Source organism: Pezoporus occidentalis, unplaced genomic scaffold, assembly GCF_034315485.1.
Source record: "Pezoporus occidentalis ecotype Australia unplaced genomic scaffold, CSIRO_AGI_Poc_V1 ctg93, whole genome shotgun sequence".
In the NCBI taxonomy this organism is placed as follows: domain Eukaryota; kingdom Metazoa; phylum Chordata; class Aves; order Psittaciformes; family Psittacidae; genus Pezoporus; species Pezoporus occidentalis.
The window spans coordinates 2,717,407-2,839,302 of NW_026916294.1; the positions used below are offsets into that span (position 1 = coordinate 2,717,407).

General features: G+C 43.8%; 1 protein-coding gene, 1 long non-coding RNA gene and 1 other non-coding gene across 6 annotated transcripts; 1 reads left to right on the forward strand and 2 right to left on the reverse strand.

Annotated features, from left to right (window-relative positions):
* Window positions 1-38,530: 38,530 nt before the first annotated feature.
* Window positions 38,531-101,002, reverse strand: LOC134157175 (uncharacterized). Of its 2 annotated transcripts, none has more exons than XR_009962221.1 (4): window positions 100,938-101,002; window positions 96,312-96,466; window positions 66,855-66,943; window positions 38,531-38,711 (listed from the first exon to the last, which is right to left on the reverse strand). It is a non-coding gene; the product is annotated as an uncharacterized LOC134157175 (long non-coding RNA). The 2 variants fall into 2 exon arrangements; XR_009962222.1 differs by lacking the exon at window positions 38,531-38,711 and adding an exon at window positions 60,739-60,860.
* A 5,145-nt stretch (window positions 101,003-106,147) lies between these two features.
* On the forward strand, window positions 106,148-106,220 carry TRNAT-UGU (transfer RNA threonine (anticodon UGU)). Its single transcript has one exon. It is a non-coding gene; the product is annotated as a tRNA-Thr (tRNA).
* A 725-nt stretch (window positions 106,221-106,945) lies between these two features.
* HHIPL2 (HHIP like 2) lies at window positions 106,946-121,592 on the reverse strand. 3 transcript variants are annotated; one of them, XM_062606088.1, is made up of 9 exons: window positions 120,449-121,592; window positions 116,909-117,561; window positions 116,117-116,260; window positions 115,107-115,438; window positions 113,762-113,888; window positions 112,978-113,123; window positions 111,382-111,463; window positions 108,384-108,466; window positions 106,946-107,629 (listed from the first exon to the last, which is right to left on the reverse strand). In XM_062606088.1, the coding sequence occupies exons 1-9, from the start codon at window positions 120,830-120,832 to the stop codon at window positions 107,259-107,261; spliced, it is 2,322 nt and encodes a 773-aa protein (XP_062462072.1). In that variant the 5' UTR covers window positions 120,833-121,592; the 3' UTR covers window positions 106,946-107,258. The 3 variants fall into 3 exon arrangements, with proteins under 3 accessions (XP_062462072.1, XP_062462075.1, XP_062462073.1); XM_062606089.1 differs by lacking the exon at window positions 108,384-108,466 and having other exon boundaries at window positions 107,385-107,629; XM_062606091.1 differs by lacking the exons at window positions 113,762-113,888; window positions 115,107-115,438.
* Window positions 121,593-121,896: the final 304 nt, after the last annotated feature.

A 121,896-nucleotide genomic window follows, 5' to 3' on the forward strand; every position in this document is an offset into this window, starting at 1 on the left:
AAAGCGTTAACCAGCTGGTCACAGGCAAAGAAATCCATGAGCAATGCACTCCATTAAGCTTCCCACCTCTGGAGGAACAGGATACTCATGTCCACGTTAGGGAGCAATGGTCAGTGCTGCAGATATGAAACACCCACCTTTTTCCTCACAGAGCTGTAAAAGACAACCCTGTCCATTTACACTGTCAGGCAGAAAAAAGCCCAAGTATCTTCTCTAGATCCAATGCTGTTCACATCAGATACTAACATGCACACCACACTTTTGACTCATGTTTCCAGAGCTTCCCCATACTGCTTACTCAGCATTTTGCATCCAATGCTGGGGGAAGAACAAATGAATTGTGCTTATTCTAATTTTGCTGCTTTCTTTCACGTTTCCTGGAGCGATCAATACCCCTTAGGTTGCTGTGGTGCAGTTTTCTTGTCATGAAATAGTATTATGCAAGCACAGCAAAGCCTGGGTTTAAGCATGAAGCAATAAAATTCCAAGTGAAAATCCAGATTTTAGGCAGATGCATTAGCCCCAGAGATTCCTTTCATTGTTATTTAATCATTATATTGCAGTAGAAGACAGAATCCCCATGAACCAAACCCCAGCTGTACTAGGCACTATACACTGAGTTAAAAACAGAACTTGCCTCCCTCAAGAATTTGCAATTTAATATAAAAAGCAGGTGTGCCATATAAGAAGCAAAGAGGAAAAGGATAATTGTGGCACAGAATCTCTAGCTGCATTCAAATTGATTTTAGAAACACAGAACATCTCAAGTCCCTCTTACATGCGTTAGCTGATGGGACACTAAGAGGCTGCGCTAGGGAGGTGGCTGCTAACGTGGGCAATCCAATTCCAGAGCAGCCTGGCTCACTGCTCAGCTCAGGGCTATCCAAAACCCTGCTGGGAAGGATGGAGGGAGGAAGGGACATGCATACAGGGAGCTTGACCAGAGGAACTGCAAGCCAGCAGTGAATCACCTGGGAGGGTGTCAGAGAAAACAGACTAAAATGTAGGATGGGGTGAAAGGAGGGAGACCCTGGAGGGAAGGATCTGCTGCTGACCCATGAAGAAGGTAGAGAGGCCCTGGGAGAGCTGAATATGATGCAGGGTTAGGGATATGAAGAGGAAACATCACACAGTCCTAGTTTGATGGAGAAATCAGGCATGGCAAGTATCACCCTCCTTTTGCAGACTGCTTATTAAGACTCTCTCTACCTTGGCCCATACAATAACATAAATTTGTAGGAATTCATATAAAAGGAAATGAAAAAAAAAACAAACTATGGCTTATTATTTCTACCTTTTATCCTTACAGACCTCAGTGAGGTCTCTGCTCTTTCTCTTCCAACACATACATGAAATTTGCCTGGAAACTGCTAGGTAAAAACATCTCAGTAACACAGTGATCATGTGTGTCTCAAGTTGGAAGTGAAAATCATACACAGCAGTATGAAAAGCACTATGAACAAGTAAGTATTCCTGCCTAACTCATTTAAGATCAATGCTGTAAAGGCCATATACTACCCAGGAATGATCTGAATTGTTCACAGTGACAAGACTACTTGATTCAGCACTGCGGTGAACAGTAGAACTGTGCTTTGCCCTTGTGACCACTTATTGTGGTCACACACAGGTGATTTACTGTGTCCTGTGGCACTTCATACCAGCCAGTGATCTAACACAGCAGTGAACAAATCTTATTTCTGCTCACTTGTTTTCATCTCACTTTATTTAAGCTTTGAAACCTTATGACTGCATTGAACACAAATGGCAGCAATAGGAAATACAGATAATAACACCAGGAAATGGAAATGTGCACAAATGCAGCACTTTGAACAAAGATTTCTACAGTTTCTGGTCCAAACCAAACACTTCAACGTTCCTAATAGTTTAGGTTTGCCATTAACTGTACCTGAGCCATTTAAGAGCCTCCTGTGAGAGGCTGGTGTTGTGGATGCCTCAAAGAGCATCACCACCATACGACGTACAACAGCAGCAAAGGTGAACACAGACAAATGACAGCCAGGCTCAAATCAAAGGTTCATTTCACAGCCTGCTGGTGGAGAATCAAAACATCTGCTGCTCCTCAGATGGCTGGGATTCTGCAGAAGGTACCACTTCCACAACAGCCTGCTGAGAGCTTTCTGCCTTCACTTGCTTTCACTGCAATGTTTAGTGTTCACATAGACTTTCTGCATGAGTGTACCAACCAGCTGTGATGGCAGTGGCCTCTGACCCGAACTGGAGTCTTCAGACTCACCAAAGTACAGCTCAAAATCTAGAACATTCACTTCAATTGCAGAAATAAGGTATTCAAGTGCTTGTTTTTGTCTAACTTCATTCAGTGACTTCGAGGTGAGCCCTCAGTTCCATAATCTGTAGCATCCTTTGATAAGCATGCTAGAAGATAACAAAGAGCTGGGCATTTAAAATCCCCTCATGAAGACATGCTCCTGCCCCATCTGTCTGGCAAGCCTTTCCAAAGGGACTTCAAATGAGACAGAAAGCAGATAAGCACAGAATGGGCAGAATATTCAGGAAATTACCCCCTCCAGATAGGATACTTCCCCACATCATCATTGCTTCTTGTCTTTAGGTAAATCTGCAGCTTAGACTATCTGTTCTGTTTGCTGACAGGGAAATAATGTTCAGGAGAATACCTGTGCACTGCTCATTTTCACGCTGACCATAAATGCCTTACCTGGTAAACCAAATAACTTATTTAGTATGAAACAATATAGCTGATAAAGAGGATTCAAGGGTGATGCTAAAAAAAGAAATGGAGAAACTGCACAGCTATTGTAGCAGGAATAATGTACGAGATTTAGATTAAAGTGTAATTTATTGTCTGAGTCATATGGGGAAAGGGATGCTAAACTGGTTCATGGGATGAGAAAGCAGCTGCCACCAGGGTTGTGCTCTCTACATGCAAAAAACTCAGCCCATGCTGTATTGCCTCCTTCTGCTCAGGCAGCATTTGGTGATTGGGTTTTGGGGGCATAGGTTTTGTCATCCAGTTAGAAATGCTTCCATAGATGGTAATGTCAGTCAGAAGCCACCTTGGACATTGAGTTCCACCATCCTTCATAGCACATGCCTTATCAAAGTGAAAAAGTGAGGACCAGCCTTTGGGTCTGGCGAGAGCTAACTTAACTGTCTTTGCTAGCAGCTTCCTTAAAGCATCTCTATTAAACCCCTATCCTCCCTAGGGTGTTACCTCTGAGCAGGAAGACAGGGGACAGGATTGATCAGGCAATGTTTTACACCAACTTTGTGCTGGTGAAAATCAATACACAGCACTGGAGGTGCCTGCTTCACCAGCACTCAGGCTCTTCCAGAAACATAACAGCATTTGTAACTGAGTACAGCTGCTTGTGCTTCACTGCAGCAGCTTTGTGCTGCCAAAACAGCAAAAGGCAGCCAGAGGATATTCAAGAATGAGGTTGTAGTGATCTAAGCCATAATGACTTTACACTTCTTTTTTAGTTCAGTTCTTATTTAGGTAAAACTTGCACTGGTGTCATATTTAGGTCTGGGCTGCTGGCTGCTCTTTGCCAGGTTCCTTCAGGCTTACTACAGATGGGCCATAGAACTGGTCAGAGGAAACTTTATGCTTCCCCACTGTGTTGGTCCTCACACTGTACTCACCACTGCTGGCTCTGGCCACCTAAAGCATGGGCAAATACATGTCCCACCTCAGGACAAGTGGATATAGCTGAGGACTTGTCCTAGTTCAGCTACATTGGGCTGTCCTGCAGCATCTGATTTCCACACAGACATAGCAAATATGGCACAGGATCTATGAGAGGTCTTCTTACCTCTGGAGAGACAGCTAGAGATCTGGTGGTACCCTACAGCTTCTCAAGGGACACTAAACACATGGTGCTAAGTAACCCTGGCTCTCTGGCTAGAAGCGACAGCTTTTCTTCCTGAAAGCCCTGAGGATTATTTTGGAAGAACACATTGTTCTGGGGCTTTCTTAGAGATTGCAAAGGCCAAAGGAATTCATCCTGCCCCAACAGCAGAAGATGCACAATGGTTCACAGGGACTTTGCCCAGAATCACAGCCCACCTCCTGAAAACACTTTAGAAGGAAGCATTCCTGGTTGAGAACACATCTGAGGTGTGACACAAGGGAGCAGCTCTGAGAACCACCCTCCTCCCAGCCATCCGGTACTTTGCTTAGGCCCCCACCAGCTACAGGGTTACAACACGATCTTGTTCAATACCTGATGGAAAGCCAGGTCAGCAAGTGAAATGCAGTTGCAGGGGCTTCTGGCTCACTGAGAAGGTCTGCACCATCTTCCATCAGACTGCAATTCTTTGACCTTGCTGGTATTGTTCCCACTACCCCACACCATCCATACAGCCCCAATGTGATGAGGCCATGACATGAAGTCAGGTCATCATTTATCAGAAGGATGAAAATCCTCACCTCATCTGTGGATGGCAAAAAGTCTTATCACAAATGCTGTTACGGAGAACCAGGAAAGAGTCAGCACTCTGAGGAGCAAGCTGAGAGTCTTAAAAATGTTTCCTCTGCCCATCAAATTCCTCCCTGCCATGAAGGAATCTACACAGCAGGAAAGCACACTGGTAAATGACAACCTGAGAATCTCCCAGTGTAAGCTTTCCTTTAATTTTGGAGTATTAAAGCACAACTACACACTATCTGTTTGGTTTTTTTTTTTGTCCCCTTTGCAGCAGAAAACATAATACAGAAAGTAAGCAATTTCTTTTCCTTAAAACCACAGAGCTTAGGAAGAGCTCATTGCAGATTGATGATGTTATCTGGTTAAGTTTGTATTTCTTTGTTCCTTCTGTGCTGTTTTATTACCTTCTTCTTTCAGCTCTATCCAATGGCTTCTTAAATTCTGCCTCCGGCCACAAGGAATGTAAGCAAGTAGAGCTGATGTAAAATGACATCCATGCCTTCATTCACTGAGCAGTGATTGTCTGCTGAGTACTTGCAGGGAAATTCTTTCTTCTTTTCCTTTCCCCAGCACAAATCCCAAGGCAGCTGAGGTTACACAACCAGCTTCATTCTTAGTTTAAAATATGTCTCAATTTATAAGCCATCTGCAGCACTCATCATTAAATGAAGGCCACAAACAGGAAAGCTCACAACAACGATAAATAATCAGGACTCAAACGAGCACTCTAGTTTGAGGCAAGAATCTGGGTTGATCAAAATGCTCTCTAAATGGTGCCAGCTCAGTGAATGGGACAATCACATCACAGACCACTTGTCTGGGGCAAATGGCCCACTTTCCAAAGTCAATGATATATTTTCTGGCTCAGGAAATCCCTGACCTGCAAATCATTAGTGAGTAGGAGAAGTATCATTAGACGCTTGCCCCTTTTCTTTATTCTTCCTTAGGTGTCTGCTTTGGCACCAATGCCAGGGAAGGGACATGGAGGTAGGTGGGCTTCTGGCCCAACCCCACACAACCATTCCTGTGGTCTGAGGCACTGGGTCTGAGAGCAGGGTACGCATGTGCTACAGAAAGCAAAAGGCAGAGGGCAGTTCAATGGATGCCCTCACCTTCCCTCACAGAATCCTGGGTATCAGAATGACCATGAATTACTTCATTTACTTATATCCCTATTCATACAGGAAGAAATCTGTTGGTATGTTGGCAAGACTTGTTACCGAAAAAAGAGCAAGTCAAAGAAATTAGATTCTGGTTTTAGATCTGAAGGTGACCAAGTCAGAGGCTGCCCTGGTATTGTTCACAAAATAAAGCCCTCCCCACAATGGCTAAATGCAGTACACGATACAGCCATGAGTGATACCACCAAAAAGAAATGCTGGACTCACAGAAACTGGAGCCTTCACCTTTGAGAACTTATAAAACCAAGCACATTTATATCCCATGATGGAAATTGCAGGACAAGTGGCATTTATTTGTATAGTGAAGACCAGGCAACTCAAGTCCCTCAAGATTTCCACCAAAATATGCTGAATACCTTTGGGATTTAGACTTGTGGAGGTTTTAATGATTGCATTTCAAGGCAGATTATGTGCTCTGGAGAGGCACTATGACTTCTTTATTTTTGTGAAGCTGCAGAAGGGTTCCTTGATTTCTGAATCTAGAGATGGAAAGATTTCTCTTTCCCTCTGATGAATACCCCACCAGGACAGGACTGCCTTCTAAAGCACACTGCCAAGGACTCCTGTTTGGAGTATAGCAATAGGACAAGGGGTGATGGGTTTAAACTGAAACAGGGGAAGTTCAGGTTAGATCTAAGGAGGAAGTTCTTTACTGTGAGGGTGCTGAGGCACTGGCACAGGTTGCCCAAGGAAGTTGTGAATGCTCCATCCCTGGTAGTGTTCAAGGCCAGGTTGGACAGAGCCTTGGGTGACATGGTCCAAGGTGAGGTGTCCTTGCCCATGGCAGGGGGTTGGAACTGGATGATCTTAAGGTCCTTTCCAACCCAAACCATTCTATGATTCTATGACAAAGCTTGTACTTGGAGGCAGCTCCAACATTTTAAAGGTTTTTATAGATCTATCTCACTTTTATAGACCAATCATCAACACGACTGGTCCTATCATCAGGAAATGTCTATTATTAATTCTACCTTTTCTAAAATTCTCATCCCTCCCCATTATTCTGGGAAAATTGCAGAATTTCAGAAATATCTGTTCTATATATATTTATATATGATAAATCTGGACAGACTTGTGCTCAGTGGTACCTTATTTTATTAATAAATTCCTACTGAGGTCATTAGGCTACTCCGTGCAATAAAATCAGCCGGCTTTGGTCCTCAGGGCTCTCATGCAAGAGGAACAAATCAGAAAGCACTGGGGCAGAATCTGTTCTTGTACTTTGATCTCAGTTTTTTCCTTGTTGTTATTATTTTCTTGCAAATGTCTCATGCTTGATTAAAGAAATTTCTCCTTGGTTTTCTGTTCTGTTTTTATTATGCTTGTAGATAAAAAGCCTTTGCACGGCAGGAAGAAGAGCAACAATTTGCCAACTCAAGCTGCATTTACCATCTGGTATCCAAGAACTTAGCAGACTGCCTGTTCCATCAGTGCAATAATATGATCTTGCTTTAATGACCCCGTGCTCCAATTTGAAGATAAGCAAGTTGGACTCAGATGACAGATAGGGACATTCACCTCCTGTAATAACCAGCATTTCCTCAGCTGTTGTCACCAATTACCACAGCATTGATCACAGGCTGATAACAAAAGGTATTACAAGTTGAGAAAAGCAGCTTTCTCTGCTTGTTCCTTCGTGTACTGCTGTCATTGGGTTTCGATGGCTGCACTGCCAGATGGATACAAGCTACACGGAGGAAGATGATGGATTCCCATTTACCTAGAGAAGGCAGAAGGGATCAGTGTCCTGCTTGCAACACTACAGTCAACATTTCCAAAGGAAACAGCAGTTCTGAAGGCTCAGGGTTACACACTTTCAATGAGACTTGTTTCCAATGAAGATGTTCATCATATTGCAATAAACAACAGTGTGACTTTCAAAACCTGGCTGGGCAGTTATTGCCTCTGACATTAGACCTCCAGTGCAGCTGTGCAGCTAGTGAAATGAACACACAGATTTCCTAGGAAGAGCTCTACAGTCTGAAAACCTTAGTATGAAATGAGAACAGCTTCTCACCCCCATTATGTCCAACTGGGGGATTTAATCAGCAGTGGCAAAGAGGAAAACTCAGCAATAACCCATTTAGTTCATGTCTCTGGCCTTCGTCACTACCCGTATACCTCTGCTTCTGCCTCCAGTGGCTCTTATTTACTGGAAGCCAGCTCCTTCTCCTCTTCCAACCCCACAGTTACTCATCAGCTTTTGCTGCAGTGAACAGGGAGCATATATTGCACATTGCAGTGTATTCAAAAATCTGTTCTGTTTTCAAGGGCAAGGATGACAAATTGAATGTGGAACAACTGTTTGTTATATGGACAAACTACGTGTCCAAAGTAGAGGGAGAACAGACTCAGTGCAGGCTACTACTATATCCCCTGCCATGAAGTGATAACAACAGCCACCAGCAACTGGCTATTGGTCCTCCCCATAGTAAGTAGGAGCCTAAATAATGAGAAAAGTATTGGGGGGCTCATGCAGAAAGACATTAACACAATGTTCCCTGCAAAGTAAGACTTGGATTTGCTGGAAGCCTCATCCTTTAATAGATAAACATGGGAATAATCAGAGGATCATATTTTTTTTTGAGACTAAAAAAAGACTGTTAAGCTTTATCCCCTGCCAGGGCATATTACAAGTAAAATTCTCTACCTGAACTTGCCAAATGAGAGAACAGGCAGAAAAGTCAGGCTGTTTTCCAGGCTGTTTTTACAGCTGCCATCACACATGTGATGGAGAAGGAAGGAATAGAGCAGGGGAATGAATAAGAAGGAATGAACCCCAGTTGTCTCCAGTTAGGACATGCCCTTGGAGACCACTGTTGCTGGGCACACTGTTCAACCCACAGATGTCTAAAGCCAGAAGGAAAATCACAGACATTTACATAGAATATGGGCAAGTCCTTTACACAGCTTGAATCATAAATTAACCAGTTACATTCTGCCACATGATAGGGAAAAGAAATGATAATGGCTATGTGTCAAGGGCACTTTTATCCAGAGCTGTCATGATAATTCTTTCCACTACAATACATTTACTAAAAGAGTAATAAATACAAGCTAGAAGGAAGCAGGAGTGATAAATTTTGAGCCAGAAATTGAATCTTGGCTCCCATCCACAGGATAACCAACTTCACAAGCATCTATGTGAGTTTAACTAGTCATGAAGCAAGGGAGCCCACAATATAAGTGGGGTGTTCATGATACACACCTTGATGGCAACAAAGATAAACTCCACAGTGAGCTATCTGCACAGCTTTGCTATGAAAATAGCCACAAGAAGTAGGATGTGGCCCAGGGAAGGGCTCTCCAGCAGCAATGGCAGCAAACCAGGTGAAATATCACAGCTTTTAAATATTACATAACAAATTCTTATGTAATTCCTACTAGAGTTTCCAAAATATTATCTGTTAGTGTGTCATGCATCTTTTATAACATCAATGTTTCAATTAAAACATGATCTCTTTTATGACTTGCTGTAGCCTGCAGTTTTATTAGAACCCGTCAGGATCCAGCCACTGTGCTATCAGTCAGAAGAGGCAGTGCAGACCCATGGATGAAGCTGTACTCCCTGAGCTAGGGCTGATCTAACTGACCAAACCAAGGGCTGCAACTGCCTTGGTCCTCTTGAATAGAAAGGGGATATAATGCCCTGTTATTAACGTATCTCACTAGAGAATAGATGAAGGGAGTAACTCCAACACCGACCTTCACTTAAAGGCCTGGAAGAAGGCTCTTTAAAGTTAACTGAAAGAATTGCATAGACTTCAGGCTGCTTTGTACCAGTTCCTAACAGACAAATTGACTGTACCATAGTGAAATGCAAGGCACAAACACATATTAAAATATGTCATTTAACTACTGTCGCTCCTGCCTAAAATGCCAGGAGTATCTGGGAACCTTATAGTCTAAATCCTTCCACCTTGAACAAGTGACTGAATACTATGACACCCTAAAGCCATTAAGATTCTTTCGTTCATAGCCTTGTTACTATGAAATGGTTATTAGAGAAATGTCACTGGGGAGAAAGAGACGTTGCTTAGTTTTCTGGAACAGGAACTTATTCAGAAGATAAATTCAAATTATTATCTCTTCCATTTGTCTCTGGTGTGTTTACTGATGTTCTGCCCACAGGAAAAGCTGGTCTTTCTTGATGAAAGAATAGGCTGTTTGAAAAGAAAAAAGCAGATCAAAGAGGAGACGAGCTCAGTGATGGAAGATGTCAGCTCAGGGTGGGGGGGAGATGAAAGCTTATGTGCTGCTGATTGAGGAAGCCATTTCTGTTCAACTGCATGTGCACAAGATAAAAGCAGGGCTTGCTTTCTGCCTACCTGTTCATTTCACAAATCGTCCAAGGTAGTGTATTCCAGCCAGCCTATCAAGGCAGTATCTTCTGCTATAACACATACATTAGCCTGTGCAACAGAAAAGGCATCTCACAAGCAAACAGGAATGGGTTGCCTAGAAAGAGGGATGGTTAGAACCACCCCTCAGCATCACAGACACTGAGTTTGAGGCTACAGCTCAAGGTAACACAGCGATCTTTACTCTTAAAAGTTCTCACATCTGTATTTGTTGGCCTCTTTATATGAGACTTTATACGAGATAGATGTAGCCGTGCTTTGTTCCTCACCTCTGAGCTCAACTACAGTGCAGGGACACTTTCCAGCTTCACTCTGCCACACTTCCTCAGGGAACTAGTATTTAAAAGCACGTACATATTCCTTCCCACCCTTTCCTAGGTGTCCTGCAAGCTCCTCAGAAGGACATTTTGTTTATAGTACACCAGGAATCTGGCAAGACATTATGAACACATCAATAAAAACTGAAGAACAGTGACGTGATGTTCTTGCTTGGAGTCTCTGTCCCACTTGGCCTAGCCATTTAGCATGCTTACATTATATACTGATGGGTCCACTAAATGTAAGTACCAGCCATTGGCTTTCAGAGCTCCAAATATGGACTTTTGATATAGATCTGGGTCAACGCACTTGTCAGTTGGCTGAACATCATCACTTGAACCATCAAAGCAGCAAAGGAGCAGAAACTAAAACGTGGATGCAGACATGAATTCTGACACACGCACACCCCAGATTCTTTTAAATCATCCTGGAAACAGAGAAATTGGAACATCATAGAGCTGTTGTCTTGCCTTTTTTGGTGTTCATAGTCATGACACCAAACAAAGCCCATGGGAAACCTGGCAAAGAAAATTTTCTACAGATTATGCTGCTAAACTGGAGGCTACCAAAGCTTGATCAGAATTATCAGACGCAACTGAAACTAATGCTTCTGCCTTGAATTCCTAGGACCCTGTAACAGAAATCCTCCTTATTGTAACAACAGTGCTTGGACTGACTTCCTACCATAAAGGTTAGCAAAGATGGCCAAGGGATTTGTAAGGATTTGTATGGATTTCTAAACTTCTAAATTCAATGCAGGATAACAAGCTGCATGGAAATTAATGGATTATCTGGGTTCACATACTAAGTCAGTGTCAGAGTTCAGCTAAATCCATGTGGCCTCACTTGAAGTAAGCTGTTCTAGTCATTGGCTTATCATTCTGAGGTAATTACTACTGTATATGTATATATATATTATAGCTGTATATGCAGACACCTATAATAACCAGCCATGCCACAGTGAAATGGGCTGCATGAGTAACCAACACAAACCCCACACTTCCTGCATTAGCTGGGAGTAAAACCACCCTGTCTTCCTAGTAACATCCACTGAGATTTGACACAGGACAGTGGCTGGTTATGCAACCCTTCTACTCAGGGCTGCTACTGAAATATCATTTCACATCATTCACTCCTGCTATGTGGCCTGGAAATAACTGTCTGGAAAAGGCTGGCTTCGTTTTTATTTTCCTAGGGAGAGAGCACTGCTTTTACAAGAGCGGTAGCCCTAGATTTAGCCTGTGTCTAAAAGAGGGTTATATAAAACCCAGTATTGGTGCACGTGTTTGCAAGGGATGGTTTTCAGACTTCGTTGGGATTCAAGTGGCTCCTCATGGACCTGCTGTGAATCCACACAGAGCAGTGCTGCACTATCGTAATCCATGATGCTGAACAAACAGTGGCACTAAAACAACTTCTCCTGCAACAGCCAAATCAAGACAGATGAGGGGCAAAGAAGGGCATTTTAATACCTGCTCAGCCTTCTAAAACATGGCATCCTCCTCAAAGGTATTCTGATTCATGCCAGCTCTTAAAGCTACTGGATTCCTAGCTGGGAATAAGCAGAATATAGCAGATCTCAGCTACCCCAGCCTGGGATTTGTGGGAGATTGCTGGATGGGGCAGAGTAAAACTTCATCTTTGGCTCATGCAATTATAAAGCAACAGATTGATTAGTAGTGGAAGAATGGATAACCCAGAAAGATCTTTATAGTCCAGTAATCTTCAGTTCCTGACTTTCCACCCTTCTCATATCTCAAAAGAATTAGCCTCATATTTATCTGTTTCATACTCATCACCTTCTGAGGCTGGAGGTTTGGACTACAGACACAGGGGGAAATCTGCCCCAAAGCCTGTTTTCACCAGAATACTCACGTGAAGCTTTTATTGTAGTGAACTGCTGCATGAGTGCCCAAGTACTCTGCAGTTTGCTAGTCTGTACCTACCTGTTGGGCTTACCCTCTGTCCCAAGGTGCCCAGTAACATGCAGCGTGGAAGGGGCCACCACTGAGTTCCACACACAAAGTGGAGAGAGCAAAGTAAGCCCACAAGGCCTTGGAGTCCATCAGACAGACTTGTGAGTAAGATCAGGTGAAAGGACTCTCCACATAGCTCAGGAAGATGTGTCCCCACTGTAGTTTGAGATGAGGTGTACCCACCCCTAGATCTCCAAGGACAAGCCACTGTTTCTCCTCACCAGAAATATATAATGTCCTATGACTATACTCCAAGAAAAGTGAAGTATTTGTGATGCAGAAGACAAGGGCTGTGTAAAAACATGTATTAGTGGGAGTGGGAGTAAAGGAGAGGGCTATGCTGCATCTTCCAGAGCCTGCTGCAGAGGGATCTGGAAGCCTCATGGAAGAGGGTTCCTCACCCAGCAGCCATCCTTTCGATACCACAAGCACATGGAAAAAGTATTCCCCACAGGACTGTACTCTCTATCCTGCAAATTCTCTGCATGGAAGACATACACAGGTATCCCCCTCTTCTCCTTAGACCTTTTTGTTTCACTTACTCCCAAGGCTTTGGACAGCCCCCTTGAAGTCTGAGGGATGGCAAAGCTGGAGATAATGGTGTCAGGAGGACAGGGGAGGTAAACCCCAGGTTTACATTTCATTCCCAGCCAGCCAAGAAGCTGTTCTGCTCCAGAAGGGCTGCCCACAGCATCTGCAGTCTCACCCTGCCCTAAGCAGAACACACACCCAGATAAGCAGTGAAGTGAGAGGGTGACTCCCCACTGTGACCTGAACCCACTTTCATTTCCAGACCAGAGCATGGCATCACCCCTTTAGAATTCCCATTGCTGTTATCCACCCCATTAAACAAGGCTTGATCAGATTAGCTAAGAGCAGCCCTGCTTGTCAGTGAATGCCAGCATTAACTGTAACACAATGGGAGCACAGGCCTAAGCCCGGTTGTTCTGCAGATAGCAAACCCCTTTCAGTGGAGCAGGAGTGTTGATGTCATGTTCTGACTCAGTGGCAGTGCCTGTTCCTGAGGTCACCCTGCATTCCCGCACCATCAGCATCCTCTCTCCAAATCTCACCTATTATTTGCTCGTTGTGGCTCGGTTTTGCCTGGAGGAAGGAAGGAGTACCAAGCTGACATCACCTTATGAACAGATAGGGGGAGAAGGATGATCTCCAGCAAAGGCTTGGGTGAGGGTGTTCTCTCAAGGAGGACAGCGTGTTAAGTGTGCAATACACACTGGGAACCTTTGAAGGGAAGCAGTTGCCTGCCCAGTCGCTGCTTCTGAACCCCTGAACTGCAATCCTCTGGTCCTTCAAGGGCATGGTTAACCCCTCATGCTGGGGACAGCCAGTGGGAAATGGGTTCCTGTGCAAAACAAAGTCATTTGTCTTTGTAAAGGAAAATACCAAGGTTCTTTGGGGAAAAGATGTGACTCTGTGGCACTGCGGAGCAGCAGCTCCTGCCAATGGTCCTGCAGCCCTCAGGGACACCACGTAAGGGATCAGTAAGGAGCTCCCCATGCAGCCCTCACTGCCAACTGATAGCCTCCAGCCTGGGACCTGCAGCTGGATGCAAGCTGCTGAGACATCTCATTTAACCAGTAAATCCCCTCCTCTCTGCTTGCATGCTTCCTGATAACAAACAGTGGGAAATGTTATCTATCTGAGGCATACGCTATCGAAAATTGCTTCTGTTACAATAAGCTTGGTAAAGAATTACTTACTGCAGCTCAGTGCTAGGAATGATGACTCCAAGTCATCTGGGGTGGGTTGTTTTAATGTTTAGATAGTTGTGAGTGACTCTTGGTATTGTGCTTCCACAGCAGAATCACAGGATTGCAAGCTTAAAATTCATCTCTTATGGATCAACGGCCACATTAAGTTCAAATGTATCCTTCCAGCAGGCTTTCCTACCAAGAGGGTGTCACTGAAAGGTAAACTCAGAACAGGAATAAATGGAGTCTAAGCAAATTCATTACAAGATGGACATACACGTTCTTACTTTTCCTTTGTTTCTCCCAGCTGATGGCATAGTTGAATTAGTCAACACAAGAGACATCAATACCTACTCATATTTTAAGCCTTCTCTTACGTATCTCCCATATATTATTCCCATTTATCCGCTTCCAAGACATGAGGACTCCAGCACAGAGTCTCCTCTCCGTGACAACACTGTGAAATGAGGGATTTGCTTGTTTCTCTTAGAAAAGGCAGAATATTGCAGTATATTCCTTCCCATGAGAACAGATCGATATACCCACTCCTGGCTGCACCTCCTGTCCCTCATAAATTACCAGTACAAACATTAAGCAGAAGAGCAAGGCAGCCTGAACATCACAACTCATGGTAAAATAAAGGTCTTCCCAGTCGGACAGTGACATGCTGGCAGCCCTGACACAGAGCAGAGCACTGCAGCTCCTTTAGGGTGACCACACACCCTAAATCACAACACTAAAATCGAGGCACTCAGCAGCACCAAACTGGCGTACTTTCGATTCCTTCCTGACAGCATCATAAACTGAGTGATTTAGTGAGGAGGAGCGCTGTTAATCAGAAAATGGCTTTCTTTTTTGTGCTCCTTCTTCTGGTAACTGCTGAGGAAGCATTGCAGCACATCAACTGCAGCACATCCGCCTTGCCTGCCTTCCCACTACTCACGGCAAACGCAAGACCCAAGCAGCAGGCTGCTGCAGTGTCTTGTTCACTGATGTGAGTGTCCTGCTCCAGGATTTCCTTGGGCATTCATGCTGGCAAGGCTGCCACTGCCTCTGATTGTGGGTCTGGCTCATGATTCAGAGTGCTTAAGTCTTCCAGAACATCGTTTTCTTTTTGCTAACTGATTAATTTGCTTGCTTTCATCTGTTTTCAAATAAATCCTTGCTTAAAATCCTCCCTGGGATTTCTATCAGCCAGTACAGGAGGGAGGATGGCTCTTTCCAGTACAACATGCTCTGACCTTCACAGCACTGCCAAGCCAAGAGAGCTAGGCCACTTCCACCCTTTAAAAACACAGAACTGCAAAGTGATAGAGCTACACAGCACCTCTGCCAGGGCTCCTGCAGGTGCCACTCACACCTTGCACAGTGCAAGAGGACAAGAGCCACACTGGATCATGCTGTACAGAGAGGGAATGAAAACCCTCTCTCTGTCCTGCAAAGAGGGACTTTTTACACCCAAAGAATGAGACCTGTCTCTCCTTTCCTTGCTCCACATGCCTTCAAACTTATTTTCTTGGTCATAAAACCGGAGTTCCAGCTACCTCTGAGCTACAAGGAAAAGTGAAATCAGATGCTGGCAAACATGACTAAGTTTACATGGTGGCACCTGTACATCAAGGATGCCAAACGTGCTCATTCTCCTCTGTCATCCCTCCCCTGCTGCAATCAGTATACAAGCTTGGAAACACTGAGGTCAGCATTCCACGTCGCAAGGTGAAACAGGATGGAGGTGACCAGGTTTTCCTCACCTTCTTGACTGTTTACAGACCAGTGAAGATAGACGGGAACCCAAGAAGGAGAACATCAGAAATGGCCATTGTTACTGTTTGCACATCCTGTTTCTGGCAGGGATACCAGTGTTCACAATGAACAGTAATGAAAATAGCAGCATGAGTTCATTTCACCTTTTTCATACCACTGGTGCAGTTTACCCCACATTGGTAGCACTCAAGGGTAACAGAAGATTCACATTTGTAGACTCTGGGCACTTTGCATGTGAAATTTACATTCAGGTTTACATCCAGAAAATGAATCTGATTTAGATTCCAGTGATAAATCTCTGCCCTTTGCTTCCTTGTAAATATTTAGAGGGTGAGAAGCCTCCATAAAATGTAGCTGCTTCCCACCGCTTTATTTTTAAAGGTTGGAAAGTTTTATTCCAATTCAAAAGCAGCACAGTGAGTGACAAGCTGTCTGTTGCTTTCTCTTCCACTAAAGAATGACTCGATTGGAATTCAGCAGTACAGACAGTAACCACTGTTTGCATGGACAATCCCTGTAACTCATTGAAATTCAGAGTCAGGTTCTTGGGCTGAGGTTTGCAGCTAGCTCTCGTCTCTGACAATGGCATGTACCAAAGCCCAGGGTTTGGATGCCCGTGTCTGTGGAGGCCTTAGGTCAAGAATTATGCTGAGTTTACTATCTAGACCCACCTTTTGCCAATAGTTATTGTACTACTGGGTGGTGATGTTGCTGCACTGTAGGGTAAGGTTTTGGGATGTGGAAGATGTGGAAGAACTAGGTCTCCTTAATTGGAGACAAGACTGGGGAGACACAATGGAAGATAAAGATACTGCTTCTCAAGCATGAGTCCTTCAGTGTTCCAGGCTGGCCAGCTGTTTTTCCAAGCCCACATCTATTTAACCATGGACTCAACTGCACATCAACGCTGTCAGCATTCCACTGGGGTGAAGTGTAAAAATGACAGCACAAGACCCACATGAAGACTCTCTTCTGCTGTTACTGAATAGGGAGAGGCTATAAAATACATATCAATTTTGAATGTTAAGGAATTTCTCCTGCCCAACCCTCAAGTTACATGTTTTAGCTAATAAATGTGTTACTGCTTTACAAGTGAGATATCTTCACAGGATGTGCCATCAAATAAGTACTAAGTTGTGCCATTCCTATTTATTGTGCCCAGGAACTGTTTACACAGAAGTTCATACAAATACATGTATTCAGAGAAGCTTTGAAACTGGCCAGAGGCCACAGATGGCTTTGGTAAGGCAGGAGAGCTCAGTGCCTGGCTGGACATGTTGCTGCCCACAAACACAGAGTGATTGGGGTTCCAGCTTTGCAAATGAGAGTGCAAGATGTCAAACGCCAGCAGAAAAAGATGCACTGAGAAGCATGGGCAACTACATGCTCAGAGCCATCCCTGCCTCTCAGCAACCCACTCATCCCCATAGCTTGCTTATTAGTAGTGTGTTTTGTCTTTAAGGAAATGGAAAATTGTCAAACCCAGATTTCCATTTACTTGGCACGTTGCCCCTGAAAAACAAAGATCTAAGGTGCATGTTCAACTGAACTTCAACTGAGCATTAAATTGGATGCAGAGCTCAGTCTGGTCCTGCAAAGCAACGCTCCATTCGCCCGCAGGGTCTTCTATTTCCATGCTGCTCAGGAGAACAACACATGGGACCCCTAATTCAAATGACAACCTTGAGGCGAGAGGCAGCAAAACTGGACCAGACTGAAGAAAGCAGGGCTGATGCAGATGTGGGGGGAAATGGGTATTTTCAGCTAAAAAAAAAAACCAAAAGATGGAGTCCAGATGGCAGAGAGAGTACTCTGGGTTGTTAAACCATCTCCAGATCCCAAGCCATTGGTTTCACCAAGGAGGCCAAATTAACTATAAAGGCAATAGTGGGGTCTTACCTAGAAGACCAGGAGCTGGGTATGGAAATTTGCTACCAACTCAGAAAAATAAACTTCTCTTCCATGCTACCAGAAGAGCTGGTTGGGAATTCTCTGCCAATGCCTTCTGAAGGAAAATGCAGTCACTTTTGTTTTATTTTAGTCAGAAAATCAAAATGAAAGATTTGGATCCAGGATTTGTTGACCCAGTTGAAACACTTCAGCTGACCCATTTGAAAACACTTCTTTTTAGGTCAATTATTCATTAATCTCTGTCTGCCTCAGCCACCACAGTCTTAGAAAAATGGTCTTTCACATTCTTCCTTTCTTTTCCCCCTACACCTTCTTTTCTCTGCAATCTCTGCTTGGATTTAATCCGAGGAGATGTTGTGATATATCCTCCCTAGCTGAACTGGTGCTGTGTACCATGGAGATGAATCCAGACGGGGAGCCTAAGGCACTGTGAATGACCCAGTGGATGTGGTCAAATCAAGCTGAAACAAAATGCTTTGACTTTCAGAATGAACAGTTTGGAACATCTGATAAATGAATGATACATTTCAGTACGTTTGTTTAACCATTAGACCAAAACCAACTACTGGAGCATTCATTTTTCACAGGGCTTGCATTCCAGTTCATGGAAAGCTGTGCATGACCATCCCAGTGACCACACCATCCAATACCTCTTTGTTTCTCCTCCACCACTTGCCCTGTCTGGCTGCAATGCACGCTTCTGCCTGCTGCTTTAGCTGTTCTGCCCAAGGTTGGTTTTGCTTTGGAGCCATGGCAAGAGGAGCACTCTGCCCAAGCTGGGAGCCTCACTCAACACTGCTTGTTGTTCCCCTTGCACCAAGACAGCCTGGAGCAAACTGTTTGTTCCCACTCCAGCACAGCTGAGTGGGGCAATTCCAGTAAAGAGCCAGTGATTCAGTGCTAGACTGGAAACCCTCCCAACTCATCTCACTCAAGTGGAGGAGAACAACACACAATAGGGTGGTGAAGCCAGAGAAGACATGGAAGTGCATAGAAGAGGTCAGCAATGGAGCAATAGGCAACTTTGTGCCTCATGGCTACTGCGGTCCCCCAGGATGATGTGGTCTTCTGCAGTTATTTTAACGTGGGCAGGCCAAAAGAACCCAGACAGACTCCTGAAACTCGTGATGCTGTAAGATCAGCATCTCTGCCACAGGCTTCCAATGCAGCCTTGTGAGCAACACTTAGAAAAGCACTTTTCTAATGCTATAACTATATCCACCTTCCAAAGCACTCAGATTTCTCCTCTTCCTCTCTGTGCCATGATTCCCCTTCTGTGCCTTGATTCCCCTTCCTGTGTGCTTCTGCCTGCTCTGGACACTACTTAGGGAAGGCAAGGAGTGTCTCTGAGTAACATGAAGAAAGAGACTATCACAGTTTGTGCTTGTTTGTAAGCACTATCATGACTTTCCTTAAAACTCTGGGATTTACATATTTTTACTGCCTGAGTATTTGCTTGTACAGCATCTGTTCAGCTGAAAATTAGCAGAGAAGGAAGAAGACCCAAGATTTCTATCAAGTGATCTGTAATTTCATGATTGATTTAGATCTGTTCCTTTGCTGCTCATGTTTTTCACATTCACTCCATTAAGCTCAGTAATCTCCTGCCAACAAAAGATGGGGGGGGGGGTTAGTTCAAGGTGCATACAAGCTATAGCTAAAAACACTTCGATGCTTTGCAATCAAAGTGACAGTCAAAATATCACTGAAATATTCTGATGTCCCCTAATCGCAGTTAAGATGCCCATTGAACGGCTCCCTGTTGCACAGCACATGCTGGTGGCCATCAGCACAGCAAGTTTGCAGTGCCCTCTGGAGGTGAGCCCTGGGCTTTTGTGGGGGGGGGGGGGAAGAAAACGCGAGCATTGCTCTTGTAAGCGTTTTAGGGGCTTTTAGGGCATGGGCTGCAATGTACGAGGAGCTTCTGATGTTCACACTGGCATTTGCAGCCAACAGGGTGCATGGGGAGCACTGCATTTCTTGTAAGCATAGTTAATAAGATGAAGAAATCCATAGAAAAATTCTGTTTGGCCATAAGTCCCCCTTCATTTCTTACACACGTGCAGTTTTGTGGTTGGAAGCACAGGATTTGGACCTTCTGTGTAGCCAGGAGGCAGAGACCCAGGAGAAGACATCTGAAAACCAGGAGCCCTTTAGAATCAGCACCACCATGGCCCAGTTTCATTCACACCATAATGAAATTCCCACATGAGGCCATTTTCTTCATTCCAACTTTTCTTTTTTAAGGAAAATTTGGATTTCTGGCTGCTGTATGGCACTGGGAGAAGTGCTGAAATGTTAGGGAAAATATAAACCTCTTCATATAGGATCCACGTTTTCAGCTTAAAGGGCTTTGGCCCAGAAAAAGTCTGAGCAAAGGCACCAGAACTTTTTCATCTCAAACTTGGACTACTTCAAAATATTTCCATCCTTGATAGCATCCCTCGCTCTCATAAATAAAAGGAATAAGTAAGAGACTCCAGCATACTTTAGATACCACTGAAATTTCCTAAGGATATCTGCCAGCATTCCAGATTAAAAGCCTTCCAAGCCTAGAAAGAAATGTTACTAAAACTAAGGAGACTATGAACAAAAGCAATTCAAAAGCGGGTGTTATTTTGACTCTTTTGTTTGGCTAAGAGAGCACGGCAAGCAGAATGCCTTATCCCTCCCCTCCTTGGAATTTCAGATGAGGAGTCCTGCAGTTTGTAACCTCAGATCAGCTTCATTACTAGAGATGAACACTTAACTGTGAGCAGAAATCTTTTGCCAGGAGCTTCACATTTCTGGAGTTTGGAGCTACAGCTATAAATTGCATTATAGCCTTTGAAAAGTCATATAACAAAATCTCATGTAATGTGTATAATATATATATATGTATAACCTTTGTTTCCTCTGACACCTCCATGTCTTCTGATGTGCAATTTTTAGCTTACTATATATACATTTCCTTACTTGCTATCAGACTAATACATAAATGACTGATGATTGCAGCAATCCTTACATTAACGAGGATACCCCATTATAAGATGTCCACATTATTCAAGTCTGTCCACGACACCAAGATGTGTGGTTGCTCTGTGGAACAGGGGTTGGAACTACCAGGTCCCTTCCAACCCAAGCTATTCTATGATCCATAAAGTTGTAATAACGCTGCCTTTTTGCTGGGGCAATCATCTCTATGGGTGTCCTGTTCAGCTCCTCGGCCTCTCAATGTGTACATGGCACAAGAAATGCCTCTACATAGTCTTGTCAACAAAGGTAACAGAGAGTGTTGCAGGAAACTGTCTGTATGCATTAGTGGAGAATGGAAAAGGGAGAAAGTGGCAGGGGAGAGAATGAATGAGAAACACTTTCCATTTATTAGCCACTACTGTTCAGTTCTCCCTCCCTCAGGGGTCGTGGCATCAATAATCCCAGGCAAGTAACGGATGCAGAGACATTTTCAGTTAAATAATTCATCTCTTCTCTTATTCTGATGCAAGAGATAGGAGACAGACAGTGATGCCAGAGAGGCATCAACTTAAAATGTACACATGAACCTTCCCCCTGCCAGAGTACACAGATAAGACATGGAGTTTAGTGTGTGCCTTAAACCAAGGCCCAAGCAATAACACAAGCACCATGCAGTTCACTAGCAAAGATAAAATGAGAGATTATCACAGGCTCTGTAAATCAAAACATGAGGCAATGGCCTCTGCCAGCAGAGAAGTGTTTCTTCTCCCAGTCCAGACACACTCTAAAAGGCAGAAAGAGGATTTCCAGGGCTCTCATGTCCATGGCTTCCAACACACCTACAGGCTAGTATATTTAGGGTGCACTCAGATTTACAAAGCAAAGATCACTACCTTCAGCTGGCCTTCTGCAAAGGGCTTGATCCAGCCTCCATCGCTTTACTTCTATGTAATACAATAGATTTTGGCCCAAAGGCAATAACATGCCCAAGTAGACCAGGCTTATAGCCTGGAATGCTTCAAGAACCTGAAAGGGGAAGGAAATGGTGCTTCAAAAAGAAAAGGGTTTTCTGCTGTTTCCTGTATGAGATAAGTGCTACATTGTGGAGAAGAAGGAAAGTTGCCAGGAAAGAAGCACAAGTGTCTTTTCCAAGGCCTCATTGAACAGACCACCTTTACCTCACTGAGACTAAAACTCAGCAAATGCTCATACCCATAAAAGATTGTATTAGGCAGTAAGTAACATTTAAGGCCAGGAGCCAACATCTCTCCATTGTTTTACAGGGATTTTAAATCTTGACAAGCATGACAAAATTCCTTTAACCCCACGGTGCCACAGCCAGCACTTACTTGGGATGAGCAAGCTGCAGTTAGGAACTGGGTTATCTGAAACAGCAAAGAACAGGAGTCACACCAGCACGGTCTTCACCAGCATCTCAACCATCGCATCAGGTGAGAGGACATCAGAGCATACCACTCCTGACGCAGCAGCATGCAGAGAGCCACACACCATGCAGCAAGGGTCAAGCCCTGCCTTTGGGTCCTGCAGCTCTGCACCATGGAGGATGCCTATGCCCCAAGCACAGCCTGAGCCCACGGAGCACGATGTACAATGCAGCTGCGCTTTTCATCTCTCCAAATCTGAAGTTTGCATTTAATGATGATTATGGGCTACACAGACATAGTACAAATAGTGCTCATATGAGGGAGGTGCATATTGATGGGTTTTAAAGGCTACTAAACCCATCCAAAGCAATGAAGCAAACTGGGGGGTTTGCTAAGCACCAGGCTGGTTTGTCAGCTTGTTTTACAGACAACTGGGAAACAGCAGATATTCCACAAGCACACAACAAGCCATGAAATTAGCCCTAGCATACCACAAGGCAATGAAGCAATTGTGGAAGGCAGAGCATCAAGAGAAAACAAAGCTTCAGCAACACTTTCTGGAAGCACATGTACTTATCTCTGTAGGAGTAATAGGAGGAAAGAAGCAGAAGTCCTGTTGCACATAACATACTCAGCTTGGAGAGGTTTCTAGCCCCAGACTGGACATAAAATTAAATGCATGCTGCATAACTGGAACCACATAAATCAGTATCAGTGTTTTTCAATATAAGGAATTATGCCAGCTTTATAACCCATGAAGAACAATTATGGATCTAGAGAAGACATTATGATTAGAAAAATAATGAAAGGTGGCACAGAGTTTTTGTTCCAGGTGATTGACGAGTTGTCAAGGATAAAGCAGTCCTGAAAGAAAACATGTCCCGTGTTTAGAACAACCGCATGGCCACAGCGGTGATACTCAGATGGAAGAGAGGCATGAATGACTGGAGGCACCATGGCTTCTCTTGTTTCTGGAAGCGATGAATTTGAATTACTCTGCTTGTTAATTGGAAAGAACAAGTCACCTGCAAATAGCCAGCCTGTCACGTGGTGGGATCAGAGGGGAACAGCATCCCATTATTTAATCGACTCACATTAAATGCTTCACCGGGAGCTGGCTGCTAATGAACACATTAATAAAGCTGCAGCAAGTGTTTGTGAATAGCTTTGTGCTGCCACACAAGAAGCTGGGCTGGGAGCATGTATAGAGCTACTCTTGCTCTGGTTTTGCCACTGACATGCTCTGTGCCCTCATGTGTGCAAAGCACTGGCTGTTAGACACACTGGTATTACTTGCATAACTGGCAATTGGATGTACTGGTAAAGGGCGATCTAGCTAAACTGAAATAACAGTAATAATCACATCAGTGTTTCCCCTTCCTTACCAGAATCACCAAGATACATTCTCTGCTTCTAAGGACACATAGCAGAAATGCCACTATCACCAACATGTAGTTGGTGCAAGTAGTTCATGTTGGCTGCAGTAAGCATGTTGAAGAGGAGATGCAGTAATGACAGTATCATCCAGCTCAATTTGTGGCTGCTGGAATGCTCAAGGCAGAAGGTACAGGAACATACTGGCATGAATCTGAATTGCCTGTGACTTTCCCTTGAGATACTCCATTACCTTCCATGCAGTACAATAGGCATTAAGGACAACCTAGGCTGACGACTGAAACAAAACTCCCTAGGCAAACATCACAGTCAAGAGCTTTCTTGTGCATTCCCAAGGCGTTTTAACGAAACATTTGACTACAGCTTGGAGTTCTGAAGAAACCATTACACAAAAAAAGTTTGGCCAAATGTATTTTGGCTTCTGAAGCCTTACTTCTGTTCACAGCTGAGCCCCAGGCTGAAGTGATGAATATGGCCATCCTTACAGCGGATGCTGTGGTTTTCAACAGGCTTTCCTGCTTCATGCCAAAGGGGAAAACAATATCATTTGTGAAGACTAATGGCTGGGTTAAAAATGAGTAAGGTTAAGTATAGGAGATGACAGTTTCTTCCTTAGCACTATACAACATCAGGAAACGAGGCCTGGCAATGCCATCCATTATGCATGCCATGCAAAGCAGTGAAAGGGGCTGCTGTCAGAGATGGGACAGTGACATCCTGGTAGTGGCTGCTGATAGCCTGTGCAGAGAAAGCCCTGCCACTGGTCTCCTTTACTGAAAACCAACATCTGATTATCCTTTGAAGCTCAGCAAAATTATTCCATAAATATAAGGCAAAGCTGCTATTTGCTGTTCAATAAATGACTGATTCCTTTCTTGTTCCTAGCAGAAGTGCAGAGAGTCATCGGGGCACCTGAGGATAAATGAGAACAGGATGGAGCCTAGGCACACATAGGCAAGTAGGGGTGCAAGAAGGATTAATCTGGGATTCCCTGATCTCTATCCCATGTTCAGTCCTGAATCCACACTGCCTTGCCAGCTTTAGATACATAGGGGGAAGGTACTGATCTCATGAGAACAGCTCTATGGTAGTTTAGGAATGGAAAGTAGCTGCTAAAGACTCGGCACTTAACTTCAACTTGCAGTCGCTGATGGCAACTTCTTCAGTCAGAACAACTTTCCCTTTTCCATCAGAAAAAAGGTCTCTTTCACAGCCATCTTCTACCTGTCCACACTTTTGTACTGTCCTGATATTTTCTCCTCCTGTATAATCACTACACTAACTGCATCTCCTCCAGGAATCATACTCCCCTGCTAACTCATCTATGTCCCTTGGCCAGAAGAGTCAATATGAAAGACCAGAGTCACCACCTTAACCTCCTAGATGCTTCAATTTATAGACAGCCAAAGCAAGCAAGACCTCATGCTGATGCTGGGCTCAGTCACCTGCAGGGAAAACAGGTATATCTGCCAGAGGTTTCCAAAACAGACATCCCTCCTGCTGCCAACACATACAAAGATATTAGGATGCCCAAGAGAAAAGGATGAATAAAACACAGTTGCCCTTTCTAAGCAGCAGGATCCTGGTTTTTTTCAAGACAACCAACCAAGTGTGCTCCACTTCAGAGGTACAGACATCCCACAGGTTTCAATGCCAGCTCTGCTCCAACTGATTTCCTGATGGGCAAATCAGGGCTGGCATTGATCACTAAGTCTCTATTCACTCCTGGTATCCTTTACATACATAACATGCTATATGAAGCACATAAGGTATACACAAGGTGTGTACTTTCAGGGAGTAAAGTAAGGAAAACAAAATGACTGAGTGTTTCAAGAAGCTGGATTATGGACTGGTTTTACCTTCATCAAGACAAAGAAAGGAAACTTCCTTTGCTGCAGAGGGTAAATCAAGTAACTGGATTTTCCTCTTTTATTAATTTGCATGTCTTACTTTTGCATTTCCTGCTGCTGTAAAGTAACAGCTATTTGAGACATTACTTGAAAATGTTGATTTTTGTGATGTGACTTCATACATTTCACAATGGCAAGAAACATATTTGGCTTATGATAAATCATATACCAAGACCCAAACCAGCTCAAACGAAATAGATTCATTTCTTCTGGCCGACAAACTGGAGGTATTTCTTACTTCCAGAGCAGTCTTCAGTGACTAGAAATGGTGCACTGGCCATAAACAGATTCATGTGCATGAAGGCGTGAGAATTAAGCTGTGCTACACTAGTTAGACAGAAACTCCTTCCATCCTGCTTGATGATCACAAAACCTCTGAAACAGAAGCTTAAGAAAGACATCAGTAGGAGCTGCTAAAAATACTGAGCCTGAAATTCTATTGCTTTAATAGTTAAAAGACTGGCTGCAGTCACTGAGTGCAAAAGACCGAGAGTATTGTATTTGACATATAACTTTTAGCCTCCTCTGCACTAGAGAACTTCAGGGAGCAGGTCCATCAACAGCACACAGTACATTCATCTCCTTTTAATGGGGCAGGCTGCCCATTTTTATCCCTCTGCACAGGGCTTTCAGTCACAAATGTTATATAAGGATGAACATTAATTACTAAGTGGAAAAAGTCCTACAAAAGAACTCCAAAGAAAAGTGTTCCCAAGCATTCCAGGGAGCCGGTATATTTAAGTGTAGCCTCTAATGAGGAAAGGGGCTCCTTCAAGTCATTTATTCCCAGTTTTGAAGGAATTTGATGTTCAGAATTTACACCTTTCAAAAGAGGGAGATAAAACCAATTTCTTTCTGGCTTATGTGGGTGTGAGATCCATTATTCTGTGCCCTCTAGCCATTCCACAGGATCACAGCAGAGATGGATGAGAGAAAAGCCTTGAACTCAGAAAGCACAAGTTGAGCAGGAATTTATTTCTTAAATAATACATTTTTAAGTATGAAAAACGAAAAATACAGATTTGGGGCCTTACGGTCAAACAGAGAGAGCAAACTCTGCAATATGCCACATACTGGCACAGCCACAAGCTCAAAGCAGCTTAAGATAAGCCCAGTTTACGAATACTTTTTAAAAAGCAGATAAAAGCTAATTCCCTGCCAGGAAATTCATCACCAAATTCGTATTGTGAAAGCACTTCTGTGTTGCCTTTTACTTAACTGAGTTTTATGTATCTTCCAGTACAGTTCGAGGTTTCTACTGTTTGCCCTCACTTCTTACGTGCGCATTAGTAGCTGAGTTTCAACTAGAAATCCATTACTCCATAGCTCAAGAATGCAAGCAGGAAAACACTTAATTTCCTCCCATCTTTAATATCTTTAATGCTATTTCATGCCATCTATTTTATGTTATGTCTAGAGGTCTGGGTAATATAAATGACTCATGTATCCCATGCTTAGCAAAGGAGCATGCTTTCTCTGGGTGGATAACCTGAACCGTAGCAAAGCTATCTGACCCTTACACCAAACTCTAAAGAGGAATTTCTCTGCACACTCTGCTAGTGTTGGGTGGTCTTTGTACAGGGGGAAGTTTTATAGGCTCAGCTTTGAATCTGAAAATGCACTAGATCAAGCAGTGCTTTGGGAGGAGCCTGGTAGTCTCAGAAAGCTTTTACAGACTTCCCAAGTGACTGAGCAGTAGTTAAGATACAGCCTCGCTCCCATTAAAGCTGTCTCTTTTTTCCTAGTAATGCACCTACTCCACAACAGTCAAATCCTGTGGGGTCCTTCCTTGGCAAGCACAGCTCTGGGCACGGTGAAAGCTGAGTTGGTCCAATCCATCGTGTGGCCAAGCCTGCAGGAAGAAGTATAGTTGTAGAAAGTTTTCTAGAGATGCTTTTTAATAGCATTCCCCTTAAATATGTCCACAGGGGACAATAAAGGGGAGTGGGTTTTGCCTCCCTGTTCAGGTCCTAAAAACTAGGAGAGGTAATGGGATATACAGAAGGCTGAAGCCAGCTAGGCCAGTAGTTTAGGGCTTTTGTCAGCTTCATTCAAGTAGGGACAAATTTCATACTGGAGTTCGCAAGAAATGGGCCACACAACTGCAAATGTCACCTCTTTCTCAGCCAAACACAAACCCCAAACTGCTTCTCAAGGATGAACATGTACATGCTGTATCTCCATAACAAACACTAAGTGCTCCTCTGCATATGCATAAGGAAGAGGATGGAGCCAGCTCACTCATCGCCTGATGTGTTACTCTTATACAATTTAATGTACAGCTGACAGGCGCTCAGACACCAAAATGATAAGTACAACCGAAAGACCAATGTGAAACAGAAGAGACCTATTTCTTTATGCAACAGTGACTTTGTTACTCATTGGAGCAACCTTTTTATACTAATACTAACCATCCAAGTGTTTGTTCTGGATTGGAGGAGCTAACATGAACATAAACCCTAAAGATTTTACAGTGCTACTGCAGCAAACAGGCAGGGGACAATAAATCCAGCTCTGCAGACTTCCAGAAGGAGCTGGGTCATTCTTCTACAATGGTATTTACAAATGGCACAAAGAGGATGTCTGAAAGCAGGGAAGTTGGGACAATCCCAGGCGCAGCTACAGGTCGGGCAGAGAAGAGATTCAGAGCAGCCCTGCAGAGAAGCTTCTTTACACATTGTGTAAATAACTGTAATTGCCTCACAACTCAGTGTGCCACCATGAAAATGGAGCACTTTAGCAAATCCTGTTTCTACACAGTAAGTCTCAGTGCTAGGGCATTTTCGGCCATGGCTGTTTTTAACAGCATAACAAAAATGGACCAAGTCCAGTTAATGCAGAAGTAACGCAGAAGTAATGCAAGCCCAGGAAGCCATCTCATCCCCTTCTGCCTCCACCCCTGACATGTTGAATCAAGGCAGTTTTATGGCAGGAAGGTGCAATAACAGGATTAGTGATTATGGCAAAATCACGAGCCTCAAACCAGTTTCATCTCAGTCTCATCTGTTTCTTTACCTTCGTTTTTCCATTTGCTGCTCTGTATTTCCATTTCTTTAGGTTAATCTTCTTCACTCCTTGCTTTGAAAAGTAGCTCCCATTCCTTCCCTCTTTTCCTCATGCCCTCAATTCCCCAAATTATACTGCCTTTACCTCCCAGCTTTGATTCAGCGGCACTTCATCAGCACTGCCCACCACACTTTGACACACAGGAAGAAGTTATCATGTTGAACACTCACACAAATCATATTCTACATGCTTGTAAATGGCACAGATACCCCTTCTCATGCCTGCCAGGAAGTATATATAGATATTTAAGTTTTATATATATATACAAATATATATATATATGTTTATGTATAAATTGGTATATATACCAATCTCCATCTTACCGATTCCCATTGGCATAACCCAATTGACTCCAGTGCTGCTACCCCACCACCAGCGAGTGGAGGTCATTACTCAAAGCCCACAGGAAGGCAGGTTGGCATCCACACGGCCACCCACCAAGGTGGGATTTGACTGACAGCATTTGATTCCTCGATTCCCATGCACACTTCTCTTAATAACCATGCTGGCTTTGTTTTATGTCAGCTGTGAAGCCAGCTCCACGGTTTGCTTTTGTGCTGGATGGCAGCCATAAGAACCCACTTGACTTTAATTATGTGGTATTTCCCATGTCCAGCACACTGAGGCCATATGTACTTGGGAGTGTTTAGAGTGTTCTCTCTTTCCTTTCACTAGAAGTGTTACTTCTGCACAAGGTAACTTGGGTCTCTGATTCAGTGCTGCACTGCAGGACCTCCCTCCTTTCACTGGCCCTCCAGCGCACTGTTGTTTTGCTTCCATTGCCTATGGGATGTTAATGCTAGCTGCCAGCTTGCTGGCACAGGCTGGAGTGGTTCAAGTTTAGCTCAACAGCTGTTGACTCATACGTGAAGTATCAATCCCAGGTCTGGAAAAGCAAAATGCTCTCGTGGAAGGGCTTTTCATTGAGAACAGAGAACACCGCTTCAAGGAGCTGTGCCAGGCCCCTAACAGCAGCACTATGGCCCTGTTGGGTTGCACATCATCAGATCTAAGGACACGGATTGTTGCTCCAAGCTTAGAAACTGCATGATAACAGGTACTTAGGTCAGGCAGCTGTAGTCTCTGAGACAGGACACCTTGTCTTGTTATCAGCCACCAACTCACCCCAGCTCACCCATAAATCAGAACTGGCATCTTATGCCAAGGGAGAAGATGCAGAGTGCCTGTATCAGCTCCTTGCTGGCCACAACACACTGGGCAGTCTGCATTAGTGTGGGGCTGATTTCAAGGGGATTATCATAATGTGACAGCTCATAAATGTGTCCCCTTCTGCATATGCACTACTGAAATTACTGCTCGTATTTGGATTTTGCCTTTGTCTTTTAGAGTTTCACATACTGTCAAAAAGCACTACTTTGGCTGAAACTACATATCTGGCTACTCCAAGAGGGCAAATGCACCAGCAATTGTTACCCACCCATTTCCCATACCGCTATAGTCCAGCCTAACACATAAAAGAAGATTCTGTTCCCATTGGCTCTCAACAAAGGTGCCATTTGGACAGTGAGGTTTCAGTGAGGTCTCTGGCAGCCCAGCAGCTAACCTGATGTAAGGCAACTTGGTCAATGCAGCAGAGGACTGCAACCTCTCACTTATATCTTAGAGCAAAGCATCTGGTCTTCTCCACTAGCTCATGCTGGACTGAAAATGGCCTTAGCTCGCCTTACAACTTCCTGATGTACCCATAACCTGAGCCCCTCTCACCTCCCCCTAAAGCTGTAAGCAGTAAATCAGACAGTCCTCTGGCCCACCTTTGGCAGGATTTTAACCAGCAACCTATAACTATTTCATTACCAAACCCAGACTTTCAGGCCCTAAAAGACACTGCACTTTACAGGGAGATGCTATGCTGAGAAAATCATCCCTGGTTTTCCGCTCAAGTCATTAAGGGAGCAATAGAACAGCTGTATTCATTTACTTAAACTGTTAAACAAGTGAGACAGAAGGAAGCAACTTATACCCATATTTAGAACCATGCAGTCTGCTCCACAGATCAATTAGGGAGATGAATTTACAGCAGACAATATCATCCTAACAGTGGTTATTTAGCTCCTATTAACAACTAAGAAGTGCTATCGCATCGAAACATGAGACGGAGCTTTCTTTCTAACTTCTCCACTGATTGACACACTAATTCATCAAACAAGCTCGACTCTTCATGAACTCATCCAGCTGTCTGACACCAGTGTGACCCCCCCCTCCTTAGGGGTGACTCTGCCAAACCAGAATCAGGCTTTTGGAGCTGCCATTCCCTCTTGTGGGGAAAGGAGGAAGTCTTCCAATGAAACAGGGTAACTGTACCTTAAACCTGTGGCAAACAGCTTCCATGAAACACCAGATTTCAAGAGGTGTTATAATAAACAGGTCTGCTCCACCCAATTTCAAAGGTCAGAAGTCTTGCCATGCTGCTTTATTGACTGCTTAGAACCAGGCTGATATATTTAACTGAAAATCGATGGGGAAAATAGAGGACTGCCTGTTTGACTCAGAGTTTCATTCATGGAATAAGTGAGCCTAATGAAGCAATTCAGTATTCAAAGAGAGCTATTAGCGATGAAGGAATGAAGTGGTTTTGTAACAAAGTGATGAGCTCTGAGTGCAGATGGAGGAAATGGTGTTTTGTAAATTCAGAATCCGGGATTTTTTTTCCCCTAATCTTTAAATACTTCATTTATATGCTCTCTGCAATATTTAGCATGATTTAGGGTCTCATTCATGGCCATTTTTTTCCCCCAGATGGGGCACCTGCAAAAATATGCTTGAAGCCAGTGGAAGTACTTGCACACAATTACAGCTCACTTATTCAGATGGGCATGCCTAGTACATCCTCTTGTAAGAGTCAACATTTTTGAGACTTTAGTGCTTCCCCCAACAAAATAAAACAAGTGAAAGAGGCCACGGGCTGGCACAGCTATTATTTGTAGCTCCATCTGGATAGTGATTTCAAGTAATGCTGCATGATGGTCATGTTTTTAGCCTGAGGGTGAGGATCCAGAGAGGGCCTGAGCAAGGCACAAGTCTGTCCTTTCAGCAGGCTTAGATGATGATGTGAGGATGGGCATTTGAAATGGCTCTAATCAGTAAACTCAAGCCAGCACCAGGCAAAGATCCTTCAGACATCTTCCTTCTGGTTCTTAGAAATACCTGTTGGTGTTCAGACAGCATCAAATTAATTTCAAGTATTTCCTGAACATCCACATCATTGTCACATCTTCATTATCCTTTTTGTTCTTGAATGCATCAGCTTGCTCTTCTAGAAAACTGATCTGATCCGTTAGCACTGACTCATTACCTGTTTGCTGACTAGGTATTCAGATAATAAACAACAGATCCTCTAAGCAGAGATGCCTACAAATACAACACAGCTCAGCAAACACTGGGGATATGCACTGACTGAAAAACACAAAGCTTGTCATCAAAAAATTATTGGTTGGCCTTTTGGGGGTCATAAATCTGAGCAGATTTGTCTGTAAATGTGCTAAATAGCAAAGTGTTCCTTGCATCAAGAACCTGGTACAACCACGCTACTGTAGTAATAAAGTCCTTTTGTGCCTATCACACAAGCTGTCCACTTTGATGTCTATAATGAAGGTTGTCCAATGCTTTCTATTAGAGGATCCTGCTCCCATTTGGTTGCAGATTCATAGGGCTTCATCTGAATGGAGAGTGCTTGGGGTCCACAGCCAGTATGTGAGGAAAGCGCTAGGCAGCCTGTCATTCCCAGCTCTGCCACACATCTTGCTAACCTGGCCAAAACCAGGGCACACATCCACTATCTGCTCTACCCACCCTGACTCCAGAAGAGGAGACCTGCAAGAACATGGCACAGCTCTGTTAGACGTAAGCCAGCTTGAGTAGGGAAGCAGTTTAACAGGGAGGAAAGACTTTCAGGAGCAGAGAATATTCTTATTCTATCATCATAAAGCTTTGAAAACACACCTTTTCAGGCTCAAATCTCCCCTTGTCCTTGGGCAGCTAACAAACTCCAAGCAATGTATGGCGTAGCCACAATTACTTTCAAGGTCTGGGTATAGGCATCATGCTTTTTCTTCAGAAACATTAGCATAAAAAGCCCCTCCTGTCACTGCTCAGCCCTCATCTCCAGGCTGCAGCCACCACTGTGCTTCACTTCACCATGCTGCTTTGACGCCGGTCTCTGTAGGGAGCACTAAACTGCACTACTGAAGTGCCTGGATTAAGGAGACCCCCTTGTGCCTATGAAATTGGTTCAGAAGACAGGATTTATCTAGGGGATGGGCCTCTGGAAGAAACAGAAGGCAATGTTGAAATACCCCCTGAGCTGTAAAAGAGGAGGCAACACAATTTTGCTTTTCAAGTTTTAGGATCAGACTTCAGCATTTCCCTTTAGGATGATCCTGAGAGAGCAGAAGCAGAGAGATGGTTTTGTGAAATCAAACAAACCAAACCACAAAACCAACCCCACATGCTTTTCTCCTTTGCAACGGGGTATTTGTGCCCCTTTACAGATGCCTGGCACTTCATTCTGTGGCCCAGTGGATGCCCCATCTGGAGCACTGGATGACATATCACATTCTAAGATAAGCATATACAGGCTGTGTGAATTGAAATGATTCTGTTGGGAGGACATTGATTACAACTGCTAAGCAAGTGCATTTATTGTTTGGGCACAGCTTGGCTCTGCTCGGAGTTTTTTGATCAGCAGCAATTTTGCTTCTGGTGATGATTTGCTTTGATTTTTCTCTTTTTAATCATATCTGTGCAAATGCTGCACAGCTTTGGAGCAAAAGTCCTTTAAAAGAAAAAGAACTGGTTAAAAGACAAAGCAAAGGGTAAGCTTTTCACAGTGGAGAGGGATCATCAGCTGATTTCCTCAGGGTATTGTGCTAATATTCAATCTGCTCATAAATAAAAGGTAAAAGGTGAGAAAGTTTGCTGCTGCTGTTATTCAAGAGAGTAAGAATGAAGGCAGACTGGGAAGAATTGCTAAGAGGCCATACAGCCATACAAGATTTGGTGGCTGGGCAGTAGAATGGCAGATGAATGACAGTGTAGGTGACAAATGCACATAGAGAAAAAAAAATAACAACTTTGCACAGGAATTGAATGAATCAAACCTGACAATTATCAGCCAGGAACAGTGTTTTGGCATGAGGATTGTTAGATCCATAAAACATCAGTAGGAGTCAAAATAGCACAAATAGAAGACAAGAAAATAAAATATGTATTATCAAGAACACCACAGAAAACCTGATTATGTGACTGTATGAAACTGTCTGTGGCTTTTCCACACCTTCAATATAGCGTGTGGTTCTTGTTCCCTCATGGGAAAAAGGCTGTATTAAAACCAAAACCATTCAGAAACAGGCAACTACAATGACCACAGCTACGGAACAGCTTCCACCCAAGGAACAATTTCCTTCTGTTCCCTTTGGTTCAGAAAGAGGTCATCTTAGTGTGTGAACGATATTAGTCAGTAAATCAAGAATGGGCAAGACAGGCAGGCATCAGTTATGCACTGTCACTTCTAATACAAACATTAAGGCCATAAAATGAAGCTAGAAGAAGCAAGCCTCAAAGTGAGGTAAAGGAGAAGGTTCTTCACGAGCATGAAAAGTCCTGCCAAAGGATGTTGTTGTTGCAAATAGCTTAGAGGGGTACATGAGAAGATGAGACACTTACCTGGGAGAGAGACCTACTGAGAAGAAAAAGGATGCAAAAGTATAAAGTCAGTGGAAAGTCTTGCATATCTATCCTACACATATCTGCCAATGGCAGAGAATACTGTGGCAGGTGACCTTCATTTTGGACAACTGCTGCTGTGCGCTCTGTTGGGTGACACAATATACTCTGGCTGTTTGCTTTTGGATGAATCAAATGTCTCGTTTTTATACACCCTAACGAATAAAACCTGAAATTATTTCAAGAGCTCCTCTTCCCCACTGTGAGGATGGCAGCAAAGACCCAGGAGGGACTTGACCTCATGCTTGGAACGTCTGGCAAACTACTTTGTATGGAGTTGATGATAATGAACCCAGCAGCTCCTTTTCCTGAGAAACAGGAGCTCACCATTCCTTTGTCCAGTAGGAAATTCATGGATAAAATGTTCAGCCTTGCAAGAGAAAGCGAGAGAAACAAACTTCAAAATGAAAGGATCCCTATTTAGATATAAAAGCCATCTGAGTCAGTAAGCATGAAGCCTTTTAACTCTTCCACTTTGTGAACCTATGAAGAGGCTTTACCTAACCCTCAATAACTTGGTACTAGAATCACCATGCTGCTTCCTCATGAACCTCATTAAAATCCTTACCCTGCTGAGGAAGCTGAACATACACAGATACGCCACACAGATATTCCAGGGTAAATAACACGGAAAATGACAGATAGAGCAGAGTTAATGTCAGTTTTCCAACTGAGGAAAACCTCTGAGGGCGAAAGGGCTGCTATTGGAAACAAATTCATGACTGAATGTCAGTGAGACAACTTTCACAAGGGTTCTGCAATGCAAAATTAAAGTGAAGATATTGGCAGAGCTGCACTCGCATAGCACCATATCAGGATACATCAAATGAAATATGTCTTACCTTTTTCAAGCTCTGGCTTTGCCTGGCCTGACAGGGAATTAGTGAGACATTTCTATCTGCTGACTTATTTATTACTGAGACACTCTTGTTATAATCTTTGAAATGTTGTTCACAGTTTTAGCCATTTTCTGACTTAAATTCAGTGACAGTCCTGCAAAAACATTCAGAACCAAATGGCCATAATATGTTCTGCAGACATACAAAATACCCTGAGGAGGGAGTTAATGGGAATGAACATAATAAGACTTTTTGAGGAAAGTAAGATGTGGTATATATTTTATCATAGCTGATTCTAACTCCCTGAAGGTTCTTTATGTGGGAAAAGTTTTTCTGTTTAAGTGGAAGTCGAGCTGAATTTGAAAGGCCATTCTGACTTTGTTATCTCCCTCCAAGAAGAGCATTGATAGAATTGTTCTATGCCATTTTGGTTTGGGGATTTTCTACCTTGACAGGGGTCCTCTAGATGCTGGATAATGTTCATTAGCAGATACTAACGCAGAAAAGAGGAATAGGAGCATTCAGATTTTGAGCCTTTCCTTTCAGGTCTCAGTTTCTGCTTCCGTAACACAACTTTTGTCACTTGTAGGTCAGCATGACTAAGGATTCAATTCAAATCCCAGTGAAATGAGTGGAACAGATCTTCAAATAGAGAATCTCAGGAAAGGCAGAACAGCTGAAAGGGAGTATCCCGTCTACCCACAACTGGAGTCCAACACAGTCTTCCCTTCCAACCCAAGGGAGATGCTAGGAACCCGTAATGCTGTTTCACAAAGACCAAGACCACCCTTTTCAGGGGCACTGTGGTTGCAGACTGGCTTACACAGGGCTAAAACACCACTTTCAATCCAAGCTTAGCACATCTTTAACTCTACCCCTAAAGCCTCTGGGACACTGAAAAGGCAGCCTTGCAACACTCATCTTTTCTTCCTTTTTATAGGGGACAATAACATGCGCAGGTGACAGAACACCACAGGGATCCAAAGCACTTCATGGAGGACAAGTCAGTGTGGCCATGCAGTCACACAGCCATACTGTGCAAAGCCACTGGGTATTTTTGCTCAAGACAGCTTGGATGTCTCTTTTTAAGCTCATTTGTAACATGCATTACTGACAGCTTCGCTACCTAGCTCATATCTATCACTCTTTTCACAGATGTGCCAATAGCCTGATCCTACAAATTCAGTCAAGAAAAATGCAGGACTCTCAGGGGTGTTTCCTGTGCGTTCTGTCTACCCTTCTACTTGCAGTGCATCAAATGAGCTCTACTATTCATAGCTTCATGTTCTACATCAGTCAAATGGAGAGCTAAGGTAGCTACGCTGGTTTAGCTTGCATGGTTTTGGGCACAGCATACACCTTTTAGGTCAGTCAAAGGTTTTGACATCCTGACCCGTGGTGCTTTATATAGTGAAAATACTGAGGTCCAAAAAAGAAGTATGTGGCTTAGAAACACGGTGAGCAGGCAGCAAGGTAAGTGCTCAGTGCTGCCTACAGACCCAACAGCCTGCATCAGCATCTCCTGCATGCACTATAAAATAAAGCCTGCTTCACCTTGGGCTTACAATGGTCTCTTTCCTACAAGCTTCATCTCTCTAGTTAGGGACCTGAAGAATGTAACCTCTGCATGGTAACATGCTAATCTCAAATGCCACAGGTTGGTATCACTCACCTCTGAGGTGAGGCCATGATTGAAAAGCATGAAGATAGTCCCCACGCTCTCAAATATAATGGGTGCCAGTAGAACCAGTAAGTATCATCATTGTGAGGATGGCAAGAAAAGCTTTCCTCTAAGAACCACAGGGTTTCCCAAATCTCCATGGGGTGTGCATCAAACACCCAGCTGCCTCTTTCTTGGGGGGCATCTAAGCACCTTCCTCTACAAATGCCTTTTTCCATCATAGAATGGCTTGGGTTGGAAAGGACCTTAAGATCATCAAGTTCCAAACCCCTGCAATGGGCATGGACACCTCACACTAGACCATGTCGCCCCAGGCTCCATCCAGCCTGGCCTTGAACACCATCACCCAGCATCCTGACAATCCCAACTCACCTCTGCAAAGCAGTCTCATTCATAACACCTCCAAAGCCCTAGGGCATCCAAACCTAGACACAAGCACATGGGTAGAGAAAGTGACAAGTACTCTGGGCAACCCATTCCAGTGCCTCACCACTCTCACAGTAAAGAACTTCTTCCTTATATCTAACCTGAATTTCCCCTGTTTAAGTTTGAACCCATTCCCCTCGTCCTATCACTACAGTCTTGTTTCCACAGAGTCACAGCAGGAAAGATGCAAAGTTCACAGGACAAGAAAGGAGACTGCAATGGGGAAATATATTCTCTGCACTGGCCTGAACACGCTGGGGTCTGACTGAACCCAAGCAAATCCCTCCTTTGACCAGTGGATCACTTTGACATTATGACAGAGGTGACATTATATTCCAAGTGTTATATTCCATAGGGTTCTGAGAAGGGCAGCCTCCTTTCACTCTCTGCGTATGCTGCACAACATAAGGCAATACCTGCTGTTAGATTAACCTCTACATGCAAAGCTTACCAACTGTGCTGAGCTCTTTTCTCAGCATGTTCTTGTCCCTGCCAAGCCAGCTGGCACACACAGACTTACGGATACTGAAAGGGTGGGAGGAAGGGGAAAAACTTTGACAGAATTCTTCCCAGTTCTATATTGCAGAGAATACACACAAGCTTTCGCTTTGTGTAATAACTGGATCTCAGCAGAAGCAGCACCCTCAGCCCTGCAGGAAGCGTGTTTCATCCAGCTCCAATTAAACTGCTGGGTGTCCATCGCGCACTGAACTCACAGAGCTTCAGGCAAAACTTCTCATGAGGCTGCAAAACAAATCCAACACCTGTCTGATACATTGCAAAACACCCTTATATGGATCTTCTCACTGTCATGACTACCCATCCCTTGTCTCTGTGAGAAGCTGCTGCAATTCTTCTGTGATCAGCTGCCAGTCAGGTGGATGCAACACAAAAACTATCACCATTTTAATACATGTTATTTCTCAAATAACAGACAGCTATGAAGAAACTGAACCTACTCACACATCTATTCTAGAGCACCTGAAAAAATGGATGATGGGCTGGCTTCTCCTCCCATTGTGGTGGGTGACTGCAGCAGTATAACAAGATTGCTTTGCTCTGCAATGGCAAACCCACACTGCAGCACTCATCCTGTTTCTTTGGCCCACACCACCAGGCAAAGGGTCAAACCAAAGCTGCAGGACACCTAAAACCATGGGACCTCTTTGGAACTTCATGCTGATGTCCCATTGCTATAACTGCAAATACATATGTGTAATCATAAGCCTGCTCTTGGAGATGTACACTTCCAAAAAGTCATGCTGCAATGCAAACGTCTTTTTCTTACTCTCAGTTGCAACCTTCAGTACAACGTACGCTGCCGATCTTGGAGATTTAACACAATGTTTTCAAGAGGTCTCTCACTAGATCTCACTAGAGATCTCTGACTAGATCCTCTACCCAGTTATGGTATGAATTTGCAAGGTTCCAAGGGGAAAAGCTAATCCCTTAAAGACCAAGCACTATGCTTCCTGCTTTCATGTTCCAAGCCTCTCAAATGGTTTCACTGCTCTGAAGAAGGAGTGAAGGGTGAAAGCCAAGCGAGCTGGAGTGTGTCTATCTTCAGACCTGGGCAATCTCTAATGCGCAGCAGACCCAGGGTGCAATGCAAGATGCAGAAGGACACTTCCCATCCCCTCCAAGAGGTTCAGGCCTGGCAGCCTAGAACATACTATATGATAGAACGGTTTGGGTTGGAAGGAACCTTTAAAGTTCATCGAGCTCCAAGCCCCTGCCACGGGCAGGGACACCTTCCACTAGCCCAGGTTGTTCCAAGCCCTGTCCAGCCTGGCCTTGAACACTGCCAGGGATGGGGCAGCCACAGCTTCTCTGGGCACCCTGTGCCAGCGCCTCAGCACCCTCACAGGGAAGAGCTTCTTCCCAATATCTAATCCAAATCTTCCCTCTTTCATTAACATCTGCCCCAGGCATAAATAAAGATACCCAATGCAGTGGAAATGGCTGGTTTCTTTCTGGTTTAGTGAAGCATTCCAGGAAACTTGTCTATACAGTTTTATCTGTCTTGTAGTAAATTTCTTTTCACTAATGACTTAACCTATAGATGACAGTAAAAGCTTCATAAGCTCACATAATGCAGGCAGCCAGAGCCTTTCTCCACCCACCAAATGCTAGAGACTAATACAGTCATGGTCCCCTGTCTTCAAGACAGAGATCTTAATAATGGCAATTGCTAACAAACCTCCTGCAAAAAAACGTAAAGCACACAACCTCCAGCTGCACAGCTTCAGCTCTCATACACAGACAGCTTACCTCTTCAGGCTTGTACTAGAAACCTGGAGATCAGGTGCCTTGTGTTCATGCTCCATTACACTAGTGTAAATCAGAGTAAATCAAATCAAGCCCCAGCTGCACAAGTAGCAACACTGCTGCCGCCCTACCCTGCTCCACCTAACAAAGTTGGTTACCACCTGTGAAGCATTAAACATGCACATGGTTACCGGGTTGTTCCGGTATGGAACAGGAGGAGACAGAAGAATTGGTTTCCTGTGATTTATCTGGATGTCTTTCAAGTCTCCCCTCCTCGTTCTTAGGTTTTTGCAGTGCTAATTCCTGATGGCAAAGCCTGTTTTCCAGCTTAAGGTGCCAGATGACAGGGTGTTAATTTTGCCTTGCTTACCCTTTGAAAATCGTATTACATTCTGCTTCCCATACTGCATTGACTGCTTATAACCTGGCATTTGGCACAGGAGCTGATACCTGCAACAGGATGCTTTCCTGACTGAAGCAAGGACTTTACCCATAATGCAGACAGCATTAGAAACGGGCCTTGTAAGGAACAGCAGGAACTCTTTGCTAGTCCATAATAATGCTTGTAAGAAGATACTCAGCACTGAATAAAGAAATGATAATAAAAGATAATTTATGTGGGTGGTTTTTTAAAACCAGCGTATCCATGTGAGCTATAAAATGTGTTAAAGGACTGCAAATAGAATCCAAAGACATAGATGTGAATGCATACACAGTACGGGATGTGTAGGAAGTCTTCTGCACTTCTAGATGGGAAATGTAGGTATTAAACTGCAGAGGCCAGTCAAGACTCTCCAAGTCTTCAGCTTCCCTCCAGGTGAAGAATTTGGCCAGAGGCTGCTCTCACATGAAGGCAGCAAGCATGCTCTATGTGCTTGGCCTCTGAATTCCAAGTGATAAGACAGTTAAATGGGTTCCTTCGGCTCTGTGAAACGGCTCAAATTAATTAATGTTTCAGTTTGCTTCTAATGCACAATAAGGTGCATGCAGTGAGGAGTGAATTAAAGGAAAAAGTGCAAAGAACTAATGATGTTCACAAGGCTGTGCTGAAGAGCAGCAAGAGAAGAGATTATATAAGCGCCAGAATCATCTGAAAGACCTCTATTTTATAAGAGATTTTTTTTTTCCTCTTAACAGAAAACCCAAACACTGTGATTTGTCAAATGGTACCAATGAGCTACAAAATTCTTCTCAGGTAGCCTCTTGGCCATTAAAAACAGATAGTTGAAACCTAACAGAATTCAAGTTTGTTGGGAAAGAACTTACCACTAGTGCAGTATATCCCAAATACTGAGGTTTAACCTGGTCCAGAAAGCTGAAGTGATACTGCTACCACTAGAAGCAAGACTGGACACCACACATTCTCCCAGTGAATCATCTATCACAGCTTGTAAAATTGAGGTCACAGCACAGAATCGTATCCTACACTGGTTTGGGTTGGAAGGGACCTTAAATCTCATCCAGTTCCAACCCCTGCCACGGGCAGGGACACCTTCCACTAGACCAAGTTGCTCCAAGCCCTGCCCAACCTGGCCTTGAACACTGCCAGGGATGGGGCAGCCACAGCTTCTCTGGGCACCCTGTGCCAGGGCCTCAGCACCCTCACAGGGATGAATTTCTGCCTAAGAGCTCATCTCAGTTCCCCCTCTGTCAGGTTAAAGCCATTCCCCATTGCCCTGTCCCTACAGCCTTCTCCAGGCTCCAGACTGAACAACCTCAGTCCTGCATCTCCAAGTCCTATGCTTCTTTACAAGCAAGTTCAATTGCTTTCCATACATTACTGAATGAAGAGGAAAAAAAAGCATATAAAAAAAGGGGGAAGGACACAAACACTCCCTCCCCCAGGCAGTTGTCTGCGGTTAGACAGTCATGGGGTCTATACTTGCAGTTTCCTGGAGTTTCTCTTCTGGGAATGCACCCCGAGCAGCTCCCAGCACTTGCACTGTGCTAAAGCAGTTCATGGAAGTCACTCATCCCTGTCTCAAAGTTCAGGACCAGCAGCTCACTTCCATCCTCCTCAAGCTGCGCACCTCCCAGCACACAGCCAGCCTGAAATCTTATTTTCTCTTGCTTTCCATGACTGTTTTCCCTGGCTGCCCCTGTTATACCTTTAAACAGCTCCCTGGGTGCCTCTGATACAGCCATCAGCTCCATCACACTCCTTCCGTTTTCCCCAGGATCAGGCCCTTCTGTGCTCAAAGCACGGAAACATGTGTGACACACAATCAGACTGCTGCACTCTTCAGATTTCACTGCATTTTTTGGCAAGTGGTCTTCTGCTTGTATCTCAACTCTATGGCTATCATGACATCAGCTCTCTTCAACACATTAGCAAGCTTGTCAATAGTGTTGTCACAGCCAATGTGCAATGAAATAGAAATTAAACTTTATCAGCCTTTCCACTAGCAGCACCTCACTAAGACATAAAACTTCACAATCCCTGTTGTAAGAGCAGCACTAAAAGCATCCCTTCCATGACCTTGAGGTTTTATCACAAGGCAACAAAACAAACCTTTGGGAAACCTTTGGGGGAAAGGTTAGGAATAAATAACATGTATTTCTAGGGAGGGGGTCTACATGGATCACACACAGACACTCCCCCTGTGCTAATGCCAGCTTAATCTTTAATGTATGCTTTAGTTGCAGCAGAACCCCTTTTTATTATTAATAAAGGCTTATTTTTATTGCTGCATATTCTGCAGCCTCCAGACCACATCCAGGACACTATAAAAACACATCAGAGTACCCTTGACAAACATGTTCTGTGAGATGGTTCCTCTCTGCCCTGAGGCATGACTAAGCTAAATAGTGTGGAAGGAAAGCGTTATTCCCACATTCATTCTGAGTGATGAGGGTCTGAATTCTCCTCCTTATTTCTATGGAAATTGCATATGGAATTATTCATTTTTGGTCACCTAGAAAGCCACTAGCAGAAGCAGAACCCAGAATTAATTCTAATCCCCCTTCCTTTCATGCTCATCTTTTAAGATTCAGATTATATCTATCACAAATATGTGACAAGAACATGCCAAAATAACACACACTTTTCCCTTCATTAAAGAGAAGGGAAACCAGACACTGAATAGATTCAGCGACTTGCAATACTTCACAAATGCAAGATCCCCTTAGAACTTCCCAAGGGATTTGCCCCCAGGAGCCCTGTGGATGTTCCCCAGAGAGGTCTCTGCGGGGGGGCTCTGTGGAGCACTGCTAGCTCTCTCCAGTTTGCCATCCTATGTGGTGGCCACTGTACTTGGTGACACCTCACCAGCCCACAGTGACTGTGTACCAGTGGTGCTGGAGTTTTGTGGCAGTGGAAGATACCCTGGTGCTCTGTGCTACCTGCCATGGGGAGCTCTCCTGGCATTTGAAACGAAACAGCATTGTCTGGGTAAGCAAAACCCACACTCTGTGGGGTCTTGCCTACCCTTTGTGCTGGTTTTATTGTTGAATGCCAAGATCAGGATCCCACCATCCCCACTTGCCTCCTAGATTAGTTTCACTTGTACTTGAGCATTTTGTATTGCGTATGTGGTTGGTTTAGCCTTTCTTGGGGTACTCTGACCACCTTGCTCTTTAAAGGCACTTCCTTAGGGTTGGCTTTTTCTCTGCTTAAAACCTCTCTAGTATACCAAAACTGCAAGACCACCAGTGGCAAGCTTGGGGAAGTTAGCTATCCCCTTTATCTGGTAAGTCAAAACCACACAAACCCACTTAAATGCACACAGTCTTGTTTTGTTCAGGATCACAAAAATAATAAGTTTTCAGTGCCCTCTTCACTCTCCAGGCATTGACTCCACTCTCATGCATTTTTCTGAAGCAGAGAATAAACAGACTTCATGTTTAGTCCTTCATCTTGGCTTGGATGGCCAGCTCAGTACACAGACCAGTGATTGCTTCCCCTGTTGCCTGGCTTAGGCAAAAGTCTTGGTCAGGAGCTACATCTCTACCAGCACCATGGAGATGCTTCCATCCTCTTTCTAGTGCATGATGCTCCTTTCTCTGGGTTCTTGTAGGTTACAATATGAAACAGCACCATGTAAGCAAATGCACCTTCAAACCACAAGAACCATGTTTCAGTCTTAAATATGGCATTCATCTAAGCAATAAAGCATTTAATATATGCTCGCAATTCTGAATGGAAACACGGGCCTCACTCCACCAAGGCATCTTCATCCTTTATATGCTTTAGAGTGTACAAATATTCCCTCTTTACATCATTTTATGGGACTAATCCCAAACTGGTCATCAGAAGAAAAATCATCAAGTAGCTGATGATAAAACACACAATTCACCAAAATCAAACCGAGGAGAGTTCAAGCCATCAGGTCCTGCTGAACATGTGCATGAGGAAAGCAATTTGAAACCTGCACTGACGAGCTAAACCTCTGGCACTGAAGATAAAAATAAGTTTTTCCAGCTCTAAGTGCATTGGGTTACATCTGGAAAAACTGAGACTGGAATGTCCTTGAAGTGAAATGCCGAGACCCATCATTCCAATTCCAAACCCAGTTCCTATTGCAGAGTTAAAGCACAGAGTTGTCTCCTAAATATAGATAATTATTCTCAGGAATAACTGAAAAGTGCACTGTATTGACTGCAAGCAAATAGGAGAAATGCTATTCCAGATTTAAGGGAGACAGGCTCGTAAGAACCATTAAGAGTTCAGATAGTGTTAGCTTCAGGATTCTGCTTCAACTGTTTTTGTTGTTGTTTGAGACAATGAACTCAAGCAACCATTACAGTCTATATAGTAACAACATTATAAAATGCAACAGCATTTCAGACGCATTCTTCACCATTTTGCCTGGCTCAGACTTGTAGGTACCCAGAACAGAAGAAAGGGATGGTCCTGATATTAGGACTTCTTGGGATGTTGACCCAGCATACAAGAGACATTCCTTTCAGTTTCCTGTCTGCTTGGAGCAGATTTTAAACCTCTTCCCCCACACATGCGGTTGACCTCAGTTGCCTTGGTTCAAGCTTCCCCTTGGCCCTAAAGCTGAGACAGTTTTTGCCCCTTACCCTTCCAAAGAGTGATATACTGCACTTCACTAGTACAGTGCTTAAGAAAATGCACCGTAATGCCCATGATGAACATTTTCTATCTGTTATTTTTTATCTTGAAATACAGGAAACCTTTGGATTTGGAAGAGATAGCAAGTGAATTCAGCTACTGCCCAAGAAAAACACCATACGTTACCTATCATCTTTTACTTTCAGTAGCCTCAGAACGCTCCCTGACCACAATTCTCAAGGGATACTGCTCTAGATACATTTCCAGAATGCACACTGGAGACAAGAAAAGCACACTGTGAAAACACATGTGTTCTTTTTATTATCAGAATTGACAAAATCTCACTGTTAGTTTTATAATAGCCTGCTAAAGCCATAAAACCGAGAATGATGGGGGACAGCTGTGTGTCAGTGCTTTGGCGTCAAGTTCACAGTATGGACTATACAAGCAACTGCTCTTGTCTCAAAGCGCACTGCAGAATAATATCCTACAGTTATCTGTCAAACTGCACATACTTTATAGATACCCTGAAGAAGAGCTTTTCCTCATTCTAGTATATTGAACTTGTGTATGGGCCTGCTCAGAAGAAGACTGGCTAATAGCTTCTTCTAGCATCTTCATTTAAGCAAATGCTATTGAGTTTAGGCAACAGACTGATTCTTTATCAGGCACAACATTGTCTTTGTAAAAGCACATAGATCTGATGCTATTTTCAATGTGCTTCATAGATTAAGGACAGAAAATGCCATCTGCTAATCTGCTTTGCTGCACACAAAGAGCCACTGCGTGCACTGTGTCTGATGGTTTGAGGTTACAGCCTTTCTCTGCTGTTCAGGAGAAGTATGCCACACATACCATAAAGTCAGTTACAGTGGGTTCTTTGTAGTTTATCCCACAGTGCCACTGTCTGCCAGGGGGTTTCCTGCTCACCAACAGCCAGTGAAATGGTTCTCCAGTTACATCTGGTGTGGTAACCTAACCAGCTGTAATGGTTTCACCAGATACTGGTATTTAGCAACACCTTCCAACTGCACAGCTACCTGCTGTGCTGCCAGAAGTAAGTGCTTATGCAATTTACCTCCCTTCTTCTGGGCTCCAGCTTGTCCTTTTGGTCTGGCATGTAAATGGATGAGGAGGTACAAATATTACTCCAGGACATATTCTGATCTTATAGGCCTTTTATTTCTTTATGAGAAATAAATCAAACCACCCGTTTTGAGCTTCTGGTCATCATCAAAAGATGAGAGAGGAAGAAAAAGTAGAATGCAGATATGAATATTTCCATAATGTAACTAGAGCAGGTACATCTGGAAATGGGATGAGCAGAGAGGGAGGATTGTTCTATTAGTTGCCTATCTCCAGTGATCAGCTGAAAATCAGGCCTCTGAACTGTCTCATGCCAAATATTGCAAATCACTACTTTGAAAATCTTGACCTAAAAAGCAAATGTGTCTTTTTAAATAATTAATAGCATTCTCTAAATGGAATTTTCCAGCCCCAAATGAGATGTACAGCTGAGATCCCCTGAGAAGAGGCATTTAGAACGGAAACATTGACACAACTGAAATGATAATGCACTGAGTAGCAATAAAGCTTAGCACATGCTTAGTCATTTCATTCTCCTTATCAAATTGGACCTGGTTCCACAAAACCATCATGGCGCTTGGCTTGTTTGCTTGACCTCAGTTTGAACACCTCTACAGCTTATAAAACAGCACTGCCAGTCCATGTGCTTTTAAAGCCTAACATTAATAAATACCTTAATACATTAATACATAAATACATTAATAAATACTTCATATATATATATGAAGAATAAGGCTTGCACCCAGCAAAAAGGGCAGTGTTCTGGTTGCCTTTGTCCTAACTTTGGCACAACTATCTGGGAATCTTCCTCTAGAGCCATCATGTGTATATACACATATTTATGGAATCAAAAGCACAAAGCACCTTTTGGAAGACTGCAAGAGGTCAGACCCAAACCTGAACAGCACCATCACATTTTCTCCAGCCCTATAAACATCTCTGTAGGATCTGTCCTCCCCATAGGTTGGAAGATGGGTAACCTGGACCTTTACTAACTGAGCTTGCTTTTGAAACTGGATCTCCTACCCAAATCCTACTATCTGGGTCAAAGCTGGACTAGGAAGCCCCTGAAAAGACAAAGGACAGGCTATAAAATGTTGTCGTGGTTTAAACCCAGTCAGGTAACTCTTTCACTCACTACCCCCCCTTCTTTCCCTCCCCCTACTCCCGGAGGGACGGAGAGGAGAATCGAAAAGAATGCAACTCCCACGGGTTGAGATAAGAACAGTTTAGTAACTAAGGTATAACACAAATCACTACTGCTACCACCAATGATAATAATGATAAAGGAAATAACAAGGGAAGAGAGTACAATACCTCAGCACCAGCCGACCGATAACTTGCCCCCCCCAGCCCGACCAAGCTCTGCCCGATACCTCCTCCAACCCTGCAGTCTCCCAGCCCTTCCGGCTAACTCCCAGTTACATCCTGGGCATGACGTGCTGCGGTATGGAATACCTCTTTGGTCAGTTTGGGTCAGGTGTCCTGTCTCTGCTTCCTCCCGGCTTTCCCTCCTCCCTGGCAGAGCATGAGGCTCACAAAGTCCTTGGCCAAACCAAAACATGGCTATCAGTTCTGTTCCCAGGCCGAAAGTCAAAACACAGCACTGCACCAGCTACCAAGAAGGAGAAAAATGACTGCTACTGCTGAACCCAGGACAAATGTATAAACCTACTTTTAGGACTGATCAAATTGGAGAGTATAACAAAGAACTGGGAAAAGATCCAGAGACAAGCAAACTACAGGCAACAGCTGACCAAAGCATGTGAAGTCTTAGGATAATATATAGATAAGCATAAATGAAATATCTGTATCCTTGCAGGCAGCAAGATGTTTTCATTCATTTCCATGGTCAGGAGATCATTCCCTGCATTTTGAAATGACTTGGACACATGTGAAGAGAAGTGAAGCTGGAGATAAAATTTGGAGAGTAGCAAAAATTCCACCAAAAAAGGACAATTTTCCAGCCAAAGATCCAAACACTCTACCCCAAGCCTTTAACAGCATATATACTTCCTGCATTCAGGAACCAGAGAAGATCCCACCTCACATTAGCCATACTTCCTCATTAAAACATATCTCAACTATCTACCAGACTTACCATCCTGCTTTCAGCTACGGGCTCTTGGGTCAGACACCTTTCCCATGATAAGACATGGCTTCCTTTTGGTGATGAGAACAAGCACATCCTGAGAAACCCACTAATTCATTCATCACATCCAAGATGAAATGTTTTCAACAGACATAGTTCCCCTCAGAAACTTCATGGTCTTCCATGAATACAAAACTAGGTGGCTGCAAAAGTCTGTCTAGTCATCAATCATCCATTCTCTTCCCATTAGACTATATTCTATATTAGACTATATTATTCTATTAGACTATATTATCTTCCCATTAGACTATATGCAAGAATCTTGTATTAGGTCAAACAGGAAAAGGAGGAAGGCACTTCTGTATCTTAAGTATGCTTTTATTTCTTTCAGGAAAATAGTCTCCTTCTGAAGGATGATGTTCAGAACTCCAAAGCCTAAAAGCACAGACTCACCCACTCTGATAGAGACCATGAGTTAAGTTATTGACCAACAAAATATCCTTGTTTACAATAACACATTTATTCCATCTAATGCATTGGAACAATAATTCTCAAAGGTGCATCACAGTGGCTGCAGGCAAGAAATTCCTTGAGTGTCAGAGAAACAGGGAAAGATGAGTCAGAAACTTCTACATCAGTGTCATCTTCGATAACAAAATACATGCCCTAATATTTCCCAGTGGCACTCTGAAGACAGTCAATAAGGGGAGGAAAGAAACCAATGCATTTTTACCTTCATAACATCAGTTATTAATATACCATTTAAATTATATTAGTGACACACGCTGTGGATAAATAAATAAAGAGAAGATTAGAAAAAAGCAAAGCCCAGCAGGTTTTCTGGTGACGTGAGGCCGGGATGTTTTATTCATCTGATGCGGAGAGAGGAGCTTGCAGCTACCCAGGGAGAGCTGTTACAGACACAGGATAGGGGAAGGACAGGATGCGGCTCAGGGAAGCTGTTAAGCAGCAGGGATGCAGGGGGAGGAGTGGATGGGAAAATAGATATTTTTTTTCCCCTAACTGTTCAGGTGGATATTTATTAATTAAGGCAAGATCTATTTATTCCAGCCAGGAGGAGAGATGGCAAAATACGGGACACTCAAGATGGTGCAGGCTGCTGTTTCTGCCCGGTGGCAGGCATGTGCTGTCCCTAAGCTATGCTGTTACTTAGAGCAAATGGACAGCACTGGGGCCAGCTGCCTTTCAGTTTTGTTGGACTTTCTGCTGTCTGAGATGCTTCTCTGGTGGAGGTGGGATCCAAGCACAGCATCACTCCCTGTGATGGATCCTGACAGTAATATTACCTTTGCTACAACTGTCCCAAAGGCTCTGGACTTACCCTATAAGCTATGCAGCACTCCACAGAAAGCAGCCACTACAAAGGAGACATGCATCCTTTCCCATGTCATTTATTTTTACACATCTGTCCTGATCTTCTCTAGAATAGAGAGGTACCTCAAATTGAGGGAAACTCAAGACACATTTCTCAGGCTTGTAACATGTGCCTGAATAGATGCGAGACCAGAACACTGAACTGATGCATGGTGTTTGCTACAGCATGAGATGCAGGTTTGTGGATAACTGCTACATATATTCCCTGTGGGAAAGATGCTGTTTCATAAACAGAGCACGCTGCAGTGGCAGAAGGCATCACAGCTTCTGTAAAATAACATTTCAGAAACAGTGGGCAACAGAACTTCCCACTGAACTCAAGAGCAGCTGCTAAATCTCAGCCCTTCAGAGAGGCAGGTCACACTGCAAAAGCAGTCATGAACCTTTGGAGATTCAAACACCCCAAGGCACAACCTGAAGAATACAGATGGTAATAATGAAAAGAGAAATAAGCAAGGAAATCTTTGCTGGGAAGGACTGGTAATAGAATGCAATGAGGAGTTCACTGCTGATTACAGCATCAACTAATCTCCCTTGTGAACCAGAGGCAATAATATCTGTAAGATGCAGAAAAAATACCTGTGTCTCTGCTGACCTTATGTTCCACCTCACTGATGTTCCATTTTATTCACACTAGCCACACACAGGTGTAGCTGCTTGAGGGGACTAATCAGCACCATTTAAAACAAAAAGGAGAAAGAACTGGCAGGGGAAGAAAGGAAATGGTCATGCTGCCAGCAGCCAGGCATACAATTCATATTCATAACCTCCCTGTCTGAGCAGCCAAGGAACAAATTGTAACAGTAGGAGGCCATGCACTTCTACAGGAATTCTGCAAAAACATGAACTGTACTCCAACTCCTACAGCACCTAAGCTGGACTACAGCACCTTAGATGCAGACAAGAAAGAAATCAGTCAAGTCACCTACTTGATCCAGAGCTGGCAGATTCTGGCTTCGTGTATTGCCAGCAGAGAACAGGCAGCTTACCCAGGGCCCCCAGAGGTACAGACGTTGGGTACCCACCTCTCCTCTCTTCCAGGCTGAAAAGACACAGTCTTCTGAGTCACTCCTGTCACAGAAATTATTCCACATCTTTGGTAACACTTTCACACTTGCTGCCCTTCTCTGAACGTTTTCCAGCTTTAATATACCCTTTAGAAATGAGGGGAACAGCACACTGTAATCAAAGTGTGGGTGAATCACAGACCTATACAGTGGCATAGAGACATTTTCAATTTTGTTCTCTATTCCTTTCCCACTCATTGCAAACATTTGATTTGCCTCTTCAGCTGCTGCTCAGATACAGGTATCCCCAAATGAGTGGTATGAAAAGTTCTCTTCTATGCTACTCTTAGAGCTCACCATGGGCAACGCTGCAGAAGAATGTTACTACTTCACAAAAAGACACGTTTCCAGGTATTTTTCTCCTTCTCTTTGGCTTTGAGTATAAAGAGACAACAGACTTATTAATTAGAGCATTCCAAATGCAACAAGGAAAAATACCAGATGAGCCTCAGCTCTCTAGCCCTGGCTTTAAGTTAGAACTTCTGAGGACAGAGGGCTGGTGTGACTAGGCAGCTTGAACTTGCATCACTCATGGAAGTCAAAGCACAAAACTGAGGTGTGGTAGGCCTTCATTCTGTGCACTCCACTGGTTTGCCCCATCCTCTGCCCTTCTCCATGCTGATACCCCCAGTGCCTTACTCTGGACAGCAGAGCTGTGACACAGGTCAGTCACAGCACAGGCAGGGCAGACCAGAAATGTGGCACATAGGTAGGGACTGATGGGACAAAGGGCAATGAATTTAAGCTGAAACAAGGGAAGTTCAGGTTAGATATAAGGAAGGAATTCTTCCCTGTGAGGGTGCTGAGGCCCTGGCACAGGGTGCCCAGCGAAGCTGTGGCAGCCCCATCCCTGGCAGTGTTCAAGGCCAGGTTGAACGGGACTTGAAGCACCCTGATCTAGTGGAATGTGTCCCTGCCTGTGGCAGGGTGCTGGAGCTTTAAGGTCCCATCCAACTCAAACCATGCTATGATTCTATGAAGAAAATAACAGAAATGGTCACAGTAATGTTCCCAAGCCTCCTGACTGTGTGAAACACTGCAGAGCTATGATCTATCAGCAGCACCACAGAGAAGACTCCATACTGTGCATGGTTAACTATAAATGGGTTTACACCACTTATGCTGCTGTCATTCCCCAAGAGTCACAGCCACCAAGGCATGTGACAATTTCCAGACAAGTCAATGCTATGCCAGTACATTTCATTTACAACCTTCCGTCTCAGCATAGTGTGAATTTAGTTTCCTGCAGCTGAGGGATATGATTGAGCAATGATCAATGAGTGCTAAAATCCGGCAATGCAGAAAACAACCTAATAAAAGAGATAAAGAAGCAACTGACAGAATAAACCAGTTACACGCTGAAGCATCTCCCCTTAGTGCATATAGGAGCCAAAAGCAAGAGACAAAGACACACAGAGAAGAAACACTTCTTCATCACCCTTGGGAAGTCCAGGCAATGATGAGAGCAGCTCCAATAGGACAATGTGAGAAACATCTTGTTTATTCGGATTTCAGCAAAGTAATGAATCCTTTGCAGAAATGGACCTGTTTTGCCACAGCTGACAGGCAATCTTCCTTTAAAAGCCTGATGTTCCAGCATTACCCTGACAGCCTCTGCACTCCCTGCTGCCTGGGCGGTGAGGCTTTGGGAGCCCATTTCCCACCACCCACACAGACATCAGAGGCTGCAGTGCCAGGCACCCAGCAAGGGGCAGGCAAAGGGATTGTCCTGTGGCCTTCCCAAGCTCTATGCTCAGGTGGTCCCATCGTGCACTCTGATGGGATTTACCTCCTTCTGAAGGGAATTCTGAACAGGAAAAAACATCTGCTTTCTGTCCCCCAAAAAAACCTGCTTTCTGCCCCCGCACCTTAGTCCTGAGTGGCGTTAAATCTTCCCACTTGGTTCTGGTGACAGCACCCAAGTTGTGCTCTGCACTGCAGGTAAATCGCCTGTTCCCTCTGTGTGCTGGTTCCCCATCTGCAAGGCAGGCAAGAAGTATCACACAGAGGTTATTAACTTACTGACTGGCATTCATAGTAATGGAAAGACCAAGGAGTTACTATTACTGTTCTTTAGAGAACCATTGTCCACCTAGCAGCTGAACATGACCAGATTCCAAATGACCTCATCTTCATTATGCTGGGCTCCTTTACACAACACAAGAGTACAGATGCACAATAAGGTAGGAACAGATTTTATTACTTGCAGTTCAGAGTCCCTTTAAACTACTCTGAGTAACATAAAGGGACTTTTCTGTGAAGCAGAATCCAGTCCATCAGTCTTTTTAATGACCATAAGGAGGTGATAAGAAGCTGCAGTGCACTTTACAGATGGCTGGCAGCATGTAATACAAAATAACACACTGCAAACAGACTCACTACTTTGTGAAGCGATCACATGCTGTAAATTGTCAGTGGAATAATGCTTTTAGCAGTGAACTTTAACATGGGGTTTAGGTTATGCACCAGCTCTCAGCTTTCACATAGGAAACTGTTCCTAACAAATGCAAGATGGTCACTTGGCCTTAACTGAGTAGTCAGATCAGGTGTATAAGGAAAACGTGTTATTTATGATATTTTAAAAGACTATATAGTAACCATTTTGCTATAGGCCTTCAGCTTTTAACCTGTTCTGGGCATGAATGTGATTAGCAGAGATACCACAAAAGCCCTGGTACTTCAACAGACAGCTCTCTCATTCAACCCATCTCAACTTGAAAGGGCAAAGCACTGTGGTTTCAGATTGTCCATGTATTTCACCAAGAACGGGAAACACAGTATATCCACTTGCTTTAGAAATACTTCAACTGCTTCAGATTAACTGGTTATTTCAGGCTTATCTTGAGCAACAGCTCAAGTTCAACAGAAAAAAAACCCAAGTGAAATACACCAGTTAGATAAGATAGGAAAGAAGGGCCCATCTTGTATACTCTCTAAAAGGATTGCTGGTACCTTCATCAAATGCCAGTGCAGCTTCTCCTTGCCTCTGTGTGTTCTCTGCATTGGTTCAGTTATGATCCTCCCTTTCACAAGGAATGCTTCCCTGTTGCCATAACAGAAAGTGACCTTCAAAAATCAACCATGACAAGTTTTTACAGTAACAGGACCTCTGTTTTATCAGCTTAATCAGTAACTATCTTATCTCCTGTGTAGGCCTGTTCATGCTCCAAAGCTGTTATTGGCTGCAGTGAGCCTTCTTAAGGCTCCAGGATTTGGGTTCATGAAAAGCTCATGAAAAGGGCATCCTTAAGTTAAAAAGCCCCTTACTGATTTATCCCAATGTAAAAAAAAAGAGGGGTATTTTATACTATTTGCTTATTGGAAGCCTCCTTCCAATGGGGTACCACCATACCATAGAATCAGCATCATAACATTTGCTCAGAAAACCTTTTCCATGTGTGTGCACTCTCCTCCTGCAATCTGTGTGTTTCATTTGGCACCCTCTGGTGCATGAAGGCACAAAGCAAGCTCTTCTTGCACAAACAGCCACAAAATCTCAGCCAAAACAATTAAGATTGGACCTGCATGATATGAAGTGAGAATGAGAAGTGGTCTGTAGCTGTCCTTCAAGCCACAATGAACATTATGGTTTACATTTGATTACAGCAATACTGATAAAGGAGTGCTGTGATTCCTGGGAGATTTCTGGTGGTTGACAGACCCACCGGTATAAACAACACCTGTGATCTGAGACAACACATGGCCAAACTGGGCTTTGTTACTTGCACTAAAATAAAACTTCACTGACTATAAAACTCACATTTGACTGGATGTTCACATTTCATCCTCATGGGTGAAACCTGGCAACAGATGAGGGCTGGTATGAGTAGTCCTCCGAGAAAAAACCCTTCTGATCTTCTTAAGTGTGAAACCAGGTTGACAAATAAGACATCTCTTCCTGAATACGTCAAGTAGTAACATACAATTTTCATAAGTCACTTTGCCATTTGAAATTCTAAATCCTGTTGCCTTTCAGTGAGAATTATCATCAAATTTTCATAAGCACTTAGGAGTTTATATGTACCATTCTCGTAAGTTAAATTATTATGAGCTTAAAATGATGTGCAATGATGTCAGGCCAGAAAACTGAGTTCCTTTACCACTGCTGAGAATGGAGCAAAAGGATCCTAAAGCCATCTCAAGAGCTGTGGAAAAATTCACACAAGAACCTCTCATACTAACCCAATCACTTGAAATATTTTGTCCTCCCAAGTGCCCTGTATAAATCTGACCACACTGGCCAGGTCTTCACAAAGAAATTAATTTAGAACGTAGTAAAACAGATAGCCTTACAAACCCAATCCTTGCTTTTCCAGCTCCACCTCATCATGCTGATCTATTAGCTCCATACATCATTCTGGCACTGCTCTCTCAGTGACGGCTTTGGCAGCAGCAGCAAGGACCTCCAGGGAACCTATTTTCTTTTGATACTGTTATTTTTCAATGTTATAAATGAAGTATTTAATTAGAACAGAAGAACATAGCTCAGAGAACCAGGAGAGAAAGACACACGGATTAAATCCTGGCCCACACTCTAGGTGGCTCAAAGAACTATGAAGCCTCAAGCTGATGATGAAAAATAAAGGTGATGTGGTAGGTCACATTATGAGATGATTTCACAGATTTCACCATGGACAAACTCTAATACATGCCAGGTATTTGCAATTTCCTTTCAAGCCACCTGTCCACTCAGTAGTAGTGGGGGGTAGACCTGAGGTGTACAACTGATCACACCATATAAGCTGTACAAACAACTAAAAGCACCATGGATAGCAGCATCTCCCTCATAGAACGGTTTGGGCTGGAAGGGACCTTGAAAGCTCATCCAGTCCAACTCCCTGGAATGAGCAGGGACATCTTCCACTAGACCAGGTTGCTCAGAACCACATCCAGCCTGGCCTTGAATGTCTCTAGGGATGGCACATCCACCACCTCTGTGGGCAACCTGTGCCAGTGTTTCACCACCCTCACCATAAAGAATTCCCTCCTCACATCCAGCTTGAACTCAGCCACAGCCAAGTGCAAGTTGCCTTTTTATTCCACCAGAGTACATCAGTGACCAGACTGATTGTGTGGTGATCAGTTTATAAAAGTGAAACCTACCGTAAGCCATCGTTTGAGATTAAACCCTGCTTTTGCCTGACACCAGCCCTTCAGCTGTTCAGATAAGACAGCAAATTGGGTCAAAGTATAAATATGCAATAGTGAATTGTAAGTTGTTGATAAGGAGAGTACTTTAGCTTTCAGCCCTACAGAACTGTGTTTCTAGTTCACATGCTGGAAAGAAAATAATCTTCTGATGCAGGTGTGGCTGTAACATACTTATCCTATTTAAATCTGGGAATTAAATGCAGTTTGGTTATCAAGTACAGTAAACAGCAGTGCTCCTCAAGCCTTTCATCTTCCTGCAGATCTGTTTTTGATCACTACGTTTCTCTACATCATGATTTCCTCCAATCTGATCTACCAGTGAGACTGATTTCAGCAAGAAATCAAACCAACACTGTGAAAGGTGCCCATGCTGGAAAAAACAACACATATTTCAGAGCATTCTTGGAAGAAAGAATGTGTGTACTTCAACAGACAGCTCTCCAGGGACAGGGAAGAGATATACGCTCTGAACCAACTTGCCACAGATAATAAAACAGGATTCCACTGGACTCATCATTTCAAGCCTGGCTGGAGTTGAATCCATTTAATCAATAGTACACATAGCACCAAAAAACTCAGACAATATATTTAAAACCTGCATGCATTGCTTTTCATTATATTTCAGGCCTTCATTGACATGGTTTAGTGTTGGTCTTGGCAGTCCTGGGGTAATGGTTGGACTTGATGATCTTATAGGTCTTTTCCAACCTGGCTGATTCTATGATTCTATCATTCAGTTTTAAGAGATCCAGACATAAAATCTAGTGCCTCTTAAAAGCACTGGTCATTCTTGGCTTCCTTGACAGTTTCTGCCCCTCTTTTACCTATTTTTGTGAGCCTCCTTTAACCTCAAGCTCCACACTTTCTCTTTAAAATTAACCTTTCTTAATTCTCTTTAGTTTTGACTGTTTCCTGTCACAAATGTGTGCCAAGTGTAGACTCTCCAATTCTGAGCTAGATGCCTGAACAAAGGCAGGTTTTTCAAGGGCAAACCCTTCAGCAGTTACAAGTGCTAGAAGAACCCAATTGCTGTCAAGGCCGCTTTTCACATCTTAACCTGTGGCTTGGTTTCACAGAGGAGCTCGTAACATACCACTAAGCTTGTGATATAATTCAGCTTTAACTAGCCATCTCCTTGTCACTTCTTAAAGTCATTTGTCCATAAATCCATGTAATTACAGAATCAGTCAAATAAATGTAACCACATATCAACAGGGTGGAATTTACATTGCTCTATTTCTAATGATAAATCTATCCAAACCTCACTAATCAACCTCGAAGACACAGGTATGGATACGCTGTAAATTCCTGTATGTTCAGAGGACTACAGCAAGCTGGCCTACGGGGCCAGAAAAAAGATTGCTATCATCCCAGCATCCTTTATTACTTGGTCCCAGAATAATAGACATTGAGGAGGTAAGAAACCTCACAGCCACAGATTCACTACAAAGCCTCAGTAGGGTCTGGACATTTTAGTTACAGCTTGGATTAGTGCCTTCACTAATCTCTCTGTGAAACAGCCATCCATTGTGTCCCCAGCACTCTAAAGAACCACTGTAGCCGCAATTTAAAAATTCAGTTATTCATCCAAGAGTAAGCTACTATAATTCTTCATGAATGTAGGATCAACAGGGTCACCATTTCCATGTCAGAGGCTGAGTTACACACTTTATCATGAGCTTTGTTCTTAAGTCCTTCTGTATTAGCTAATCCTCTAGGCTCTCATTTAAATAACTTCATTAACTTTATGTAGAAATTAGATTGCGTAATACCAAGTCATAACGCCAACTCCAAACAAACACAAGACACTAAAAAGATATATAAGTTATCAATTATTACCTACCCATGTTGGATAGGACCAGGCACATATCTAGATAATATCATCTCATTTATCCAATTCCTCCCCTTGATAACTCTTGTGTGACAACTTCAAGCTAGAGTCCCAAAGTAAAGTAATACATAAATTACAATCTATAAGGAAAGACATACAATTTCCAGACTAGTATCAACTCCTTATCTGAAAAAGATTAGAGTTATTTGAGAGTACAGATGATTCATGGACAGACATTAAGCTACTTTCAATCCTGTAATTAGAAATCTTCTTTCTTAGACTACTCAATACATCTAAGCAGGAAACTGTCTGCTGAGCAGAGATCACAAGCATGTTCCTACCTCCTACAGTTAAAACTGATGTTTTAGGCACCATTCTCTTCTCCATTATCTTTAATCTTTTGTGCTGAACAAGCTTGGTCTTGGCCTGATTACTTACTCCAGCATGAGCTGTGATACTGTGAACAGGCCATCTTAGATTAGGAGTGACAGAGAACTACATCTCTGCAAATAAAATATGCCTGAGAAGCAGTGGTAGGGCAGAGGAAGGGTTCTGCATGTGCCAGTATTGTGTAAAGTCAGTGTACTACAATCCAAGTGTGCAGTATGGATCTCAAAAAACATCTTCTAGACACAAGATTCAGGAAAGAAGTATTTTTATCCTTCTCCGTGCCAGAACAGGAGACATTTGCACCGTCCCCAATTCAGAACATGAATGACTTCCAGCACACCAGTTCTGTTTATCTCCCCATCTACTTGTATTCCACAGAGAATGAGAAAAACCGTTATCACATGAGACTTCCAAGAATCATTCACAACTATGAAACATTCCACATAGGTGGAATAGAATGATCCTTTATCATCCATGCTGTTGTGTGAATGCATATTGAGATTATATATGCAGTCAAGACAGAATACTTCCTGGACATTCACATTCAGAATCTTGGCTAGGGCCAGGAAACAGAAATCCCTAAGCATCTGAATTTGGATGCAAATTTAATACCACCCTCCAAACTTCCTCAGTGTTCTGGAATGGGAATGATCTGGAATGATTTGGTGTTCCCATTCAGACCTTTTTGAAGCAGTAACATTTAAGTGATTGCAGATTTCACCCAAGCTACTTTGTTGTCTTTCTGGACTGTATTTGTATTGCCTTAGCTCACAGTAAGGCTTTGGCTAAGCACATCCTCTTAGCTTTCCCTCTCAGTTATTCATGCTTTGGCTGTACCTTATCAAAGTAGCTAGTCTTGTCCTTCCTTCCTCAACCAGCTTCAAAGGCAGAAAACACTGTGCCTATTCGTAGTGTTTATCCAACCGGGTTTATGTGATAACTTCAGGATAACACATCAAGAAAATCATTTTTAGCTGCAGTGCAGGAAGCTGCTGAGAGCAGATAGGGATGGACAATGCTTTTTCTCTCCAGTCACTACCGTAAATCACTCCAACTCCACTTTTGCCCCCTTTCTTTCAGATAGCACTAACTTCTTGCTGCTTAGTTGGATGGCATAGGATAAATACAAATTTCCTTCACTGGAAAATTCTTTTCCACATCATCTTTCCTTGTAACCCCAAACACTCAGTAGGACAAGTTCCTGAATGAAATTCAGACACTCTGACTGTTGTCACCATTTATCCTCCAAACTATCTTTGCACTCAAGAGGCCTCAGATGAAAAGAGCTCTCACTGGGCTCCACACCAAAATCCTTAGAGTGGGATTTAGTTAAAATGAAGGGTGAAATGCATGAGCAAGTTAGGAAGTGATCTGCCACGCAGCCAGTGTGTAGCAGAACCAGGACCCAAACCCAGCTCTCCAGAGCTGTAGTCCCAGCTTCTAACCACTTCCTCATTTACGGCATCCATTTTGGAATAGACCTCACCACATTTTTTCCCACCTCCCAATTTACATTTAAAATCCTTTGCTGCATTTCATTTAAAATCAACCAGTTTACTTGGCAGTTCCAAGCCACGCTTGAACACATATGCAATTAGCAGCTCTTTTATTTCCCTCTGATAGCATAGGCTGCATCTTAAATACAAAGAAAGACCCATGAAAATGTACAGAAAGACAGTTCTGCTTCTCACTCACTTGAGATAGTAGCTCCTGCACATAGCATATAATAAAGACAGCTCTGTATTTCCTGACACTGTGCCATTTGTGTCCTATGGACATACAAAATAGCATGGAAAATTGTGGGTGCATACAGGCATAATTGCGAGCAAACTGTGAATGACAGTTTGATGAGTCATAAAATTGGTGGGGTTTTCCTATCTCCATGCTACCCTTTCCCCATCATTTCTATGCTTTTCATATCTTAGTCATACAATGGTACAAGTCCATTGACTTACCATGCCAGAAGCCAATTGACTGAAATACTGTAAGAAAGGCCTTGACCAGAGAAATACTAACAAGCTGCCAAATTTATTCTCCCCCTCTACTCCACTTTGGTGAGACTCCTCCCTGCAGTCCTGCACCCAGCTCTGGGGCAACAACACAACAAGGACACGGAGCTGTTGGAGCGAGTCCAGAGGAAGCCACAGAGATGCTGCGAGGGCTGAAGCCAGGCTGAGAGTGCTGGGCTGGTTCAGCCTGGAGAAGAGAAGGCTCCAGGGAGACTTTAGAGCAGCTCCCAGTGCCTAAAGTGGCTACAAGAAACCTGGATGGGGGCTTTTAATAAGGGCAGGTAGTGACAGGACACCCAGGAGAAAGTCCTTTTCCTCACCACCACTTTACTGCAATAAGCTTTGCAGGAATGTCTCCTACCAGCTCAGGGATCCCTTTCCTGGTCACTACTACCTTTTTTGACCAAAACTAACCACAAGAACTGGGTGCTCTTCTGTGCCTGTTGTGCCCAAACAGGCACCTATGCCTCTTTTATTGAACACCTATAGAAAACAAGCTTAAAAAAAAGCATGAAGTCTTACTCATTCTCTGTCCCTTTCCAATAGCAACAGCATCCATTCATTTTCTCTTAGAAATTTGTTTTCCCTGTTTCTAAAACCCTCTATGTCAGCAGTTTATGTAGTCCTGCTGTTAGAAAGCCTTTCCCACTGTCTCATACAGATTTCCTCTGGTGGAGTTTAAGCCCTCTACTCATTGTGCTTGTCTGTACCACACACGGAGCACACCTCCTTCTCCCAGGCAGCCGTTTGATTTTATGAATTCTCACAGCTCCGCACTTATCTTGCCTCTAGATTAAACAAATTAATTCTTCCAACCTTGCCTCAGTGCCTGTGTTCCCCAGATCTCTGATCTCCATCCACTCCAAGTCTCCGTGTGGGGCCCGGAATGAGACAAAATGCTCCAGCTGTGGCCGTACCAGTGCCAAACACAGCACAAAGGTTGTTTCCAGTGGTTCTGTGTGGTATGGTGGTGTTTATGTTTCCTTGCATCGCTGTGATGGCCTCAACTGGTGTTCATTCTGCTCTCCACTAGAGCCCCTTGAGAGACTGACTGCCAGCTATCTCACAAACAACTTATACCTTATCATAGGACTCTGTGCCTGTCCTTGAACTGAATCCCACTTAATTCAAATGAGTTGTTCTAATTGTCAAGATCCTTTGGAATGTTAATCCTTCCATCCACATGCTTGCAGCTTTTCCAGCTGAGCATGGCCTAGAAATGCAATGTGCAGCTTTTCTAGCTCCTCACACAAGTTACTGCTCTAAGCACCGACATGCACCAGACCCACCACACCTTCCCAAGGAATCCCACACTTTGCATGCTCCCCATTTGATAGGCACTCACATATAGCTACTCTTCAAGACTCACCCCACTGTACGACTCTCACTTCATGTCACTGTGTGTCTTTATCGTGTTCATGAAAATGTCATTCAAAATGGTATCCAGAAGCTCTCCTGCAGTGAAGATAGAAGTCGCCTCTTCCTTATTGACATGGTCTGCTATCCTAATGTGGAAGGAAATTAAGACTGTTGTCACAATTTAACACCACTTGGGTGTTTAGTAACACCTCATCACGTTCAAGATGGTTTGTTTTCAACTTTCTGTCCCACTGTTCTGCTAAAAACTGAAGATCCCTGCTTCTCCCTCCAGCCCACTGCCTTCACTTTCAAAGCTATTTCCAATGCTGGGCCTCTCTGAAAGCTCACCCATCCTTCAGCAGCTCTGAGAAGCAATTCCTGATGGCTCTTAACCAAGTCAGCCATTCCCCTTTCAACTCTAACTCCTCCAACCTGCTATTCCCCTATGTTAACCTGGGCTGTTATCCCTTCTCTCCAAGGTTACCTATAGCACCTGCCTGAACACAGGTAGATTTTTTGTTAAAACAAAGCTTAGGGACAAACCAAAAAGAAACACAAACCAGTTTTCCCTGGTATCAGCTTGTTGTTCAGCTAGAAGCTTTACTCTGATTTGCCAGCCACCTCTAGACAATACACCACCACCTTTCTTCTTCACCCTGAAGCTTTCTGCTGGTCCAACTCCCACCACACCATAGTTCCATGAACAGCCCCACGGGCTCCCTAATCTGCCTCCTCCCCCTGGGCTGCTTCCTTTCACAGCATCAGCGAGCCATGGGATTTATCCCACTCAATCTCTGCTATGAGTAATTAAGCCATACTTATGATTGCATAGAAAAATGCTCAGGTCCTCCTGCTGGAGGCAACAAGCTTTGAGAGAAAAAAAAAATCACTTCTAGAACAAAATCCCTACACAAAGTAGGGTTTTTAGGAGCCAGAACTTAATTCACCTACTTTAATTCCCCTCCAGCATTGCGATTTAAGTCCTATTACTCCAATCCTGATTATACTCAATGAAATCTCCTACAAAAGAGTACATAAACTGCATTCTTCCTTGTTATGTTTCCTTATCTGTAGTGTTTAAGCCGTTTCTATTATTTTCTTCACTAAGGAGCAGATTTGTCAAAATTAGTTTAATTACAAAAGTATTTTTAAACAGAATACAAGAAATAGTTTCACATTAAACTTTCTCTCCATTCCATTTTAACCCTGAAAAAGTGAAAGGCTTTCAAAGCCTCCCTGTAACACCCATCTGATGTAACCAACAATCCTGACACCACTGATGACAGAAATGAAATTCTTCACCAAAGCTAAGCAAAAAGCCATTAACTTTTAGAAGAAAAAAGAGCTAAAGAAGTTAAATACCTCGGTGTTTGGTGTAACTACCTTTGCCCTCCTTTCCAACAGTTATTTAATCCTCCTTACTTGTGTTCACAGCTGGGTATCAGCCTTCAGGAGCACTTTAGGACACAAGGACAGACACAGTTACTGACCTTGCGTGGAAGGCACTAGTAGCAGGTTCCTTTTAAAAGATAAAGGGATGCTTGCCTTTGGGGGCGGCTGGCCTTTAGCTCTCATGATTTCCCATCAACAGTGATGCTTGCTGTCACCTCAGAAGAGACATAGCACACATCGGAAGACCAAGGTCTCTGTAAAGTACCTTTTCAAAGGTAGTGTCAAAGGTACCTTCCCAATGCCCTTCTGCAAGGCTCAGTGCCACCAACACCCTTGACACAGCACCTCTCCTCTGCTGTACTAAGTGGACCTCCCATGCCTATTCCCTCAGCAAATTTTACTGCTAATAACAGGAAAGAAAAAGTATAAACTAGAACAGGAATGCTGATGGACTGAAGCACAGCAGAGTGAACACAGGCACTGACCCTACAGCCTGTGTGTCCCTGCAGCACCTCCTGGGAGAGCACAGGCTGCTGGTCCTTGCCCCTGAACAGGGAGCTGCAGTGGGGGTCCTATCTGGAGCTGCCGGCAATCAATCCTTGCACTAACTGTGCTGCAGGGCTCCACGTTAAGAGATCACGGAGCACTCACCAGAGCCTGGAGAGCCTGGACAGCTTTACTTGGCTCCACCTGGTGGGCAAACAAGGTGCTTTGGGGTCACAACCACCCAGCCCCTCTTGACGAGTCACTGCTTTCATGAGAAAAAAAGATTATGAAGTAAGACTGTCTTCATTAACACCAACTTTGTGTCTCCTGTGAAGAACTCAATTCATAAAGAGTAAAATACATCACTGATGGCTGGGATTACTTCCTGTATGTCTCTATTTCCACATATTTCAGCTATAGAGTTTACCTTCACAGGTCCCACACAAGTGAAACTGCATTCCTAAAAACCAGCATATATTTACAACCACCACTCTTGGGACTCAAAGTACCCTGGTGATCAAGCAATTCACAAACAGCTCCTAGGCAGAAATGGAGCAAACATGCACTGCCTACAAGACAACTGTCTGCTGTTACTACTGTGCATAATCACAGTGGAGTCCCTGTGCTCAGTTTCTCCATTCACCACCCAGGGGTTTGATTCTGCTTGGAAGAGTGGAAGGAGTTACAAATTGCACCCCCATGGTGTATGTTTCCTCAACAGAGACCTTAACCTACCTCTTCCCCAGCAAGTAAAGGAACTGTAATAGGAGCTCGTGACAAAGAATACAGCAACTCCTTGAATTTGTCCTTGTCCTTGCGTCTCAACAAAACCCCCATAAACATTACACAGGAAAAAGATCCATGGCGCAATGAAAGGCAGGAGGTTATAATACGTCTCCATTTAAATTCATGATGGATTTCGTTTGCTCATCCACTGACAGGCTCTGGAGTAATTTTTCATCCTGTGTTCTCAGATTTTTATACCTGAGAAACAATAGAGGTCTGTTAATTGAACTAAGGAACAAGGCAGCCCCAGCTACTTTGTCTGTGCACCCCAGCTAATGATAGAAGCAAAAAGAAAATGCTTAGTTAAGTACCTTTGGCTGCAAACTGGATGCAAACCAGGGCATTAATAGCTCTCTTTAAGACAGACATATGGACTAAAGCCCAAGACTGTATCTCTGTAATTGTGATTACAATAGGTTTCTAGTCACTGAAATATGTGTCCCAGTTTAACAAGGTCCCTGCTGTCATTATATTCTTGCTGAAGTTAAAGCAATAAATAGTTCTGCACTCTTGATTTCTGATCTGAAAAGAAACAATCCCAATAGCATTGCTATGGCTTTTTCAACCTCAGAGTTCCCTTCTGTCTTTATCTTTTTTATTACATTGGAGTTAATTTATTACAAGACAAAGCTATTTCTCCAAGTCACAACCATCCACTTGCAATAGCAATTGTATTTAATTAATTCCAGTATCAACTTATTTCATTTAGTGCTGAGTAAAACTGTTTCCTATCAAGCAAATCTGTTCCTTTTTAGGCCACATTTAGTCATTATCATGACCAAAATGCATTTTGATTTTTTTAATTCTTGAAGATGCAGACTTGGCTCATCTTAGACTTGTTCTAGCAAAACACTGTATAAAGGAAGGTATTATTGCTATTGCACAAGTGATGGGGTAGCTGAGGCACAAAGGGATGAAGTATTTCACCTCTGGAGGTGAAAACAGGAAGCGAACGCAGCTCTGTGGCCTATATGCAGTACCATACACCATGATGTGACATCCATCCATCATGTACTGCATTGCTAAAGCTGCTTGCTATACTCACATAGAAGCTGCTCATTTTGCAAAGGCACTGGAAAAAAGAACAGATTCTGTTTCAATTCTGCTACGATTTCTGCTTGAGCTCCCATAGTGGAAACCCTCTGGAAAACAGGGGCTGTGCCTCTGGCTTGCACATTAAATGACATGCAGCTGTTTATTATCCATGGTGTCTATGTATCTCAGAGATGACAGATTTCCTGAATACACAGATATGTACTCATATGTGAGCAGCACTGATGAGCTGCATCATGAAATTTTCCCTGTCTAACCTAATTGCATCTATCCCAGGCAGTAATAACACTACAGGAATTTCACAGCCCCTGTTCCCTGTTTCATAAAAAGCTCAGCTCTGAGCATAATCCACCAGGGCAATGTTTGAAAGCTACAGTGCACAGATGCAGTCACACAGAAAATTAGAACTGCTCAAATGAAAGAGAAAAGCAGCAGCTCTAGTACAGAGCTGCGTCAGTACCAGCTCAACAGTGGAAAAGTACCTCAGCTGCTCAGCCTCTTTGCTTTCCTCTCTGGTAGTGACGTCAGGCACGTTAATGAAAGCTCCATTAGCATATCACCTTCTGTGTTCCAGTGTCCAAGTGGAGCAGCTCATGATTCTTTTCTAAGCTTTTAAATAACCACCAAAGCTGAGCCAGAGCTGCTGCTTGGTAGGGAGGACTTAGCTTTGTAACATAGCCAGTTCCCAATGCCACACAAACAAACAGATGTGCCAACAGAGGGATAAAAAAACCCAGAACAGATACATTTCTCTGAGGAAAGCAACATAAACCAGCTTCAATTCTCACAGCAGTCATTTGGCCCTTATTCCAGAATAAAGGTTTTAATTTCTAACTGAGTTTGAAACTTGCATGTTTGCTCCCCAAAATCAGGGTACAGACTTTGCTGAGCATTAAGAAAGAAGCACCCTTGCTAATGCCCTGCCAGTATTTCAGCGGACAGTGAATAGCCATGGGACAGAAAGTGCATCCTTGGACTTGATGACCTTAAAGGTCTTTTCCAACCTAGTTGATTCAATGATTCTAACATTGAAAACAAAGAAAACCTACAGACAGTTTAACTTCAGAGTGGAGTCTTTGATGGGTAGGGCTCTATGTTCTATGAGTTCAGGGGTCTCTGAGTCCCCATGGCCCCCATTTAGCCATCAGTGTCCAAGAGAGGATAGCAATGTGTGGAACCCCACCATCCTTCTTACTGAACTCCTGCACCCAGCTCTTTGTGCCATGAGCCCAGCTGTGAGTGCTGCCATCCAGGGAGTTATCTGTCAATGCAGCAATGCATCAATAATTGGCACTAGATTTCAGTCCTGATCAAAATTAATAGTGGGGAAGGAGGCAAGATGTGAGGTCAAAGAGGCACCTGCTGAGGCAATATAATATTGACAGAAAAGAGTGAAAAATGAAAGGCCTAAGTCTGGAGCAAGGCATTCTCTATTAATCTCCCTGTACATGGACAAAGCAGGACCAGAGGCTGCTGCTAGACCTGACAGAAATCTTAAAGGGCACCACTGTCTTGTAGCATTTGGGGGCTAGAAACTGGGAAATCTGTCAATTCAACAGCAATGACAGGAAAGCACAAGCATCTTGCAGCGCTCTAAGCAAGAACTTCAACCCTGACCTAGATAAAGGCTATCTAAAAGAAACAGGAATTCAAGCCCAGCTGGACTGCCTTGGAGTCCCTGTTGAAGTTACAAGGCAAGTTTCAAGGTTCAGTTGGGTTTGTAAAGGGCTGGTGTTGATCATTCTGCCTAAATGGACAGCCTCTATGGAAATCAAACCCCAAACACAACAGAACACAGCAAGAGCAATCCTTCAATTCCCATACACCCTCAAAAAGCTTCTGCCCATTCCCCAGTCCCTTCAGTTACTGAGGTCCTGTCTTACCATAGCAGTGTTAAGACACAAAACAATCTGCAACCATCAGTGAATGCTTCACAAGCAGACAAAACTGCAACTTTTAAAAGGTCATGTTAAATGAGCTCAGGTCACCAACTGATTTTCAGCCTCACAATCCACACTTCTATTCAATAGCTGATCACATTGACAGGTTTTGCAGAAAGGAAGATAAAAATGCTAGCAAGTCAAACTGGCAGATGACGCTGCATTTAGGGCTTTATTAAACATGGCTACAGTGTGTGCAGATGTAATTAAAGCTTGGGCTTTGATTTGGCAAGCAGCCTCTATAAATAGTCTTTCTGTTACTCAGTTCTTTCTCCTCAGTGCTCCATCAAAAAGAAAAGATGTCCTTCAGCTCCTCCCCTACCCCTGGGATGATCACATGCTTTATAGCCCTGCAAACCTTGAAACAGCCAAACACCACAGCAATAATATTTGGGTAACTCGCTGCGGGAAGAAAGGGGATTATCTTCAAGGTGCTTTTCTCTCAGCAGTATCTTCCATTTGGCTTGCCTGGGGTGGAGACACCAGGATGAAGGAGCAGGGCCAGAGTGCAGAATAAGAACACAGACTCCGTAGCATGGCTCCTTCCAAGTGAGATCTATCTTCTAAGTGATCTATGGGAAAAGGAGACAATATTGAAAAGCTTTAACACCGGAGTTACTTCTTGCCAGCTGATGTATTTCATCTCCTCATTTCTCAGGGGAGCTATATTTTGCTAATTATGTCTAATGAATTTTTAGGGTAGAATTTTTTCAATAGATTTTACATTCATTCCCACAGCACTGAAGGGAACCTGTTGTGTTGATCTAAGCCCATATTTAAGCTTTGTAGCAATCAGAGGGGCCACAAATAGGTTTAAAAACATCCCACAGATCAACAGAAATAGGTTTTAATTTCAGTTCTGCAAAAAACAAACCTTTGGTTTCTGAAAACTTACTTCCACTACACAATAAAGCAAACCAGAAATAGGAGTTGAGCTGCCCCTTTCAGCATTCAATAAACCCAGAAAACAACAAAATACAGGGAAAGGAATACTAGCTGCATAAACAGCAATAAGTAAAGTTGACACCTAATGCTATTTATTTTAATGCTTGAAATAGCATCCAAAATCAGCAATTTTAAACAATCCCTCTGTAAATTAGAATACAGGAGTGTCTTACAGTATTCTAACACTGGAGAGGATGAAAAACCCAAAATACTCTTTATGAAAAGATCAGTTGGCAAATCAGTTCTAGCAAAAAGGTATTTGAATGGAGCAGCGACAACTGGAGCTGACATTAGGCAAGGTTTTCTTCCCAAATAGCCTTTAAATCCCTCAGAGATACTTGGACAAGAGCAAAAGCAACAGCAATAACGCAACTGAGACAAACATCATGAGATCTTCTCCCCAGGGTGATTTAGATGGGTAAAAGAGATTCAGAAGTTCTCTCGCCCACTTTCAAGTCATGAACACCCATACAAAGTGGGAGTGAACTACACCACATCCAAAAGCAATGGTTTGGATTGACCTTCCTTACGCACCAGTGGCTCCAACTAAACTTCCTAAATGGCACAAGTTTGCCTGTCCCTAAGGTGCCCTACAACAGCACGTTGCCACCTTTACCCTCCCTTATTCTAGTACAGTCAGCAGCTTGCTCCAAGTAAAGTGAAAGGAGAACTGAGCTTCTCCTTTCAAAACTAATGATGTGATTTGCAAGCTGGAATGGAGAAATCCTGCTTTTCCCCTTCCTGGCAGCTGGATAATACATCTGCACACAAAGTAGCTAGGAATCTAGAAGTACTCCTCAAAAAAAAACCCACTACTTAAAATGACTAATCTAAATCAATAATAAGAACACAATTGATTCTTTATTTGCTCTCAGTGGCTGCCCTTGTCGACTTACAGTATACTGCCTTCCTAAAAATCATAGGGCTCTTTGTTTGCTTCCAGAGAAAACACTTATTTCAGATAATCTTGCCTCCACAAAGTTATTTTTCAATGTTTCAGTCACTGCTATGCCTGCAGGAATGGCTGATTACCCATAAAATGCCTTCTGACAGCTCATATTCATTACTAAATTACCACATGTAAATGTTTCATGTGCACAGGGCAATTACTCTCCTGAATGACTGCCAGCGACATTCCACTGGATCTGAATGAATTTTTCAAGGATTCTAATTGCCATTTAGATGTCCCTATAAGTCTGGGTTTAAAGGGTTTCGTTCCTTTTAGTCGTGGTTATACCTGTGTTCAAGGCAAACATGCTCCCTCTCACATTTCACATTGCTGCCAATTATTTACATCAGAAACAAAGGAATGTGAAAGTGGAGGTGCTACACAGGCTGCACAGTAGAAATGATTCATAGCCAAAGTCTTGAGCATGAATAATTATCTGTAACCCTCATTTGGAGCTTTTGCTTCAAGTTACATTATTCATAGGGCTTTTGGCAGTGGAAATGAATGAATACCAACTTGACAGACACCTTAAAAAATGCTAAGTTTTTCAAGTAGTTAGGCCAAACCAAACCTTTAATATCTCCAATGAGAGAAAAAAGGGAACGTGCACATGGAATATGAGGGGTTTTACCACTGACAGTAAATAAAAAAAACAGCTACGAATAGATGTTCAGAAAAGACAGCTGAGTTTTTCATTACACCACTAAGATAGGCTGGAGTTCTGACTTGTCTCCCAGTGGAGTGCCATCAGGAAGTTTCATTAACACAGTCTATTTTTTATGCCAAGGTTGTTCATGAAAGCAATAAATAAGAGCAAAAATAAACTAATCATTGATGAGTTCTCACAATAAACTCCAGCTACATTGATGTTTCTTTTTGTGTCACGTTCTTCATCCCAGTGCTTGCCCACTTCAGAGAAATCTGTTTCTCTATTATCCCTGTTCTCTATCAGCCTGTAGAGAGGCATCAAATCGAATATTCCCTTGAAAAGCAGCTAGATTAATGCTCCTTTATTTCTTTTGTGTAGAAAGTCAAAGATCGGGTTAACAGCAAAGAAAGAAAAATATATGCCCACAATATCTTTTGAACGCTGTCACGACTTTGGGCTTGAAAGCAAACCCACCTGCTGCATGGACAGCAAATGTGGAGGCAAAGCTGCAAGCAGAGCAGGTTAGAGCAGGCAGGTTAGGACACCATTGGGAATATTTGCTCAGGTCACCTTATGCTGTGCATGGCAGCCATGTGGGCAGAAGACAGGGGGTATCCCTATTTATCCCAGACAAGACATGAGGCACAGAGGTAGCTGTATCAATGATAGAATTACAGCAGATTCAAGCACAGACATAACTGAGCCAGATGCAGATCCTAAAATGACTCTGAGATAAGCAGTAATTAAAGACAGGAGATCTAAGAAAGGTGTTTGAAGACAGTCCCATGGGAGAGAGATGTTGAAAACTAACCTATAAAAAGGCTTCAGTTTCCTAAATTATATATGAAGCAAATGACCCACCAAAATCCAAGATTCTCGGATTACCTTGCTGGCTTTGCCACTGGCTGACTGCAGAAATGTGGGCAATCCAGTGAACTTTTCCATCTCTCCACTTCCATTTTTAGCAGGGAGGGAATGGGGGAAAACATGTGGTGCATCCACTTCTGTAAAGATTTTGAAATCTGCAGATGAATGAGCTGCAAGTCATTTTTAAGCAATATTAATCTTCTGCAACAACAACCTATTTCACTGAAACCTTCAACAAAGGCCAAAACCTCGGAGGGACGGCTGCCAGCAGTAAGTTATGCTTCGGTATTCAACCGTGCAAAGGATCCATGAGGGGTTTTCATCTGCATCTAAACTCTAATTAGCAGCTCTCTTGATAACTTTATTCCAACATTAAATACCAGCCCTTAATACTTCCCCTTGTGTGTTACTGTCCAAAATACACAGCTATGGACGAGGAATTGCTCGGAAAAGGGGATTCCAGCAAAACCTGCCACCTCTGAGAAACACTGGTAGCATGAGGTCAAACTTGGATGAAGGGAGTAGTGAAGTGCCAGCATTATTCCCTGCTTTCCAGTGGTCCCACTGATCTTGTGTACAGTAACTTAAGGATCTTGTGATCAGTTTCAATACAGCTAAGCTGGGCTCTGGCTTCAGCCTTGCTGGCACGCTTAGATACATATAGTACAAATAGTACACAAGTGTATTTCCACTCAGCAAAGTGGGTCGTGTTTTGCACTTGTCATGGATTGATTTAAAAGAATTCCAGGTTGCTGTGAAAGCTGCATATGAACAGGAAGAGTTGGGCTTTTTTTCCCCCCCATACAACCTACCATTTCCAAAGCTCCTCAACGTTTTGCAAATTGGAGTCCTACCCTAAGAACTGAAAGAGTCTTAAGAAGCTACCTCAATACATCCCCTTGCTTTTCCTCCTCGCCAGCTTCCCACTTTAAATTCCTCACAGATCAGCAATACTGAACGGCTCTCCAAAATTCTGATGGGCTTGTGTCTTGTCTCACCCTGAGAAGAAAGCTCTACATTACAAGGAATGCTGTGTCAGTTAACACCTATTAACAGTCCTAACAGCAAGTAAACTACCAAGTTAGTGAGCCTCCCATCAAGACACAGCTACAGTGGGGTGACAAACAGAAGCTGTTCCCCTTTCTACTGTCAATAACATTGCCCAGACATTAAAATAAACTGCATTATGGGTTTCTTCAGAACTTCACAATGCCAAGAAAAGATGCCAAGCCTGAACAGCGCCTGTCCTTCCTTCTCACTCCATGAGAGAGGACCACTTCTTTCCCATGCGGATATAGTGCACCAGGCTGTCACAGGCAAAACAAAGTGAAAAAACCTAAAGCAAGGGGTAGAACTGAGTACTGAAATGTATTTAAGAACCAAAGAGAGAGCTTTTACCCTGCCTGGTTCTCTCATGTGCATTCATTTTCTCTCCTCCAAGCTTTACACATTCACTAAGTCTTGCCTGCACCTCCCCAGAGGAAGACCAATGCTACCCTGAGAAGGTAAGTCAGAACGTTCTTTGCAGTCACCAGCCTCACCCACAATTGGCCAAGGTCCCTGCATATCCCCAGGCATGTGTGGTCATCCAGCTCTCTGACACAGCTCTCTCCAGCCAGGATCTTCACCACCTTCTTTCCAGGTCCTCTTCTTTTCAAGACCACTTCTTTTTGGGAAGCCACCTTTTTGACTTCCTTATCTTTCCAGCACCCTAAGCCCCTGACTTTCCCGATCTCAAGAGTAATGCAGAAGCACCACACTGATTATTAATCAGAGAGTTTGGGACATTAATGCGAGGATTTAGGATGTGTCACTACCTTTTAGTCCACACATTACCAACACTGACAGCCAGTCCATCTCAATCACAGCTAGCAAGTAGCAGGCTTCTGCTTGAGAGTTCGAAAGTTCAGTTTCAGACACTGAAACACAGAGGCCCAGTGATATGCCAGCTGTGTGCACTCCCAGTTCAAGCTGCTTTTTCACCTCAGACACAGACAGATATGTTACCCACATTGAGACAAACTCAAATCTGCAGATCATTTCCACATTAAGAGCCATCTCTCCCCAGAGACCAACATGGTAACCGGATTAGGTAATGTGTCATCCTCCAGTCTCAGTTAACTCCCCACACGTGCTCTGGAATCAGTTCAAATGAAAGCAAACTGCCTTCATCCAAAACACACTGCAGTCTGCGGATGGATTTCTCTATTGAGAACAACTGGATCAGGCTCTATTGAGAACAACTGGACAGTCTGGGGCTGTCACGCTGCTTGTGCTTTTGTCTAGCCTGCTTGAAATGCAGCCCCAGCAAAGCATTGGCAACGCAGCACAAAACCAGGAGCCCAAATTCATCAGGGTTTTTCATCTCTCAGTAGGAAAAAAGCAATTAAAAACAGCATCAGAATATTTCTGACTGGATTTTTAAATATTTTGAGGCTGGTAAAATGTTTTGGTTTTTTTTTTTTCCCCAAAGCTGACAATGGTAATTCTTAATAGCTCAGAGTAGGAAGATTTAATGCCTTATGTAAGACCAAATGATAGTCAGAACAGAAAACCTTTAGGCCTTCTACAGGATCTATTTTGTTCACGCTAGATCAGTGGACCTTATAAAGCTTTACCTGCCTCATACCCTGAGGCTATCCAAGCTACAAGAATGCTATCTTCCTAATAACTTAGCATCTTACCAACACTGAGAATCTGACTTCATGGACATGTTTCCTTTTAGAAAGGAGAAATAAACGGAACCATGCTCTGGAAGGCTTAACATGCCATTTACACTTCAGCAAAGGTATTTTCTTCCCATGGAACTCAGAACTACCCAACAATACTAGGTTTATGAGCTAAGTGTACTTTTAAAGTTTTCAAATATGACATCAGATAACACAGCTGGTTTAACTGCTTTTTCCAGAACAGATTAAGAGAGCAAATCTGTTATCAGTGGCAGATACTTCCATTAACACACAAATAACTGCATATTATACATACACTGAGAGAAGAGGCCACTTTACCCTGCAGCTTCCATCTGTCAAGCTACAGTCCCACTACCGAATACGCAAGCAGTTCAGAAATCTCCCTGAATATAACTTATCTCTGTGAGACTGGGGATATACCATCATTCCTAGCTTGCAGGTATATGGCATTGAGGCAGAGATGACTGTGATCAACCTAAAGACACCTGAGCTCTATATAACTGCTGCAATTTGAACTTCATTCACCTGCACCCCAAGCTGATGATCCTCAGTACTGAACAGTCGCCTCCATGGTTCACTTCGGCAGGCCCTGTTCTCACACTGATGACAACTATTATCCATCACATCATTAGTCCTCTGTCCACTAAATCCTGAAGAAGCAGATTTGAGAGCTAGAAATCCCCCAAACGCAGCTATATACATCATGGACAGTCACAACTAATGGCCTTGACCCTAGGACAAACAAGAGTCAACATTAACAATGCTGAAACAAAATTATCCTCAGTCCAGCAATGCACTGCTGCCTCTGCTTTTTAAATAGCACATCCCTGTCTCTTTAATTACAGCAGGCAGGTTGTGAACAGATGCTTACTGCACCCAGCAGCCCAATGATTCAGGCAAACTTTTAGCCATTAGCAACTCCTTTAGGTAGCTGACTCAGGCAAACAAGATGTGCAGATTCCCCCCAACTGATGAACCACTGGGTTTGCAGCAGCTTGGCTTATTGACCAGCTGCAGGAGATATGAATGTCCTCAGCTGACAAGCCCTCTTCTCAGTTTCATCATCAGTTTGGGTTGAAGAACCAAAATGCCAGCATTCACTGACATCTTGTCTGGAGTTGGGGCAAAATACCCAACATCAGTAGGTGAGGAATTCCAGAAAGAGATGAATCACAGGTTGAAGTTATTGAAACAACGAAAAAGAGAACAGGACTTAGGATACAGATAAATACTGTGGATTTATGCACTGCTTAAAGACATCTCAGTTATGAAGCCTGGCTCTGTAATTACCTCCCAAGGAGGAAACAAAACCCACACAGATTTGCAATGATGAATTCAATTTCTTTCATAATCAGTCCCATAGCCGTCATGTCCATTTCTAGCTCCTACAAGCACTTGATTAGTCTTTACATCCAGAGCTGATATGACACAACACACCCACTGGTGTCTGCTGTGAAAGCATCTCCAGTTTCACATCTCCTAGAAAAAAGATCCTCCAAAACCCCTGTGCCACAACATGCAGGTACCTCTTGACAGCCTCCCCAGCACTAAGTAGGAACAGCTCTGGAAACACAGAATTGATCTTGTAATGCTTCACCTCTCAAGTCTGTATCTGTTCCTGCCACAGTTTTTATCCTGCCTTCTCCTACAGCCCCTCTCTCTTACCCATAGACACAACCCTCACTTTGGTAAACGTGAGGCTTTCATAATCCGCTTGCTGATGAATTAAAACAGAAATGGCAGTAAGCACACGAGCCTTTTCCCTTACTTTTAGGATGCCATACAATTTTTCTTCAGCTCTGACTGGTTGGATCTGAACACTGGAAAGATACAGAGAAGCTTTGGGGTTCCTGCTGCAACCCCCAGCATTGATGTTTAGCGTGGAGGTCCTGGAAGGATGAAGTCGTATTAACTGTCAAAGCTCAAATTCACCAGTGTTTTACAGGGTTTCTAATTCTATCCAAAGACCCAGACTTCCACAAGACAACCATACAAATGTGTAACAGCTGTCACAGTTTAATTACATTGGTTCTAAAAGTTGCATTCATTGTTGACTTCATGGGTTCAAACTGCAAATGTAGACCTCCCGCCAATAAGAAGCTGTTCGTGAGAAGCCCTAGCCTGCAAGGTGGTGGACATCTCTGCACACATCAGTCATCTGGGAACAGTCAGAAAAAGGGAACTGAAAAGGGGAACACAACTTGCAGGTAGCCCAATGTAGAGTGCCACACTGGAATGATTATCCAAGGCAGGAAGCCTCTTCCTCTCAGTGCAGTAAACAGGCTTTAGATAAATTGAGAAGCCACAGTGTGTAGAAACCCCTTTCCTCAAAACACATACTTGCCATCCAACATCATGCTCATTTTGCTATTGCCATCCAACTTGCTCCTAAGGAGGCATTTGGGCATCACTTAATCTAAAGGGTCCATGTAGTAAAGTTGTTGGAGGACAAACATATGCTCTTGTTGGTGAAAAACAAGGAAAGGGCAGGAGGGGAAGTGGGAAGAAACCCCCTTTCCTAAGGGACAATTACTGTGGATTAGTGATGGAAGTAAAAAACTGCATTTCTAGTCATCCTCTCTCCGGAAAAAAGGAAGCTCTATATTCTCATCCTATATATGCAAATGCAGAGCCTGGCAGCAACTGCTCGGATCAGCAGACCGTAGCATCACTCTATCCACTTATCTATCATTGCCCAAGTCCCGTGGAACCAGAGCACAGAGTTATCATCAGTGCCCAGCACTAACACAGCATTTCAGCACTCTGAATATTTAACAGGAGAAATGACATAATTATAGTAAAAACTCTATAGATTCTTAGCCTTGCTAAAATAAACAGTACTATAAGTTATCCTATTATAATACAAAGACTTTAAATTTGCTATTTTATTTTAGTGCCATTTTCGCTCCTGAATGATTGCAAGGTCAGGTTGGAAGGGTGGAAAAGAAACTTCTAAGATGCTCAACCTGCAAAGTGCAATTCTATGTAGCAGGAAATCCCTCAGCAATAAGTTACTTTGCCTGCCCTTCATCATAGAATTATAGAATGGTGTGGGTTGGAAAGGACCTTAAGATCACCCAATTCCAATCTCCTGCCATGGGCAGGGACACCTCACACTAGATCATGTCACCCAAGGCTCTGTCCAACCTGGCCTTGAACACCGTCATCAGCATCCTGACAATCCCAACTTGCCTCTCATTCTAAACATCTTCAAGGTCCCCAGGCATCCAAACCCAGACACAAGGACACAGGTAGAGAAAGTGAGAAGAACTAAATGAAAAGCAGCAATAAAAACTAAAGTTTGACTCAATCCTATAAGCAATGTGAATGCTATTAGAGGGGGTTATGGGTTGGTCTTTGCTAACAACCTGCTAGAATAAGCAAAGAGCTTTTTCACACACATACTTGCAGCACATTACAATACCAAGTGCCTAGAAAGCTGCTCCTCCAAGGCTCTGTGATTCCTCAGCTTCCACTGGAGTTTCAGCTCTAGCCTTTCACTCAGACATGGCCCTTAGCCACAGACACTCATAGTATTTTTAACGCTCAGGTGTAATTAAATATCTTCACTAATTCAAACTCAGTAAGAATTAATTATTTAGTGTCCTACTGAAGAGTTATGATTTTGGAATTTCTTTCTGAATTTGGACTCATGAATCACTGAATGTTCCAAATCATTTCAAAGAATAAACATTTAAGATCTTTTTCCACACATATAATATATATTTTCCATGTATAAATTATATTTTCCATGTATAAATAATATATATATAAAAAATAAAACACACCAGAAACAACCTTGTGCTCAACAGAAAATAACTGCTTGTCTAACAATACCAGGGAAAAAAACCTACATTGACCAGGCAAAATGTGTATGAAAATAAATCTCTTCTAAATGGGGAGATTGACTGCTTTCAGAGTTATACACAACACCCAGCTCTAAGTGGACAAACAGTATGTTACTCACAATCATTTTCTCAGCTAACCCTACTCACCACTCAAGCAGTGAATAGCAGGTTTTCTGCAGATGCACCTTTACCTTCATATCTAATACCCTGCAGGGGAAATGAGCTTTTCATTTTCTTCAGAGTATGGCCATAGTGAAGAGATTTCAAGCTGCATCACATGATCTCAGAGAGGCATCTCAGAGAGGACCATTTATGCCTCAACATTGTATTTCAGTAAATGTCAAGACTCTTTTTCTCCATGGCAGATGCAGTTTCAGATATGGATTCATTGCTTGAATTTAGTTTTATTTGGTTTCTTCTACTGCTCCAAAGAAGTAGTTATTGCAGAAGGATGTCTTGACTATTTTTGGTGATAACAGTATGTAATTCTGTCATTTTTGGGTTTTTACATTGTACTCACACATCTAAGGTCCAAGTACCATAGAGTAGTGCATTCACAATTGTTACCATCAATTGTTTTTTTCCCCTCCTTCACTTCCTAGGGGAAAGGAGCACACAGATCAGAGTGCACTGCTCGGGAGAGCAATCTTCAAAGTGGCGGAAGAAGCCAGTACTGTTCTCAAATTAGCTGATGCTGTCTAATATGCATTTATTTTATAGCAAGTTCCTGCAACAGTAACAGTCACCATAAAATGAATCTGGGAACAACCTGAAAAGACCATCTAATCCACATTCTGCTCCAAGGAAGGATCAGCTGTACCTTTGTCCTTTTTAACAAATGTTTGCCTAGTGAATTTGACTTCCACTGGCCCTCAGTGCCTCTTCACGCAGTATCTGTCTGCTCCATTTTCCAGGTTATCTAGTACCTGTCCTAAATCTTTCTTACTGCAGGATAAGCCAAATGATGTAGAGAAGATATTACTCCCTTACGAGTGTCATTATTTCTTCAGTACACGGACGGCTTATGCTTTCACTTCATCCCTTTCTTAACAGATATCTGAATAGCTCTGATTCCCTCAAATTCCCTTTCCACCAACCCTGTGTTTCAGAGCATTCTCCTCATTGTTGAAAAACACCCACAGATCTCCCTCTCCCCGATCTTCCTGTTGTGGTAAACTGGAGTAGGTCCTCATCTCAAACTGTCCATGTTCTTCCCTCTTTCCATACCCATGAGACTAACTCCTTTCATATTTTGGATTTCAAAGCAATTATACATACTGTTGATAAAAAGGGGAAAGCCTCCTCTTTTGTCACATCTCACTTTTCTAAGCAAGCAATGTTCCTTTTTATCCCAATTCACATACAGTTCTCCCAAGAGGTCTCAGACCGGAAGGTAAATCATACTGTTCAGCACATATCACTACTTCCAATTCCTTTTATTTATTCCCTTGCTTCAGTATTGTCTCCATCTAAGAGACCATATGTTCTAGGCATTATTCCCAGCATGTGTCATACTGATAGAAATTTTCCCTTGGGATCTTCAAAAATCCATCTTCTAAAGAGTTTTCATTTTATGTGACTTGGTTCAGAGAAAGGCAAAGGTTTAGAAGTTGTGCCTTGTTAAAACACACCTCCAGTCCATCCTACATAAGCAGTAAGCTCTAAAAAGCCTAATTTACACCCAGGATTTTTGTCTGCCTGTTCAATGTCATTCTAACATTAACACTGCTGTTGAAAGGCAAGTATTGCCAGCAATAGGCTAAGTGGAAACATTAATGTGACAGTTTATTAAGCAATTCCATCCCACAAACCCTAATGTAACAAAAAGCAGCATAAATAAAGACCTGATCTGGTAAAGTAATACATGGCCTTCACATTGAGACATAGGCCTACTTTAAACTTCTTGGCAGTTTTAGTTCAGGCTGCTAACACTTTGGAGGATAATATACTAGCTAAATGCGTTAATGGTTTAAGTTTGGTTTGTGCTTCCATTGGATTTCCGCTGAAATTCAGCACTGTTGAAAGGTGCTGGATCAATAGTGCTGGTTTTGAGCACATTTATCTTAAACTTTCCCCCATGGTCTTAATGGCTCTCAGATGGGAAACAGGATTCAGCTTAGCTGGTACTCAGCACTTGCTGATTGCTCAACTTGTGAGGACCAATCCTAAGTAAAAAGTAATGTGGAAGATACCAGGCATGAGATAGTGTGCTGACTACAGAGAAAGCTCAAAAGAAATCTTGGAGCTTTAGGCTGGCAGCACTTCCAGCTCTGTGCCCCCTGGCCCAGCTATTCATCTCATTCCCGTGCTGATAGCACAGGCTTTGCTCGCAGGAGGGGAACCAGAGGGGAGAGCAGGGTTAAAACAATCATGTTCATTACGCTTGCACTGCCACAAGGCAGGGGGCTGGATGGGCAGGAATGATGCAGAGGGGTCCAGCTGCTTCCATCAGTAGTCATGCTGGCTTCCTCCCTGGTTAAAGTACCCATGAAATCCTAATGTCCATTTAATGCCTAAAATCAGGCAGGGTGAATCCAGATCTCCCTCAGTTTTCCTCACTTTACAGTCTGAAAGGGAACTGTGCTGTTCAGCTTGGACAACATTTCACATGGGGTGAAAGAGAACTGAGTGAGAGAAAGTCTGCGACATTCCTTTTTGCAATCTGGTACAGATGTTCCATATTAAAAACTAATATTTACTGAAATACTTTCAAAGTTGCATCAGAGCTCCTCAGAGTGTGTTAAAAATAAGCACATGCAAAACATTACATTTAGCTGGGAGCCAGATTCCTTCACCACAGCTACAGACAACTAAACAACTATATAATGTGATGAGCCAAATCAATCCCCTTCATCTGAACACCTCTGAACTCTGGGACTGGTTTGATTTGAGACTGTATTTGGCCAAATGATCGTGAGCCTCCAGTGGGTACATGACCACGTACAAAGAGTTCACGGCATGATAAGTTTGTTACATGAAGAAATGTAATAAACTGAAATTTAAATTGAAGAGTCTCAGATACATTTGCCTGTTTGTTCAACAGAGAGAACTCTCAACCTCGGCTCATTTAGAGAGACCCAAGATTCCCCCGGTCCAAATTGTCTCAGTAATTCACATCAGAAATGTAATTGTCTCAGTAATTCATCAGAAATCCACTACAGACACCCCTGTGGATGCTGGGTTTCATTCCTGATGAAGAAATTCACTTCTTTCAAAGCATGCCTTTGCTTTCATTATAGAATCACAGAGTGGTTTGGTTTGGAAGGGACCTCAAAGCTCATTCAGTTCCAACCCCCTGCCATGGGTGGGGACACCGTCCACTAGACCAGGTTGCCCCAAGCCCCATCCATCCTGGCCTTGAACACTGCCACGTATGGGGCAGCCACAGCTTCTCTGAGTAACCTGTGCCAGCGCCTCACCACCCTCATAAGAAAGATTTGTTTCCCCTAATAATAATAATAACAATAAACCAGCACATGTGGTTCTGATAAGAATGAGCTATATAGGATGGCTTCAAATTCCTATTTGATTAAGAGACCATCATATGACAAACCCAGCAGAATCAAGTATCTGCCTGAAAAGCAGGGAAAGTGCTTGATTTACAGCACTAAGTGGATGTCTGCCATGTTTTTTGCACACTTTGCTATCTTGGCTGACCTCTCCCAGACTTATTTTCTGCACACCAACAGATTTCACATGTTTTTAAATATGGGGACAACCAGGAATCCATAAATAATCTATCTCCACTGAAATATAACTGCCATGTCTGAGCAGTTCCGGCTTCAGGCTTGGGCTGCAGCAAAAGCCAGACACAGCTGAGGTTTATAGCAGCTCTCCCCATTCTGCAGCTATTGAAATGACTCCACTTGCACTCAGCTGCCCAGATGTAGACAGCTCAAAGTAATGGTACCTAAATGGAAGTACTGCCTCTGGTCAGGAAAAGTCAGTGTCATGCATGACAAATTTAGGTAGGTAAACCTGCAGAAGAAATGCATCAAAGTGCGGACATGAACATCTTGTTTCAAAAATCAAACATGAACATGTCACATTTGTGTTTGTCAATAGATGTTTTCAGCATCATTCATGCCCACCATGTAGGAATGGCAAACAACAGCTATGGACTGGAATATCACTTCATTCCTGCTCTCAGGGCCATGTACCCTGCACCCCTTCCACAGTAGTGTAGGGAAAGCAAAGCTCAGAAATACCACTTTCAAAGGGACTACTAATTTTCTGGTTAGCTGCTAAGTATAAAAGGCTGACTCATTGGCAATCCCTCTGGTCTTTCTTGCCTCTCAAATTGTTTGAGCTGCTATCCTGGATCTGGATAAATCCTAGAAAAAATAGGATTCGCTCTAGTCTTCCAATTTGCAATTGTAGCCTTCAGTCTGAAAAAGGAGAAGTGATAAATAATGAACATATAAGGAAATTTCCAAAGAGACAACTTCACATTCATAGGTATTTTGGTCTTCACACCATCTCCCCTCATCTATTTCCTTATTCTAAACTTTAGTGGGGGGTTTCTTCTATGCTTCCTGAACATCTACACTAAGGACACTCTGTGTTGCTTGGGACAGCTCAGAATGTCTATCCTGATCTGAAATCACCAGTCACAGACTGACTGATACTAAAACCTTCTTCCTCTTCCCGAAAATCATCATGTTCTGCCTGATTACAACCACAAGGCACCATCTGAGAGAGTAACTCAGACCAGGCTCCTTGATACTCATTCCAGATTCAACAAATTTGCAACTATTAAGTCCCACCTCTCTCCCCTGTACAACACATGACACGTCAGGCAAGAAAAGCTGCTCAGAATGCTCAACCACTCCCTTCAAACAGCCATGTGAGGGAAGACTTCTCAGTGTGCTGAAAATCTTTAGTATGTGTTGTGCCCAGAACAACTTCTGACCTTGCTTGAAATATTCCATGTAGTCAGCCCACACTCAGGCGATTTATGACTGTCCTAAAAGCTCTTAAAATACTTAGAAAACAGTTAAAAGCAGCCACCAAGGTACCTTCACACGCCAAAGCCTGGTATTCTGTGGGTGTGAGAACCTCAGAACACAGCCAAGACCTTTTGGCACAGAGAAAGAGTCCTGTTACTCTCTTCACTCAAACAGAGTCCTTGAAACGAGAGATGGGAAAGTCCAAGTTCATCTCCCACTCTAACAAGAAGGATAATTCCCCTGGGCTTATCCACCCATCAGTTTCCAATTACTCAAGCGATGGATTCTTCCACCTCATGTCCTGGGAAAGTGTCTCTTGGTCTAATGAATCCCACAGCTACACCAAATTCCTACTTCCTCAGCTGAAGCTTTCCTTTCCTTTGTCTCATTTCCTACTCCTAAAAGCACTCTCAGAATGTCTTCTCCTTCCATGAGGAGCTGCTGAGTCCCCTTTTATGCCTTCTAAACACCACATTTATATCACATTTGCATTTCTAACAAATCACATGGCTCTTTCCCACTGTTAATGTTATACTTTGGTCATTTTTAATTTTTCATTGCTCTTACCAATGGCATGATCTCCAAATCCGGCTGGGTGGAACAAATGGTGGAGAACACTTTGTAAGAAAAAGTAGAAAGGGTCCCCAGACAGTGTGAATTATTCTGCTTTCTGAGAACCCTGTAATGAGAGTATAGTCACCTATGCCCTAGAACCAGAGAGATGGAGACAGTCAGCAAGCATCTCTCAAACACCTTCCTCTCACAGCTCCATGCTGATGCTCCACATAAGAAAAAGCTGCTCTCAGCACCAGCTGCACTCTCTTGAGTTCTTCCCAGAGCACCAGTGGACTGGCCTAAGGGTTCCCTGAGTTGCTCAGGTAGTCTTCTCAGGAGCTCAGAGGCTTTTGGTCCTCAGCTTGCTCCACAACAGCCTTTACACTGGTGTAACTACACCAGCACAGTCCATGGTAGAATCTGAGTACACAATAACAAAAGCATAGAAGTGCCATTACGCTACTGTCATTACTATAGTATCTAAGCCCTTCCTCACTAGTGCCAAATTTACCCTCCCATGGTTTGTCCTTCCATCCAGGTCCAGAAAGAAACCCGATACAGGAGGCAGTTCTGTTTTGGTAGAGCAAATGGTCCTGTTTCTTTTAATGTGCCCCTTGCCATGGATATGTATGAGCCAAGGAAATGCATGTTGGAGTAGCAAGCAAGCTAGCCTGTAAGAGTTATGCAGAAGATCAGGGACGTCATCAGACGGACAGTCAGGGTAGGCCTGTGAAACTCATGCCAGGGCCAGACATAGGGAGTGAGTTACGAACCACGTGTTCTTCTATGCTCACAGGCTGAGTTCACTCTGAGCAATGTCTTTCCTGTGGTGAACCAAGACAACTCATGATAATATATAAATGTCCTAGTACAGACACATCCATCTACTGTACTGAGCTATGGCCAGGTCAGATGGTGCTGACTGCCCGAGTAGTTTGCTGATGCCCTGCGCAGCCACTGGGCACTGAAATGGCTCTTTGTGAGATATTTTCCAGGTATTATCTTACTCTTCTACAGACACAAATTATGTCAATTATTGCAGCAAAACCCCCAATGCTCTAATGTAGTACTCAGCTGAAAAACGACAGAGAACAGCACCTGCCTGGAGTGCATCCTAGAGTCACACAGGGCCACCTCTGCTCTCAGCTCTGCACTTGTAAATGTGGTCAAACTCAGTCTAAGGGTCATATTCACCCATTTGAGAACTCCCAACATTGTAAACCCTTTGTTCTGTAGGACACACCCAAACCCTTCTATGATTCTGTAACAACAGCAACTGCATCCTTTGAAGAAGTTAACTTTTTCTGTCAGGAATAAAACCTAGCATCCACTGGTGTGTCTATGCTGGATTTTCACCCTCACAGGTTAAGAAAGTGCCCTTAAATGGAATTCTGACTTTGAGGTTTAAGTTTAAAAGCAGGCTTATACCTCTGCAACAAAAAATGGACATCACAAATACATGAAGTTTATGGAATGAATGTACAGCAATGACTGATGCATTTTATTTTCACATAAGGTATTTCATGCGCTAGGACAAAAAGGATAATACAGACTGAAGCCCCTGAAAGCATCAGTGATGAGGACAAACACCAGCTTAGCTGATGGGGATGAAAAGGTCATGCACAGATCAGACCAAACTAAACCAAATGTTTCCACTGGAGCAATGTAATAATTTTCTTTTTTCTTTAGAGCTTACCAGCAATGGGTCTAAAGATCAACTCAAACTCTCGTTTTATTTAAGTGCTTTTTAAAGATATGGAGGAACTGAAAGTACAATGTAATATAAAAGATGTTCATAGAATATTCATTCATGTTGGGTCACGGCCAAAATCAGCTCCAGATTTGGACTCAAACACGCCAAAGTTTAGACATAGTCAGTGTTGTTGTTTCTATTAATTCTAATTATTTCTAACTTCTATTCCACTTCTGGCATCTGGAACTGTACCACCCATTTATACACTGAAACAGTGTGCTGCAGTGTGCAGTGGGACTGTGAGTCAGACCTGCAACTGGAACCTGAATTCTGTACTTCCGGACATCAGCTATTTTAAACACTGGCATGAGATTGTGCATTTCTAACAGAAAACAAGGACTCAGGACTCAAACATAACTTTATTCTCAGGAGTTGTATAATGAAGCAAAAGCTTTCCCGCAGCCCTGCTACTACTGCCTGCTCATAGCTGTTTTGTGGCCAGCGAAGTAAGAGGTGTCTGAGCAGGAGAGTATCAGTGCACTGCAAAATGGAGACACCAAAGGAGAGGGAAAGGAAATAAGGCTTCAGGCTTCTCTAATTTAATAAAGACTTCCAGGAAAGTCTGTCTCTCCTCTCCATTTCCCACCTTTTCCTTGCTTTTGGTCAGAGAACCAAAAGGCCCTCTTTTTCTCCATGAGCTTCGTAAGAAGCCCTTGACTGTGAGAGTGGTGAGGCACTTTGTTTTGGTAGAGCCAGTGGTCCTGTTTCTTTTAATGTCCCCCTTTCCATGAATATGTATGAGCCAAGGAAATACAGGCTGACCAAGGAAGTGGTGAATGCTCCATCCCTGGCAGTGTTCAAGGCCAGGTTGCACAGAGCCTTGGGTGATATGGTCTAGTGTGAGGTGTCCCTGCCCATGGCAGGGGGTCGAAACTGGATGATCTTAAGGTCCTTTCCAACCCAAACCATTCTGTGATGCTATGATTAGCTTCATCATGAAGTCTAAACCATCTTTTAAGCCAGGGCTTTTATCCTTGGCCCTGCCAGAGCTATGATGTACACAGCCATGCCCAGCCATGTACCTTACTAGTCTGGACCCTGACTAAACCTCAGTCACGCACTGCCACTAAAGATTTACTTGGCAATCACTGCAGTGTGTCAACACCAGCTACTGTGCTGATCTGCTTCTCAGCTAACCCCATACAATGGGCAAGGTCAAAGAGGATCTCACACTAACAGCAGTGTGGCTCAGGAGCCATCTTTTCATCCATTTTCCCAGGCATTAACTCTCTTGCAATATAATGAGAAAGGAGGAAGAATGCAGCTATTGCAAAAAAAGGCTGGACTTAGTTATATACTGAGCTGTACAAATGCACAGGAGATTCAAGCATAGCTGGAATGCCTCCACCCTGCTTTTTCCACCACTGACAGACAGCAAATCTTGCCCCCTAATATATTAATGTGGATTCTGTAACACCAAAATTTATATACTTAACTCTTGCAACACCCCAAAGAAATAATAAAAGCATTGTATAGAACTAATATAGACCCATTTCAATCTTCCCACACCGCTCCAGCAGTACAACAGCAGCAACAGAGCAGCACAGGGCCTGCATGTATTTGTACAGTGCCACCATCCCTGTCCTTGGCACAAGGGCAGTGCCAGGACTGGGGGTGTGATGGAAGCATTCGTTGCTCCAGAAACAGAAGCAGCTGGGTAAAGCGTCTGCAAGAGCCCCCACGGGGGCTGCTCTAATTTAAACTGGCCCCTGAGCAGCTGAGAAGCTGAGGAATAGAAGCAGAGATGGCCTCAAGCCACTGTTGTACTCTCTCTTCCCAAAACCGCACCTTCTGAAGCACAGCAGAAAAAGAACAGCAGATTGTAAGAGAACCAGGAATGAAGCTGGGCAGAACAAAGCCTCTTCACCCAACAAAGTTCCTTTTACAGACACCAAAACTACCCCCAAAGCTGCAGCCCTGCCGCAAGCTGGCACTGCTTGCTGCGTCACCTAAATAAAGATGAGGAAGAGGGAAATGGCTTGGTTTCTCATCATGTTTATCCCAGCTCTGCTCCTGAATAATGTCATTTCATTTCCATGGCATTGCTTTTGAATTACCCCCAGGAAACCAGGAGCAGTCAGCCCCTCTTAGCATATAGAACTGATCACAGTTTGAGTTGTGATCTCGGGATCAGCCCAGATGGAGCAATCACTCTGGGACTTTGACTAGTCAGAGGAAGAGGGTTAAACAGGTAACAACCAAAGAATTCCTCTTACAAGTAATGAACCTTACTCAAGCACAGCACACTGACTGCCCATGTCCGATAGATTAGATTGGTTGTGTAAAGAAAACTGGTTTTCCTTAATAAATGCTCTCAATAGGAAGAGCTGGAAACGGGGTGAGAGAAGTAAAAAAGCAATTTGACATTTGTCCTGTGACACAGTGCACACGCAGGAGCTGAAGCAGGAAGTTGCAAAGTCTCCTGTACCCCACACAAGCTGTAAGTCTCCTGGATTCTCAGCCCTGCCAGTGAAAGACTTTGGAGAGCTTTAAACTAGATTCGAAGGGGGATGGGGTTGTAGCTGGGCTTGCCCCAGTGGGGCAGCACTCCAGAACTGATGAAGACTGGGAGGCCTCCTATAATCCTAGGGTGAAATCGGTGTGCTCAGCTCGCTCCCTGGAATGTCTGTACACCAATGCGCGCAGCATGGGAAATAAGCAGGAGGAGTTGGAAACCTGTGTTAAGTCAGGAGATTATGATCTGGTGGCAATGACAGAGACGTGGTGGGACAGCTCACATGACTGGAATATAGTCATGGAGGGCTATGTCCTTTTCAGGAAAGACAGGCCAGCCAGGAGGGGTGGTGGGGTTGCTCTTTATGTGCGGGAGGAACTACAATGCACCGAGTTCTGTCCAGGGACAGATGACAAGCGAGTTGAGAGTCTGTGGGTGAGAATTAAGGGGCAGGCTGGCAGGGGCGATGCTGTTGTAGGTGTCTGTTACAGACCACCAGATCAGGGTGAGGAAGTTGACGAGGCCTTCTACAGGCAGCTGAGAGCGGCCTCACAGTCACAGGCTGTGGTCCTTGTGGGGGATTTTAACTTCCCTGATGTTTGCTGGAAGGACCACTCGGCAGCCCAGCCGCAGTCCAGGAGGTTCCTCCAGTGTATGGATGATAACTTCCTCATGCAAATGGTGGATGAGCCAACCAGGAGAGGAGCGCTGCTGGATCTCATCCTCACTAACAAGGAGGATCTGGTTGAAGCAGTGAGGGTTGAGGGCTGCCTTGGTTGCAGCGACCACGAGGTGGTGGAGTTCAGGATCTTGTGTGGCAGGACTAGGAGAATAGCAAGTAGAATTGCAACCCTGGACTTTAGCAGGGCAAACTTTGGCCTTTTCAAGCAATTGCTAGGGGAAATCCCATGGGCAAGGCTGTTTGAAGGTAAAGGGGCCCAAGATAGTTGGTTGACATTCAAGGACTGCTTTTTCCGTGCTCAAGATCGGAGCATCCCGACACGTAGGAAGTCAAGGAAGAGGGCCAAGAGACCTGCATGGCTAAATAGGGAATTGCTGGGTATGCTCAAGTGGAAGAGGAGAGTTTACAGGTCATGGAAGGAGGGGCTGGACACTTGGGAGGAATATAAGGCTGCTGCTAGAGGATGTAGGAAGACAGCTAGGAGGACTAAGGCATCCTTAGAATTAAACCTGGCGAGAAGGGTCAAGGACAGCAAAAAGAGCTTTTTCAAATACATGGCAGACAAAACTAACACCAGAGGCAATGTAGGCCCACTGATGAACGGGATGGGTGCCCTGGTGACAGAAGATACAGAGATGGCAGAGTTACTGAATGCCTTCTTTGTCTCTGTCTACTCTGCTGCAGGCAGTCCTGAAGAGCCCTGTACCCCTGAGACCTTAGATGAAGTCAGGTCGACGGAGCGGTTTGCCTTAGTCGATGAGGAATGGGTTAGAGATCAGTTGAGCAATCTGGACATCCATAAATCCATGGGTCCAGATGGGGTGCACCCGCGGGTGCTGAGGGAACTGGCGGAAGTCATTGCTAGACCACTCGCCATCATCTTTACCAAGTCTTGGGAAACGGGAGAGGTGCCTGAGGACTGGAGGAAAGCAAATGTCACCCCAGTCTTCAAAAAGGGCAAGAAGGAGGACCCGGGTAACTATAGGCCGGTCAGCCCCACCTCCATCCCTGGGAAAGTGATGGAACACCTTATCCTTGGTGCCATCTTAAGGCATATCAAGGATAAGAGGGTTATGAGGGGCAGTCAACATGGCTTTACCAGGGGGAAATCATGTTTGACCAATCTCTTAGCCTTTTATGAGGAAATAACACAGTGGATGGATGATGTCAGAGCGGTGGATGTGGTCTACCTTGACTTCAGCAAAGCATTTGACACAGTCTCCCACAGCATCCTCACGGCTAAATTGAGGAAGTGTGGACTGGATGATCAGGTAGTGAGGTGGACTGCAAACTGGCTGAAGGAGAGAAGCCAGAGAGTTGTAGTCTATGGGGCGGAGTCTAGTTGGAGGCCTGTAACTAGTGGAGTGCCTCAAGGGTCAGTACTGGGACCGGTATTATTTAATATATTCATCAACGATTTAGACGAGGGAATTGAGTGTACTATCAGCAAGTTTGCTGATGACACTAAGCTGGGAGGAGTGGCTGACACGCCAGAAGGCTGTGCTGCCATCCAGCGAGACCTGGACAGGCTGGAGAGTTGGGCAGGGAATAACTTGGTGAAATATAACAAGGGAAAGTGTAGAGTCCTACATCTGGGCAGGAACAACCCCAGGTTCCAGTATAGGTTGGGGAACGACCTGTTAAAGAGCAGTGTAGGGGAGAGGGACCTGGGGGTCCTAGTGGACGACAGGATGACCATGAGCCAACACTGTGCCCTTGTGGCTAAGAAGGCCGATGGCATCCTGGGGTGTATTAGAAGGGGGGTGGTTAGTAGGTCGAGAGAGGTCCTCCTTCCCCTCTACTCTGCCCTGGTGAGACCGCATCTGGAATATTGTGTCCAGTTCTGGGCCCCTCAGGTCAAGAAGGACAGGGAGCTGCTGGAGAGAGTCCAGCGCAGGGCAACTAAGATGATTAAGGGAGTGGAGCATCTCCCTTATGAGGAAAGACTGAGGGAGCTGGGTCTCTATAGTTTGGAGAAGAGGAGACTGAGGGGTGACCTTATTAGTGTCTATAAATATATAAAGGGGGAGTGTCACGAGGATGGAGCCAGGCTCTACTCAGTGGCAAACAATGATAGGACAAGGGGTAATGGGTGCAAACTGGAAAACAAGAGGTTCCACTTAAACTTGAGAAGAAACTTCTTCTCAGTGAGGGTGACGGAACACTGGAACAGGCTACCCAGGGAGGTTGTGGAGTCTCCTTCCCTGGAGACATTCAAAACCCACCTGGACACATTCCTGTGTAACATTATCTAGGTGTTCCTGCTCCAGCAGGGGGATTGGACTAGATGATCTTTTGAGGTCCCTTCCAGTCTCTAGCATACTGTGATACTGTGATACTGTGATACTGTGAAACCCAGAAGGGAGAAAAGTGCTCCCTTCTGCCACTGCTGAAAGGCTGATGATGGAACACAAGTTCTAGCTTAGCACAGTTAATTCCTCATTTGGACTCACTTCCTATCTTTGAATTTGAAGGAATGGGGTGGCCTCCAGATACAGTTTCAGGTTCAAAGACCCAGAAGGTTCAGGATTTTACTTCTAACCAAATCAAAGTTAGACTTCTGTAAATGTGTGATGCTCTTGAGCCTTAGGCCTGTAGAACCCTCTGTGACCCACAGCATTTCTGGGAAATATGTATTCTTGGGCCTAACAACTTAAAAACACACAAATAATATGCAAATAAATATAAATGCTTGGTTTATTGGCCAAAATAATGTCCAAAAAACACCCCATTGCCTCCAGGGAATCTCTTAGCAAGCTACTTAAAGAGTTTCTCTGTCTTGGGGAAAGAGAGGGAGCACACAGGAACCAGCAGATACAAAACCAGCACTGAAGTGGCAGCTGGTGCAGTCCTTACTGCAAAGCACTGTCTCCTACCTAACCTTATCTCTCTGTACATCCTCCCATTACTATCATGAGGGTAACCATATTCGCAGCCTCATGTGGGTGTTGCAAGAGGAAAGGCATCAAAGCTTCTAAGTGCTGTAATCAAGTAAAAAAGCCTTACCTTAAAAGTCCACAAGAATATGTTCTGAAAGCAGAGTGGGCTTTGTAGGTTTGTAACAACAAATAAAATGCAACTAAAACAACAATGCCACTTGTAATGGTTTGGACTGGGGGGGTAACTAGTCTTTTGGCAAAGACAGAGGCAAGAGAGCTACATTTTTAGCCTGATAAATCAAAACTAATGAGCCCCTAAATCCTTATGTTTCTCTCAATCAGCACACTATCAGCAGTGACACTATAGCAGCCTTCTCCATCAAAGAGCAGCCCAGGGGCCATCTAATGACACTCCAGTATGAGTGACTCAGAGTTTCTCCATGAAGCAAAGCTTGCCTACATTTCCAGAGCAGATGGTTGAGCTGTGAGACAGTGCATCAGATGGCTCTGAAGTGTTTAATACAATTAAGAATATGCAATCTGGAAATGCCCCAGGCTCAGACAATTTGTCCACACATTTCTATAAAGATTGCAGAAATAAATCTGCACAGGCTCCTTCTGAACAAGCTTCATTATTTCTTAGCCAACAGCAAGGGAATCAGCCAGTAAGGGAAGTAAATAGAACCCCACTTGCTAATGCCTTCTCACCCCTGTAAAGGGCAAGAGGAACAGAATGTCGACTGCTGATAAACATCATGAAATAGGATCAGTTTCTCAATAGCAAATGCTTTGTGTGCATAGTGCTTCTCATCCAAGCAACAGAAACATTAATTCTCTCTATGCTCTTCAAAGACTTGCAGTTATACCTGATGTGCAAATAGGAAACATCCTATGTGAGGCACATCCCTACATACCTTGTCTCCATCCAGGAGATGGTGAGAGAACAGCACATACTGGGTCTGCCTGCATTTTCCTTTTTACTCACCCTCTTCTCCCTTTCTTTGCTTTCCATCTGTACCACCATCAGCCTAAGGAAGCAGTTCCCAAAGCCCTGACAACTTCCCAAGCTCAGGAAGACAGCTTGCCTTTGACACCAGGAGAGACAGGACTCCCAATGGAGGGAACAAGCTCACACTTCCCACTGCAAGTTTGTCACTGGGGAGTGACTGTGAACCACACCAACACATGGTCCTAAGTACCCTTCTTAAGTCATCATACCAACAAGAGCATCTCAGTACCTGGTAGCAACCATGCCACATGTGACACCTCTGACATGTATTTTGATTACTGTGGAGAGACTTACTGCCTAAAACATAAGCCCACAGAGACAGAAAAAGGAAAGGAAATGGATGGGGCTGAGGAATGGCTGAGCTGCTACAGGTCAAAGCTAAAAACTAGCACCCATGGGCGATTGCCTGCTTCCAGGTGTGCTTTGTGATCTGTTACAGGGCAGCAGGGAGATGACCACAATGCCATAGCAGGGCAGGTCAAATCAACCCCTGCACTCCAGGTAGGGATTTGTCCTATTTGATCTCCAAATAGAAATACAAGAACTTAAGAGTCCTTCCAGTAACTTGAGGTGCACTGTACAGACAGCATATTACATGTGTTTCCAAAACAAGCAGTGAAAATCCAGGATATTCAATTTAAAGAATCTGGAAAGAACAGATAATAACTGCATGGCTACAACTACAACCTGTGAGTGCTTAGAGTCATATGCTGTGGTTCCATAAGCCAACAGAACCACCAGCTGCTGCCAAAAAACAACTCTCCCACTTCCCATTCCTGTCACTCCTTCCCATTCACACCAGCAGCTGGGAGCTGCACCAAGCTGTATTGGTTCATGCTTGTGCCAGCACCAGTAGCAGGACTGGAGAAGCAGAGATGAGAGTGAAAAGCTGGAAATGATTATGGCATTGTCATCTCAAATTAAGCTCATCTGCCTTTAAAAGATACATGTGATCTTCCAGCCCTCACACTCACCCTGAGGGCAACAGGTCTGACTCATCCTGCCATAAAGGTGCAGGTTCTTCTGCCAAGACCCATGGGCTCTTCTCTAGGCTGAGCTTCACAGCATAGAACACTTCCTTTTGACCCCGAAGCTCATGAAAGAAGCTGTTGTGCAGCTACACAAGTACCACACTTACCAGTGCTCAACAACCAGAGAGGAAAAACCCATGTGCCTGGGCACACTGAGAACATTATTGAGAACTGTACTGGTTGCACATGCTCAGATGGACAAACTAACACCTTGCAGATGAGCTTCAGCTCCTGCACCACCAATCTCCTGCTGTTTCTTTTCATACATTTTTTTCTGCTTCAGGTTTTCCTTTGTGATACACAGAATATCCTCTTCCATTGGGCAAGATTCCTGACGTAGCTAGGGCTGGGTAAATGGCTGTGCACTACACTTCAGGTATGTGACAGCATACCTAAAAGCAAATTAAAACCTCCTACTACATATTTTATTATGTATAATAAATGGAAATTATGCCTGTAAGAATAGGGGGTGGAATTTGATGGTAGAGTACAGTCGAAGAGCAAACAGGCCATAGAATGTATTTCAGGGTGGAAAACCCCATCTGCCAAATGTCCTGAAGTCTCACAAACCAGTTCAGTCATATAACCTTACCAAAACAGGATAGCCAAGCCTGAAAGAGCTAGTGAAGGGTACCTTTCAGCCCTAAAAAAACAGGGGAGTGTCGCACATCAAAACAGGAATGATCACATGCATTACTGATTTCACTGTAGTGACAGAACAAGGGGTAACGGGTTAAAACTTAAAACAGGGGAAGTTTAGATTGGATATAAGGAGGAAATTCTTTCCTGTTAGGGTGATGAGGCACTGGAATAGGTTGCCAAGGGAGGTTGTGAATGCTCCGTCCCTGGCAGTGTTCAAGACCAGGTTGGATGAAGCCTTGGGTGAGACGGTTTAGTGTGAGGTGTCCCTGCCCATGGCAGCGGGGTTAGAACTAGATGATCTAAAGGTCCTTTCCAACCCTAACCATTCTATGATTCTATGATTTAATGTTTTATAGCTCTTTCAGAATGCCAGGAGGATATGACAGAATTTCCAGTGTTTAGGGTGCTGCATTTATTGCCGAGTGCAAGGCAAGTGCACAGGGGCACAAGAAGAGCACTTACAGGGACATTGTATGTCTCCTTGCATGATGCTGCAGTGAGCCCATAAGGATGTCACTAGTTGGAAACTTCACCTGCTCAAACAAGTTCCAAGCTATCCCAGATTATATAGTTCAAAACTCAGATTATATAGCTCAAAGATTACATAATATGAGCTCCCTTCCAGTTCCTACACCGCAAATCCACACTTTGCTCAAACTGGCAGATGCAGCAGACACAAGAAATGCAGAAGCCATACCAGCTGAAGCATCACTGTTCCCACCAGAAGACATTCCCATGCTTCTCCTTCAATCAGTGGTGTACTAGGCTGGCAGGTTTAAAGGGGTGAGAAGCGACCTGTTCAACATTATAGCTGAGCAATTATGCCACTCTTTAGAGCTGTCAAGCAGTATTACATTACAGTTTACATGCATATGTAAACAGTTTACATTACAGTTTACATACATATTTACAAATGAGTTCAAGAGATACTGAACTTCAGTGTTACACTGGCAGTTGCACAAAGCTTGGCAGAGTCTAAGATAAATTCTCCCATTTCTCCAGTACATACTTGTAACCTTATCCTGTTTCACAGGATCTCATCCTGCATGTAACATCTGCCAAAAAACAATACACACAGCTCCAGGTCCACTCTCAACCTGCTACACTCCCTCTGTCCCCAAGCTCATGAAAAACACTTTCCCTAGACAGCTGCTTCAAAGAAATTAATGTCTACAGATGCTTTGATAAACAGTCTGTTACCAGAAGGATATATCTATCAGGTAGCATAACTGGCGATTCAGAGATAGGGTCCCCTGGTACACTTCCATTATGTTTTCTTACTGCTATTACTCAGCTGAACTACTGATGAAAGTCAGTGGGATGATAAGACAAACAGTAAAAGGCAAATAAAGTCTTCATGTGTTGTGTTGACAGCAGCCTGCAATAGCTGAGCTTCATTCTGTATGTGACCCAGAGGATTAGTGACACTGTACATTAGCATCCAGGCCCTGGATGGAGCGTCAGAGAAAGGCAGGTGGGATTATACAGGAGAAAGACTTACTCTGCCCCTGTGAGTACTATGGGGGTCAGAATATCACTTCATTCTGCTCTAAACCTGCAAGGTGGGACATTTTGGCTGACATTCTCTTTCTGATAGCAGCTTTGGACAAATTATTGTGTGTGTGGTTTTAACTCTGATGGTTTCAGAAGATGTCCTTTCCTGCACAAGAACGACATTTCAACCTCAGCACATAATTCAGATCTCATCATTTCACTGAACACTTGCAGATGAAAGCTCTGAAAAAGGTCTCACTTTCATCTGCATGCTCCTGAGGCAAAATGAAAACCAGAGGGGAGCACCTGATGAAGATTCTGCTAATGGGATCGCCTCCAATTTTCCTTATTGGGACTGACCACAGCATATAAATTCAGACATAAAGAATTATTTTTATTAGCAGCATCCCACAAGCCAGATAATTTTTTTCATCCAACAGCAGCTTTGAGAGACAGAAAGGATTAAAGAGTCTAGTTTGAAATATGAGCACCTCAAAAGCATGTCCAGATACTGAATTACACAGCTCAAATTGTCATTTAAAGTCATCTTTTTATATGTCTAGCCTATTATCATCTAGCCTAGATTAGGACAGGACAGTATAAGGCTTCACAGGGTAAATACACTAGGCAACTTGCTCCAGTTTGCTCCTAGAAGAAAGAAACTCCATGTCCTTCACTTCTATTCTGACCTGCTGTGCAATTTCTATTAATTGCTCCTCCTCCATGAAGTACACTAATTGGATGTACCATAGCTCTGTGTCCAATACAGGCAGTAGGTTAACTCATGATCAGCTGGAAGAGCTTTGCACAGCTCAACCTCTAATGTTAATTGAGTGCAAGATTCCGCAATGCAGCATAATTCATGCTGCCAAGAGTACGAAGTGCCTTCACCTGTGCCTGTCATAGGAAAACCTGGAATCTAGGGTACACCCACAGGGACTTGCAAGGCAGACACTGTCACATACAGTGATCATCTAACATTTGACAGCTACATCCAAGCATAAGTTCTTTACTGTGAGGGTGTTGAGGCACCGGAATGGGTTGCCCAGGGAAGTGGTAAATGCTCCATTCCTGGCAGTGTTCAAGGCCAGGCTGCACAGGGCCTTGGGTGACATGGTCTAGTGTGAGGTGTCCCTGCCCATGGCAGGGGGTTGGAACTCAATGATCTTAAGGTCCTTTCTAACCCAAACCATTCTATGATAAGCAGCACTTAAGGCAGAACGGTGAAGGACAAAGTTTTGCGGTGTCCCATGGGTGAGGACTGATATCATAAATGTGGGACTCCTTGCACCAGGCAGTACCCACCAACATGAGTAAAACTAATGATACAGCATTCAAAACAGCTGGGAGGTGGACATGGGCTCCTGGAAACACCGTTCCAGCCTCTGAGGCTTTGTATTTGGGTGCTATTACCAAAATATCTACACATCACCCCAGCCTGGGCCACAACATACTGATCCACAGAAAGAGTATCAGCCTCTGAGGCTCCTTTCCCAAACAACAATTAAAGAAAACATCAGCTTCAAGCTTCATTCTACTGCACCACAGGAGAAATGCTAAAATGAAAACTGGAAGGATGAGCCTGGAGAAGGCATTGAAGGGACTAACCCTAGGTCAGAGGGATGAGATAAAGGTTTTCATACTGCTAATTCATCTAAACATCGCTGCGGTCAGGGCCCACGGGCTTTGGGATTTTCATCTACATAACATTCAAATTTATTAGACTGGGGAATTTTCAGGGTTTGCTTTTTTTTTTTCTCTTGGCAAAGGTGTGTTTGTAAAAGGAGAAGTATTACAACTAAGGCAGAAAATGCAGTCCTCCCCTGCTTTCCCCAGACACACACGGAGCACACTAAATGTACACTGCAACAGCCAATAGCTGGTGCTATTGATGTTTTCTAACCTGTCTCCCAGAAGGTCAGATGGAAAGGGTCATAGCATCATAGACTGGTTTGGTCATAGACCTCTTGTCCTATCGCTACAGTTCCTGATGAAGAGTCCCTCTCCAGCATCCCTATAGGCCCCCTTCAGATACTGATCATTCTGGGGTTTCTTCAGCTAGAGTTTGATTGATCAGCTCCTGCTGCATGAAATTGTTTCTGTAAGTGCTTCTGCAAACAAACTAACAAACAAAGCCCTACTAGACTGTATTTAGTTTAGACATTTAGCATGGCATCTGAACAAGCTAAATCAGCCTGCTGCGAGCACGCCTACCTCCAGCACAGTATCTAATGAAAAAAAGTAAGGTTTCTTTTTGTTCACAGTTTTTATCTCCTTTTCCTCAATCCTGGTGACCCTCTATGACAAACATTTATACAACCAGCAGTCTAAAGGGGGTCACTGCAGAGCGAGCAAGCAAGCATAAAATAGAAGAGGCAGAGAGAAATTAACTTAAACCTAGATTCATGTTGCACAATTATCCCTGTAAATTCAGGAGCTCAGAGGAGCCAGCAGTGTGCTGTTACTTCTCACTAAGCACATCTGAGTGATTTACAAGTGACCATCAGTTCAGCTCAAAACAACAACTTAAGTCTTGAAATTACCTTGACTTGCTACTCGCTGCTTTGAATATGAGCTGCAACGCTCCGCTTTCCGGTCTGCAAGTCTCAGTTCCCATAAGGAAAGGCAGTAATCACTGAGATCTTCAGCAAGATATTTCTAAAACCATCCTTTTGTTGGGATTGCTGAGGAACATTCACTGGGGAAAGAAAAAAGAGAAATGAACACCGAAGAACAGAAAGTCTCTTTGCATTGATTTATTCTCCAGTCCACATTCTTAAGCACTGCATTATCCATCTTCCATATAAAATGATGTATTTATTACTATCTATTTTCCAGACATCCCACAATATATACCAAGAATTCTCCTTACAGAGAACTCTGAGCCCAAGAACACATCTAAGGGGATGGGTACAAGCAAACCCAAGCTCCTTTGCCTTTCCCTTCCAACTTAGTGAACTAAGAACAATGTGGGTCTCTACTCTTGCTTCGTAGACACGTTCAAGGACTCCAGATGTGTGAGGCGAAAGAATGGTTTAGGACTGGCCATGTGCACTCCATATTAACACAAAAGTATCTGGTGGATTAGAGAATAAACTAGTGCTTCTGTATTACTCTTGCTGCTTCTATTCTCCAGAGGACTTTAAAAGTGTGTATATTTACTCTGGGAAGAATCCAAACAACTTTCATTCACTTGTCCTATAAAACCATAATAGCTGAGTCAGTCTTTAAAAGCGTTTCTCTTTTTAGCTTTGTTTCCTTCATAGAGTACTTATTTATTTACCATAAAAATGGATCAATTTTTATTTACTTGAAAATGTGACCATTTTCTTTCCAGAACGGTTTGGAAGAGCTATTTCCCAACTTTAATCTCTTGTACCATATCAATAGGCACCAATGCCTTCAATCCTGAAGCAATTCTGCCTCAACTGTAGAACTAAATGAAAATTAGTGTTTTTTCAGGAAAAAAACAACAACACAGCACAATCCCACAATTGAGTAATGTCCTAACTGGAAGACTAAGAACTCAGTGACATGGTTTAGTGGTGGTCTTGGCAGTCCTGGGATAATGGTTGGACTTGATGATCTTAAAGGTCTTTTCCAACCCAGTTGATTCTATTTCATAGATAAATTGCTAAATTATTCCCTACTTTGTAAGGTGTGTTTGATAGCCCAGAAAGTATAAAACAACTGTAAGACCTAACAAACACCAGGCAAAGGATATTCCACATAATCTATATTCAAATTGCCCTGCTGATAAGGAATGTGGTCTTAACACACTGGGTTTCATGCTCTGGGTCACAGAGGATGACCCAAGTCTGTTTTACAGCCTGTATTTCAGTGAAAGGAGTGACTCCCTCCTTCTCAATGGGAGATTACAAGAAAAAGGAAAACCAACCAGTACAATAACAAATTCCTGAAGAGCAGCAAGACTTTATACCACTCAAATGAAGACACACTAGAAGGCATAGAAAAGGACTATGGACTGGTACAAGGCAGACATTTCAGCACACTTCTGAACACTACTGAAACTGACAACGCTTTAGTATTTTGCTGCTCTGATATCTAAACAGGCTTCAATTCATATAGACAAACTCTTCATAGAATAAGAGCATAAACTGGGGTTGGCAGAGACCTTTAAGTATCATCTAGTCCAATGAGCAGGGACATCTTCAACTACATCAGGTGGCTATCGCCTTCTTTCAACCCCACTGGATAAAGTTCACATATATACTAATGTAACTTCTACTCTGTTCATCATATATCTGGCAGAAGCACCTCTACACCCTGACCCTAATCACATCCCGACCCAGCCTTTCCATAGGGGTTGAATCAGTTCCACTCCACATTGAAGAACTCATGGGCTTGATAAATCCACTGCCCTTCACCCAGTCCTGGCTGGAGGTTACAAATGAGTCACTTCTAAATTTACTCACATAATAGCAAAGTAAACAGAGACAAGCATTTCCCAACACACTAAAAGCATTAATACATCAGTTACCTCAGTGATTTAAGATTCACCTTCTGTGCCCTACGGCAAGTTGAGCTATCCTTCCATTAAAGTTTGTTTGGAAGAAGAATTAATACACATGTATAAGCTTTGAAAGAGATCTGTCATGTATGAAGAACAGCTGCTGATATTTATGCCCTACAGAGAGGCTCACTTGGAGTTTGATTACAATAGTCTAATGCTCTGATTTGTGAATTACACTCAGGAACAATTTATCCCCTCATGCAGATGTGAGCTTAACCTCATCAGTCCTGTCTGACATTCTCAGTGGTGCTTTTAAAGCTTTTGGGCACATTTGATCATGGAGTCATCTTGGTAATTCTGCTTGAGGGGATTTGTCAAAGCCATTAAGAGTGCAGGCTGGATGCCAGTGTCTGAAGGATGTAGTATCACCTGTGTTAGCCTTCATTAGCTGGTCAGGACTGTTATATAGTGAGCTAATTTAAAAGAGACAAGCCTCAAACTAAAAGCTTTACACAAAGCTTAATCCAAATCCTTAAGATCCAAAACATTTTCATTCATTCTCTTCCCATTCATTTTCAGCTCTGCATGATGTGTTACATCAGGAAAGCCAAAGACAACAGTCAGTACCCTGAAGAAGGCTGTACTCTCAGTATTTCCAATGTAATCAAAGGCAGGAAAAATGACAAAGGAGACACAAACCCAAACCCAAAGCTGAACTCTGGGTCCAGGCTTACTCAGAAGAAGGGAAGTTCAAGGGCCTGCAAATGGATTGGCCCTTCAGAAGCAAAGGAAGGACCTGGAAACAGCCAATTACTCCCCTCTTTGAAAACCTGGCATTACTAGTTGCTATCTTTGTTCACCTCATAAACTGCAGATATTCATAATTTGGTCAGATTGTACACAGAACCCTTAGCAGTTTGGCAGCTGAAGACAACACACCCAGAGCATGCAGAACTGCCTGTGCAATTCACATTCCAAACCCCAACCAGCAATGGGAACCAAGGGAATGGGTTGCAGAGGAGGGCCTCAATACAACACAACAATTCACAAGTGGGAAAGTACACAGAAACCTTCCATCCAACGTTTCAGCTTGTTCTGTGGCGTATGTTGGTCCAGTCCAGTAAGTGGGAAGACGAATGTGCTCTCCTGAGAGAGAAGAGAGCTGCTGAGCAACACATCTCACCCACAGAACAACTGTTAAGCCTATGTGTAGATAGGACCATGCAAGTCCATCCAGCTTAGACCTAAAACCAGAGAAAGGAATGTGTAAATTCCCATTCCCATTCGGTTTCCAGGGCCTCCCTACCTGGGGCCTGAAGTGCCTGCTCCAGAGCACATTTCTGCTTCAGCAGAGGTACCCCAGACTGCCCATCCTGGGGTGGTGAGGACAGGCCTCCAAACGCCTGGAGCTCAGACCACGAGCACACAGGAAATTGGGGCAGGATACTCTGAACTAACAGCACAGAAGACTAATACATGACCACTTTTGAGCCTCTAACCCACAAACTGTTGTCTCTACCAGCAAATGTACGGCAAAATCAGAAACAGAGCTGGGAACAAACCCATACTTTCAGTTCATTGACCTATCCCAGGAGGAAAAGTACAAATCACCCAGCTCCAGTTATCATGCCCAGCACAACACACAGTTTATGTATTATTTATCATATATGCATCATTCCTCCATCTACCTGAAGAGAGCTCCAGAACAAAGAACAATTTATTCCTTGATTAGCATAGAGACTGTCTGCCTTTGGGACTTGGATGTGTTTCACAGGAGAGGGAATGTGAGCACTTGAGGAGGGATTGATAGCTGTGACAGGTGTGTCTTTTGCCTTCCCCAGGAACTGAAACCAGAGCAGAGCCAAGCATTTGTGATCTCTTGGGTAGCTGCACCCTAAGTGAGCCAAATATTCAAACCTTTGCTGAGACAACAGCTTCCCATGGACAGCAGTGCGGACCACCAGGGACACATTCCCATTTCTCTACCTCCCACTGAGTTCCTACAGGAACTTAGTACCTACAGCTTGGAAGAAACCATCACAGAAAGTTTATTTAGAACAAGGATTCTGATGCCTATTAAGCAGCAACAGAGAAATCAACCTGTTTGGGTTTTATTGCCCAGAGGAAGGGAGGTTTTATTCCATTCCAGCCCACTTGCAATCTTTTATTTTTATGCTGATAATACTTTGCATTTATAGAGCATGCTACAAACGCACATATCTGCCATTTCTCTTGAAGTCTGGGAAGGAAGTGCTGGACAGCAGTGGAAACAGGGCACAGGGTGAAGTGGCAGAGTCCACAGCAGAGTAAGGATGGGCACTTTGGATCTCCCAGTTCCTCTGCCTCACACTCATTCTTGAATGGTCTGTTTTCCAAGGAACTTAAAAAACTTCCTTGGAAAATGTACATTTTCAGCTTGGTTTTCCTTGGAAAATGTTTCATGAAACCACACTGGTTGCCAGCCCCAAGGAACTTTCGAATCTGCTTACTGGTTTCAGCCAAATTTGAGAGGATTAACAGCCTCAAACTTGGTCCTATATTCCTGCACTTTTGGAAACCAACAGTTGAGCAGAGGCCTTCAGGTTAGTGTCTCCAGAGAAGGAGAACGCAGCTGCTCTACACTCTGCTTGGCAGCACCAATGTACATACACATGTACGTACATACATCAGCATTCAGGTCTAGTGACAAACTGACCAGCACATGCACAGGTCAGCTCTTTCCTTCCTTGTGGACTTCTACAGGGATGCTCTGAAGAACACAGGACTCCTAAATGTTTTCAACAAGGAGATATATTTTTTGATAGTAACACAGATAGACACAACTTATTTAATCCAGGACAACAAAGACGAAATATTCGAGCTCTTTCCCAGACATGAAAACATCTTTCACTTGCAGCCAATAGTATCTTGATTTTGCAAAGGTCCAAAGGCTCCTTATTATCACAATCAGACACACTTTATTATAACACGTAGCTTCAAATCTGATCTGGATTGGAGAAATAACTCTGAAGCAAACAAAATTAGATTATTTCTTTCTTGTTTCAGGAAGATCAAATCATAAAGCAGTGAAGACAACATCCCTTATGCTTGGATCCCTCACATTATCAAAACTCCACAAGATGCATGTTAGCTTCATGTGCTAATGCATGTTTGTCCAAAACAGCACTGAGACTACCAAAATCATTCTGAAAGGGACTGAATCTACTGCATGTTTGAACTTTTTCCTCTGCAAAGCACAGTATCAGAGCAAGGGGAGGGTGCACACAAGTATCTCAGGCTAGGATGGAGTAGGAATGCAAGCTCAAACCTGGAATCAGCCTGAATGGCACCTTATCCAGCCTCTGTTACAAATGGCAATGACTAGTGGAAAAGTCACAGCAGGTTATTTGTGCTGATTTTTAATCTAGTTCCAGCTCACGTTTTGTATCCAGTGTTTCAAGGACAAGTGGATCATTCCTGTGCAATTCAAAACCAGTGGTTTTACAAGGATTGATTGAGTCAAAACTTCAGAACAACAGGACATTTCCTCATGCATACCTCAATCACACAGGACTTACAGCTTCACATGCAGAAGAGAAAGCAGGCCTCAATCATGTATCAAGAGCCTTCCATGCCTAAAATACCCCAAGGACCAGCTCCAAAATCCACCCAAACTCAGCAGAAAGCATCCCCCTGATTTTGGTAACCTTTAACTCAAACACCTTTATGTTACTACAGAGTTTCTTTAAAAAATAAACCCAGCAGTACTGAACCTGTCAAACAAACCTCACAGAACATCCCAATTCATGAGAGGCCTGGAGCTGTGCTGCAAGTCCTTTCTCTCAGAGGCTGACAAGGAAAAGCCCATTCTGCTGCTCTGTACTTGTGCAGAGGTAACCCCAGGTGCAACGGGCTGCAGTGATCAGGGATCAGATGTGAAGAGGGCAGAGGCAGACAGGCCCCAACAACCTGTTAGGAGACACCCAGCACTGCTATTTATTTCATACACTGTAATCCAAAGCTGGTAGCTGGTTTGTGCAACAAAACTGAACCCTGAAAAACACCAGTACAACTGAACTGAGCAGGGAACTGGGTGTCTAGGTGGGCAATGGAGTTTAGAAAAGAGAATGCTGTGGTGTAAGAAAATTTCTAGGGTTAATTCACGAACCAGCTGCCTGAAGAGTCATTCCCTTGGTTTGCTTCTCATGTTAGCATCTGCATGCAAGATATGGCAATAAGATCATGTGGAATATGTATGAGATTAGCTCAGTGCTCTTAAGACGGATGTGGATTCACAGTAACACAGTTGATCCCAGTTCTCAAGTTATTTGTTCAGATTTGAAGTGATGCCGTACATGAAGATATCGAGTACCAGCTCAGTTGTGCAGTGGTTGATGAACCCCCCTAAGTCAGCACAAAATCATTTGTAAGTTAGAATGGGCTATATTCCAGTATCTGAAGGGGCCTACATGGATGCTGGAGAGGGACTCTTCATCAGGGACTGCAGCGACAGGACAAGGGGTGATGGGTTCAAACTGAAACAGGGGAAGTTCAGGTTAGATGTAAGGAAGAAGTTCTTTACTGTGAGGGTTGTGAGGTATGGACACAGGGCGCCCAGAGAAGTGGCAAATGCTCCATCCCTGGCAGTGTTCAAGGCCAGGCTGGGTAGAGCCTTAGGTGACATGGTCTAGTGTGAGGTGTCCCTGCCCATGGCAGAGGGGTTGGAACTGGATGATCTTAAGGTCCTTTCCAACCCTAACTATTATATGATTCTATGACATCTGCGGCCTGACATCAGTTTTACATACAGTTACACACATATTTGTTCAATGGGGCTGGTAAGGTCAGGCAAGGAGCTAGTCAGGAGCAGCTAAGTCCTGTTCTAACAGCCTTGGTCCAGACTGAGTGCAAGGCTGTATCTGTTATTCCAGTACCCACCCTGTTCTCTAGCTTGAGCCTATCCTTGGTGTAGAGGTGGTCCATGATATAGCTTTCAAATCCTGCTCCTTCTTAACAACTTTCCTCAGGAAAGGGAAACTTTCCTGCATGCTGCTCCTGACAACCTTCAGTATTCCTTCTACCTTGGCAGCACATCTTGCAAAACTGAACTAAAAAGCCCAACGGGTTGTATCAGCAAGGTAACTGGCAAAGGGCACTTGCTTGCACAGGGGTTTTACTAAACAGCTGCTGTTAGTTCTTCACTTTTACCAGTGGAGAACCAGGTGAAAAGAACATGTGCTGGAGAAAGACTTAGTTTATCAAGGGGGACACACTACACAAGTGTAATCTTACTGCAAATCAGCAGGAATTCTACACAGCATAGAGAAACGTGGATCTCTGCATGTTTGGCCTACCTTTAAAGGTAAATCATCCTACAGATTTTTAGATTTATTCAACCAGTGTGGTAAAAATCTACTCTCTCCAGCATCTGAAGGCTGGGTTTTCCTCATCTCTTCACACAGTACTTAGGTTCCACCTCGTGGCTTTCAACAGCAATGAACAGCAGACTGGATAGGCATTTTATTGCCTAAACGCTTCATTTTCAAATCTGTGTGCCTTGTTGCAGAAAGAATCAGTCTTCTTTAGATATATAATTTCTCTTACTATCTCCCCAGAAATTCTCTTGGCTCTCCAATGGGACTTTTCCAGCTACAGATACTTTAAACATCTAAAGCACATGGGTATTAAGTTTAACTGAAGCTTATTGTTGTGCAAATGGCACCACGGGTATGGGCTAGCTAAGAGCATCAGGAGCTTGCAGACAAGCAATAAGCAGTGCTGATGTAGCTGTTAAAGCAGCGGCTGGTCCCTCCGCAGCTCAATACCAGAACTTCGGTGGTATGAACCAAGCGAGACACATCTCACTTAACCACTGACGTCCTCATCATCGACCCCTTTCACAGTCAACTGCGAAACAAGCACTTGTAGACTGTGATTCAGATGAGTTTAAACTTTAGAGGTTTAACTTCAGACAAGATGAATTGCACCCTAGAAGTGTCTCCCTTCCCCTCTTCCATTACAAACAGAAGTTATAGGGCTTGCTGATAGCATGGTGCCTCCACACTGAATCCCACCCAAGGTGTAGGACTTAAGACTGCTACACAGTGTAGCCCACCTTGCAGTGAGATCTAAGCAGGCAGCAGAAAGGCTCTGGAAGCAACCACAGCAGTTACAGAGTACACCCAAGTTAAAAAGCAGCAGCAACAGGTACACCTACTACCACAGAAACTTGAATTCGACAATGATCTGTTCTCATAATACATTTCACCCTGTTGCTCAGCGCTATGAAAATGACCAGGGTAGGTTTATTTCACAGACAGTTCCGCGCCTGCCTACAGAACAAGCTACACTTGTATTTCAGTTCCCTGAGGCACAACACCCACCACAGACATTTTATCCCTTTAGGAAGGGCTCTAAAGAGTCACCATCTTTAAAGCGAAGGGAGAAAAAAAAAGCAACCAAAGAAATGTGAGTTTATCAGCTGCCACATTAGGGTCAAAAGCAGGTATTTTAAAGTCATTTTAGTGTTTTACACAAACAACAAGACAGAGTTCACCAGAATCACTCTACTTTGTCCAGAGAGATCACATCTATTTAAAGAGAAGGTGAAATAAGACATAAAACAAGAGGAAGTTGCCCCAGTTCATGATTTGTTGAGTGTGGGCTGGATGAAAGGTCTTTAACTCCTTAATGCAGCTTTTTCTGTCCATTCTCATTTCAAGGAGCTTTCCTCCTGCCTGCACACAGCTGGAGGCTTGCACCCAGCAAATCATGCCTGCTTGGCTAGAACGTGACTGCAGCGTGCAGTGGAACAGCTCCGATTTACGACTGCCTCTCGGTTTCCTCTTAGCTTACCTCTTCACCTAAGCTTTAAGGGGGCTGCATGGGCCAGACTGGCTCTTTCATGCAGAGAAAAGGAGGAAGTCTTTGCTGGTTTCAAACCTTCTTACTCTGTAATGGGAAACTAAGGCTGCACACTGCCTATCCTGCCGTTGGGTTTATACCCCAGTCAACCTACACTTTTCAACCTAATTATACCCATTCTGTAAGTCTTATTCCACAAAACCTGAGATTTACCAATTTGACCATCATCTCTCCATTTAAAGCCACTTATTTTTAAACACTTGGTGCAAAACCCTACGTTGTGCAGCCTTATCTCCCCAAATCCTGACTCCTACCACAGGGAGCAACTGCTGCTAGATGTGGGGAGCACACGGCAGCACCCCTTGAGGCAATCCTCTCATGAGCCTCAACTGGCCACTGAAACACGTCTCAGTGCAGCGGCAGTTTCACCCTCAGGTGAGCTCACCCCTGACAGTGGGGGAAAACATACAGGAGACCTGGATTTGGACCCGCACGTGCCTCAGCCACCGGTGTGGCTTCTCCCATGGGGGAAACGGGTGTGGGGGAAGCGCCAGGGGCCGGGCTCTGAGCCGGAGGTGCCGCAGGGGAAGCGGCCCTCACAGCCACATGGGGCAGGAGACGTGCTGGGGCCTGCCGCCTGCCTGCCCGCCCTCCGCTGCACGGCGGTGACAAAACGCGGCTGGCGTCGCCCCAAGGCGGGCGGGGAGCGGGACGCGGGTCGGGCGGCTGCTGCTGCCCGGCGGGGCCGTGCGCCAGCGGCGTCAGTTTCACCGCCGAGGCCTAGTGAGGCACAGGACAACCTGAGCCCGCCGAGCGCCGCCATGGCACGTTCCTGCCTCAAGAGGGCTGATGAGCCCCACGGGCACCGCCACCCGCAGCCCCCGCGAGGCGGCGGCAGCGGTACCAGCACTGCCACCCGCAGACCCTATGAGACGGCGGCTGAGCCACCGCGACCCGCAGCTCCCGGGAGGCGGCGGTACCAGCACCGCGACCCGCAGACCCCGTGAGGCGGCTCCGGCGAGAGAGGGACACGGGCCGTCGGCAAGCAGGGAAGTGATAGGTGGCTCCATAGCTCAGTGGTTAGAGCACTGGTCTTGTAAACCAGGGGTCGCGAGTTCGATCCTCGCTGGGGCCTCTTAAGTTTTTTTTTCCCTGATTTTATTTATTTTTTCCCTTTTTCCTGCCCTAAGGAAGCGCGACGGATAGAGGGGAGGGGACAGCGGCCAGCCGGGGATCCTTCCCCGCCGGCTGAAAGTCTCAGCTGCGATAGGAGGCCGCTGCTTTTTGCATCCCAAAACGCTGCGTCCGGAGGGTGGCGGTACGAGACAAACGTTACCGGACGTTGCTAAACGTTAATGTGCGCTGCAAAAGGGCGGCATGTGCTTTGGCTCCCTCTTAGAGCAAGGGCAGGAAGCCAAGCCAGGGCCTGGTTCTGCTATGCAAAGTAATACACCCCTCTGGAAAAGAACATTTGAGGGCTGTTAGTGCCCTCTTCCAGCATGGATAATGCAACCCCGAATCCTCACTCCCCAAATTCTCCATGCAGCAGCAGCCCGTGGCATGTTAATTCCACAGTGTATGAAGGAGCACCCCCCTAGTTCAGCTCCAAACCCACACTAGGGAAGAGGCCTCACCATCCTCCACGTGCAGACCAAGAGATGCTTTCCAGCATCCTTTGGAACCTGCCCATCACTCATACCTTGGAAAAAACATGGCTTAAAAGGGAGGTAATTTGATTGTCTGAAAGACAACTACTCTTAAAATACACTCCTCACTGTGTTTTAGTTAGAAAAGAAGAAGGTGAGGTCACTGGCATGCCTATTCTTTATTCTCAGATAAAAAAGATGCAAGTCCTGAAAGTTGGAGGCACTTGGATTTATTAGGCAGTCATACACAGCCAAATCCTACCAGTGAATGTCCATCACAGACTCTCATAACTACTGACCTGAGAAGAGGACATGAGAGCAGGATTTGCAAAGACCCTTAATAGTGGGAGGCTGGTGCTGTTGAGGTTTACTAAGACATACACAGGGACTGCTAACACTGACATGGATGGAGCCACCCCTGGGAGCACTGGCACAAGTCAGATGATTCTCTTTTATTTGGTTACTATTCAAAACATTTGTCTCACCATCTTAGAAGTGACTTGCTTTCACTGTGACATCACTGAGCTTCAAGAGCTGCTTCTTAACCTGCGCTCCTTCCCCCTCTCCCATTTTTCCTTCGCAAATGCTGCTTTCTGTGGAAGAAGTTTCTGGGTTCTGGTTAGGTGGGAGCTGCTCTTCTTCGGTGAAGGTGGTGCTGATGTGGTTCTGTCAACATGTGCAACCTTCTTCTGCTTTGGCTTGTGAGGCTTAACCTCAGCTTTGATCTTCTGTCTCTTTTTACCAGACAGAGCTGATTTCGCTGTTGATGCTTTTATTTTGGTGGATGGGGTCTTTTTACCTTTCTGAGGAGCAGCTGCTGGGGTGGCTGCGGTGGGGGTAGAAGACTTCTTCAGAGGCTTGGTTGTTGAAGGTTCATTAAGCAGCTCAAGAACTGTCTCTGAGGAAAGTAATTAACATGGTTCATCATCCCCATGCTTTAAGGCAAAAGGCTCATTCAAAGATATTAACTTTTATTAGAGCTGCAGTTAGGAGAAACAGCTGACATTCTGAAAGAAGACATACACACTGTATAAACCTCTTCCATCAACAGAGGCCTGGGTTTCTTGGAAATAAAATTTGTTTAATTTTAGAAATGATCAATGAGTATTTAAGGGAAATAAATACAGGCAGAATATGACAAAAGCTTGCAGACTTTTGGCACACCAAACAATATGAACACTAATATGCTACACTAATATCTGGAAATCCCATGCAAGACAACTTCAACCTGCTAAACAGTGTCTACTCCATAAGATGCAACCCCTGCTCTGGTTGCATTAGACATCGTAAGACAGAAAAAGGCCAGGAAAAAGGAAGATGTAGTCCCCTGTATGTAAGGAGCTTATCACAGAGCCAGGCACTCAAAACTTCACAGACCAAATCCAATGCCTGAATCAAAGCCATCAGTTCCCTTGTGTGCCCGTTTACACTATTGCTTAGCAACACTTTGGGGAGGGGGAAAGATAATCAGAGGCTGGGATTAAAAAAAGCATGGCATGTAGTAGATGACAGAAGCCCACATTACATGTGGTAACCTAACTTCAACATTACTCCTGCTCAGTGCTTTAGTCTTCTGCTAAAGACTTTAGTCACATGCCTCTAAGATGGTTCTGTGTTTTGCTTCTCAGTAAAATCAAAGCCTAGTAACTTACTTGCACGTGGAACAAATGGTATCCATTTACCCTTTGTTTTCACTGGAATGGGCTTGTATTTACATTTCCCTGGTGGAGCTCTCCTTCAAAAACAGAAAGCCATATGCAGATATCAGAGATTGTTAAGGAAGTTTGTTTATTCCAGAGGCACACATAAATCCCCCATTGTCCTTTGCCTCTGCTGGAAGAGGCATGAAAGCATTTTAGGCACCTAGAGTGTAACACAGGTGGAATCAAGAGCCTAACTCAGGGTTGCAAGCCATAAAATCCTTGTCTGATTAGCAGTAGCATGTGGAAGGCTGCACCTTCTCTTGCTTCACCCTTCTGGCCAACTTTCTGCCATCAGGAAAGTTGGTCGGAATGCCTTGATCCAACAGGGATAGCTGGTTTGCTTGTGTGGGGCATGCGGGCTTGCCTGCATGAACTCATAGCCCACCACCAAATTCAGGGGTGCTGATTAGGTGTGTTCAGCTGCATGTCCTGCTGCTGGAGGCACAGCACAATGCTGCTTCTAGAAAACTAGTGGATGCATTGGCTGAACTTCAGACTATCAGTCACTTTGAGTTGTCTCACCAATACTGGCTCATGCATCCCACTCTGAAGTGGAGGGGTCTCATTCCTGCCCATAAGGCTTGTCAGCCACAGCGCTTTCTGCTCACTCAGTGTGCAGCATGAGGATTCCTGTATATGCAATGGAATATTCCCACACAGCCCCACAAATGTTAGCTTGACCTTCAGAGGGTGCTGCTTGGACACAACACAGTGCTGCAGCAAGAGCAGTGGGACAGGAAAGGAGCAGGCTAAAAGGGAGGAAGGAACATCTGCAAAGGAAGTGTATCCACATTCCTCTCCTGCTCTTCCCTGACAACTTCCCACAGTACGAAAGCACCCAAAGAGCAGCACATTTTCCCTGAGGTAAAGCTGTCATGTGTTAAATGATAGGAAGGGGAGTACAAAGAAGAGTAACAGACCTGTGCTTTTTGTTACCCACCAAGGAAACTGCTGTAGGACAAACGGGAAAAGGCTCTTCCAGTTTGGCATGCTCAACAGCACAAAGCAAAGCATGACTTACGGCATCACGTTTTCTTGTGATTAGCATTCTCCTTCAGACAGGAGCAACAGCCAAGTGGGTCCTCCATACCATTTCAGTTAAAAAGGTTACCAAAACAGGGTTATTGGCAGTGCTTGGGCAAGGGGAAGTGTTCCTCTCTCTCCTCTCTAACTTTTAAAGGACTTTCCTCACTCTAACAGAAGGGATTTGGTACTAATCCAGGCAGGGGGCATTCTGCTATCTCCAAGGCAAATTGAAGTGGAGACACAGGACACTGCTGCCATCAGTTTTCCAGGGAGGTTCCTAGGAAAGTCCGAGTTGCCATTAGGTAGATGGCGGTGGCCCTGCCAGCATTTTGAAGGAAGTTACTGGGTGGCTTGCTGCCCTTGCCAGCATGGTTGCTGAAGTGTAGGCTGGAAGAAGGAAGTGCCTAGGCTCACAGTGAGACAGAATGGAAGAATCCTATAAACAGCATTAAAATGCAAAGCAGAAAGGAAAAATCTCTGCTTATAATACAACAAGAGGAGGCCAGAATACAACCCTGGATCTGGAGGGGTTAGGACCTTGCTCCAGCCTCAGAGGAGCAGTCAGTGCTTTGCACACCCTGGACAAGCTTGCAAAGTGCTTCAGTGAGCAGACAAGGGTAGAGCTGAGCAGAGCAGCATCCAGGCTAAGGTAAGCAAGGAGAACCAAAGAATGAATTCCAAACAGCCAAGGGAATAAATGCCTGGTCCTGCTCAGGAAGTGAAGGATATGAAGCTCCAAAAGCACAGGGAAGAGCTGGCTCCTTTCCACAAAGGCCTTTGAGCACTGGAGCCATCGCACTCCTGGCAGGAGTCACTGTGACATAGTGCATTGCTTCACATCAATCCTCAGGTAGGCAGGCTCTAGGAAAGGCTCCCATGGCTGCTTGTGACAGAGAAGGCTGCATTTCTCTCTTTACAGTGGGAAAAGAGAGGATTTATCACCCCAATAGTCTTCAGAGCACATTAAGGAGTGGCAGAGGGACTGCAGAGGGCTTGGGGTTTTTGTTTTGAGGTTTTTGTGACACAGAGGATGCTTTAGATCACAAATTTATTTTCTGTAGTTGAAAATAGTACATTTTGGCAGCCCCAGTTAGTGCAGTTCAAAAGCTTCCTGGCAGACAATAAGCTGTTAAAGGCAGGGGTCTCCTCAAGTAGTTGCAGCAAGTAAAAGACCAGATCTCCTATTCCCACTCCCTTAGTACAAGGACTGATTTAAACATACAGCTTTGGATTTAACTTCCCAAGAAAACAGAAATGGTTTTCCTCATTTTGTTAGTGCCCAAGATCTCAGCAACAGCACAGACATACACATGACTACTGTAGCTATATTGCAGGGTGATCTGAAATTCATTTAATGCTTTTTAGCAAGGCCCAAAAGCTTGGGGAGGAGAAACACTTGCATAAGCATGTGTATTATTGGAAAAACAGACTTTAGCAGGGATAACTGCTTAATGGGAAAAGAAAACATTTTGCTTGGAAAAACTCTGCTTCAGGCTCCAATTATTATTTGAATGCTGCATAAAGCACTAGGGTTCACTCTGTGAAAACTAAACTATAGACTGCAGATTACTTATATATATAAAAGTGCATCACAGATATTTGATAACATCCTGAAGGATAAAGACTGTCATTTTTAGAACACGTCTGTGCTATACGTTAGATGTTATTTTGATCCTTATTGTCCCAGACCTTTAAGTTACCTAAATTCTGTCTATTTCTGGGTGCACAAATATGATGAGTGAGGAATAAATTCACTAAAACTGACTGAAGTTGCACCAGGTGTATGATGGATGAATAAAAAACAAGGACTGGATGTGGAGGTCAGTGAGATTATCAGTAGTACTTACTCTTTCTGCTGCAATAGCTGGAGAATGTATAGTGATTATAGAAGAATTCAGCATGGAAAAACATCTTTACTAACCTTGCAGGATCAATAAACCTGTAGAGTGATCCATGTGGTGCATAGGCACTGGGATAAGAAGTAGACAGAAAATACAGCTCACCTAAATGGAAGTGAAAAAAGAAAATTCAGCCTCAGGTTCAAGTGCCCAAGAAAAGAATCACAGTTCTCCATTTCCCTCTTGCCTGGCTCTTCACTAACTCACATGGTCAGAAAATCAGGAAGCTCCTTCAGTCACTCCATCAGTCCTGTCTTACATCCAAAAAGTGGGATTTGGTCTCCCTCTGGCCTATGCAAGTGGACTCTCAGGGGCACCAAATGATCTCTTGGCTGCAGCAGAGTTCCACACAGAACCAGCAGCTCTCAACCAAGCAGAGTGCCTGAGAGCAGGACCTCCATTGCCTCATATGAGTGGCCCTCCAAGAGGTTACTTTTCTCTGTATAAATATGTATTCTTTAAACCATGTTTGTACCAAAGCAGCAGCCAGAAGCTACAAATAGAGGGGAAGATCACACATCAAATATTTAGCCATCTCAGTCATCCAAAAAAATCCCACAAGAGCCAAACTGGCTAATCCATAGAAGACAGAAGCTTCTTATTCCTGTATGGTTGCTAAGGAGAGCAGCTACGCCTCATTGCCTTCCCTTCAGCACCCACTAGAACGATATCCAGGCAAACTATAGTGGATTGCAAAAGAGGCGAAACAGTTGTTGTCTTTGAGGTTACATGTTCTAAAAGAACAACCAGTAGAAGAGATATTTACCATGCACCCATTCCACGTTGTTAGAACAGTTAAAAACTGTATGTACTTCACAAAGAAGCCTGCATCTCCCCGCATCTCTGATGGGATATGCTGGCCAGGGGATCCAGGATCTTACTACATTCAAATCTCTGCTGAATCATGAAGCATCAGAGCTCACTAAAGCACTTGTGTTCTCAAAACCCTAGCAGCTGCTTTTTGTGTTACGTAACTCTGTCAGGAGACTGCACAAAAGTGAACCAAGTGTGGTTTGGTACTTTTACCTTGGTGAGAGATCTGGTCATCAAGACCGCAGCAATAATCCCATGTACTGAGACATTTCCACTGCATTTTAAAATGAGTGGTTTTCCTCATCCCCCCCCAAAAAAGCCTTGATCAGTCATCCACAGTGTGAAGTGCTGCTGTTGTAAGACTAAGGAATTTATATTAATCAAGTAGGGGAAATTCAGAGAAGCTGTAAGAACTCAAGTGAGGATGAGCTGTTACAGTGAAAGAACAAACTGCATTGATACAGTGTTTTCATTAATGAAATAGCATAAACAAACAACAGCAAAAGGACAGGGAAAGGGTGAAACAGGAGTTCAGACTCCTAAAAGCACCTGGAGTGCTCAGACTGCAAGTTCACATGAGGGTCTGTCTGCTGAGCTCTCCATCAAGCCTGTTTGCAATAGCCTCAGAGGGCAGGAGACCTCTCTGAACTACATACCAAACCTACCTGCAGTGCTGAGTTAGACACAAACCTGTTTGCAGTGTCGGCTTTCCAGTATGTGAGGAGCAACATAATCCTATATATTTGCCCTACAGTAAGAACTGACAGTACAGTTTCCAGTACAAGTATGGCTAGCACAATGCCTACCTGCTTCATCCTCAGCAAATGAGATGATGAATTTACTGTAAGAACTGATCATTCTAGGGAAAGCACAAGTTCTTGTGCTGCCAATGCAGATATCTTGCTTCTTCCATTTATTTCTCGTCTCATCTTCCTGTAAAGCCATAAGTCGACTGGATGAAAAGTAAAACCGTGTTTTATGTTTCCATCATCAAGATTAGTTCCTGTCAAAATTCTAACTGAAAAAAAGTGAGGTGATTGGCTTTAATGGTTGTCTTTTGGAAAAATAGACATGAACAAAATCAAACATGCTTAGAACTCTGAGTTGGACAGAGAGGGACTCTTCAGCAGGGACTGTAGCGACAGGACAAGAGGTGAAGGGTTCAAACTGAAATTGGAAGTTCAGGTTAGATACAAGGAAGAAGTTCTTTACTATGAGGGTGGTGAGGCACTGAAATGGGTTGCCCAAAGAAGTGCTGAATGCTCCATCCCTGGCAGTGTTCAAGGCCAGGTTGGACAGAGGCTTGGGTCTAGTATGGCCTAGTGTGAGGCATCCCTGCCTATGGCAGGGGGTTGGAATTGGATGATCTTAAGGTCCTTTCTGACCCAAACTGTTCTATGATTCAATGAAATGTGGATTCCAACAAACATATTGTTATAACAGTCAAATAGAGAACTTAATCTAATATATAGACATCCAAGAATCTCATTTACTCCAGCTCAGAAGGTTTTGGGATACTCTGATACCCTTATTTGCCCAGATAAGGCAAATGTGGGTGCAGAATGGGAGCTGCAGAGAAGAAAGTCTCACCCATTCATGAAATCACCAAAGATGTAAAGACCATTCAAGTTGGGCGATTCACATCCTCTGTACACATAACCTCCAGTAACTGACTTCCCCATGCTGCGGCCATATGCAAATATTGGAAGAATGTCATCTGTTAAACATAGAAGAAATGAGAAAATTTATGGATATAAATCCACCATCAAAAAGCAATTGGTCAATGACACTGACAAGCATAAACATTACTAGAAGGGCCGGTACAGATGCACAAACAGTATCCCTAGGGAACTACTGGATCCCCCAACACTGGACACATTTAAGATTTGGCTGGACAGGGTGCTGGGACATCAGGTCTAGGTCATGCTTTGGCCAGAAAGGTTGGACCAGATGACCCCTTGAGGTCCTTCCAACCTGGTCTTCTAGGATTCTAGTTAAACATCTGTGGGAATACAATAATTTACTCCAGAGCAGAAAAGACCCAGGGACTTTAAGGAGCTCCTTTATCAAGACTTGTCCATGATGAGCTTTCATAACACATAGGACCAGGATTCTCTGCATCAAGCCAGCAATGTAGAAAGGCATCAGCCTGCAGGAAGTCAATATTAGAGGTTTGTTGTTGCACTAATCATTTTAGCAGGGATTATCTTTACAAATTCCAGTATTGTTAGGAAAGGAATAACATCGAACAACTACAAGTTAACATTTTTATAGGTTTGCTGACATTCTCAGCACAGAACACGTGTGACCGCCACTTTATGTCTCATAACTCATGAGACTCATAAAATAAAGGCTTTGACTCTGGCAACGTTAAAACCAGTGTTAACATCAAACCCTTTCTTGGGTTGAATATCAGATCCCACAAAATTTTAGTCTTGTCCTCACTTATTTCCTGTGGATCAAGTAGTCTCTGATCTTTAATGATGAGAACAAAGATCACAAATGCAATTCATTAACAGCTGTAGATTAACAGCAAAATCTAATTCAGATTTGTTAGTAAATGAGGATTAGGCCTTTGAAAAAAACATAGCCATGGCTCGTAGCTTCTGAAGAAAACACAGTATTGCTTCCCTACTTAAACCAAATCCATTGCCTTCCTGACTTCACTGGGAAGGCTCTGTCTGCAAAAAGCATGGGCTTTAACCTAAACACCTTGTCCAGTGCAACATATGGAATGGAATCCCCGAATAAGCAGGGCATCATTTTATACCAGCACTGCAGGGATGGGGAGAAGGGATTTCTGCTCTTAAGAAGTAAACTATCTCCATTTAAGACATAACTATGGATTATTTAGGTTCACTGGAAGAATGGTGCAATAGCCCACTAAATACATTTGTATAATAAAGTAATCTTCTATGAGACACTTCTTCCTTACCCAAAGAGGAATTGTGGCAAAGCTTTGTGTCGTAGCATTCAAATCCCTCCTTTGCTCTCCAGCCGTAGTTCCCTCCTTTAACAATGATGTCAATTTCTTCAAACCTGTTCTGCCCAACATCTCCACAGAATATCCTCCCTCTTCCCTTCTTTGTGACAGGGTCCCCTCTGTCAACTGCACAGCGCCACATATTCCTGACCCCATATGCATAAACCTCGGGGCGGGCCTTGGGATCAGACACAAATGGATTATCAGGAGGGATGCGATAAGGCTTTCCATCAGGGCTTCTTCCATCCACATCGATTCTCAGGACTTTCCCCAACAAAGTACTCCTGAGAAGAATGACTGAAAAAGAAACCTCAGCATGAGAGCCAACTGAAAACACAATTCCCCTTTTCCAAAGGGAAAGGTCTCTCTCCAAATAAAGCAACCAGTGGCTGGTATGTCTTATAACTGCTCAAGTCCCAGAAGACTCTCTCCTCCCTAAATATAGAATCATAGAATGGTTTGGGTTGGAAAGGACCTTAAGATCATCCAGTTCCAACCCCCTGCCATGGGCAGGGATGCCTCACACTAGACCATACTAGACCCAAGGCTCTGTCCAGTCCGGCCTTGAACACTGCCAGGGATGGAGCATTCACCGCTTCTTTGGGCAACCTGTTCCAGTGCCTCACCATCCTCACAGTAAAGAACTTCCTCCTTATATCTAACCTGAACTTTCACTGTTTCAGTTTTAACCCGTTACCCCTTGTCCTGTCATTACAGTCCCTGATGAAGAGTCCCTCTCCAGCATCCTTGTAGCTCCCTTCAGACACTGGAAGCTGCTCTGACATCTTGGATTCCCTCAGCTTTCAAAATGCTGAATGTTAATTGTTGAACTACTGCATTGACCAGACTGGCAGATGCACAAGCACTTTCAGGAAGCACTCATATTCTTCCACATTGTCTCATTTGCAAAACCTTGTACCTTGGTGAACAAGCTCAAAGCTTTTACCTGCCCTCCTACTTACGTGTTCTGAGCATTCCCAAATGTTCCAAAAGGGTCTCCTGCTTTCCCTCCATCCCCTGTGAACAGATACATGTAGCCATCCACTCCAAAGAGCAGCTGCCCACCATTATGATTTGCAGCTGGTTCCTCAAGCTCCAGAAGATTCCTTAAAAAGAGGGAGAAATAAGTCCAGATGTAGCTACTGGGAAGGACTGAACATTCAGGCAGGCTGTAGAAATACTGCATTGCTTCTGCAGAAGAAAGCAAGACTTCCCAGCTGTATAGATCTTTGATGGCAGCAGGGGAGTTCTGCTTTCTTATATGAGAAGCAGTTGGTGAATTTGAGGGCTTCAGAACCATCTTGTGGTGATTGTGAAACTCAAGGGGAATTAAGTCTGCTATTAACAAACTCTTCCCCATAACTGAGGTTTAGCTTCTTACTGGGGAGATAGGGCAGGTGCACATGTCAGATTAAATGAACATATAGTACATTTATTTTTAGTGAAGCATCCCTGTTCTCTTACTGTCCAAAAGACTTCTAGAGCAGATGTTAATTCCACAATAGGCTTAAGGCTATAACTGCTCTTTAGAAGCAAAGGTACAAGATGGAGAGAAGACAACCTGGGATCCTAGTTCCTGAATCCTCTTTTCAGTTTCATCCCTAGCTTGCTGTGTGACCTTGAGCCAACCTTGTCTCTGATAGCTTCATGCAGCTGTACCAGGGTAACTGGGAATGTGCAGGTTCTTCAAGTGGAAAGGACAGGGAAAATACTTTCTCCTGGTGGCATGCAGTAGCATCCAACATGAACTTTACCTTTCTGAGCGTGGATCTGCTTTGTTGGCATCAGATGCCAGAACCTTCAGTTCACTGATCCTGATCTTTTCCACTCTGTTCTTATCCATGTATGAGTAATAGATATAAAACTTGCCATTGTCCTTGTACTTGGGGTGGAAAGCCATCCCCAAAAAGCCCCTCTCATCCCCTAGCCATGGCGTAGCCAGCACTAGACTTCTAACATCCAGAAAGGGCTCCTCCAGCCAACTACCATCAGGTAGGTAGACCCAGATGACTCCCACTTGCTCCGCTATGAACATGCGGTGGGTATGGTCATTTGCATGCACCATGAGCACTGGGTTCCTCAGGCCGTTGGCAACCTCTGTTAGGCAAAGCTGGAGGCAGCCTTTGTGGTCCTCCACTACTGAGCCCAGGTTGGTGTTGAGGGCTGTGCTCTTCAGCACGTTGGGGAAGCAGTAGTCCTCATCGTGGAGGCGAAGGAGGTTGCAAAAGCGTGTCCTGTTTGTCTCGCAGCATTCCTGGATGTGCCTATCGCTGGTCAGCAGGCTGATGGCAGAGTGGCAGTTGAAGTGAAACTCGGAGCAGTAGTCAAAACAAAGCCCTGGGATGTTCCTCAGAGGTGTCCGAGGGTTTTCTGCGTCATAGAGATGTGCAGCGTATGGAGAGCATTCCTGAGAAGTAAAAGAAACGGAATACGTGGCTGTGTACACACATCCGGGAGAAGCCAGGATACCTTCACGGAAGCAAACTGGTTACTAAAGTGAAAACTCTGTAAAGCAGAAAGCATGAGTCACCCCCACACATGGTGTTTGCCTGGCAAACACCACCTGCAGCACACAGACCTAGCAGGAGATGGTGGCCATTCCTCAGGATCTACATAAACTCCCAGGGTTACATGGCCTTGCCAATCACTGTTGTCTGCTTTCATTTCATTGTGCATGAAACAACACAATCCTACTGCTTTATAGAGCAGAAGCAGCAGAAGCTGCTAAGATCAAGATGATATTTTTGTGCTGTTTTGTGATTGTTTGTCCCCAAAAAGAGTGTGCATTCAGCAATCACAGGGCTCAGGTTAAAGCACTTTAACAAGTATGTTACTTCCCCTGCACTAGTTCCTATTCCATGCTGATATTATGGCTTTCAATCAGCTTGAACAAGGTTTAATTGGCCTTTTTGGGTTTTGAAGCCTTTCTTGTAGCAGTTTCCTGAACAGAGAAGCATCCTCTCAGCCATCAGCCAAAGAGCTGTTCTAGTGCATGCAGCAAGGTTTGCACCTATAGCCACACAACTTGTACAGCACCTCCTTAAGAACATTACAGGCAGTATTCAAAGTTCAATATTCAGGTTTTAGGCTAAACCCTAGAATGGTTCAGCTGAAGGTCAGACTCTAACCTGCAAATGCTTAGAACAAGTGTAGCTAGCAAAAATAAGCCCAGATCTTGCCTGATGCAAACAGATGCAGCTCTACCAGCAGGGCCAGAATGCTTTAGATGCCTCTTCCAGTGTGTTAGTTTTCAGCAGATACATATCTGGTTTACAGTGAACAGCAGAAAACCCATGTTTCAGAACACATCCCTATTTAGTCATCTTCTATTTGTTAAGAAACACACTTGGAGTGCCAAGGTGAGGTGCACTCCATAGCATCCTTTTTGGGTTCTGTGGAATTAGCTGCAGCCCCCAAAACCAGGTTCCTCTGTGCAAGGCTCAGCACCACTCACTGCCCACCAGGAAGGCTGGGAAGTTGTCTGGGTTTATGGTCTGCTGGTTTTGGCACTGAAGGACCACCTAACTCAATGAGCTGCTTTGTTACAATGCATTGCTACTGCTCTGATCTCACCCAAAGGTGTGGTAGAATGCTGTTCTTGCTAAATTAGAGCATCAGCTAATAACTGTGGTTTATCAAAAAGCCTCTTCTTTCTTGAAGCTCATTTTGGTCAAAAGACAAAAGCTGTTACTATTATTTTGTCTACCACTGCTTCTGAGACTAATCTTTGTGTCCCAAGTTCCATGTGAATAACAGCAACAAAAGCACTTGTTACAGCAGCAGTTTATCTGAAGTCCTGCCATACACAGCAGAAAAGCACTTGGCACAGTTATATCCTTTTTACCTGTCAACATCTGCCTTCTTGTATTTGACATAGCACCAAGGCAGTATGTACTTAGTGACTACCAGGATACTGTGGAGGTAATAGAACAGAGATGTCATTTTCCATCCCTTCAGTCAGAATTTGAGCAAAGCAGCTTCACTAAAGCAAAAAGGTTCGGTAGATCTTTGCTCCTCCACTGATTTAACAGCCAAGTTAAGATTTGCCAGAGAACCCAACCTCATTGTCACCAACCTGAACAGGAAGAGCAACACCCAACACAATCACAAGCTCCAAATCCTAACAGCAATCAGTCAGACTAAAAGGTATGAAAAGAGCAGTAATTTATTGCCTTGAAAAATCCAAAAGAAAATATAAGGGTAGTTTAGGGTTTTTTTGCTACAAAATACCCAACAAATGTTAAATACATTATATCCTGCAGAATGAGCAATGCAGCTATAGTCATTTTTGTAGAGGGATTTTTCTACTTGCAACATGTAGAAAACTCTTCATAAAACCAACACTGGTGGTTCTGCCAGGAGCTGTAACCTGTCTTTTTTCTGGTTTACTAACTGCAAAGTAACAACCAACCCTGATGCTGCTTTTTCCAGCCCTGGTGCTGAAAGAGTGTCCCCCCTACCCTGAGGAGATGCCACAATCTTGCCACCATCCAAAAAGAGTGGAAATATTTTGGTACACAGACAATATTTTTCGGACTAAGGAAATATTAATTAGAAAAGATTTACATGTTCCTATTAAGATTAAATGTGTCTTTTGGCTGCTGTGTGTTTTGGCATGTAGTAACTCCAGCTCTGCATGACTAACAGTTGTTAAAAAGGAAGGTCGGTTCTGCTCTCTAGCTCCAGGGAGGCTCAGGAAGAACAGTGTCGTTGGTCTTTTCTTACTCCATAATGCCTGTTTCCCTGAGTTTTTTGGACAGTGGAGACAGAGCACTGATGGAAATGCAGTGAGACTGGAGCCTCAGCTGTGTGAAACCACTGCCTGGTAAGGTTTGTTCGACTTTAACCATTTGGAGCATCCTCGCCAGGAACAGAATCGACATACGTCCTTCACACAGTCCAGGGATCCAAACACTCAGCCTGATAATTCCCAGCTATCATTTGATCCTGTAGACTTTGTAATCCAGCACCTAGCAGCTAAAAGAAGCAAATAAATATTGATCTGTAACTCCCCTTCATTATGAGAAAGTGAGCAGAGCAGCCTGATTACCATCATGAGCCACATCAATATCGCTAGGTATCGCCAGATACCACAAAGGGATGTACCTCACACAAAGCACCTTGCAAAATGCATGCCAAGGATTAGGTACCATTACCCTGTCAGCCCATTTTTCCCCTGCTCCCAACACCTCTTCCCACAGCAACACAGCTAGCTGTAAGAGACTATCAGAACCACAACTGACCCCTAAAGTCAGCCCAAAGCATAGGATACAGATACTGTTTTTCTGTCCTACCTGACAGAGGATATCTTTGATATATGTCCCACACATTTTAAGCCCCCGGGGATCAATGTAATCCATGATGTCCCAGTATTTTGCTGCAATGCTGTTGTCTCTCTCCTGGTCACAGCAGCCAAAATTCTCATAGGCAGAGCAGAATTCCAGATGAAAAGGGGGCTGGAAGGGTGGTCCATAATCCAGACACTGAGGATGCGCCAGCAGACAGCTTATGAGGCACAATAAGGAGAGGTAAAGCAAAACATGTGGGCAAGAAAAGGAAACTCCAGAGCTGCTGCTGCTCCTTCCAGTGCATGGCCAAACATTCACTTCCTTCAGTGCAGGTTTCTTGGGGTCAGATGTATAGAAATCCTGGACCTCTTCATAGTATGGTTCATTCATCCTCAGTGTTTTATTAACTGCCAGCCACAGAGCTTAGCGTTCACTCAGGTTTGCTTACATTCTCTCCCTTTTTCTCTCTGAAGTTTACTACTTGGCAGGAGAGAAACCCTCCAGGCTGCCTCTCTGGTATTTCACGCGTCACATAGCTGAACCCTCCCCTCTGGGCATCTCTTAGAGGCTTAGAAGCACTCACAGGTCTAATCCTTACCTCTTGGTTTAAACTGGCTGAGAAATCCTTCACCAAGAAATACAAATAACAACAATATGAACTATGATACCTGTATACAGAACACTCTAATCCCTCCCCATTTACAAAACACAAGTGAATAGTATTCAATTGCTAACTACCATTTTACTCAGCTTTTAGGATGCACCAAACCTGGGGCTGGTTTCATATGGACTGATAGAAGGCCGTAAAATACAACCAAGTTAAGGCAGCAGTTAACCTGAAGTACAAGTAACTTCAGGACAAGAAGTTTTACAAAGATACTGCTATTACCCACAAATCCAGATACACATTCACGGTTAAAATAAGAAGAAATTCAGAAAGAGTGAAGGAGTAAACACCCATTTAAGGCACCAGCACAACCTGCAGTTGACTCTAATGGTCTGTGTTAACGCTGTACTTAAGCTCATTGATTTTAGTGGGTTTGATCACAGCTGATGTTAAACTGATTTAAGGACGCCTAAGATTCTTGCCCACTTTCCCCTCTGGTGAAGGATGCACGAGCAAGCCCTGCAGTTAGTGAAGCACATCAGCTCTGTGCACAGGACAGCCACGAGTGTACTGAGACAAGGAGGCACAAAAATACAAAATGTAATCAGTTCTAAGTAATGTTAAGTTTGATGGCTTTGTAATGGAAAATAACTGCGGTGCTTGAAGGCAGTTGACATAGGTTCAGGTCCTTAGGACCTCAGTACAAAAGGTGTGAGAAAAGCAGAGTAGAAGGACAGGACCTGGGGATGGGGAGTATCTGGGACTAGCAGATGTCCAGGGTGGGCACAGATAAACTAACTGATAAGTAAAAGGGCAGGATGATTGGGGTGTTAATAAACCCATTAAA

Excerpts from the sequence above, each read along its gene's own strand:
- HHIPL2 (XM_062606088.1), bottom strand. The coding sequence starts at position 120,832 with ATGAATGAACCATACTATGAAGAGGTCCAGGATTTCTATACATCTGAC. Across the intron at positions 115,439-116,116 it reads TTTGGGAATGCTCAGAACAC|GAGTACTTTGTTGGGGAAAG; the intron begins GTAAGTAGGAGG and ends CATTCTTCTCAG. Across the intron at positions 113,124-113,761 it reads TTTGGTGATTTCATGAATGG|TCGACTTATGGCTTTACAGG; the intron begins GTGAGACTTTCT and ends CTTTTCATCCAG.